Here is a 135328-nt window from a genome sequence, read left to right on the forward strand (position 1 = left end):
ATTTTTTTATTATTAATGGTTAAGTTCAATATATTAGTTTTAAAATTTTTTAATATTTATTCTTTTTAGCCTTTGGTCCCATCAATAAAAATTATCTAACTCCATCCCTGGTAGTAAATATGAAAATCATAAAACATTTGATTTATTGATTAATGAATTATTTTACTTATAAAAATAAGATTCAAAATTTTTTCCTCAATTATAAAAAAATAAAAAAAAACTTTCAACTGGACCATTTAGCACCACCAGTTCCAGGCAGTTTTTAATTTCTTTCTTTCGTGGCTTATGTTACTTGCAAGTTGGCGAATCTACCATCACTAGTTCTTTCCTTAAATGAACAACAGCATGAATCTTATCTCTCAACTCTTTCTCATCTCCCAAGCACTCCAAACCACACAACCCCTGAAACCCACCGAGCAAAAATGATGGACATTTGGTCTTGGATATGTGAGCTTCCTAACTCAGAAGAGTGGGCCGAGTCTGACTCACCATTAATCTTTACTCTCGCGAGTGCTAAAGTACGGAACCAAGGCGATTCGACTCGTTCAATCCAACTCAGAGCTGAGCGTACCTCAGGGTCCAATTTAGAGGTCTTGGTGACCTTCAACATATGCTTCGAAGGTTTTCAAGCTTCCAATGCTCAAAAGCCTCTCTGGGTTTCTGACACGTGCCCTCTATTATCAGAGCAACCGTTCCTCCCTCTAGTACTCCAGCTCCTCCAAGAAATCATCAACCGTTCACCTTCAGTGCCTGACAGCACCTGCCCAAGGTCCCAGCTCCAGAGACTCAAACCCGAACCCATCTCTTGGATCATGGAGTCTCACTCACCCGACTCATTTTCAAGGTTCTTTAACTTGGTCTTTCTCACGCGCTTGTTTTGGTTGTGTGCTTGTGATGCTCCTAGTGAAGTTGGATCCTTCTATTTTCAATCTTTACTAGGTCCAAATATCGAAGCCTTAACGTGTAAAGAAGCGCCCGTGCTGCGGACCTTTCTGGTTTCTGTTGGTGTAGACACCGAGCTATGTTTCATGCGAACCTTGGGGTACATTTTGGCAAAATGGATCATTTTAAGGGAGGTTAGCGTTGGATTACAAACATTAACTCCTTTGCCAAGGCAGCACTTGGGAATTTCGTATGCAACTGAGGCTCATGGCTTTTGGACCTTGAAGGGATATGCGCCTGTTAACGCAATGAAGCTGACGCATTCAAGTAATCAGAAAAGTATATTTCCTGCCATTGGAGCCAAGGAGTCTTTGTTAAGATACGCCCTGGCACACCAGCAGCTTGAGGCAGTCATTCAATTGGAATACTCCGTTGGATTCTATGATGGGTATATTCAGGTAAATGCCTGTGTTGATAACTTACGCTTCCACGTGGCTAAATTAGGATTCCGTAAAAAAGAGGATGACATGGATTATTTTGAGGAAAGACATTTTCCATCGAGGATCCGGGTTTGGGTTGGGCCGGAAGTTGGGTCAACATATGTGTACGGGTTAAGCTTGGGTCGCTCCACAAACAATGGAGAAAGAGAAATAGAAACGCAAAGAATCGTTAAAGGGAGTATCCGAAACCAAAAAAATCCACAGGTTAAAGCCAGATCAAGAGTGTCCTTGAGGAACAAGATGAAGAATTGGAGGTGGGATCAAGACGCTGAAGGGAACGCTGCGGTGTTCGATGCAGTTTTATGTGACAACGTGACAGGTCACGAAATTGCCACATGCAAGTCGTTGAATTATGGTAACGGTGGCAACGGCGACAATAGTTTACAGAATAGGTATTATGGAGTCAATAGGCCATTTACGAAAACTGGTGGGTTGGTTTTTGCTGGGGATGATTATGGAGAGCGAGTAGCGTGGAGATTAAGCAGAGAAATGGAAGGCAGTGTTCTGAAATGGAGAATTGGAGGGGAAGTTTGGTTAAGTTATTGGCCTAATAATGTGGGTACTTCTTATATCGAGACAAGGTGCGTGGAATGGTGTGACGAAGTTGATTTGCCATTGATTACTGCAAAATAGAATGGGAGATTTTCAGCTTGTAGACATATAACCTATTGCGTATAATGTAATAGCACTTATTATAGTAGAAGCTTTCCTAGTCCCAAATTAGCTTCCACAATCGTTCTAGGTCAGTCCTTTCGTAGGAGAAATGTACTGAACAAGAGAAGTAGAAATAAAATTTGGCAGCCCATCAAAAGCTTTTACTGTTCTTCTTCTGTTTTTTTTTTTTTTATAAATTTTTGGGCCATTTTTCTCCCTTTGCTTTCTCATCTATAAATAGTAGTGATTGGTTTTAACGTTTGATAACCATCTTGAAATCAATCAAGAGAATCCCGATGCTTATTCAACAAAAAAAAAAAAGGGATTTAGAAAGCAAAAGAGGAGTTTGAAAAATGTCTTGAATGCTCTGCATTCAACGAACCTTCGTCCTTCCCATGGAATTTGGGTGCCAAGTAATTAGCTAGCTACTATCAATCTGAGGGCCGATGCTATCCATCATAAAGCATTGTTAAGTAAGTCATCACTTTATATAAAAAGTTGCAAAACACAATAAACTTCTAATCCCATAGATTGGGCAAAGGGACAAAAATAGTAAGAGAAAGTTCAAAACCTCCTGAAACCGTTTACCCAAAGTCATCTATAAGATTTATTTTCTAGTTACAGCAACTAAATTTGTGCAACCGAAATTGGTCATTTGAGAAACTATAATTTAATAGAGTGAAACAGTTCTTTTTATTATTAAAAAATTAAAATACAATAAAATTATGATTTTTCATATTAAGTCAAAGATTTTTGATAAAATTACAAGATATTATTTCTTAAGCATTATTATTTTTTGCAAAATGCAACATGTGATTACGACTCAAAGTGAAACAAAAAAATTAAAATTATATAAATATTTAGTGCTGTACACGAAAAAGAATTCGAATCAAATAAAATTTAGAATTAAATCTCGTCGAGTTAAAACTCAACATCGGTGAAAGTAGGAAAATAGTCTAAAGAGTAGATAAAAAGTACAGAAAAATATTGTAATTTATTCAGTTACATTGGCTTGAAGCTTTGGAGGTACGTTCACTGTTTTCTTTTCTTTCTTTTTCTTCCGAGGGACCGTCATCAGGCTTTGAGATTGATCGTCGCAGACTTACAGTCAGTACTTTACTCATTGTATAACTTTGTATTTTCCCAGTTTTGCTCTTATATTCATACTCACTCTCTTTTATTCGGAAGAATATACGATCCTTTCTCTCTTAAAAGAATTAGGATCAGGTCTTCTTTGCTATATTATGATTTTCTTTTCTTTTCCTTTTTTTTTTTTTGTAATTTTACTCTTGAATTATATATATGATTACTGTATCTTCATCTAGTACAATTTTACAGGATTTCTCTCATTTCTTTGAATGGTCTTTTGTTGGCATCTTTGAGAGTGAACCTAGGGTTTACTATTGTTGGGTTTCTCTTTGTTTTTCTGTTGGTGTGGCTTCAATAATTGATCTTTCAGAGACATTAGATGGATGCCAAGTGCTATCATTCTTGATATGTGTTAGTACTATTTTCCATAAGAATGTTTCTTTTGGTTCCGTACATCACCAATGTAATGTTCCATTTGAACAGGACTCACGTTTCAAATGACGAGTATCCTTGAAATTACGGAACCAAAGTGTCTATGCGGACTTCCCGCTAGACTGAGAAAATCTCGAACCTCCCCAGACCTCATTAGGCTGTTCTACGACTGTCCCAGGGATGGTGAATATGTAAGTATTTCTTTGTTTCTTTTTGTACTTTTAGAATTTGCCATTTCCGTGCCTTGAGACAATGGTCGTAATTGTCCGTCCTGGATATTGCTAGCAATGTGCATTCTTCTGTTGGTTTGATGAGCTACTTCCAACAAATGATAGACACGAAGAACTGGAAGAAGAAATAATCAATCTCGAACGGCTACTTGACTTTGAAAGGAGTATCTGGGAGCAAGAAAAATTAGAGTTAACATCCGAATTGTCTATCCTTCAAGCAGAGCTAGACGGTATCAAGGAAAAAATCAAAATAGCAAACGAGTCGGATCTTATGCCTCCTCTCGATAGATTATCCACAGCAGATGAGGCCAATCAGTCAACAATAGATCTGCATATGATACCCCAACAAGAAAGACATGGCGCAGAACCAATTGGTCCCATACCACTCAGTCCTCAATGAGAATTTAACCGACCAAAAGTCTTCAAGCTTTTCAAAATTCCTCAACAGCCAATAGATACAATCAATTAATTTCATCCAAATCTTCAATAACATTACCCCTCAAAGACCTGCAACACCAAAGGCTTTGGTCCAAAATCCGCTCCTCAATCCCACCTAGTAGCACGTGTCTGTGAATGACAGACACCAAAACAAGTCCAAGATCAACTCCCCAAAATCAAACCCTTGAAAGAAAATTGAGGAACCTTCTTCAACGCAAAGGCTCCGTCCAGAGTCCCCTCCAAACCAGAAATTTCAAAGACAATGCAAAGGTACACTCTAGAGTGTAAAAAATCCAAAAACCTTGCTCCTCCTTGGCCTCCTCCAAAGTTGCAGAGTGTTTTCAAGTAAGTAACTTGGGTTTCATCTACTCTCTAATTAAATGCTATGCCACGACTGGTGATGGAGCTACTAGAAAAGGCTAACGCCAAATTATTCACATAATCCTCATTACCCTGCGAATATCATAGACACCTGAGTAGGAGAATGATTTGATTTGTCAGAACAAACTATTCTCCGGAGACTAGCTCAGAAAAGTTCTTAGAACACCTATGTTCTTTGATTTGATTTGTCATGATTTCACGTTCCAGATTTCATGTCCAGTTTACTAAGAACCTTAAGGTTGATGTTCCAATGAGTATAAGTTACCTCGCTCAAGGTGCTTGGTTTTTGCCTTGTAAGGGAAAGCCCCATTTTTCCTTTTGCTTCAAGAAAACAAATATGAATGTTTTGCCTAGCCGCCCACGGCTGCAAGATATGGACTCGAACTTATTATCTAGCCCCAATTTTGACGAGAAACCCATCTGGAGCATTCTTTATTTAATAGAAAGAAATGTTTTTCTTAGATTGCTTAATTAATTGGGCCATGTTGCGATTGGCATATCTTGGAACTGGTGAAGTCCCCAAGTCTCTGGTTGTTCACAAGAATTGTCCTTGTTTTTATAAAATATCATTTACTGGGACAGAAGGGAGAGTGACGTGTGAAGATTCAATATATTAAGCGTTCCAACGTTCCAAAGATGTGGTGAATTTAAAATTGGAAAAAAAAATTGACTAGAAATATGGAACAACTTCAATTAATGCTGGCACTTTGGGCATATAGGCTAAGGAAACGGAGAATCAAAATCCCAGATCCTTTGCCTCCTCTTTTGGAATCATATCCTATGCAAATGTCATTCACCCGGCCCATCATCGACCTTTTCCAGTAAGTGTTTCATTGATTGAGGTGAAGGGTACCCAGCAAAAAGAGAAGACTGTCATTCATTTTAACTTATGGTTATGATGATGTTCTTTGAATTTAAGTACGAAAAATGTAAAAATTTAAGTTTATCTAGATAGCAGAAACTTGTTTTGATGCTCTTGGTAATTTCCTTTTAAGAAAGTTGACTATACAAAGTCTCGGATTAATCAAAAGTTTCTTATTTACTCCAAAATACACTGCTTGTCAATAAGTTGCACTGGTTTCCCGATGATCTGATCAGGAAACTTTCTCACCGCCACCATGGTTGTTCGATGAAAAAAACTTGTCGCAGTAGTAGTAAAAATTGAAAATGAGGCAAATCTTTCTAGTGTTTCTCGTGATAACTGTGTCAGGCTGTCACGTAAACAACATGGCGCCGCGTGCGCCATGCCAATAATCTTTTCTTTTTATTCAAAGGTATGTGTGGGTCCCACGTTTCGGCTGCCGCGTTTATATGCCGTGTATGTAATGTATCACTCAATATCTCAACCCCACACTCCCACCTGCCTCGCTGCTCACTGTTCTTAGTTCTTAAATCCTCAGAGTTCTCACCCTCTTTCTAGCCTTTTTCATCTTCTGTTTCTTTGTCTTTGCTTGGTGAGTTAGTCATAAATTTTTGGTTGGTTTTTTGCTTCTGGGTGGTGTCCGTTGGGGGTGGTGATGGACGATGGGGAGTGGGTTCTGGTGCGGAAACCCGCAGAGAAGGACATTTGGAACCCCACCTCCATGGCCCTTGCCGACACTTCCAAGCCGTTGAAAGTTACGTTCAGTGGACCTGCCAAGCACTGGACTGACGCAATTCCCATCGGAAATGGTCGCCTTGGCGCCATGGTGTGGGGCGGCATTGCATCGGAAACTCTCCAGCTCAATGGTAATTAAATTCCAAAAGCAACCCATTACATAACTTGTTTAGAGAAAAGAGGAAGATTTTCTTCTTCCTTTTTTTCGCATTATACATGTTCTTGTAGCTTTTTATTGTAAATGTAACACTTTTATATTATGAGTAAAAGAAATGATGAAATGGTTTTTGACTTTTTATACCTTTTTATCTTTGTTTTTGTCTACTATAAAGATCAATTGAAGATTTGATATGCAATGATCGGTTGCTATTCTGTAATGTGTATAAAAGCAAACTTTAATTAGGCAATGTTGTTATTGCTTTGTAGAGGACACTTTGTGGACTGGGATTCCAGGGAATTACACGAATCCTGATGCTCCAGCCGCCTTAGCGGAGGTTAGAAAACTTGTTGACAGTGGTGAGTATGCTGAGGCTACAAAAGCAGCGGTCAAGTTGTCAGACCATCCCTCTGATGTACGGTTACTTGTTTTATCTCTAGCATAACTATATTTTTTTTATCGTGTATGCTAGTGTGTTTGCGTTTTTAGATGTTATTTCTCATGTGAAACCATATTGCTAGGCGGCATTGGATGTTTAGTTACTTGGGTAGGTAACAAAAATTTGTTATTTGGACATTTTGTATCTATTATATGACCAGAATATGGGGTTTAAACATAATACTACCTCAATTTTCTGAAGCAGAAGAGACATGTTGGGAGATGGACTACAAAAATACTTTTGCATAATTTATGCATGTGTTAGCTGCCCTTAAATTTTGATGCTTCTGGCTTGAAAAACAGTGAAATAGTGAAGGCTCTCATTTAATTGTGCTGTCTCCTGATTTTTCTTCAGTTTGTCCATGAGGTTCGCCTACTTACTGTATTGTTCTTGTCAATTGCCTCGGAGCTTCTTTTTATAGGAAACTTTTGAGCTTTGACTTCAACTTCAATGAATTCTTACTTCATGTAACACATCAAGTTCTGGTTCGAGCTCTGTTCTAATGATCTTTTTAATGATGAAGGTTTACCAACTTCTGGGTGATATCAAACTAGAGTTTGATGATTCACATATTAAGTATACAGAAGGTACATATCGCAGAGAGCTTGACTTGGAATCTGCAACAGCAGCGGTGAAATATTCTGTTGGTGATGTTGAATTTACTAGGGAACATTTTGTTTCAAATCCTGATCAGGTTATAGTAACAAAGATTTCTGGAAGCAAACCTAAGTCTCTGTCATTTACAGTTTCTCTAGACAGCAAGTTACATCATGATTCTCAAGCAAATGGGAAAAATCAGATTATAATGCAAGGAAGTTGTCCTGGTAAAAGAATCGCACCAAAAGCTAGTGCGAATGAGAATCCGAAGGGAATTCAGTTTGCTGCATGTCTTGAATTACAAATTAGTGAAGGAGGTGTTGTAAGCATTTTAGATGACAAGAAGTTGAAGGTTGAAGATTCAGATTGGGCCGTTCTGCTTCTGGTTGCTTCTTCTTCGTTTGATGGTCCATTCACTATGCCTTCAGAATCTAGGAAAGATCCCACTTCAGAGTCTATCAATGCGTTGAAGTCTATAAAAAACTTGTCATATTCTGATCTTTATGCCCACCACTTGGATGATTATCAGAATCTTTTTCACCGTGTATCTCTGCAGCTTTCAAAAAGTTCAAAGAGCAATTTAAAAGATGGCTCTCTGGCTATGAAGAAGGTTAAATCTTCTACAACTAATTTATATTTCAGTAAAAGTGAAGATGATGCAGTTTCAACTGCAGAGAGGGTGAAATCTTTTCAAACAGATGAAGATCCTTCCTTTGTGGAGCTTTTGTTTCAATATGGTCGGTATTTGCTTATTTCTTCTTCACGGCCAGGAACTCAGGTGTCAAATTTGCAGGGTATTTGGAGCAAGGATATTGAGCCAGCATGGGAGTATGTTTTCAACTCTCTCATACACACCCCTTCTTGGTTCCTTTCCTTATACTTTCATTAAATTTGGTGTTTTCTGCTTGCTGCAATTTCTTCCTACCTGTTGAGACGTCCCAGATCAGTAATTTCTCCATTCCTTGTATATATTTATATATGAATGGAACAAATATGCAGCTATATCTTATACCAATTCAATATCTGAGCAAAAGTTATTACCAACAAATGAAATTTAATTTGTCACTGCTATATCAGGATTTGATGATTTCTCTCTCTCTTCTTTTTAATTCTTCAGTGGCGCTCCTCATCTGAATATTAATCTTCAAATGAACTATTGGCCATCCCTTTCTTGCAACCTGAAAGAGTGCCAGGAACCTTTGTTCGATTATATTTCCAGTCTGTCAATCAATGGGAGTAAAACTGCAAAAGTAAGTTTCTTTTGTTACTTTTCCTCTCCTAAAAATGTATTTAGTCCTCTGGCCAAGTTAAAAAAAAAAAAAATCTATTTAGTTTATCAAATATTTAGTTTCAGGGAAATTTTTTAAATATGAGAGTCTCTTTAATTTGTGTTGGAGGCAACCTCTAAAAAAATTTGTCTTGTTATTTCTTACCCTTAGTTTTACATCAAATTTTCATGTCTGCTTACCTCAGCATCTGAAGAATGGCCTAAAACAATCATAATGACCACCAACCTTGCTGTCTCCATCTGTTTGTTGTCCATGAAGGATTTTTTTTTTTACCTGCAGATGTCTTTCTACATCTTCTAAGTGTAAATTTCTTATTTAGTCAATGAATGTTGCAGGTGAATTATGAAGCAGGTGGTTGGGTTGCACATCAAGTGTCTGACATATGGGCAAAAACATCGCCAGATCGAGGTGAGGCTGTATGGGCTTTATGGCCAATGGGGGGAGCTTGGCTCTGCACCCATCTTTGGGAGCATTTCGCCTATACAATGGATAAAGTAAGATGCCGTAGTTCTAGTCGTCTTGCCTTCTAATTGTTTGTTTTACATTTATTATGAGTTTTTTGTTATCAACTTCACTGCAGATTCTTCTTTAAAGATGTCATATGAGAATGATTCATGTACTTATGCTAATAATACATAGATGCAAATCTTAGAGATTATGTTGCACTAATGATCTGGGGAAGGCTGTATTCAGATAAGCATGAGGCTTCCTTCAGAAAATATTGTTGTTTTTTGTCCTTTTTTCAGTCAGATTAATTGTTTTCTTGCATACTAAACTATAATTTACTGTTGCACTTGAGCATTTGGCTCAATGGTTGGTGCCTATCCCCTGCTCAACGAGCAGAGTTTGAACTTTTAATCCCCCCTTCCCCAAAAAAAAAGAAAACTATAATTTACTGTTTTGTTGTAGAACACAGAATGAGAAAAAACAATGGGAAAGATGAATCCATGCAACAGCTCACCCATCACCATTAATAATTCGTATATCAAGTTGATGAATGTTTTTCAAAACTGGAATTTTTAGTATCTGAAATGTTGTTCATGGAAAGGAGCCAGACCTTTTAAAGCAAAGCCTTTCAGCCCTGCCTCAGCCTTTAGGAAGTGACCATAAATAGTTTATAATTTGGGAAATGGTTGAAGTCGAGGAGATTGGTTGATGAAGTGAGATTTTCACTTTGTATTTGAATCACGAGACATGAAAAGTTGCCATCCATTTTTAGTTATATATTTGGGACTAGTTTTATTTTTTCACATGTCACATATTATATAATTTTTACATTTTTTTTTGAAAGGTATATATAATTTTTACATTATCAAGGGTGGTTGACTCAATATTTTATGATCTGAGTTTATGGTTTGAACAACTATTCATGAAGTTGATTTATAGAAATGTTAATCTAATGGCTTCATATTTTTTTCTGTTCAAAGGATTTCTAATATTTTCTGCATAATTAGGATTTTCTAAAAAATAAGGCATATCCTTTGTTAGAAGGCTGTACTTTCTTTCTGTTGGACTGGTTGATTGAGGGCCCTGGAGTATATCTGGAAACCAATCCATCAACTTCTCCTGAGCATATGTTTGTTGCTCCTAATGGTGAGCAAGCAAGTGTAAGCTACTCATCAACCATGGACATTGCAATCATAAGAGAAGTGTTCTCTGAAATTGTTTCTGCTGCTGAGGTGAAGTTTTTACTTTATGCTAATAAAAACAGGCCAAGTTTTCTATGTAATATTCTTCATTTCTTTAAATGCTAATCAGTTTTCTGAAGACAGATTTTGGGAAGAAAGGATGATGCTCTCATTGGAAAAGTCCGTGAAGCTCAGCCAAAGTTGTTACCCACAAAAATTGCTAGAGATGGTTCCATTATGGAATGGGTGTGTGCACACCTGGATCCCAATCTTTCTTAAAGTTTTTATAATCGTGTTCAACAAGCTAGATGAAAATATTCTCTTGCCTTTTGGAGCAGGCACAAGATTTTCAGGACCCAGATGTGCATCATCGACATCTATCACACCTTTTTGGCCTGTTTCCCGGGCACACAATTACCGTTGAAAAGACTCCAGACCTCTGTAAAGCTGCTGATAATACCCTCTATAAAAGAGGTATGTGTGATACAATGACTTCATGGTGAATATGCATATCATTTCATACAAAGAAAATAAGTAATAGAAATTAGTTAATTAGGCATTTCAGCAGTATGATTATAGAATATTCTAAAATTTTGAAATGCAAAGACATGTAATGCAACACTTGGATTGGTAGGTTCTATATGAAAAAATGTGTGTTGCCAGAAGCTTCCTATGTTACTTTGTTTTTAAGCATGTTGTCTTCAGAACTTCTATAACCATGGCCTTATGGATTCCAGAACTACGGTATATGCAAACTGTTGCATTAGTACTGTTGGAGAAGTTAGAGCCAGTGACCAAATGAAGATTTATATCATTTTGAACTTTACTATTATGATATTGCTTAAGCAGGATGCTTACATTTTTCATAACCTGAAACAGGGGAGGATGGTCCCGGATGGTCAACTACATGGAAAATTGCTTTGTGGGCACGTCTTCACAACAGTGAGCATGCTTATCGCATGGTCAAGCATTTAATTAGTTTGGTGGATCCAACTCATGAAGGTGACTTTGAGGGAGGACTCTACAGTAACTTGTTCACTGCACATCCTCCTTTTCAAATTGATGCCAATTTTGGGTGAGCGGTATTCTTTGTTATATTACTGAGATTTTGTGGCAATTTTCAGTTCAACATGCCAACAATTAGTTCCACTTCCCAACTCAAAATTTGCATTGAATAATCATGTGGCCTCTTGGCAAGTGGTTGCTGAAGTAAAATTAACTGGCACAGGAAGGAATAAGTGAATGAGATTAGATGGAACTTTAGGCTAGGACGCCTGGTATTTGGCTATTTGAAGCTGTTGAGAGTTAATTACAAACTTGGTATACTTTTGCTGAATATAGAATCCTATTGAGTCATAAATTCACTCAAAAGATTAATTAAACTCTATATTACTCTGTCATGGAAATGCCAGTTTTTCAGCAGCAATTGCAGAAATGCTCGTTCAGAGCACCATGAAGGATCTATACTTGCTCCCTGCTCTTCCCCGGGATAAATGGGCAAATGGTTGCGTGAAAGGATTGAAAGCACGCGGTGGGGTGACAGTCAACATTTGCTGGCAAGAAGGAGATCTAGAGGAAGTGGGGCTTTGGTCCAAGGAGCAAAATTCTGTCGAAAGATTACATTATAGAGGAACAATAATAACGGCAGAGATATCAAGTGGGAAAGTTTACACCTTCAATAGACATCTGAAATGCGTGAGGACATACTCTTTGTCGGAAGCGGCTTTTTCTTGAACAGGGTGTCTCCCTGTCGAGCATTTATTTTGTATCTCCTCATAAATTTTGCACAGGAACTTGGATTCCTTGGCTTTCCTGTTTCATTCTTTCTACATTTATTCTTGTGCCTCACTACAGATAGTAATCTTTTCGGGCATGCATTACATTTCTTCTATAGGATTGTTCAGTTATCGGTTATTTGCCGGTCATGTTGTTTATACACATCTATGTATTGATTTAAGCTCACGCTAAAAGTATAAGCACAAAATTTCAGAAAATACGTGCTCCTGAGACAAACCAAAAATGGAAAATTGCTTTGATGAATCGGCAAATTCCAATTAGGTGGATAATAATATCATGGATGATAAGGCATGGTCAATGTGTCATCGACCGCCAACTGTATCAAGCACACAATCTGTACTAACTTCCAACGTCCAAATGTGGCCCATGCAGATGCAGAGTCCTCAAATCACCAGCCCACCAGCAAAAGCCTTTGATTATTAGGTATGTTGTCACTGCTTGTCATGGAACACCCAGTTCCCAGTTTATACTGGTAAAAGACTAAACAACGTCCAACAAAAGCAAAAAGCGAGAGTAGAAAGAAAGCAATCAAGGTTGATTTGATCGTATTCTTACAGTTTGTAGTTCCTAGATTTCCTGCAATGGGAGATGAAGAGTGGGTTCTGGTGCGGCGACCCACTGTGTCGGACCTCTTGAACCCAAGCTTGATGGTCCCTTCCCACTCCCAGAGTTCAACTTCAAGGCCACTTAAAGTCACTTTCAACGAACCCGCCAAGTACTGGACCGACGCCCTGCCCATCGGCAATGGTCGTCTCGGTGCCATGGTTTGGGGTGGCGTCGCTTCTGAACTTCTCCAGCTCAACGGTAAACTAAAAATAAATTTTCCTCTTCCTTTTTGAGAATTTCTATCGAATTCTGTTTAAAAACTTGTTTACCTTCTGCATTTCTTTTACCATCAAGTTTGGTACATTACTTTTTGGGAAGCCATTTCCTCTTCCTAGCACCAACCATAAAAAAGAAGAAGAGAAAAGACCATTAGAAACTTAGAACTTGTATACATACACGTGGATAGAATACTTGTCTGTGTCTACAAATTATGCCTAAAAATTTAGTAGAAAAGAAAATGACCATATTTTATGAATTATTTTGTAGAGGACACCCTTTGGACTGGGGTTCCTGGAACCTATACAAACCCTAATGCTCCAGATGCACTATCAGAGGTTAGAAATCTTGTTGACAGTGGTCAATATGCTAAAGCTACTGCAGCAGCAGCCAAGTTGGTTGGAAATCCTGCAGATGTATGTTGCTCCATATCCGTTAATGCTTTTTAACTTGTGAAAAAACGTATAACTTATAGAATCCTGAACTTTTTCCTATGGTTTAAGTCATGAAATTAGATGCCAGTTTCAGTGATTCTACTGGACTAATTGAAATTATTCTAAGAATCTATCCTGGTGGTTGTCTTTTGATGATGAAGGTTTACCAACTACTTGGTGATATCAAGCTGGAATTTGATGATTCTCATCTTAATTATGCTAAAGAAACTTATCAGAGAGAGCTGGACTTGGATACTGCAACTGCACGAATAAAATATATTGTAGGCGACATAGAATTTTCCAGGGAGCATTTTGCCTCTAATCCCAACCAAGTAATGGTAACAAAGATTTCTGGAAGCAAACCTGGGTCTCTATCTTTTACTGTATCTCTGGACAGTAAGTTAGATCACCATTGTTGGATGAATGACCAAAGTCAGATTATAATGGAAGGACATTGCCCTGAAAAACGAATCCCACCACAAGTGTCTGCAAATGACAATCCAAAGGGTATTCAGTTTTCTGCTGTTCTTGATTTACAGATTAGTGAGGAGAATGGCATGATACATAATCTAAATGACAACAAGTTGAGGGTTGAAGGTTCAGATTGGGCCATTTTGCTTCTTGTGGCATCATCGTCATTTGATGGGCCATTCACTAAGCCTTCAGATTCTAAGAAGGATCCTACTTCAGATTCTCTCAGTGTCTTGAAGTCAATGAGAAATCTGTCATATGCTGCTCTTTACGCTCATCATATAGATGACTATCAGAATCTTTTTCACCGTGTCTCACTGCAGCTTTCAAAAAGCTCTATATGTAATTTATGTTTCAAGGAAAGTCAAGATGATAGAGTTTCAACAGCAGAGAGAATTAAGTCTTTTCAAATGGATGAAGATCCATCTTTAGTGGAGCTTCTGTTCCAGTTTGGTCGATATTTGCTTATTTCTTCTTCACGGCCTGGAACTCAGGTGGCAAACTTGCAAGGAATATGGAACAAAGATCTTGAGCCAAAATGGGAGTATGTCTACATTCTGTTTCTATTTCTTTCTTTTCTCTTTTTTTTTCTCATTTACTCTCTCTATCTCACTCTTTCTCTTCAATTTGAGCACATGCATGTGTGTCATGCGGAATCCTATATCTATTGCTTTTGTTTCTATCAAGGTATCATCTGGACTGTCACTGACTCTGTAATCTCTGTCTCTAGTGCTGCTCCTCATTTGAACATCAATCTTGAAATGAATTACTGGCCTTCTTTGCCTTGCAACCTTAGTGAATGTCAGGAGCCTTTATTTGATTTTCTCAGTTCCCTATCAGTCAATGGACGCAAAACTGCAAAAGTAAGAAGGTTTTCCCTTTACACTAAATCCTGCTAAACTGATTTAGTCTCATATATATAACTTGTTTATATCTGCTAAATTACCTAGACAGATTCAAGGATTGAGATTTTCCTTGTGTTGTTAATTACTTGATGTAATAGGTCTTGCATTAAGCGTTCAAGTTGTATGCTATAAAGAACTAGGATTGTTTTAGATACACACTTATGTATAAATGGAAATAAATAGATATCTTACTTCTTATTAGGGTTTTGCCTAACTGAGCAACTAGAATACAGCCCTTTCTCCTTTTCCCACCAAGGACCCATAGCCTTACAACTGTGGACCTTGGCAATATTATTATCTTATGACTTATATTTTCCTCCTTTCTTCCATCCTGCATTTCTTCATATGGAAATTTCTTTCTAACTCACGTAATCTAACAGGTCAACTACAAAGCAAATGGTTGGGTTGTACATCATAAATCTGACATATGGGCAAAATCATCAGCAGATGCTGGTGATGTTGACTGGGCATTATGGCCCATGGGTGGAGCCTGGCTTTGTGTCCATCTCTGGGAGCACTATGCATATACCATGGACAATGTGAGATCTTGATATTTTTGTAACTTTTTGCCCATTACCTCCTAAAACTTCATAAAAATTAGTTCCTTGTTAGGAATGCCATTTTTTTCTCTTATCTCAGAATGTTCAAGGTGTTGTACATTAAGCACACACTATTAAATGCCTTCATGACCAAGAGTACAACTTTACTCATTTCTTTTATTAACTGAGAAGAATTTACTTATTTAGTTCTTGTGGAATAATAATGCTGATACTGTGATATTCTTATCACAAATTACATTAAAGAAATGAGTATTAATGCTCTTCTATGTGTTTAGGATTTTCTTAAAGACAAGGCATATCCTTTGTTGGAAGGATGTGGGTTATTTCTGTTAGATTGGTTGATTGAAGGACAAGAAGGTTATCTTGAAACTAACCCATCAACCTCTCCTGAACATGACTTTATCGCTCCAGATGGTAACCGTGCTAGTGTGAGCTATTCATCAACCATGGACATGGCAATCATAAAAGAAGTCTTTTATGTGATCCTTTCAGCTGCTGAGGTAAATCCCTTATTCTAAAAGTTAAGAAAGACTCCTATTGTCCATTTCTCTAAATACTTTATATTTAAGAATGGTACAGGTTTTAGATAAAAATGAGGATGATCTAGTAAAAAGAGTGCGTAAGGCTCAATCGAGGCTTTATCCAACCAAAATTGCTAAAGATGGTTGCATTATGGAATGGGTATGTCAGTAGCTTGATTGAAGACCTTCTTTTTGAGTCATAATTCATAAGTTCCTATGTCCACAACATCTGTTGATATTTTTCCTGGTTAAGGATTTTCCTGTTTAACAAACAGGCACAAGATTTTCAGGACCCAGATGTGCATCACCGACATCTTTCACACTTGTTTGGCCTGTTTCCTGGACATACAATAACGATAGAAAGCACACCAGACCTTTGCAAAGCCGCAGAGCATACACTTCATAAGCGAGGTTGGTCTTTGTTTCCTATCTAGGTTGTTTATTGGAGTGTTATCCACACTCTGCAGTTAGTGTCCTGTGCTTTTTTGGTTTCAACTTGTTGGTTTCCTACAGTGATAAAGTTTATACTTGAGAATAATCCTCTAGAGTGAATAAGGGCTTCTTTGACTAAGACAATATGAAATATATAAATAAAAAATCTACATCCATATTAATTGTCAAAATATGAGATTATTATTATTTATTGCATGTCAAAATTATTTATACAATGAGATAAAGGAATTTGTTTATGTTGCCAGAATCAACTGATTGGGTTAAGGCTTAGCTGAGTTTGTTGACGATCAGTCTAAAAACAATTTGTGGATCATACGTACAATAGCACATAGCTCAAGAATTCATTTACTCTAACAACTGTTTCCGTACCCCATTGGATTAAATTATACTCCAGAAGAAAAAATAGACAGTCAAGCTGACTATTACTGAGAGACAAGTAACAGTCAGGTAGTGTTGTCTCTTATAAGTTCATCAATTTACCAGGAGAGGAGGGACCAGGATGGTCAACCACATGGAAAGCTGCTTTGTGGGCACGCCTTCGTAACAGTGAGCATTCTTATCAGATGGTCAAACATTTAATATACTTTGTGGATCCAGAACATGAGAAAGCTTTTGAAGGTGGTCTGTACAGTAATTTGTTTGCAGCACACCCTCCTTTTCAGATTGATGCTAACTTTGGGTAAGCTACGCTGTCTGTTTTTACAAACCTTAGACGTAAAAGAATATTGTTAAGTTGAAAAGTTCCGTGCCTTTCATCTATTTGTTATATCTAGTGATGAACGTCTATGCCATCCTGTGCATTTCCTTGTGTGCATATTTCTTCTTTGAGGCATAGATTCTAGTTCAATTATTCCACTTAAAGAGCATAAATTTTTCTTAATTATTTGACTTTCTGAACCTAGTTGCTTTAGATTAAGCAAGCACTGCCTTCAAGTATTAGAAACACATAAAAATTGACCAAGGTATTATTTCTGCAAATTCTGGTGTCAGTTTTACAGCAGCAGTTGCAGAAATGCTTGTTCAAAGTACCATGGAAGACCTTTACCTGCTTCCTGCTCTTTGCCGGGATAAATGGGCAAATGGATGCGTGAAAGGATTGATGGCACGTGGAGGAGTGACAGTCAACATATGCTGGAAAGAAGGAAATCTTCACGAAGTCGGTCTTTGGTTGAAAAACCAGAATTGTCTGAAAAGATTAAGATTACATTACAGAGAAACTATGGTATCTGTAAATCTATCCTCTGATTTCCTTTACACATACAATGAACAGTTAGAATGTGTGAATACCTACTCCCTCCAATAATAACAAAGATCCGAAATGGATCCTTATGGTGTGTATTCAACTTTGGTCCCTCCTTTCCGCATCATTTGTTGTCCTATATGGATTTGCTTCCTTCATTTTTTGTTCTATCGTTACAGTGGATCATACCGTTCTAATTATTTGTTGGAATAGCAAATGGACAGGCGAGGATTTCTGGGTTTGAACGAGCCCATAAAATTGGTTCCAATCTGGTGCCGTTGTCAGGGCCATATGAGGAGAACAAAGCCCAATTAATGAGAGAAATCTGAAGTATTGAACTGCATAAAACGGTCCAAAGGCCCATAAAGAGTCATCAAATGATTAGCCCACTAGCAAACTGAGAAAGCCCAAACACACCCCTTCACCTTAAACCCTAACCAAAAACCTTACTCATTCGGCTTGCTCTCTCCCTCTCGATCACGATTCACTGGAAAAATGGCTTGGCGCAGTGCAGGATCCCTCTCTCGCTCCGTCATGTCCGCCGCCAGGGCTCCTTTGCTCCGCACCCCTCCGCCGCTGCCCCGCCTCCGTCCCCCGACTTCCTCTGCACCCCGCCTCCAGTCCCGCCGCCCCTCCTTGGCCCCTTCCAGGTCCTTACTCTAAACACCTCTTTTGGCTCCTTATAACATAAAACAGAATAAAAGAAATGGAAAATTGCTAAATTTTCAGGAAACATTGAATTTTATTATTATGAATGTATTAGAAATGACTGTTAGTGGAGATTTATTGGCTGCGAAAATAATTCGAGATCCAAGTCCTGCCGTGTTTTTTTATTAGCATTTTATCATTTCAGTCTTTTTTTTTTTTGCAATTATTGGAAATTATTAATCCTTTATCATCTCGTTTATTGACGGGAAATAGTAAAATAAAATTTGGTCAAAAATTTGAGTCTTATTATTTTCTGTTTATTAGATGCTTCTAGTTTTTTCTGGTTTCAAGTAAGGGAAGGTAATGTTTTTCTTTTCCCAAATTTTCTTAAGATCAAAATGGGTTCTTACAATTTTTAAGGTCATATGGTTCAGTGAGACTCATACTAGAGGACCATTGTTTATGAAACAAATTCTAGTTTAACCACATTTTTCTAGTGACAAAATGATGCTGGCGTGTCTAACATCAATTCGGTGCTCTTTTGCCATTTCAGGAATTTTGGAGAATTGGGATGTGTTCAATCATTCTTGCCTCTGCATAGCATGGTGGCCACAGCCCGTCTTACTTCACACCTAACTGTTAATGTGCGGGCTTGTTGCGAGCTGTCTCATGGTACCGTCCGCCGTACTTGTCAGGATCGCTAGTAGTCTCTTTGTGAGTTTTACTATTTCTAGGATACATGAGAAAAAAAATTTTCAAAACAGAATTTTTTGAATTGTTGTTATTCACATTTTTTGAATAACTTCAAATTCGCAAAGCAGATAATTGGCATTTTATGTTTATCTCATAATTTTTGTATTAAATTTACCTAAAACAGAACATTAATCAAGTGAATTTGTTAGTTCTTTGAAATTTGGTTAATGAGAAGGAATTGGGATTGGGATTGATAGGGAGGAATGGAAAAGATGGGTGATGCACGTGGACTTTCAATCAGCTAAAGGAGAGAGAATGATTCCACATCGTAGGTCTCTTTTTTTTATTGTTATTCTTTACCTTTTATTATGAAAGTATAAGCAAAGGTAATTAGGCAGAACTTTTGTACAGAATAAGTAGATAAACTAAAGCCTTGGAGTATAAGCTCAGACAGGTTAGGTTTAACTGTGTGTGCACTTGACATGCTTTAAACTTTTTGTTTTTTGTCTAAATAAATATTTTCAGCCATCTAGCTCTTTAATATGTTAGTCATTGAGTGTTGCCGCTGCCATAGGCAATTTGACAAAAGAAAGGGTCAAAATCCTTATGTTTCCCTGTTAAATTAGTATAAAATGCTGTTAACTAAATATGATCCCGGCCACATAGGAGCACTGATCTGGATAATTCCTATCCTTGGACACTTGTTCAAAAAGTTGCTATTCTCAGACTCTAATTCCTGTTTTCTTTCTTATCAGTACTATATATTTACTATTGCACCACATTTTTTTTTTATGTTACTATAATAAAGAGAAACAGAATCTAACTCCCTTTACCCACTTAATCTTAGCTGTTCAAATAATTTATCATTTTGTAGAACACTCATGCTGGTGATTTAGTACTAAGGACCCTATTGGAAAGGTTGAAAGGTTCCTCAACTTAATGTCATGTTTATGTTGCATAATGTTACATACAGTCATTGCTATTTTGTACCACTTACCGACTTTGTGGTGAACCATAAATGTTAGATATCCGAAGTGCATTGAAATGCTTATGCCCATTGATTGCACTATGCTTCAAAATAAATTCTTCTCTAGTTAGAACAGTTTTGCTCACAATTTTTGCTTTTTGCTAAGTTGTCACAAATTTTGGGAAGTTTTGTTGTCCCTTTCTACAGTGTATGTTGGCCTCTTGACTTGAATTACTTTGCTTGCTGGTATTTTTCCCCCACTTGGGTTTCTAAGATTTGTGCTTCCTCATTTTTGGTGAAGAATATTGGCATTGACTAGCACGCTTTGCATTTAGGGAACATCAATTTGAATAATGATGAACATTCATCTGACAACCAATAAATTTAGTACGAGTTGAGGTGAACTGTAGTTAATGGCTTATCCACTGTGAATGAGAGCCTTTGGCAGATAACCTTTTGCACTTCTATTGCAGGTACTTGAAAGGGCCATGGATTAGCGCAGCTGAGTGCAACACCCAATTGAGGGAGTCAGAGATTAGTTTTGTCCTGTGGGAGTCAAGAGGTAGGTTTTCTGAGTAGAAAATCCTAATAAAAACATGTCGTCTTTTATGCTGTTGCCAGGAAGAAACCTGTAATTTTCTTATATGGTGACCCTGTAGGCACTTTAATTGCTCATTTTGACCAATTCCTTTGGATTGTGAGTAGTTTTGTGATGAATGGTGTTGATAGCTTTGACATAATTTTATTTGGTAAGTTTATACGGTGACGACTTCACATTTATCATGCACATAACAAATTCACTCTGCTTGCATGAATTAGTGCACATGATATGGAGTGTATTGTGCCTGTTAAGTTTTGAACATGGTCAGCACCAATGAGCCACATATGGTGCCTCTAATGACCACAAGCAGTTCCTGCTGTCAGTCCATATGTAGCATGGCCCACTTGACCGACATGTTTGCGGAGCAATTGAAACTCCAACTCTGAGATTTTGGTGGATTGCCTAAAACAGTTGGTCTTCTAGTGGGAGATGGCCCATGTGCATCCAGAAGACTGCCAGATGTGGTTATATAGTTGTGCGCATGCAAACCCTACAGTAAACTGCATCTCTTGGTTTTGCCTTTTTGCCACAAACTTGAGCTTCCTGTATTACTGATTTGTGTTTTTTTTCTGCCAAGATTTAAGCTTATGAATCCTAGTTTCCTAGATCATCCACATAAGAGTGCTGGTTCGCTTTTATAATCATTCAGGAATAACTCTTTTTCTTTCCCAGAAAAGAAACAGGAACAGTATTTTGATTATTTGAAACTGAAATCGTCCATCAGGATTTCATGGTGGAATGTTACTCGATCAAAAAAGGGTTTTTGAGTTCGTCTGAGTAGAGGAGAAAGTACTTTGCCCCCACATGCAAGTTGTTCGATCTCCACGTTCTGGGGCGACTATTTGTGGAGAACTGATCCTGTGGAAGGGAAGTGAATGTAAGTACTATCCTTTTTCTCAAAAGTGGTTCATCAGGGACTTTTCTCCCGACCCAATAATCAATAGTTGTTAGGGCAAAGCAAAGCAAGACATACTCTTACTTACTGGTAAGTTAAAAGATTACATAGTGGAAAATAAAGCAAAAACCAAATAAAAAGTGAAAATCGTGCTACTGGTACTGACCCATCCTTTTCTTTTCTCTTTCACCACTTGGAATGGAAAAGGGCTGGCTTCAAATTCCCACATCACAATCAGAAAGGCAGCCAGCCAGAAGTTTGGGCGGGCTATGGAGATTCTTAGGTGTAAAACAAAGTGCTTTTAGAAACCAGGTTCATAAAAGCTAAGTGAATTCCCAAAAAGTGATGAACATATCCCGCTTGACCACCTCGGCTTTGATTCATCATCGTTATCGCTCTAATCATCCCTTATCTCTCCCCCGACTCTTTGCCTTTGGCGTCAGCACCCTTGGATCTTATCCCCTTTTTCAGATCTTTCAATTATTTTGGAGAATCCATTAGATATCAATGCATACGTTGACAAAATAACATTGATTCTCCTATCAACAAGTAGTGATGATTTACCTTTGCATATAAAAGCCTTTTCTTATCAATAGAAAGGCATGTCGACAATGATTAAACGATCCCGAGGAGAATTGATAGTAGAAATGGTTCTTTTGCTAAGACAATGACTAGTAACTCCACTTCACATGAAATAATTAATTAATTCTGATGGCCTGGAGGTCAGAGCAACTTCACTGCTTCGAGATTTGTGGTTCTTCCGCAGTTTCTCTGATTAATGCACGAGGTGCAGATGTCCATTTTTCTTCTTTTTTATTAAGTGACTATCAACCAAAACTGGTTCAAGCCATGCTTTTTCCTTTTTATTTTTTATTTTTCAAAACCCATACTCTGGGAAGAACTCGTAAGCAGAACGACTACTGGGAAGTTGAAATCTAGGGTCTTTTGCTAAACGCCAAGGGCAAGTTGCAAAATGAACATGCACCTTTACTTGACTTCTTTGTCTTTGATTATCGTCCCTGAACCCCTAATCAAAGAAGATATTATGTCGAAACTAAAAAGGTGCATGTGTTTCTCTAAAGAAGAGTCGGGATCAGGAAAATCCATTTTGCTACCAAATACAAGCATCAAGTCATTCAATAGGGCAACTAGGTACATATGGTGGAAAGAAAATAGAAGTTTTCTAGTGTTTCCACCACCGCCAAAGGAAGAAAGAAATCTTATTGGGCGAGTAGAAAATATCTCTTGGTAAGTATATGCATGCAGATATATAGAAACGAAAATATATCTGTAGATGGGTGTGAGATCAGGTACGTGTAACAATAACAGAGAAAGGAGTCTATCAAGTTTTTATAACAAGAAAGGACTTGAGTACAAGTGGCTCTCAATGCACTTCTCTTGCTGTTCATATACACTGCCCACTACCTGTTTTAAAGGAAAGCCAGGAAGCCCCAACAAGAAGACACCTCCATAGATATTCTTGTCCAAGAAAAACAACATAATGAAATAGTAAAGATACCATCCTATCTTTAATTCTTGCTTTACCACCATTATTGTCCATTCTCTGGGTCCCCCATTCCTCCCCACAAATACAATAAAACCAAAAGGTGATTAAAATTCATCAAAACAAAAACCTACCATCACTCAATATCTTTCATCCAACATTAAACAAAGCTTATCAATCACTCACTTGTCCAACACAAGAACAGGAACTACATCTTTTCTAGTGGGTGCCATCTTTTTCTCATGTCATACTTGACATGCATGAAAGACATAACACCAATTATAGGAAGCAAAAAGTTATTATTACTTACAATTTTCAATCTGCGGTTTTCTTTCTTTTTTTTTGTACCAAAGATGAAACAATTGATAAATAATTGGCAAGTGAAAATTTGGTAAGTGTATACATGGTTGGTCCTTGGGGACATTGTCTTGCCAGCTCTCATATAACGAAGCAGTAAAATATTGGCTAAACTTAATGACTAAGGAAAAATATTCTGGACTGTCTGCAATAGTAATGGGAACTGCCAGCTTACCTTCGTTTTGTTCTGTACGTTTGTGGTTAAATGCTTTCCTAGTTCATACTCCGGTAATCAGCTTAGGACACAGTCACCAAACCTAGAAGTCATAGGGAAAATTAGTTTGTTTAGTGAGTGATACGACAACAGAAGGCTTGTGGGAAGCAGTGCAAATACTTGATTTGGAAGATCAAGAATTTGACCATGAATGCAACTCTCTTGTTGGTTTGTCAACCCGGAATTTCTTAAATACTCCAAAAGGAATCGTGTAAAGGCGTTCTCATTTGAGGATAGCAAAGGAGCAGAAAGATGAAAGTGGGGAATCCTAAGCTTGATAAGGGCAACAGTAAAGATGACATAAGCATTGTCCCCCTGGAAAGACCCAAAGCATCGCAGGGTGGGGTCAATGACTTGAAATGAGATGAAATAAATAAAAACAAAACAACATCAAGCCTCATACTCTCCATTTATTTCTCTTCTCTAAGGTTGATCTAACTCTTCAAACCATACCATATTTCTTTTAAGCCTTTGCATTCCTTTCAGCTTTCCTTTGACGCCCTACCTAATTGTGAATTACAGATCAGAAATGATTTTCGAAAGAGAAGAAGCGGCTGAAGCTGGAAGTATATCTACAAAACAACAAAGCGAGCTAAGAATTAATGAGGATAGCAATGAAGCAATTGAAGAGGAGAATCCAGGAGACTGGTTGAACCTCAGAGTAGGTGGGAATTCACTATCATCAACAGCTGGAGACTCTGACCCCCAATCAAGACCAGTTTCTGCCAAGGTTTTCTCATGTAACTTTTGCATGAGGAAGTTTTACAGTTCCCAAGCCTTGGGTGGCCACCAGAACGCCCACAAGAGGGAGAGAGGTGCAGCCAGGAGATACCAATCCCAGAGGATGATGTCGATGATGGGTTTGCCAATTAGATCGCTTGGAGTCCGACCCCATTCCCTAGTGCAAAAAACAAGCAGAGATGGAGCTGCAAGTGTAGCAAGATTTAATGATACTTATACAGGTTTTGGAATGGCAGCGATGCACTGTACGGTAGATGATGCAATGGATTTTATGTGGCCAGGAAGCTTCCGCTTGGATTCTCAACTGCCCAAACCACCATCAGACCCAGCCAAGCTCGACTTGAATCTTCGACTCTAATCCATCTACTCTCCTTTGTCTAAGTTTGGAAGTCCGTTTTAGTACTACCTCTTATCTTGGAAACAGTTCCTTGACTTGTTCAGCCATCAGGTACAGATACTAACTCAGTTAGAGAGTCAGAGTGCGGCTCTGCCTAACAACTAGAAGAAACGACAAGGATATCCTTTCACTGTCCATCGGTATTTAGTTAGTAGTATGTTTATTCCTTTTTCTGCTTCCAGCTTCTTCAGAGTCCAAGATCAGCCTAAGAGATTGTGGGTTCTTCTTTTTTTCTCTTGTATCAGTTGCATCTCTTGACAAGAACCATAGAATTAAAATATCCCTTTAATTTCATTTCCTCCTAATTTCTCCATGCCTAAATAAATTCTGATATTTCATACTAACTCACTGAAATATAATCAAGTTTTTTGACGTTGGCTATTTATGAATCCCAGATAATTATATATCACATACGATAAAGCATAGTACTGTTGTTCCACGCATCAAACAAAAAAACTAAGATTATACGCTAAATGAAAGTTATGGTTTGCACACCAGGGCATGCAGGGAGGTCTACACATCTAATTAATTTATCTGCAACAGCATGCAGAGAGAGGGAAACAGTACCAAGAAAGGATAACATAAACCAGTCTCTTCCTATCAAACATACATTTTTCCTTCCTATACTAACCCCATTGGTCAAAATTGTCATTTACCTTGAACAAAAATCTTATCCAGAATCTACAAACCCAAAAACCAAACAAACAACACCAATGAAATTTAACATTGACCCTATTTGATTGCAAGTCAGCAAAAGAAAAAAAAAAAAAAAAGGAGGGGTCAGGACGTGATAAACCTAGTCGGCAGAAGTTAAGCTAAAGAACCCTGTCGTGATCAGCAACTGGTCATTTCACCAATTACTTCTTTGTAGTCGTGACCAGAGTCTTAATGGCCACTTTTTCTTCTTGTTTTGGACGTCTGAGGTGCACTTTGAGATGTTGCCATAATGCCAACTCTTATCTGTTGGGGTCTTCCCAGTTCCCAAGTCTACAGCAAATTGGTAGGTCAAAATTTTAATGAGTTGCGGAAGACTGGTGGTAGCAGAGGCAGTGGCTGATTATCTCAGCGTATAAGCATGGTTTCCGCAATTGCCAATTAGTCTTTTTCAAGTGTCTTCAGCTTGGGTCTAATTAAAGCACTCTAACCCCAGTTCCTCTCAGCAAAATGAATATTGGAAAGAAAAAGGGACTCCAAAGAATAACTCCAATACCAACAAGATGAACATTAATGGTCGTCACTGTCGAATGTGGGCTAGTTTAAATTTACTCCACCCAACTTCTCCTAACCCTTTCTCTAGAATCAGTAATTTTTTCTTTTCTGCTATTGTGCACAAGCCCTGTTACCTATCGGCTGTCTTGTTCACCTTTTTCTGGTTACGACAGATCAAGCCACTAATCCATCAAGTATTAGAAAGTTTTTCAAAGACATTTCCAAGAGCTTTAAGTTCCAACATTGCATGCCGCTCTATGTTTAGCAACACATTGTAATTGCTTTCAGATTTCAACTATCAGCAATGAGCTTCTGCACTAATATTCCAATAAGGTCTCCATTTCCAAAAGCTCCTTTGCTTAATTTGTTTTCCAGTCTTCGCACTTGTTGTGGTTAATGTTGTAAGGGATGAAACTATGGCACCTTAAACCCAGATTAAATGGATAATTCTAACTCTTGTTTACACACAAACTTACATAATAAAATTTGCTTGCTAATGGTACATATGAAATGCATTGAAAAAGACTTTTTCGCTTATGGAATGCACCTGAATGGATCAAAGTTTACCATGACCAGAGCATAAAAATAATTTGAATCTGTTTCACGAAGGTAATTTACAGTCTACAAGTTACCAGGGACTCTAAGCTTTTGGGTTTGATGCATGATGACAGGAAGTCTTTGGCTGATGATGCTCGGATCACTATACGAAGCAGAATCGGTAGGATATCCATTCTGCACCATATTAGAATACGTCAACGTTATAACAGTAAGCAAGAAAAGCAGATTTTGTTCATAAGATATCTAAACAAAGTTCAATGTGCTAATTTTAGCACATTCCTTGATAGATAACATGGCAAACTGACAATCATGTATCTAAGAACTTAACATTGTCATGAGCTCTGGTTATTAGGGCTATATTGCAAAACATTGAAACCGTGAATTCAAACAGTTTCGCCAGGGTTTAAATTTCAACAGAATACCATATTAGTATTATGCAGAGAAACAAAGTTCAACTTGAGTTAAAGCTTCTGGGTATATTTTTCCACCTGCAATCACACCAAAAGGAGAAGGGAAAAATAGCTTCTTGAAATAGTATATTTTTAGAGTTCTCTAAACTCCCATGACATAGAGAAATTTATTAAATATGGCACTGGGGGCACAAATAAATTGACAAATTCTATTTTCCGGAAAGGCCTAACAAAACTCTAATTAGAATACTTAACACACTGAACTAAGATCTTATAGGGAACCCCCTTTGAGAATCTTTGCAATTTTTTTTATACTTGAGAATCTCTACTATTTTCAAAATTAGTCATTTCTGTATACTCTAACAGGTCAATTAGAACCCTTATCTTTTTGGAGAAATGAAGACAAACTATTTAAGTTGCAGCAACCAGGAGTTAAGCTTGTCACTTGAGGAAAGATAACAAGTTTCCCAGGCAACATTCACAAGTACATGTGTATGTAAGAGGTATGCACACATGCAAACAGAGAGAAAGTGAGCAAGTGATCATATACTTACAGCAGATAAAGCTTGAAATGTGCCTTCTCTCCAACATCTTTCTCGAAGAATGACAGGATTTGCACTCTCATCAAAAACACAATGCATACGGGTGTCCCTTAATCTCATTAGCACTCCATCAACCCGAAGCTGTGCAAAAAACTGAGTAAGTGGCTGAACAGGGTAATAAGTTCCAGGAAACAGAAAGTATAGGTGCACCAGCTTATATCTTCTTAAGAGTTTTTCAGGCAACCACATGAACCAAAGCTCAGATTTTCAAAACTTGTTCCAGGATAAAGGGAAATAAAGGTGAAGGGGGCAAAAAAAGAAAAGATAGGTAAAAAAATTGTCAATCGCATAGATTCGCCTAATGACGAGCATTATGGTAGTCTCCCACTTACCCAAAATCGTAAGAGAAGGAACCAAGAACTTGGCATGACTCTCTAGAAAAAGAAAATATATAATTAGTTGTCTTCCATTTAAATCACTGAACAGATTACATCCACTTTAAAACACAACTAGTCAGAGAGATTCAACACTTTACCACTTTCACAGTTAGAAGTGACACTCCATTATCAGCCAATTCATCTTCATACAAAACTACCTGCACAAAAAAAATTAATACTTCTGTAACTGCAAACACAAGAATGTCAAGAAGAGCATATGAAATACAATATGTCTTTTTCATTTGTGGCACCTAGTTATAATTGACGAAGCTCACCTCATCGTAGAATAGAATAGGTTCTTTTAATGCGAGGGCAGCCACATCAAGCTGCTCTTCGCAATCCTCCCAATGGAGGCCTGAACTCCCCCCTGAGATTTCCCCACTTTCACGCTGATTACAATTTATAATACCAACAGAAACAGCATCATCATCATCATCATCATTTATGTTAAAAATCAAATTATCTAACAAAAACAAAATTATGCCTTTGTAAAAATCCCTAATTCTCAATTCTCAAAAAAGAAAATTGTAAATTTTTGCATATTTCCATACAAAAAAGGGGACAAAACCCTAGTTCAAGAATGCTTAAAAGTAAGTGACATTTAAATAAATAAATAAAAGACAGACCTTGTCTGCATCAAGCTCAACCGTTTCACTTCCACAATAAGGAGTTGTAAACGTATAGTCATAGTCCAATATCACCTGCTGGAAGGGTTTACTGCAACATCCAAGCAATCAATTTTGCTTAACTTTTCGATATATTTTAAAAAAATAAAAATAATGAAACATAAACTCGAATGCAAATTACATAAAAAGGTTAAAAGAAGATTGGCATTTTTACCTTCTGAATTTCCATTTAGCAGCAGCGGGAACTTCAACAGGAGGCAAACCTTCCTGTTTCCAACCGGCCAGAGCATCAAATGCATTAAAATGAATTTTGGTGCCGCTGCCTACGTGCTTAAGAACCAAACAACTTTCACCGAAAATCATCTCCGGTAAGTGACAAGTTTGGAGGTTTTGTTCCCATTGTTGGAGAGCCAAGGAAGTGAGAATAGAGCGATTACGAGACTCGATCTCCCAAACGCTGATACGCAATCCGCGCCTTCCATCTGTCAAAAGCTCGGCTCCCGCCGATCTTAGGTCTTTCTCGTCTACTTCCACTTCCATCGTCGCCGATTTCACCAACTTCACGCCTTTTACCCTCTGTAAAACAACAAAGTTCTCTTCTTCGGTTTACTTTCTGCGCAGATATTCTTCCGGGTCGGATCCAATGTGGGCAACATGGCCTAATATAAATTTGAAAAGCCCAACTGCTCCAGATATTTTGAAACCCAAAGCCCAATTGATCCAGGCCTTTGAAGCCCGCTAATTTTTCTTAAAAAACTTTTACTTAAGTTAATTGAGAACAACTTTATTGTTATTCTATGTATCTATTATAAAAAATTTACAACATTACCAGGAACAAAATAATACATTTGATGTTAGAACCTCAGTTTATCAACTTGTTTTTGTTATTTAGCAAGATTTAAATATAAAAATTCCCAATTTTTCTTAAAAAAATGCAAGTAGAGTTTTTAGCAACAAAATGGATATTAAAAACCCAATGCACTAGAAAATTTGATATTTAAGAAAAACCAAAAAAAAAATTTAAGCCCTATCTGCAATTAAAGATTAGATTAAGATCTGCACTTCAAAATTAGAGTAAGCATTTATCTTTTGTAGTCATTGTATTCTTATTTTATTTTAATATCGTATTATAAATACATAAAAAATAACATGAGAGGATGCGATGTGCATTGATTCCTTAAGTTTGTTCTCTTGTACAATTTCTCATAATGGCAATCACTTGAGAAAAATAAAAGTATACCTTGTTTCAGCAGTAAATGATATACAAAATAGTGGGACTTAAACAAGAAACACCAGTCCCAGTGTATGTAGCATTATCATTTAGTATCATCCTAAGGCAATTTCATTAGCATGATTTACAAAATTAATAGAGATCCAGAACTCTCAACTTTGCCTACACAAAGAGTTGTAAGCACTGAGCAAGTAATTGAACCGCCACTCTCAACCAGCAGTTGAAAGACATACCCTCGTCCAAACTGAAGCATAAACTGTTAGATGAAACTTCTCAACAGTACAGTTCAACCTACAAAGTCAACTTCTTTAGAAGGAACTTCCCTATCATCATTCCTCAACAGCCTCAAAATACTGTCCAGGAACTTCCAAAGGCGAAGACAAAGAGGCCACGCACTTAAACTGTTTCAAAGAGGATCAAATTTCTTATCAGATTATATTGCACAAGTAGTGGTGCCATCCCTGTCTTAAACTCTGTTATTCAATGCTCCAAATCCTTGATGTAAAATAAAAAAACCTCTGGCTAGTTAGGAAGCTGAGCTCTACAACTATCTGAAAATACAGCATTAAAGTTAAAGCCAGATGGTCACCTTATGCTGCAAATACTTTTCTGTCACAGCTCTTAAATAACTTCTTGTTCGATTCAGATGTAAGCCATGGATGGCAATAACACATTCCTTCATGTCAGATGGTCTATAACCCGAGTAACATTCCAGTGCGTCGCTCTGCAGATCAGGATAAAAGAATCTCTTAGTGATTATTGTTTCTGCTTTTACAAATGGTCAGTGCAATCTCTACTGAAATTTTGCAATATGCAGCTATTTGCCTACAACCAGTCTGATCAATAAGATGAAAATCTGGGGAAGACATGGACCTCTCCCTCGAAAAGGATCCTTTAGAAACAGAGACTACCATCTCTTTTGTGTCTGGGTCTGGAGAGTGGTATTTTTATTGCCTTCTCCCACAACCATCCAAATTCATTTGTTGCCATTTGTCAGTTACTAGGTGCATGTCAACATTTATGGTAAACATCAACTTCTCCTCCTGCTGAACTTTTAATCTAATTGAAACCATAGTCACTGTAAAATACAATACCACAGGCTTTTTGGCATTTTTTGTGATAACATCTCAGCCGATCAAGTTATTTGCAGCACCAATAAATTGCCAAAAATCTTAAATAAGTCACCAACTCTCATATATGCAATGTGAGGACATTCTAGAATGAAAAATATATAGATTTCTTACCCAAGGATGTGTTTTCGGTTGGATCATGAATCTTGAAAGAAAAATAGCTGATGAGGCTACTAATGATGGTAAGAATCGTACACACCCATAATCCAGCAAACTTAGCTCGGAAAGATAGCAACTCAAAAACTCCAATTGCAAATCTTGACACTAAGGAGCTCACAAATTCAGAAGAATCAGCAAAATCTATTAGTAAGGATAAACTGTAAGCATACTGATACAAAAAGCTATGCTTACTTTGCATTTTTCCTGAGGAGCTCTCATTAAAATTCTGCACGCCCAACAAGAACATACATTAGTCTCACTAATTATCAGTAAGCAATCACATTTGCGGGAGGAAAGAGCATTGTTGATTAAAGGGAAAATACAAAAACCTAAAACATTTGGACAGCATTCTTGCCTGAGAAAATTTCTGATAGTGGGAGTACCAATTTCAAAATTCAACAATTCAAGTACATCTTTCTCCATCTCCACCACCTACAGATTTGGTAAATTTTAAGTCTGAAACACAAGAAGAAAAGCAGAGGAAGGACTAAGAGTAGAGACGGAAGAAATGATGAGATGTATATATACCTCTTCCTTGGTGTAAGAATTGTCTGTTATATAGCAAAAATCGTCAACATGCGGAGGAGTGATCTCTTCATACTTTCTGTGGCATCAATGTATAATCATGTCAATAACAAAATGTAATGAATAAATCAACCCAAGTCAAAAAAGAAAACAAGGAATCAGGGTTAACGTGTTTACGAGGCAATAAGCATGCAAGAAACACCTAGAAGTTGTAGCTTGTTGCTACTGATAGCATGAGAAGAGAGGTATCTGTCAATGTATGACACTGTAAGATAAAGGGTGTCGGAAACGAGTTTGTATTCCTCAGTCACTTCCACCAACCACTCGATCAGAATTTCCCTCATATTCACTGTAACATCGTTCTGAACCTTCTCCATGTAATTGGGCAATGGCCTTCTTTTCTCCTCAATCTGAATCAAAATCATCATTACAAAGACCAGCGATTGATCTTTATTATATTTTGCACCACAGATTTTTATAATCATATTTAAAAAAAAAAAAAAACAAGAAAACCATTTTCGAAATCAAAATTAATAAAATTAGTTAATGTTTACACAACGCATCAAATATTTTCCTTTTGTAACACATTTCTAAAGCGATTGAAAAACAGCATATTAAAATAAAGCAAAGAGAATACTTATAAAAAAAGAATATAGGAAAGCATCAGTATTTGACTTTACCTCCAAAGAGTGGAGATGTTCATATGTAGAAGATGAGAAAGTGCACTTCTTCAAATCTCGAAAGTTCTCATCAAACTCTTCGATAGGTTCTTGCCTTTTTTTCTCTTTCAATTCAGGCATTGGCTTCTTCTCGCTACTCGGGTCTCTCTCACTCTTGGATCTGCATTTTGGGTTCTGAGTCGACCCGAGATCAGTCGAGTTGGTGAGTTCACCAAGAACGACCCGTTTCTTGGTCGAGGAAGGTTGCGGAGGAAAAGAGTGATTCATGGGGGCTCGCTTTTTAGATGAGGAGCACGTTAAAGGCACACGATTCTCTTGATCAACTTCCATTAGGGTGATGATTTGAAGAATTCTTGCAGAACTCTGTAGATTTCTTGCCTCTTTTTCTAGGTGGGTTTTATTTATTTATAAGAAAAGGTGAGGGGTAGAGGGAAATGGTAAGGGTGCCGCCGTTTTCTGTATTTTGAAAATGATTTTTACCGCCTTTTACTGACCGTTTCTTGATCTGATCTGCTACTGCATTTTATGCAGCAACCACAGATACGGCGCCGTTTCACTCTTGCACCTACTTTTTACAGTATAGCACATGGCGGTTAATGATTAAGGAAATTAAATATTCTAATACAAACATTTTTTTAGCTTTTTCAAATCCTACTGGAGAAGGGTGTAATAAAAATAGACCTTATTAGTAAATTACAAAAGTACATCAATAAATGCCTTTCTAATCCTTGGATTACCGTCTCAGCATAAGCTAATAGCTTCATGGCCATGCCAACCTGGTTAATTGCGGAGGATGTCTTCTTCTTTTTTTCTTTTTCTTCTAGCTGTAGGTGCCTGGTTAAAATTTTTTCCTAGGACCATGAAAACAAAAGAAAAAAAAAATTTTGATTTTCTCAAACTAACGAAATTCTTGTCTGGAGCCTGCCTGCCTCCTATTTGCATTAACTAAAAGCTTAGCCGGGAGCTTTTGCTTCTCCTCAATATCTTTTTTTGAATCAAAATCAGTTGCCCGATCCTCCATTTCACCATTATGATTCATCTTTCTAGTTCCCGATCTTTTTCAATTTATTTTTCCACTGTTATCACCGTCCCTCACATTCCCGCTGCCAGTAACCTCTTTGTTTGGAAGAGACGAGGTGATGTCTTTCTCTGAAGCATTGTTGGCTATGGTCTCGTGACTAGATGGTGAATTGTTGAAGCTCCAGCGAGCATTGTCAAACCATTTGCTAACCTGCACAACAAAGGAAGTTGTGTTAAGAAACGAAAACTGAAGGATAAAAGCACTATATTATGTTGATTAAGACGTGCAAGAAAAAAGCGTGGTATTTGAGAAAAGTAACATTTAGTTGCTGCAAGGAGAGAAGCTAAGACCTGCTGGAAAGTCATATCTAGCTCTTTCGCCAAACTCTGTTTAGTGGCTCTGTCAGGATACTGATTTTCCTTGAAAGATTTATACAGTCTCTGTACAGCAAAATACCCACCAAATTAATCTCTACTTTTTCAAAAGAAAATACATTAGTAATCATATTCAACTCTAGTGCTTTCACAAACAAAAGCCTGATTATAGAGAAGTTTTGCTCTTGTTTCCAAGTTGTCAAAGTTGTATAAGACACCATATTTACCTGCTTCACAGCTTCTCCTAGTCTTTTGTATGTTGATGAACCCGCTTTTTTACCACTTGAACCAGATACAGAAGTGTTCCCCTGTATTTCAGCAGGTGACGAATCTGTATCTTTAAACCTTGACATCTGGCGAGTTTTTCTCCTAGGTTTATGCTCAGTCTCTTCTGGATTCTGCTTTAAACCATCAGAAACTGACACAGTCCTGCTTACAGAAACGTTTCCATTTTCTGGTGCTGATGCCACTTCTGCAGTACATTTGTTCCTTTTTCTTGGTGCAGTGATATCACTCCAATCTTCATCATCACTGGAACTAGAAGGAACATTGCCATACGTCTCCTGTATATACCCAAAAGAATGATAAACAAATCACAGAGGAAAGGACCAAAACTTTTTAAATGACTGAACTGCCGAAAGGACACCAAATAGAAAAGCCATTTTGCAGTGACTCCATCATGCAGAAAATGATCTATAATAGCAACATATCTAGGCAAGTTTTCTAAATGAAAGGGGAAAAAAAAAAGGAGAACCGGTATATATAACAGAAGAGAGAACCATCTGTACGATAATATTTTGAAATGACACTCACATCATATAATCTTTTGTAGTCCAACCTTTCGATGCTTCGTTTCTTAGAAATAGCAGAACCATCTTGTTCAGAAGCTGGTTCCATTATTGATAACAGCTCATCATTCATAGACTCCTTTTCACCAAGTTTAGGCTTTCGCCTCTTGGAATCTCTGGGAGCACTGTTAGCCATGGGGCCTTCATCTTTTTGAGATGTAATATCTTCTTCGAGCATAGCATCAAGATCCTCAGAATCAGATGAAAAATCTGAACTTGAACTTTCTGGCTTAACCACTTCGTCATGATTTGGACCATCAGGATCATAATCATCATCCTCCGAATCATCAGATGGAAGCCCCAAGTACTGGTCCACCTTCGCTGGGACTTCCAATTCCTCAGATGTAGAAGTGAACTCAGATTCCTCAGAACTTGATTCATCTCCATGGTCCTTCTCATCAGTTTCTGAACCATCAGGATTATAATCATTATCATCAGAATCATCTGAAGGTAGTCCAAAGTTAGGATCCTGATTTTGTCCAGCTGCAGCTACTGCTGCCTCAGGAAAGACTTTCTGTTCATAGAAAGGACTATGATAAGGAATTAAAAAATCCAAGTACTAACCAAAGAAAAGAAAGAAGATTTGTTATTGACCTCCCAACTATCAGTGATAGAAAAACTTGTTCCTTGAGATTCATTAACCAATTCAATACAATCAACTTTGCAATCACATCCGGGGCATAACCAACCCTCATCATCGGGGGGAACTGTACCAATAGGGGAAGAGATGACCAAAAAGGCATTAATGACAATGAAACAATTCAAAACCCACAATACCAATCAATTACTATCAGGCAGGCAATCAAGATATTACTGTCTTCTTTTAGCAAAGGTGGTTGCAAGCAATATTGATGGAATCCACGGTCACAAGCACCATCACAGAGTATGATATCATTGTTGGCAGACAGGTCCTTGGACCCACATTTTGCACAGAATATCTGCAATTAAAAGATTTCATGTCTAAGCATTTCTAATTCCAAGACACAAATTATCATCATCAATAAGAATAGCAACTACGAATATATGAACATGACTTATAACTATGATTCTCCTACATCCTCACTGTCAATTTGTCCTTCAGAATCAAATAAAGATTCTGGAAGCTTTCCTTCAGCACATAACGAATCGATATGTTGAAATAGATCTCTAATTTTCAATTTGCGTCGAAGAATTTCAGATGTAGCCCGTTGAAGTTCCTTCTCTGGCTTTAACTTTTCTAGGCTGCATGTTAGACAAACAGTCCAAAGCAACATCCAGACGTTAGCTATCCATGGGGAAATGGACAATCAGACTACTCTGGTGACAGATACACAGATGTAAAGGATCAATTCAGTTCCAAAAGGTAACAACTTCGCATTTGATCCAACATTTCAACTTTGTTCTTCTTGAAAGTGTTTCCAAAAAATCTATTCTCTGAGGTTTTACACTGAATTTATCCTTCATTCTCAACAGTCAATGCATAAAGTAAGATTAACATAGTCATAAATCTATAATATGTTATTGTGGGATCAATGTACAAGTGAATTCATTAGAAACACTATGATGGTGGAAACAGTAGATTTTACTATTAAGAATACACTTAATTTTCAAATACTTTCTTCCTATTTGATGAATGCCATCTCCGGGAAATCGCAGAGTGCATAAGGATGTTTGTAAGTCAATATCTATTTAATAAATAATAAAATAGAAAAAACGGTGGAGAAGAATTATATACTGAATCCATGAGACTGATGGTGAAAACAATAAGAGATGAAAATGACAACATGAGGAAGATGCTAGAGAGTAATGATGAAGCTTGCGCAAAACCAAAAAAGTATACAAGCCCAGACCCTTGACACTGATTCTGTTCATGATGAAGAAGATTCAATACTAGGCTTTTATATTCTTGTCATTCCAACAACTTTGGAATTGGTATTAGACATTACATTCTCAAAGCAATACATGTTGATGGTGGTAAGCAAGTAATGGACCATCAGACAGTGAAAAGTACAAGGTATGTTAAGATGATTAAACTCATATTTGCTTTGTCCTCCCTTCAACAATTATATCTAATTGGGAACATATCAGATTTAAGATCAAGACAAACATTTTGTGACAACATCATGACAATTAGATCATAAACAACATCAAGGCAAAGAGATGCAAGATAGAACAGTACAATAAACACACCTTAGTCCCTTCCAGCCTTCTGTAGAATATGCAGCAATCAGGCTCCGCTCATAGTTTATTCGATTCAATAAATACCTAAGATGTGTCCTGATTCTTGAAAATTCATCGGCAACTTCTCTATTTGCCTTCCTCCTCCTCCTCTTCCTCCTTTTTTGCTGCTCACTAGAGCCAACATCAGCCAAATTATTGCTCGACTCAGTAGCTTTAGGTTTCTCTTGCAATTTTGAGCGCAAAACTCTATCACTGCTTCTCAAAGATCTTAGCATATACTTTTTCTTTATTGTTTTTGAAGTTTTTCCATTCCTGCGTCGGCCAGAATTCTCGAGTAAATTCTTAGGCTTTGTCTCATGCTGTTCCACACCAGAATTTTGGGCCATGTCTTCACAAGGGAGCCCTGATTGTTGAGTGCTTGGATTTCCCTGAGCAAATTCTTGAGGCAATCCTAAAGGTTCAACAAGAGGACTTTTACTAGACTGAATAACATTGGTCACACCTTCAGGAGGAGAGTGTAAGTGTCCACCACAATGACTCTTGCCCATATCTTCAGGTTTCAGTTGCAAGGCTTGATTAGAAACATTAGAAGATACTGCAATAATACTTTCTTCTATACCATTAGGTAAACTTTCAGAATCAAGCTGTTGTCGTTGCTCTGGTGATTCACCAAGTTCCTTACATACATTTCCAGAACCAAAGTTAACTGTTGGCTCTGAACTAACTAGTTGAGGACATGAAAGTTTATCAGTCTTGGTGTGTTTGCTTGAATCTTCTGGCAATAGTCCTAAACTTTCAGTAATAGCATTCTCGGACAAACCTTCAGAAAATGTCCGCAAATTTTTAGCAGGAAGGTCACAAACCAAAGAACAGGCTTCTTCAAGTTCATTTTGAACAATTTCAGAACCAGGTTGATGCTTCTCTTCTGATGTTTCAGTGCGCACATATTCACAATCATACTCATGTGTCTTTCCTGATACAGTTTCTTGAGCATAAAAACTTTTATCAGTATGATTATGCCCCATCACACCTTTAGGAAGCAGTCCCGAACGTTCAGGGGAAGAATTCTTAGCCACATACTCAGGAGATCGTTCATGAACGCCAGAGCTAGATACACCAGTGGCATTTTCTGCAGATTCATTTTGTGTTGCTGCATAGCCACATTGATTTTTATTTTCTGAAAGTTCAGTAAGTAAATATTCGCTGCCAAATTCATGGGCCTGCTCTGATGTACTTTCTTCAGGGCAAAAATGGTTTCCTTTTTTACTCTTAGCTTGTGATGGAGAAACGCCCATATGTTCAACCTTGATCATATCAGTTAGAAGGCTAACAATGACACATACCAGCACCCATATTACCACAATAAGTTGGGAATATTCAATTTAACAAATAAACAAATTAATAAGTTTGACAGGACACATGGTAAAATTATTTAGTTGACAGAATCCAAAGATCCAAACATACGATTTAAAACCCAAAGTAATATACATTTCACCTTAAATTGATATCAAAAAGACCAAGTCTTAACAATCACAACAAGTAAGAATCTTTTGCGTTGCATTCCACGCACCAGCAGCAGATGGTCTACAATCTAATTTAGCTAACGAAATGCTGAGAGAGAAAGAAAGAGAGATTACAGGAATCAACAATAATTAACCAACCAAAAAGAGTAAAATATCAATTATGGACAGCTTAATGCTACGGCAGACACAAATCACTCACAAGGAAATGTAAAAAAAGAAATAACAATGAAAATAATAAAAACTCATAAGACATTAAGCTTTATTAGAAACCAAATTATTGCGAGTCTTCTACTTGGTTGGTGATAAGGTATTGATTAAAGTTCATTGGACAGCAACAAAACTTATCTTAAACTAAAGCTGGCATGGGCAGACAATTATTAGTTACATACAACCAAAACCAGTTTAACGTTAAACATTACCCATTATTTCTCCAAGCTAGACCCTAACAAAACGTGCCCAATGCAACTCTGTTTATTTATATCTTTGAACATGGAAAACACACCATAAAAAATAACTGGACTATTCATAAGGGGGGAAAAAAAAAGAAAAACCTACCATGTCTACCAATGTAATCCATAGTAATTATAGTGAGAAACTTCAAGAGATTTTCATTTATTCTCAACAACAATGATAATTCAACTCCCTAATACACCAAATTTGAGCTTGTTTCCTGAGAAAATTATGATTTTTCAAATAACTTTGGGGAAATCAAGGGAGGGGGAAGAGGAGGGGAAGGGAAGGGAAGTAATTTCATTAAATTGCAACTGCAGTACACATCCAACCAATCATGTATCACAAAACTTTTTTTCCTTTTTGAGGAAAAAAAAAAGATGCTTTAAGCATGCTGACCAAAAGCAAAAAGCGCTAATGGACCTCATCAAAGCTCCTTTTATATCAAACTATGATTTTAGTTACATAATTTTAACATAGCTATCAAATATTTTGATTTGTGTAAGATCACCAATGCCGCTAAATGTTCTTACTTCTTAATTAGGTTGATCATAATAAAGGTACAAGAAGCAACCAAAAATAGGAAGCAGAAGTAATGGCACCTCGAAAGTTTACTGGGAAACAATGTAAAGAAATCAACATAATATATACAACACCAGATGTCAAAAAGATAACCCAAGAACAAATTGGTCGGAGCAGACTCCAAAGAAAGTGACATTTAAAAAACCAGTATCTCCTAAATTTGGAGGTGCATCACTATTTTTCAATTGAAAACAGCCAAACACTGAAGTACAATTATTTCCTCAACTACGAGTCATTGCATACCCTGACTTAACTTTCCATTCATTACTCAGCATCATTCATGCAAACGAGAATATTGCATTTTCAAATGTACATCTCTTTAATTCACTATCAAAATCCTATACAAGATATTACTTTAACTAAACAGAAACCAATCTTTCCAACATTTTAAAAAAATCTTCAATATCTAGGTGTCATTTTCTAAATCAAACCCTAGATGGTAACATCATTCAGTTCCATCTAACAAAAATTGCTCATTTCCAGCTTTTAATGGTTAAGCTTACACCGTATCCGAAGCGTAATGAAACTTAATGCAATTAAAACCTAGACTGAGCACTCTAGTAACCTAAGCTAAGATTATTAGCTCCGTAAAGAAAACCTGAGAAATAAAAGATTTGAAAACTTTCGCATCCTTCTATATTTTTAACCTCGGTTTTCTCAGCAACCAAACAAAGATGGACAAAGAGAAGAAAAATAAACGAAGCAAGAAGAAAAGAAAACGAAAAGCTTAACCGAGACGGCATTTTGGATATTTTGTTTAACAAGTGAGAGCAACAGAAGCATTAGATTCGAAATGATTAGCGCTCAAACTTTCTCGGTGATTTTCTTTTCTTTTCTTTTCCTTCAACGAAAAAAAAAAAACAACCAAACAGAAAAAGTTGTTTTTTAAGGAACTGACCTTGAATCTCGTGCGTTTTGCAAATATTCAGAGAGAGAAAGGAGATTCTTGAGCAGCGATGATAGAAGAAGAAGGAACGAAGATGAAAAAAAAAAAAAAAAAGAGAAGAAAAGAAAAAAGCGGTGGGGAGAGAGAGAGTGGAGTGTCTGCGTAATAATAAAAAGGGCCTGTAATTCTGGGCCACCGTCGCCGAACGAGCGAGAGAGAGAGAGAGGGCTTGTTTAGTTTCTTTGCTATTTTGCGCTTGCAGCGTAGAATGTTCTTCTCCACTTTCTATGGGCTGGGCCGCTTCTTTGGCCTTCTTTTTTTTTTTTCGTCAAACTTAACTGTTAATCCTCTAAGCACTAAGCACTCATAATACAATTTATATTTGACCTATTAAGGGGTATAATATTTGTATGTTATCACTTAATTATAAAGCATTATTTTATAAATATATACAAATAAACGTTTAAAATTTATTCAAAATATATATTTAAATTTATGAATATTTACTTTTAAAAATGTTTAATTTTATTTATTATTGAGATAATAACATTTAGTTCATTCATAATGTATAGAAATTATATTTTAATAACATATCAAATATAAATTCATAAAAATAAAATCAATAATTTATAAAAATTAGAAAAAAAAAACTGCCAAAATATTTTTTATTAAAATTTTTATGTCAGAATTTTCATAGTTAAGGTTCAATCTCCAACAAAAACAAAATATTTTGCAACTTCAATCAAGTAACCTTAACATCTACTTACAACACGTCGTTAGGTTGTAGCGATAATATTGCATGGGTTCTCCTTTTGTCTTATTTGGGCCCGGCTATTTTAGTAGCGAACTGAAACTGTGAAAATATGTGTTATGATCAAGATTTATAATTCAAGAAAAATATTTAGCTTATGCGACAAAAAATTAAATTAGCATAATGTCATTTACAATACTTTGAAAAATATTATTTTTTAAAAATGAGTAAATCCGGTAGAAATAAATAATTATTCATGAAATGATATAAACTCTCAAGACAAAAAAGAATGCAGCAAAATAAATAAAATGAAACAAAATAATGTAAATAGCATACTTTTAATCATTTGACTAATGATGGTTGACTAACAATAGAATTAAGAGTAATTACACCCAAAAATATTCAAATTAGTACTAATAGTCATCTATATATATATATATATATATATATATATATATATATGTATATATTAGTTGAGAGCTCATTATGCTACATATATAAATATGTTTATTGGCTGTAATTTTCATTTTTGTATTCAGATTTTTAAAGTGGGATTGCCATTTATTTATTCATTTGGAATAATAATTAAAAATATTTACCAAATTCAAAAACAAAATTAAGATATTCATTTAATAGTCAAATGCAAGCAATCTAATTTGTTTGAACAAAAAAAGGATATATTTAGAATTTCACTTTATAATTTTAATTTTGAAATTTGAATCTTAATTATTTATCTAAGGTATAATGAATTGAATTCAAATTTATTTATATAAGGCAATAAGGATGGATATTTGAAAGTAAAGAAATGTAATTAATTTAGTCAAATATTTATTTTTTGAAAAAATAAAGATGTATTATATCAAATAAAATGTATGAATTAAAAAATAGATGATGTTAAATTAAATTATTCGTATGTCATACAAATTAACCATTCACTTGAAACTATTTCTTTTTTGAAAGAGATTCTGTTTTTATATTGCATGTAATTTGATTTTATACAAGTTTTTTTTTTAAATAAAAAAATTGAATTATATACAAATTATAAATTTCGTCCCTCAAAGTTAAATATACATTTTTATATTTTGTTTTGTTTGGGGTGAAACTAGAAAGAGAGTAAATGAGACTAGAGTAGGATTGCACACTAAATTAAAATTAATATACTTACCAAGTAATATCTAAGCATTTGACTCGCGACAGAAAAACACAAATTAAGTAGAAATTCATCTACCTTCCTCCAATAAAAAAAAACAAAAATTTAGAAGGAAAAAAAAAAGGGGTTTTGCTTTTGCCTTATATTTGTTGGGCTATCTCTATTAAGAGATTATTTATGCAAAAAGGGTTCGTGTTTCGTGATATATCTCTTGGTTCTTGAACCTGAAAGCTGAAGCATATAATAATCAACGTGTAGTATTGATTCAGCCAAAGAAAAGAAACTTGTAGTGTACATAGAGATAAAGCGATGCACCCAAATCCGCCTCTGCTTCTGGTTTTAATGCACAGATTTCTCGCAAATCATGTGATGATTAAACAGTTTGACAGATGGGTTGGGTCGATCAAGGAGAAAGATTTGGCAACTCCAGCGACAATTTTGCATTGACCACTTTTTGCTGCCGTTTGATTAATTACCGAGAAACAATGAATTCGAAAGACTGTTAAAACATTAAGGATAAGGACATCATCATCGTGCTTTTCAGTGTTGGCTTGTGGGCTCCTATGAAACTCAATTCAACGCTATTCACCGATGCCGACTGGCTAGTTTCATGCATCGCACTCAAACCTTGAGGTGGCAACTTTTTACTTTTTCAGCAAACCAAATCAATAAAAGCACCACTTACATTTAGAAAAGTTAATTCGTACTTTAAGTAGTCGTGTTATGTCAATGTATTTGATGAAAATAATGAGTTTACGGAATAAATAGTTTGGTTATTAGAGTAATGCGCAGGATTTGAATATTGGAATCACCCACTTATTTTGACTGACTTTTTCTTTTACACTGGAAAACATTTCCAAACTTTCCACCATTTTCATCCCTTAATTTAACCCAAATCGGTCCACGTGTCCTAATTTAACCCACTTTTCAAGCAAATTTGATCTCAGCAGTCAAAGAACGTGCGAAAGATGGAGTTTCTCGGAAGCAAGTGAAAGCAAAAGTCCAAGTTTGGGTGTTCAGTGGTACATTTACTTTCAGTCAAGTCCCACCAGCTGTTGTCTTTTAACGAAGCCCTGGTAAATCGAGCCAAGGCAAAAACAGCGAACAAACAACAAAGTCACAACTGTAGTCAATAGACCAACATTCAAATACTGACAGTAATGATGGTGCGGGATGGAAAATTCCGTTGAAGACAAGTATGTATCATATAGTTATTTAATTATTAATTTTTATAGTTTTTATGATGTGAAAAATGTAGAAAGAAAAATGCTATGGTCACTAGCACTCGGGGAAAAAACATTTTCATTCTTTTTTTTTATGAAAAAAAGAAGCATATTCATCGTTTGTGAAAAATAAAAATTCTTATCATTTTCATTAAATGAGTGATCAAATTACATTTACACTTACAAGTAATATTTTAATAAATCAACAGTTGATTATAACAAGTTATGTTGTATTCAAGTTGAGAATATATACATATATATTGCTATTTAAAAAAAATAATATATATTTTTAATATGTATTTAATTATATCAAACAAATAATTCATTATTTTTAATAAACTATAAAATTGAAATACCTGATCTAAATGAATAGAATATGAATCCAACAATTTAATTAATCAAATACAAATTGTATGAAAAGATAAATATTTGAATGACTATAATTCAAAACATGCATTATAATCTGTATTGTGAGTTGAATAGTGAAAATTTGGAATAAGAGAAAGGCCATTTCTTTTTTTTTTTTTGTAATTAATTTAAGTGCAATGAATTTTTCATATGTAACAAAAGATTGTGGTGTGAAAGCAATACTAGTATCGTTGTGTTGCTGATCCAGTACTCAAGTAACAATAATGATGCTGTGGAATACTTATAAGAATGCATTACAACCGTTTTGATTGTGACATTATATTTGTAATATTACATAAAATGCAAAAAGAGAAATGGTATGAATATTAGGGAGTATTCATAGGAAGACCTCGATGGTACTCTATAGAGTTTGCACACGACAAGTTTTACTTTGACTTAATGTTATGAGATATAGTTGAAATTTCAAAAGTATTTCGTGTCATTTAATCATTGTTATTATATTAGTAATATACGCTATATGCTGTACTATTTAAAATTAAAAAATGAAATAAACAATTTTAATTAATTAAATTTTACAATAAATATTTAAAAATTACTTTATTTAATTATTTTAGAGAATATTTATTAATAACCCATTTATATAATTGTTGAGACGGGAAATTAAAAAAATGCACCAGGTTATTTAATTTTATTAATTAACAATCATAAAACGATGCATAAGTCGTGTGTCACGTACGATTTATTGAAATCAGATTGACCATGAAGCAATATAATATAAACTGGTGGTGCCAACGCCAAGCAAAGTGCGCAAATTAATATTTGGGTAAACGTCCCTTCTCCCCGCTTTTACACCACGTGAAAACGGGCGAAGAGGAAGCATCCTTCACGCCGGGGTGGCGCTATTGCTCCTTGGAAAAACATTTCCACGTGCGAACTTCTATGCCAAATCATTGGTAATAGACTTTTGACTTGAAAAAACCATGAGGCCACCAATTTGCCGGTTCTCACTTTCCTCTGTTCTTTCTTACTTCCACGTTAACTCCACTCCCCCCCTTGCGCAACATTTTCTTCTTCTTTTTTCTCTTTACGCTACGGAGAATATATAAATGATTTAATTCAAACTCTTCCAAGTAGTTGCCTTTCCTTTCCTTTGAATACGAGGAATCTCATTTGCACTGTTACACGATCTAATTATTAAAACTCATAATGGAAGTAAATATTTGAATTTAGTTAGATTGAACGTGTGAAGTATATATACATTTATTCATCTTCTTTCGAAATTCAAATTTAATATTTTAACGACAAGATTTTAAAATTTAATCATTGAAATATTTCTTTAAAATACAAAAAAAATTAATGAATTAATTAAGTAGGCAGAACTTTGACTGTTTTGTAAATTGCCCATGACGGTTGAGCTTTCAGGATTTTCCGTTTTTCATTATGTGTTTGGTTGTCGGAGGTCCAAGGAAGAAACTAAATAATCTAACATGAGAAAAGATTTGATAAAATCATGTGCATATTTTTTGTATTAGACTTAAAGGTCGGTTGGAATTTTGGTTTGGTGGCTGCGATTATAATGCGGCCCTTTTGACTGGAAATTAAGGCGACCGACTCCCCGGTTGTTTTAACGTGTCCCATAACGCAATCCAACCGCAAAAATTATAGAAAAAGGAAGGACAATTGTGGGAGGTACCTTTTAGTTTAAAACATTCTTCTCCATGTATTTTTGTCCCTTTTGTTAAATCGAAAGAGACAGTCAGTCATTACCTCAGTTGTTCATGAATCAACATATTATAACCAACAAACAACATAATAAGTTTTAGAAGAACACCCTTTTAAAAGCAGTTTGTATTCTACATTAATTTGTACAACAAAAAAAAATCTATATAAGAGTAATTATTCAATAAAATTTAATTAATAAAATATATGATCAAGTAAACTCTGATTTCATGTTAAGACAGATATATTAACTAAATTTTTTAACATAACATATTGCAATGCATTATTATGTAACATATTTAATTGTCAAATTGTTACATATTTATATTCCACCTCCCTGGAATCTAAAATAAATGCGTAGAATTGGGTGGAACACAAACTTGTCCACCATAGGGGATAGCTTGTAGCTTTGTCCACAAGATTTATTGCCGAGACGATGAGGTTCACATGCAAATGCAAGCTTTCGTAGCTAGTCAAGTCAGTGTTGCTCACCTCCGAAGGTGCGTTACTAATTATTGACCAGCACACGGGTGAGTTGTACTTATTGTACGGTCCTTTTTTTTCGCAACTTGTATAGAACAACATTAACTTCTCGTTGGACATAAGCGGCAGAGCTCCCAATTTTCTTTTTTATTCTTTTGTCTCTTCCTTATTGCTTGCTTCGGGAAATGGAAAAATTCATTAGGAATGATTATTTTCGGTTATTAAAAATCAGATATGTTTACCTTAATTTATATATGATAATTGGTAAATTAAATCATTGAAATAATTCTTTTTCTTTTTTACATTTTAATTACTTACACGAATTAAAATTTATAACTTTCGGGTAAAAAAATATTTATAATTTATAATGTTATGCATGTTTTTCACATATTCGAATGATTACTTTAATAATTGAAACATAGCATTGGTTTGATTTATACCAAAATATCTATTGCACTAGTTCACTCTTGATCTACACACAATCAAATTAAGATGTATACTTAACATAACCTGATATGACGAAGATATGTTGGTTAATGGGTGGTCCCGAGCCATAAAAAGTTCAACAAATGAAAGGAAAAAAGCCCTCATACATGTCCCCTTACTCCTTTCTTTTGGACAGCTGCGAACAAGTCATTTTCACCAAAGCTAATTTTTCCATAAAAACCTAACCACGAAAACAAAGCAAAAGACTCCCAATGCTTTGCTATTCTCCCTGCCTAATCAAAAGTCATCTCCATCTCCAACTTGACTGTTGAAGGGTTGAATTTCATTTATAATTAGATTAATTTTTTTTCTTCCCTTTAAAGTGCCCCCAAATTTTGACACACACCAAACAGACTCTTCAAAACCAGCAAGAAAACCCTGGCGTTTGCCATCGGTACACGCTATCACTTTGGTTTTGTGTTGCAGTTATGTGCTACAAAGTCTACAATAATTAGTTATATTTAGGTGACAAAGTTTGAGATTATCTCGGCAACTTTCCATTTTTTCTCTACATATTTTAATAGTATTTGTATACTTATTACGGGACAATGTTCCACAATTTCGTGTCGTCGTGTTATTCGTTGGCTTTTATCAATTCGTCACGAATAAGTCATCCCCATTGAAAACAATTACAACTACAAATTTAAAAAAATAATGCATTGCAAGGGGAAATAAAAAGAAAATTAATCATGTATGGTGACCTTAATACAAGCATCCATTTCTTTAGTTATTTTTCAACAGAAGAATAAGGATAATGTAATGTCGGTTAAGCCATGTTATTATATTTAAGATTCTGACGGTTACGAATAGTCTTCCTGACCAAAAGCAGACGTGCTTACTATTTTTAATAGCCGATACTTCAAATATTTTATGGTGTTTATGACACATTCATAAAAGAACGGAACCTTTCTAGTAGTACCCTTTTGTTATTACAACTTAGTCTTAGTACTTTCATTGAAACTTTCGATGTATTTATTGGAAAAAAAAAATTATACTAATTTCTCATATGCAAGAAAATTGTAATATCAAGACAACATTCCACATCACCTGGATGGTTTGTTTCCGTTTCCATGCAACGTAGAAGCAGGAACTGTCAGGATGTTCCATACAGCGATGTCGGTTTTAGGCTTTTCGCCTATTTCCTGTCCTCTTAAGCTAGAAAATGCTAAAAATTACTTCTAGTATTTTCTTTCACATAATGATGCAATGTCGAAGAATGAAAAGAACTAGTTAAATTTAGGTTAACTGTACCGGAAACGTTTCCAAATGCTACACTTCTTCGTCCTTGCACTACACATTAATGTAACTTTATGAACCGTCTTTAATGCATGTCCCCAACTTTTATACGTATGTTCTTGTACACCTAAGCGAGGAGGAGGAGATGTGGAAGATGAAGAGAATTAAATGAAAAAAAGCTTAGGAAACTATAGAGGAAATGAACCACACGTGATTGCCACTCCATTTGTTTTGGTATGACACGGGAACTTCAAATAAAGTTGTTTCCCTTTTGTCCGCTTTAAGTATATATATATACTATTATTATGTATGGACGTTCAATTAATATAATAATAAGCCCAAATTGCTGCTCGCATTAGTATTTAATGAAAGGCGTCCTTTTCCTTTAAGCAACAGAGACAAAATAATGCACTTTTAAAAAAGGGTAAAAGGAGAGAAATAATAAATTTGAACAAAACAACTTACTCTTATGATTTATTAATGCAGAAGAAAAGGAGAAAGAGAGTGGTGATGTAAGCTTGTCAAAAACCTTTTTGTGCGATAGTCTTTTCAGAAAATAATTTTTGGCCGGTTATTTTTCCAGAACTGAATTTGGCTTTAATGGCAGTGGGCAGTGGGCAGTAGTCATAGACAAAAGGGCTTTTCCAGTATTTGGGCTATCGGCAACAAAAAAAAAAAATGGTGCAATAAGCATAGGCACCTGTCTCACGTGCCGGCAGCCCATCGTTATCAAGGGCCAACAATTTCACTCGAAAGCAGCCGCGTGGTTGTATGACGCGTAGCCTTCATTTTCACCCCTGTGCTCCGCTGACATGGCGGTCACCTAACCCCACATGCCTGCCTCATTTCGTGCCATGTCTACGTGTTGTGGCCCCCACCTTGTCTCCTCCCAGCACTACATTTCAGTAGACAAAGAAATAAAATCTTCCTGGACCTTTTTGCTCTCATTTTTATTCCCCTCCCTAACTCTTTTATTTTTTTTTCTTTTTAATTTTCAATAAAGAAAATGTGTATATACCCTTTTCCTATTGTTTTTATTTTCTCCAATTTCCACAACTTCTCCGTATAAGTCCGTCAGCCTCCTTCCTAGCTCCCGCCCCTTGTAGGTCCCATATTGACATCGCAGTTAACGTGGCACTTCGCTTCCAAGTCCTGGCCTTCCCTATATAAAGCCCCTTCGACCTTCCCAACCTCATCACAGATTCGCAGTTCACAGCCCTTCCTCTCCCTCCCTATAACAGACTCCCTCTTTCACTCTCTTAAATTACTCTTCTTTTTTCTCTCTAAAATCCAACGCTTTAATTTTTTTCCCTCTTAACAAATTTAATAAAATCTCCCTCTTGAAATGGCTGTCGATTCCGCTCTCTCATCTCCACTGGGTCCACCAGCATGCGAGAAAGATGCAAAAGCTTTGCAATTCGTCGAGGAAATGACTAGAAGTGCCGATCCTGTTCAAGAAAGAGTTTTGGCAGAAATCTTAAGCCGAAACTCCCAAACTGAGTACCTCAGAAGGTTCAAGCTCAATGGTGCAACCGACCGAGACACTTTCAAGTCCAAACTTCCAGTGATTACTTACGAGGATCTTCAGCCTGAAATCCAGCGTATTGCTAATGGTGACCGCTCTCCTATTTTATCTGCCCACCCCATCTCAGAATTTCTCACCAGGTTCGTATATATAAACTGCGATCACTTGTAGTCTTTAAAGAAAAAAGAAAAATGGGATATACTAAATAATTTGATGCTGATGTTTGAATTTCCTGGAAAATTGTGCAGCTCCGGAACTTCAGCTGGTGAGAGGAAACTCATGCCAACAATTAAAGAAGAGCTAGATCGCCGTCAGTTGCTCTACAGTTTGCTCATGCCAGTAATGAATCTGTAAGTATTTTAAAAATGATAGGCTATAGACATTAGTAATTAGTTTGTGTTTTCTTTCTTCCTTTTAATTAATGGAACGCGCTTTCTATGTAACAGTTATGTGCCGGGTTTGGACAAAGGCAAGGGACTTTACTTCTTGTTTGTGAAATCAGAAACAAGGACCCCGGGTGGTCTCTTGGCTCGTCCTGTGCTTACCAGCTACTACAAGAGTGAACATTTCAAGACACGACCATATGACCCTTACAACGTTTACACCAGCCCCAACGAAGCCATCCTCTGCGCCGACTCCTTCCAGAGCATGTATACCCAGATGCTCTGCGGGCTCCAGGAACGCCAACAAGTTCTCCGCGTTGGCGCAGTGTTTGCCTCCGGCCTACTCCGCGCAATCAGGTTCCTTCAACTGAATTGGCAACAACTCACCCAGGATATCGAAACAGGTTCCTTGAGTCCAAAAATCACCGACCCTTCACTAAGGGAATGCATGGCTAAGATCCTGAAACCCAACCCTGAGCTTGCTGAGTTTGTTCGCCAAGAATGTTCAAAGGACAGCTGGGAGGGAATCATTACAAGAATTTGGCCCAACACAAAATACCTTGACGTTATAGTAACTGGAGCTATGGCACAGTATATTCCGACCCTGGATTATTACAGCGGTGGAGTACCTTTAGCATGCACCATGTACGCTTCATCCGAATGCTATTTTGGCTTAAACCTTAACCCCATGTGCAAACCATCAGAAGTTTCCTATACCATCATGCCAAACATGGCCTACTTCGAGTTCTTACCCCACGAGCCTAATTCAGCTGGGTTCACTCGTGACTCGCCTCCTAAACTCGTCGACCTTGTTGATGTGGAAGTCGGGAAAGAATACGAGCTTGTAATCACAACCTATGCAGGTTTATGCAGATACCGAGTCGGTGACATTCTCCGAGTTACTGGATTTCACAACTCAGCCCCGCAATTCCATTTCGTAAGGAGGAAGAACGTGTTGCTCAGCATTGACGCGGACAAAACCGACGAGGCTGAGTTACAAAAAGCTGTTGAAAACGCTTCTCAATTGTTGCGTGAGTTCAACACCAGTGTCGTCGAATACACGAGTTATGCAGACACGAAAACGATTCCTGGTCACTACGTGATATACTGGGAGTTGCTAGTGAAAGACTTGGCTAACTCGCCTAGTGATGAGGTCCTGAAACAATGTTGTTTAGCAATGGAGGAGTCGCTCAACTCAGTGTACCGACAAGGCCGAGTTGCGGATAACTCAATAGGCCCACTGGAAATCCGAGTGGTAAAAAGTGGCACATTTGAGGAGTTAATGGATTACGCCATATCAAGAGGGGCTTCCATCAATCAGTATAAGGTTCCAAGGTGTGTTAACTTCACTCCAATCATGGAGTTGCTCGATTCTAGGGTGGTATCGGCGCATTTTAGCCCAGCTTTGCCACATTGGACCCCGGAAAGGAGAAGGTGATTTACTGATATATTTAGGCACCGACCAGATTAAGTCAATGAGAATGGTTTATATTTGTAGATGCTCTTCGTTTTTATTTTTTAATTTACTTGAGGGTTTCCTTTCTTTTTTTTCTTTTCCTTTTCGGAGTAGCTTTTGGTAAAGGGTAAAAGTGTAAGTTGATTAGGATGTTTCAGGGTCGGGTTTTGTATTTTGATTCAAAGGATGTGAGCTGAAGCTGATGTCTGTCCACTGAATTGCATCTTTCATGTAATGGAGCAGATAAGGCTTCCTTTGAAACATGGTGAACTTGCCCTGCTTTAATATCCTTTGTCCTTGTCTTTTGTTTTCAACGTTTGTTTTCTTTGCGAAAGGTACAGGACCATGTTATTAATTAACAAAACTGAGAAGAAGGGGAAACCAAAGTAGTCTAGGCAAGCAAATTGAATGGAGTAAATGAATTTTGTACCCCAAAATGTAGGGAGGAGAAGCTTTTCAGCAGGATAAATAATTAACTAGCAACAGACTTAGATATATGTAGTTTTGGTTGGAATTCAAAAATTTTCCAGACAATTGTTTATCTTCCAAGTACAAAATGATTTCAATGATCACTTAGAGGAGGAAAACGACAGCAGTTTGTCATTTGTTTTCCACAGCAGGAGAGAGAGACAGAGATAAGGAAATGACGTGAACCACGTTAGTCAAATGGGCAAGGGAGAATTTGAGATAAAGAGCATTACAGCATTACCCCTTGTAAGACGGCATTTTGGAAGTCAAGATGAAAAAAGTTTGCGATGTTCATCACTTCCATCTTCTTAAAAAGTTTGGTTTGGGAATGACTGAAAGTGGCTCCAGTAATTACTGATGCAGACACTTCCGACATAAACACTTTTTTGATAATTCACTTTGTATGGCTTTTCCCAGTGAATTATCTGGGTTGTCTCCAACCACCCCCGTTATGGAATGATGTTGATGTAAATTCACTGAATCGGAAAAACAAAGCAAGTAAATTCCAACGGTGGCAAGTAAGAGAAGAAAAACAAATCATTGGAGTTGAATAAATTTCTTTCCGACAAGTAAATTATGCAGTTGCTTCCCAAAAGAAGCAAGTAACTAATGCATATCCATTCGATCAGCTTAAGTTTTTAGGCATTAGAAAACAAAAAAAAAACAATCCTTGGTTCTCAGGTAATCAATCCATTAAGAGTATTGGTCCCCATTAACATGCTTCACCAGTTAAATATCACATCTACAAAGAAAAGATCTTACCCAATTTAAGTAATCGATATGCCTGGCAACAAATTTCAGGGCCTACTGCTCCAAATCTGATTGATAGTTAATGAGATTCAATAACTAGTGGCTGATGACCTGTTTCCCGTGTAAGGGGTTGCTTTAGAGACGCATTAAGTAAGCTTGCCGGGTGTGGCTTCAGGCCAGAGCAGACCAGAAACATAAAGAAAACAGCCCATTGTCTGTCCCAACTCCGAAGTATGCTAACACTGGGGACCAAAGCCTTCCCTTTTGGCAGCCTATCCTGAAAGGATCCAACCAAGGTTGAACAAAACTAGCATTCCTTTTTACTCCGCTTGAAACATCCTTGGTCTATGTAAAAACAGCCTATCCTTAAACTATGCAACCAGTGCAAAATCTTGTTGTAATCGGATTAACAATTTTGCTATTGCAGAGGTCATTCCCAATTCTCTGGTTTTGATTACCTGATCCTTTTAACGCTCTGGAGTGGGATCCATATTGCCAAATACTTTCCTCTTGGTTTATTGCGCAACAGGGGACGCTTGCCATCCAAATGGGGGCACATGTTACACTTCTAGCCACTCATGAGAAATCATTGCAGAAGAAAGTTCAAAGTTCTAAATCCTAGTTAATCACCCTCCGGCTCCACAAGAAAGCTTCAATGGTCATGCAGATACTCACCGAATGGTTTGTTCTAGAAGTGACTGGTTGTTATGGGTAATGGCGGAAGAGCTCAATATAAACGTGTATTTGATGGGGTGGGGCATGCCACTTTCTTAGCTATCATGTCTTTGCTTGAACTTTATGAAGATCAAGTGTAAATGCAATTATGTCTGTCTCTATTCTTTTTTTTTTTTTTGTTAGATTAGAGTAGATGGAAACTAACCTTGAAGATTCCAGTAAAAGGGGACTAGCCCTTAATTTGTGATGGTTGAGTTGCAGAAGTTGGGACTTAATAAGAAAGGGATAAAAAAGAAGAAGGTAAAACTAAATTATATCTATCTAGACAATTTTCTACTATGATTTAATATCATCTATATTGGTGAATATGCATTTAGTGCATGCAGTACATTTGGCAATGCTGGCATGGCTCTTCCTTTAAGAATGATGGAGATAAAGTTTGGCATACGGATATTTGCATGTGAAAAATGTTATACTTGTCTGGCTTATTCTTCATTTCATAGATACAAAGCCTAGAATTCTGCTATAGTGGAAACATGATTCAGCGGAACACTTTTTTCTTGGACAAAAATTACAGCAGAAAGTAAATATATTTGAAACTTTGCTATTGTTAAAAATAATTAAATAATATCTTATCAAATTGTAATTTTATGTCTATACCCTTGACTTTTGGTGAGGAAAAGAATTACATACACTACTACTTTTAATTTGTGTTAAAAAAAAAAGAAAATGGTTTTATTTGTAATAAAAAAAAAAGGAAACGAGAGAAATAAGCCACGCCAGCTGGGTAACGTAACTGACTCCGTTGACGGTTTGACGGTGTTACGTTACCTCTAACGTCCCCGTCCGAAACCCTTCGACTTTTCCTTTTTGTTTCCTTCCACCAAACAATTGTGGCTGCGGTTACTGCTCGAAGGAAACGAAAAACTTAATTGGCGGAGAGAGAAGAGAGGAAGAGGGCCGAGAGTAGTGGTGGCAAAATTTCAGCTATATGGCCACCCCTCTTTCCTCTTTCCTTTCCTCTCATCTCCCTCCTCGTTCCCTCTCTTACCAATCGCATTCAATTTCAAAGCCCTTTCTCTCCTTCCCTGCTCTTCGCTGTCTCCCCTCTTCGAACCCTAGAAAATTCCCCAAAACCCCTCTCCTTGCTTTCTCTTCCGGTAATTTCGATGGCTCTCCTTTCCATGATGCCTTCGGTTCTAATCCTACTCCCTCTAAGGTCAGCTTTGTCCAATCATTTTTAATTTTGGAAAGTTTCTTATCTTTTCAAATTTTCTTTGTTTGCATTCGAAGTAGTGAGAAATTGGCAAATTGCTGAATTTAGTTTGGAATTGCTGATTTTAGTTTAAGTATTTCTTCTTGGCTTAGCTGATAACGCTACGCTGAACTTGTTAGAATAGGAAATTGGGGTTTTGAATTTCATCTCGTGGACGAGAAATTTTTACGTTTAGATTGATTGAATTGTTTTAGGATTATTTAAGATTTATCATTTTATTGGTTTGTTGAGAAAATAGGGGAAATTGTGCAAAATTGTGGTATCGAATTTTTATGTTTTTTTCATATAGGAATGAGGAAAACAGTGTTATCTACAGAACTGAAACTGATGTAATATCACACTTCTGCTGTTTTCATAAATTACTATTATCTAACTTCTGCCTTTTCTTTTCTTTACTCTGTATAGTAGATGCTGAGGTTATGGTTAGCAATGAACTCTATAGTTATAGCTGATGTAACATATGTTTTGCTAATTACATTCTCATTACTCTTGAAAATGTGGTCTGAAATGAATAAAAGTACTATTATGGACTACAGTCTGGAAGGCAATTTCTTTCCTAAAGTCTACAATCATTTTCATGTGTATTGGATTTGGTTCCAATTTTTCTACACATAATGAGATCATCGAACCTGGCTAATGAATACTTTGGGGAACATGTACATCCCTTTAACTTTAACGTATCCACTTAAAATATGTGTGGTGGTTTATCCATGTGAACCACATTTAAGAAAGGGATGGGTTAAGAAGTCAATGGGACTTGGAGGATACGTTGGGATGATGACTCTCTTGTTTTCTTTTCATATGAGAAGGTTCCCGTTTGTTTTCCTTGCCCTTGTGCTTCAGGAAATTTATAAAATTACCAATATATTTCAGCTTTTGTTCATTTGTAATAAGTCCTGATAATTACAAGAATTAACAGGGATAGGCAATGATTCTAGTTTACAAATTAATGCATACATGTACTATTTTCAAAGTGATTTTCTGGTAATGATTTAGAGATTGACTTTTAGTATTTTCTTTCAGAAATCAGTCCTCACCAATCTGATACAGGAGATAGAACCATTCGATGTGAGCCTTATCCAAAAAGATGTCCCTCCCACAACTGTGGATGCCATGAAAAGGACTATTTCAGGCATGTTGGGTTTACTTCCATCTGATAGATTTCAAGTCTTTATCGAGGCATTGTGGGAACCTCTCTCCAAGTTGTTGGTTTCTTCTATGATGACCGGGTATGTTCATATTCTACATGATATGCACCATTGTAATAAATGTTTCTATACTCTGGTTGGTTGCCAAGCAGGTGAAACCTTAGCTAGGGCCAACAAGCATTGAAACTATCACAACAAGCATTAATGCCCCTAGCCTAGGGGCTTTAATGCTGCTTGTGATAGTTTCAATGCTTGTTGGACATATCTTTGCTATTTATCCCTCTTGTTTGAAAAAAGGGTTGATGTCATACTAACATTTGTTGGGGAGAAGAGCCAAATTTTGAACGGATGCTAAAAATAGCTTAATATATGTCTGTTGACGCCACTTGAACTCAAAAGCCAAAGCTAATGGGTTCATATCCTCCATTTATATATTTCACATTTACATCCTATTTCTTTTTTATGTGGGACAATCACTTTCACATGTGAATCCTAACAACATTTGTTTTTAATATTAATGCTAAGATCATAAGTTTAAATGTTTGTTATGCCATGGGACATGCAGGGTAGCATTTACCTCCAATAGATGGAGGTCAGAATATGAGGGGTATTATGAATAATAGTTCTTGTTGAATTGCAGTTATACATTGAGGAATGCTGAATATAGGCTTTGCCTTGAGCGAAACCTTGGTTGTGAAGGAGATTTGGAAAATCAAACTTCAGAAAACTCGACCTTTGATTTACAAGGGATGTTGTTAGACAGTACAAAAATAAATGAATCTTCAGGGAAAAATGATTTGTCATCTGAATTTGAAAAAACCACTGAAGACCAATTCGAAGATATTGAATTTCAAGGCCTGGGTGGAATGTCCCTTGAAACTCAAAAATACATTCTTCATTTGCAGTCTCGTCTAACTTCAATGAAAAAGGTATGTATAGCATTTTGTGGAGCCTTTTCTGGTCCTTCTATTTATTTCTTTGAATCCATAAATTGTTTATTTTGAAACAATGACTGGAGAAAACAGTACCTTTAGGTTTTATGTGTGAGTTTGATAATAATAAACACATTATAGTTTGCATCATGATGAAGCATTCCAAAGATGCTAGAAAGGCCTAAAAGATGCTGTTGTCTCATGCCCAAATGTGGACCTTTCTCTCTCTGTCTCTCTCTCTCTCATCCTTTTTAGTTTTTTTTTTTTGGCTGACTTGATATCCATGTTACAATACATAGGTAACATTCTCCTTTGAAAGCCTATTAAGCCAACTTGCAATGCCATACATTCTGAGTTGTTGATATCAAAAGCATTATGAGAGAATTTAGATACTTTCGAGGCACAGGAACTATCTTGAAATAGTTATAGTTATCTTGTTACACATGCATCTGATCAACTTGAATACATCAATCGATGGAAAACATTTGAGGGAACCGAAAACTAAACTCTTAAGGAAATTAAAAATTTGTCTTTCCTCCAACATCACTATCATAGTTGTATATTTTGAGTGTTAATCTTCATAAAAGAATTGGCCTGCTATGAAAATTTTTGGCTTTGCAAAATCTACTTTCCATGAGAGGAATGTTCCATGGTTGCTAAGGATCATGTATTAAGGGTTGCATCATTCTATATCAAAAGAATGAACCTTCTCAAATTGGTGAACATCTCATTTTCCTTTTTATTTATCTGTACTTGAGGTATATTTTTGCTTTTCAATTTTGGCAATTCCTTATATGCAATTTGGTTAGAGACATGCTCATATTTCCCTTTTTTTCTCTATTGAAGGAACTTCATGAAGTCAAGAGGAAAAATGCTGCTTTGCAGATGCAACAGTTTGTTGGGGAAGAAAAGAATGATTTACTTGACTACTTAAGATCACTTCAACCAGAAAAGGTTTCCCTTGATCTCAAAAATTTTCTAAAGCAAATTGACTATTAATATGCCATTAACACGATGCTATGAATGCAACATCTTCTTATGATCACACAATTTAAGTTCTTTGCTTTTCTCCATTAATTTGAAGGGAAGATTGAAATGATAAAAGAAGATCATTTTTTGCCTTTTCACTTGTTTAGGGATGAGGTACAGCTTTTGGTTTAAAGTAATACCTCTGCTTACTGCAAATTGCTAGCACATAGCAATTTTACTTAAATGGATATTTCTGGGCTTTTCTCGTATAAATACTCTTCCATGGATCATTTATTTTTTTTCTTTAGCAGTGAACTTCAGTCAAATCCTACACTGTCTCATGGCTAATAAAATTGCAACATGAATTTCAGGTAGCTGAGCTTTCTGAACCAACATCCCCTGAATTGAAAGAAACAATCCACTCTGTAGTCCATGGTCTCCTTGCCACCCTTTCTCCAAGGATGCATTCCAAGGTTCCTCCTTTTTCAGAGGACACATCACCTGGAACGGTAAATATTGGGAGTGAAGATTGTGCTGAACTTGTTGAGAATACTTCATTGCAGTTCCAGCCCTTTATTTCATTAACGCGGGACTACCTTGCTCGTCTTCTCTTCTGGTTAGATTAACTCCCCTCTCCCTCTCTCTCATTTATTTCATTAATGCGGGACTACCCAAGAGTTTTGTGTATAATTTTTTTTATGCTTTAATATTTAAAATAAAATCTGGTTTCTGGTGTCCAAGAATCCATTTTTTAACAGGAAATCTGGGTTGTTCTGCGTTTATTGCTCATTATATATAGTTGGATCCTGTTTAAATTTGAATTTAATATTGTATTTGATCTATAGGCTTTGGAAGAATGAAATTGATCACATGTGGATATGGAGATCTGAGAGATGTTCTGCATGTTTTAACTCCGAATAAGCTTTAGTCACTTTCCAAACATACAATGGGATTTACATGTCTGCATCCTATGATATGATTATTTAAATATGGCTAATATAGCAAGTTCTGATATAGTCATTTTTTCCCTGAAGGTGTCTGCTGTTGGGGCATTATCTTAGAGGCCTCGAATATCGGATGGAGCTGATGGAACTTCTATCCTTGACAAGCAGTCCCGGAAATAATGGCTGTGGTGATGAGCAGGTTGTTTAGTGTTGCTCCTTTGCGAGGGCTTCCATCTGTATATAGAAGTGTAAATTGGCAGGCAACTAACTTCGTTTTCAGGAAGAGGCAGGAAGTGAACAAGATTAGGCCCTATACTCTCTTACAGATGGAGAGTTCTTTGATGTATAAAAGGATACTTTGTTTTTGTTCATGTTGAGTGCATTTCGGTGGTGGTGTTATTTTTTTTTTTTTTTTTAAATTCTATCTTGTTCGTGTTATTATGCAAAAGTTCTTGGTATCTCACTTTATCTTGCTGCAAGTAGAGAGATTGCTTGAACCATCTTGAAGGAGATGGCTGCCACTGCCATAGTCTAGGGGTTTAAATATAGTAGTTTAAATCTACAGCTAATGGTGGTATAGAAATAGTTGTAATTTTGTGAAGGAATATAAGGTCAGAAAATGCAGTATTCGCGTCTATCCCGCCATGCGACTCTGGGTAATAGTTTGAAGTACGACTGAACAATATTATGAGTTGAGAATGACTTTCAAACCTGACAACATGTTAGTACTCAGAAGCAGGAAGATTTTCGCGCGCAATCTTGGGCTGCCGACGGTACAATTATCGGCGTACCCTTTGCTCGTCTACCGAATTTTCTCGTATATGAATGTTTTCAAGATGGAATTTCCGTCGTCAATCTCTAGTGTCTTCAGCTATGCTCCGATCATGCCAACAATTTTCGGCCGCCTTCAGATACTTCACTCTTAGCCCTTCATCCATCTTTGCTGTTGAGTTTCTTCATTCGCTGTCTTCCACTTCATCATCCTCTAACTTCCACAATCTATCCCTTTTATTGCAAGGTCGTATTTTACATTCTCATCTCCGCCAAATCCATGCCCGTATCTTTAGGCTCAATGCCCATCAAGACAACCTGGTAGCAACTCGTCTCATTGGACACTACCCATCTTCATTCGCTCTTCGTGTATTTAACCAACTTCACAATCCCAATATCTTCCCTTTCAATGCCATTATCAGAGTCTTAGCTGAAAATGGTCTCTTCTTCCTTGCATGTTCATTCTTCAACAACTTAATACAACGCTCTCTTTCTCCTAATGATCTCACCTTTTCTTTCCTTCTAAAGGCATGTTTTCTATCCAATGATGCCCAATATGTAAATCAAATTCATACCTACATCATAAAACTGGGTTACCTTTGTGATCCTACTGTCTGTAATGGTCTTCTTTCAGTTTATGCCCAAGGGTTTAAAGATGTGGCTTCTGCACACAAGTTGTTTGATGAAATGCCGGAGAAAGGATCAGTTACTCCTTGGACTAACTTAATTGCAGGTTACGCACGATCCGGTCGGAATGAGGAAGTTTTGCGTCTTTTTTGTTCAATGATTGAGAAGAATTTGCGGCCTGAAAATGATACCATGGTTAGTGTTTTATCAGCATGTTCTAGTGCTGAGATCTTTGATATTGAGAAATGGGTAACGATACTCTCAGAAATCATTCACAACTCTGATAATAAAATACCAAATCGTGATTCAGTTAATATAGCTCTCATTTACTTATATGGTAGGTTGGAAAATGTTGAGAAAAGTAGGGAAAGATTTAATGAGATATATGCTATTGGAAAAATGAGTGTTATCCCCTGGAATGCTATGATTGGGGCATATGTTCAAAATGGTTGCCCCATGGAAGCTCTGAGTCTCTTCCATTTAATGATGGAGGATTCTAATTGTAGACCTAACCATGTTACAATGGTTAGCGTGCTTTCAGCTTGTGCTCAAATGGGTGATTTAGATCTTGGAAAGTGGGTTCATCAGTACCTGGAATATAACGGACGCAAAGGGGTTTTAGAAACCAACACATTTCTAGCCACTGCGTTAATAGACATGTATTCTAAATGTGGGGATCTGGAGATGGCAAAACGGGTTTTTGATCAGATGATCTCTAAGGATGTTGTCTCGTTCAATGCCATGATCATGGGTCTTGCAATGAATGGTGAAGGTGAGGAAGCTGTTAGTCTTTTATCCAAAGTGCATGAGCTTGGTTTGCATCCCAATGCTGGAACATTCCTTGGCCTTCTATGTGCATGTAGTCACTGCGGTTTGTCAGAGGAAGGAAGACAAATATTTCTAGAAATGAACTCACGGTTTTCTGTTCATCCTAGATTGGAACATTATGCTTGTTATATCGATATTCTTGCCAGAGTTGGCCTTGTTGAAGCAGCTCTCACGGTTGTTGATTCCATGCCTTATGAGCCTAATAACTTTGTCTGGGGGGCTTTGCTTGGAGGTTGTGTGCTCCACTCTAGAGCAGACTTGGCCCAAAAGGTGTACAAAAAGCTTGTTGAAGTTGACCCTCAGAATTCGGGGGGCTATGTGATGTTGGCAAATACATTAGCAGTTGATCATCGATGGAATGATGTTTCAGTGCTGAGATGGTTAATGAGGGAGAAGGGGGTAAAGAAGCAGCCAGGGCACAGCTGGATCAGCATTGATGGGGTCGTACATGAGTTTCTTGCAGGGTCGCCATCCCATCCCAAAATGGAGAGCATATATCATACGTTAAATGGATTGGTCAATGTAATGAAGGTAACGAGTCCTTAGAAAATACTTTTCGAGAAAATATATATATAAAACGAGTCCTTAGAAAATACATGCAGCAGCCATGAATAGAATTCTTGGCTTCCTTTTTTCAGATGGAGCTCTGATGGCTGTCTTGAGCAGTTCCATCTAAAATGTATATTGCATTCTTGACTTTATTCGAATTAAAATATTTCTTTCTTCCAGCAATCTCACTTTCTACTTTCTTATTGAAGTTGAGATAATCGGTCATCACACCACCGCCGTGAACTTTCATTCCCTTAAGGCTGGCAGGCTACCACTATGTTGTTTTCCAAGCTTACTGCTTGCTTTTTCATTATCATGAAACATCGACACCACCGCTAGCTAGAAATCTTTTTTGTTTAGTCAAAATTTCATTGATGAAATTGCATGTGATACAGCCAGACAATTGGCTACGCTGGCTGATAGTATCTTAATAGTTTGTGTAAACTAATAAAGAAAAGTCTATTGAATCTTAGGATAACCGTTACAATCCTTTTGTACCGAATTTCATATTTCAAAGGGACATAAATTATCATTTATCACGCCTTAAACTAGTTTTTGTTTTCATTTGCTTAATTATTTTGCTAACACTCCCATCTTACTTTTTGTCATTTTTCTTTTATTCTAATCGAAAGTTCCTTCTAAACATATCCAACTTCTTTTACACACTTGTAAGAGCTTTAAAAATGGACATATAATAAGGGAAAAGAAGAAAGTGTAGAGTTTATTAGCGTTACCCTTCTAACAAAAGACAAAAGGTTGCCACTTTGCTAATCTTTCTTTGAACATTTTGGTCACCAGTTTTTATGTGCTGGCTTTTCTCAGACTTGAGCCAAGAATCACTAAAAGGGAGTTTGCCTACTTTGCAATTCAATACTTGGTCTCCATGCTACGTTTTTTCAAAAAGAATAAGTATGTCTTCTCAAAATTTATCTTAAATCCTGATATCATCTCAAATGCTAACAAAATCTTACATGCGCCGTAAAAAAATGATGGTGTTGTCTATAACTTGAAGATGAGATAATGTCTACCCTCTTTGTGCTACCTTAATACTCTAAAATACCCATTTCCTCTCACTAGTAACAAGTGCAACACCTTGCTGATCATAATAAAGAGGAGTAGTGACAACAACGAATCACCTTGCCTCAAACCTCTACTCATAATGATCTCCTCTATTGACTAACACCAAAACATGTGTTGTGGAGATGCATCGATGATATTCATTAACACCGAAACACGTGCCGTCAAGGGCTTTCAATTGTGCCATTGAGGGAAAAAAGTTGAGTCGGACTGCTTGTTGTTCGCACTACATGCCCTTCTAGCCCAAAGTTTTGTCTATAGGCTGCAATGCTAACAAGCCCATCTTCATTTGGGTTCAATGACTTCTCATTAGTGTTGTGGCAACGGCAAGATTTCACAACAGGATATATTGAGTAAAATTTAAAAAGTTTTTTCAAAACATTTCAAAATGACACTTCGATTATTTTTGTTTCAAATGATATTTTTGGTTACTGTTAGTCAACATTAAAAAAATTTATAGTCTCTTAAAAAAAACTGCTCATGTTACTTTTCAAAATTTAATAAAATTCAATATGTGACAAAGAAAAGAAAAAACTTAAAACTTAAGAAAATTCTAAATTATGATTTCTGAATGCAGTAGTTTGTCTCACTTTGATACTTAATAAAATTTAATATTTTGACAAAGATGAAAAAATTTAAAAACTTTTTTTATATAGTAATCAAGTCAAAACCTTTTCATATAACCCTAAACTTGAGTCTCAAGGAACAAATTTTAAGTAAAAATTTTTCAACAAAATTAGTAATAGTGAGTAAGAAATTAATCTTTTAGCCCGACACCATCAAATTTGAAATATCCATCATTAAACAAAAGATTTACTTTTAATATTTTTTTTCAATGAAAAAAAATTCTCAAACTACTAAAGAAATAAAGAGTTTGATGACAATAGACTTTTGTCAAGATAGAAGTTTATGGTTTTTGAGGAAAGTACAACTTCAAATTTCCAGGTCTTCTAATCAATCATAATTTGTTAGTTTTTTTTTATTAAGGTTTTTGAAGGAACAATGAGCAATTTTTTTAAAAAAGCGAATATATTTAAATTAAAAAATTAATATAAATGGTGTTTATGTCTTAAAAAATATTTATATAATACTAGGTCTAATTTTTTTTAACGGTTAACTAAGGGTATTAACAATTTAGAGACCAAAAATATCATTTTAAAACAAAAGCAACCAATATATCTTTAACATCATTTTGAAGTGTTTTAAAGGATTTTTTTTTTTTATTTTACCCAGTATATGTATTAGTCAGTCCCACCGTAGGAATCGGCCTGCGAAATAAATAGATAAATAGATGTATTCTATATATCTTCTACTAACAAGGAAAAAATAGAAAAATAGTAAACTATAATATTTCAAAACATTAATTAATTAATTAATATTGTATAATGTTTTAAAACTGATCCTTACGTTATTCAAAATCCTAGACAGATAATTTATGCCCCATTGCTGGGAATCTTGTTCATCCTTGTGCAACCATATCAAAATTAATTTGCGTCAGTTTTCTCCCTAAAATCTTGCCCACTTAATGAGTTTTAAGCTGTCGATATTTGGTGAAATAATGATTAATTAATCATGAATAGCAAAATTGAAGGATTGAAGGCACGAAATTGTTTGAATATATAGAGTTAATGTAGAAAAGAAAAAATATATATATATTTGAAGTCAAAAGATTAATTAACATTAATTGAGATGTTTCCTTGTTTGATACAAACACTCCTTCTTCTTTCTCTCTATACTCTCTACATAAAAACCCTTTTGTTTCCCAAGCTCCAACCGGTCATACACTTTAAAACCCTACCGGGCGAAACAACTCTCTTCTCTTTTGTGTTTCCTCCGCCATGGAGAGAAGAGACAATGAAGATATTCGCTGGCCGTTCATCGCCGACTCCCCCTTGCAAAACCACCTACTTGTTCCCTCCCAAAACTATCGTTTTCGAATCAATGGCTCCCATGTTCCTTCTAACCCAAATTTTCAAAACCCTGATCTTGTTCAAAACCCTAGCCTTGCACAAAGATATTCCACAACCCAATCCCTTCCACAAGCTTCCGAACGAAGCCATGAATGCGGCCTCGAGAATTCTTTTGGTCGATTGAATCTGAATGTGCCTTGCAATAACCATTCCCAGCTTCATGATGTCAATGTTTATTTATATAAAATGAGGATCGATTCTGCTGTAAGGGGACAAATAGGGATGTTTCATGAGAGGTTTGTTGGCCATTCAAACTCAACGAGTTTGAATGCAGGTCAAGATTTGGTGGGAGGTGGAGCCATCAGTCGATCTGCAACTTTTCCCAGTACTCCTATCGGCAATCATGACTTCAACAACTCACAACGTAGGAGTCAGTCTTTGGATGAATTGGCATCCGCATGTCCACGTAGACTGATCAACAACCCTGATCGTCAATACCGGGGTAACGCATGGGCTCAAAACTCTTCCTCTTTGCTGTCTTCTTCCATGTATAATCATCGTCCAGTTGTTTATCCCCACCAGCGTATGAATTATTCCTCATTGAAGGAATTAAAAGGACGGATTTGTTCGGTGGCCAGAGATCAGCACGGTTGCCGTTTCCTGCAGAAGAAATTTGATCTTCAAATCATAACGAGTGAGGAGATTGAGATGATTTTATTGGAGGTGAAACTTGAGTTGCATGACTTGATGGTTCACCAGTTCGCTAATTACCTGATTCAGAAAGTTTTCGAAGCAGGCACCCAGGAACAAAGGACTGAGCTGCTTCTCGTGTTCGTCAGTAGCGAACAAAGATTCGTGCATGTTTGCACTGATGTGCACGGGTAAGTAAGAATAATATTAGTTTGTCAGTTTTTGATTGTATAGAATTTTTTCCATTTGTTTTTCCTGACTTGTCATTCGAATATTTCAGCACTCGGGTGGTTCAGAAATTCATGGAGCGTGTCTCCACTCCAGAACAAAGATCTATTCTTCTGTCAGTGTTGAAGCCCATTGCTGTCACCTTGACCATCAACCTCCATGGTCATCATATCATTGAACAGTGCTTGAATAAATTCTCAAATGAAGATACAAAGGTAAAATACTACTAAAAATTACCTCATCTTTATATATCCCGGACGTGGTTCTGGTGTGAATATATACATATACTTACTTGTGTGCTTAATTAATTCCATTTACTGATCTTACGTACTGATATATTCCATGTAGGAGGGGCGTCCTAGAACAGTTTATAATATATAGTATCGTATATTTTGAATGCCTTTTGATTTGTTTCAATCATATACAAGAAGGAACTTCGCTATGGCATTGTATAGTATAACTGCTGCTATAATATTAGCTTATCTCTTATTTCCTTCTCATGGGAGAACTTTAAAGGCAGTATCTTATGAGGTTTTACTTCAATGTTAGCAAAGGGGGTGGAGCTTGGAAATATTACTATGTAAATATATTGATGGTGGACATGCAAGAGAGGTATTTATTATCAAAGTGTCTGCAACAAACTGCCCGGCCCTTAGTTTGTATTTATGGTGACAATTGTACGTATTCTCAAGTCAAGAACCATTCCATTGTTATTCTCAAAGTCAACATTTTTGGGGGTAAAAGTTGTTTTTTTGTAGCTTTTACACAATTTAAATGAGTCTGAGCAAAAATTGGTGCATGAGCAACCTGTGTCTTTGCATGACTTTTTATTTAGTATAAAAACAATTAATGAAAGCAAAAGATAAACAGGACATGTATGTCTTAAATCATAATAAGGTTTTCATGGGTACTGTTAAGCGTTAATTAGCTGAAGGATTTTATGCATAGATTTCTGAACAAGCATCTTTCTTTGGCAGCGCCTTGTGTATGAAATTGTAGAACACTGTCTTGACATTGCAACTGACAAAAGTGGCTGTTGTGTATTGCAACAATGCTTGGCACATGCCAAAGCAGAAGCCAGGGAGCGTTTGCTGGCTGAAATTACTGCAAATGCCTTCGTTCTTTCTGAGCATCCTTACGGGTTTGTTTTGCTAAATCTTCTTCTTATTTAAAGTACGCAGCATATGAATAAGAAACGTATTCCTTCTGTCTCGGCTATGAAGTGTAATTAATAAGTCATAATATCAACATTTTGGATGATTTATATAATATATATGGTTAATATCATATCTACTTGTGTATTTTTATTTCATAGCAACAGTAATGAGATTTATATACTAAGTACTATTTATATTTATATTTTCCAGGAACTATGTCGTGCAATATGTACTTGGAATGAAGGTACCCCATGTGACATCAAATCTGATAGAGCAGCTTCGAGGGTGTTATGTTACTCTTTCCATGAATAAGTATGGCAGCAATGTGGTTGAGAAATGTTTGAAAGATGCTGGAGAAGAGCATTCTGCCAGGATTATCACAGAGATTATCCATGATCCAGACTTCTTAAAGGTTCTTCAGGATCCCTTCGGGAACTATGTTGTTCAATCAGCCTTGAATGTTTCTAAGGTCACCTTTTCAATCATCACTTCTTGATTTAATTTTCATATGCATACTTGCACTTAGAGCAATTGAGTTTTGAGAAGACTAAAACTCAAATAATGGGTATATATGTTAATTCTTTTTAATTATTGAGGAGCTCTTTGACCCTTTTTCTTTTGTTAAAAGCAGGGAGATCTCCACAATACTCTTGTTCAATTCATCCAACATCACTATCCCTTTCTCCACAGCCATCTGTTTGGGAAAAAGGTGTTGGCCCGAACCAAAGAGCGGAAGAACCGTGTATAAGTAGCATTGTACGCTGTAAGGATAAGCTAAAGAAACAAGTAAAAACTGCTTCTAGTGTCTCCATCTCGCACTCGGCTGCGTCTTCAGCAGTGGCACCTGGGCTTCTGTCATGACAATGTTGTCACTTGTTAGGATTTCTAGTTTTGGAAACTAATAAAAACCAATTGATACAATTTGTTTTTAGGATGCTTTAGTCGTCGGTCGTTGTTGTCTGCGTACTGTCTGTCGTTTCGGTTTAGGGTGGGTGAGCACCAGGTATACTAGAAACAGGTACTGTATTAATTTCCTATCCAGGCACTGACATTGTTTTATGGTGCTCCCTTAGTTTGTTGCTTGTTATATATTATCTTTTGTCTGTGAATCTATTCCAACGTGCATGATTTTAGTAATCAGATTTTTGTTTCCTGTCCCTCTGTCTATATATTGCTACGGTGAAGCCACCATGGTACCCTTAATAATCAAGATTTTCCTACATTTGGAAAATTATTATATTTTCACAAAGCTGTAATACTGGAATAAAATTTTGGAAAATTAAATTTTAATTCCCCCATTAAGCCAGTCGATTGCTGGATCTTGTTCGAAAAAATTTTGAGCTAAGGACATCATCAGTTCATCACATGAACATGAAGGTTCGTAGAAGCAGAATTACGCAGTACACAATCTATCAATTTTTCATCATTGTCACAATCGCAAGAAAGAGTAGAAACACAAAATGTTTATAGAGAAACCAAAATAACTGTTTTACCAAAAACTTTTACTGCCTAAAGTATTATCCTAATTATGGAGACGAACTTAAGCAAGTGCTTGATGCTTTGATGCCACCATGTTACCACCCAAAGGGATGTTGTGATGTAAACCAAAAACAAAGAAAATATTTCCTTTGTAAAAACATAGATCATAGGACAAAATAACAACAAAACTCCATCAAAAATTTTAATGTAATGTAAAGCAAATGACTGTCATTTGCTTATAGTAGTAGTAGGTGGAATGATAATGAATCCTATTCACTTCCACTGAAACATATATAGAAGCTTACAAATCCTCACACGCTGTTCAATCTGAATCGGATGAGTCTGCATTTGAGCTCTGCCGGACACTCCTCTTGGTCTGTGCACCAGACTTTGATGCATGTATAGATGATTCACCTTCAGAAAAGATGACTTGAGCTTTACCCAACCTCTCCTCCAAATCTTCTGTGGCAAACTCGTCTGTCCCACCAAGCTCATCAAATCCAACCTGAAAAAGATACACACATCAAGACAGAGGGAACTATTACCAACAGAAAAAAAGAAACATAATTCAATTCAAATGTTACGCGTATATACTTTGATGTTCGAAGATAACATTACATACCACATAATCATCCACTTTGGCATTTTTGATAAGGGCAAGTGTAGGAAGAACAACAATCTTCAGCCTCTCGGCCAAGAATGGGCTTTTCTCGGCATGGATTTTTACGAAACGCGTCTCCATATGCTGCTTTGCCAATATACTCAAATGCTTGTCCATCACCTGCAATTGAACTCCAAACATAAGTCGTTTGATTCAAGTTCAAAATACATTTCAAAGTTCAACAGAACCCCAGATTAATCAAAATTGTAACTTTGGCTAATTGCTTTTCGCTTATCGCTTTTCGCTTTTTACCTTTTCTTCTTTGTTTCAACAATTTCAGCTTGTCAAAGTAAATGTATTCTTTAGCACTTTAAGGGCAATAAGGATTTTAAGAATTACAAATTAATTTTTATTCTTGCTTGTTAACTTTTCAGTATTAGAAATTTAAACAAAAGCGAGTACCTTGCAGGGCCAATTCTCGCGATAGAAGTGGCAAACAACGCGCTCACTAGCTTTAACAATTGAAAAGAAGTCCTTTTCAGCGGGAATCTCTGAGTACTCTCCGTGGCCTAGACCGATCCAACGGCTCCGCTTCTCCGCCATCTTCTTCATTTGCTGCAACCTCCGTTCTCTGATGGCGTCCAGATCGTCGCTGTCGAGGCGATCCATCGCCGCGATCTCTTCATCGATCTTTTCCTCGACGGCCTTCGCCACCGTCAGCACCTGCTTCTCCAGGATCTGGACAGGAACAACAAAGCATTGAATTTAGAAGACAAATTAAAGATTCACACGTGCGAAGGCTTAGGGGAATGTGTTGATGTTACCTCTTGAACCTTCGGATTTTCCATTGTTGGATTAAAAGATCTCTTTGTCTCTCCCTCTTCGCTGGAATTTCAAAATCGAAATGAATTTGGAAAGTGGAGAGTAAGTGAGAGACGGGGATAACTTTCCGCTTCGGGGTTCAGAATATACTGCATAAAATGGTGAAAGAGACGACGCCGTTTGTTGAGAAAATTGGGCCAAAGAGAGTAATATATGAGCCTATGGGCCGATTGGTGATTCTGTAAAGAGGTCGTACTTCTATTGGCGGAATGGAATAGTCTTTCAGGGAGATAGAGGATTAGTTAATAACAATGCCTGTTGGTATTGGCTATTTCAAGAGACCATAAATAGAACAAAAATATTAATAGATAAAAATATCTTTTGTTAATTTAAAGAATTACCATATTATATAAAATGCATTTTATTCATCTTTTACAATCTCTTTTTTTCTATCCAACTATCTCTCTCCTTCTCTCATTAAATTAAAATGAATTTGAAATAAAAAGGTTTAAGTTTTAATTAATATTTTAAACTTAAAAATTAAATTAAAATTTTAATTATAAATTTATTTATATTTTGATATTTTAAAAATAAATAACAAAATAATAAAATTAATGTTGTAACTATAAATATTTTAATTTAAAAATTAAAAATTATAATAAATTATATTTTTATTATTTATTACTTATTCTTTAATTATTTTTAAAATTATTCCTACCAACTAAATATTAAAATAGTTCATAATAACAATTGTTGCTTTATTTCATTCTCATAAACTAAACTACATAATACTTATTTTATTTTTATGAAATAAATATTCTATCCTCATTTTATTTTTTCATGTGAATCAAACACACCCTAATAGCATGTTTGGTTGGCCATTCCCCCTTTATTCTCAATGAATTTTGATTCCTTTTTCTTTTCTTTTTTTCAGTGTCAAACCAATGACACTAAATTTTGATTCCTTTGTTTGGTTGAAAAATAGTCCAAGGAATAGCTATTTCATAGGAATGGCTATTTTTCAAAATCCTTCAAAACCAAGGAATAGCTAATACCACCCTCTCCTATGGTATTAGCTATTCCATGGTTGAGGAATAAATTCAAAAATTAATAAAGATAAAAATACCCCCTACAAGTTTAAAAAATTACAACTTCATTTGTGTAAAATATTATTTTTCTCTCTCTCCTCTTTCTCTCACTTGATTCCAACTTTCAATAAAATATTAATATTTTAAAATATTAATATTAAATTATAAATACACATATTAATATTTAAATTATCAATTATTAATAAAATAAATTATAAATTATTCCTATTTAAAAACAAAATAAATTAAAAATAAATAAACATAATATCATTTAAATTAAATAAACAATATTAATAATTAAATCATCAATTATTAATATTTTAAATAAATTACCAATTATTAATATTTAAAAATAAAATAAAAAATTAATCATAATAATATTTAAATTAAATAAAATATTAATATTTAAATTATCTATTATTAATATTTTAAATAAATAATCACTTATTAATTTTCAAAAATAAAATAAAATAAAATAATTGATCATCATAATATTTAAATTAAATAAAATATTAATATTTTAAAATATAAATAATTAAATTATAAATAAATATTAATATTGAAATGATCAATTATTAATATTTTAAATAAATTATCAATTATTAATATTTTTAAAAATAAAATAAAATAAAAATTAATCATAATAATATTTAAATTAAATAAATATTAATATTTAAATTATTAATTATTAATATTTAAATTAAATTTTAGATTATTAATATTTAAAAAATCTAATAAAAATAAAATGTCATATAAATAATAAAAGGTGTTTTTGTCTTTTTATTTTCTATTCTTTTCTTATTTCAAAATTATTGTTACCAACCAAACACTACAATAAGTCATAATAATTATTCTTATCCTATTCCCTTTGTTATACCAAATTAAGTAATAACTATTCTATTTTATTCTCACCTCATTCTATTCTCGCATAATAACTATTCTATTCAATTCCTATCTATTCCGCCAACTAAACGTACTATAAATATCTTAAACTCGATTTCTATTGAGGGAAACCCATCCATGAGTGAGACAGGAAAAGTTTCAACGACTCGGCATGGGGTTCATCAGTCATGTGGCTTCTGTGTTCTCTTATAACTAGAATTTTGGTAAGCTTATCTAATAAAACTCCTCCATTTTGATATTCTAATGAAAGCTAACACCAACAAATAAAGAAGATTGAAGGTTAAGGATGGTAATACCAACATGTTTTAATGTGATGACACCAAAAATTAAGGATTATTCATTCCTTCAATATTGAAGTTTTCTCTTAAAAAAAATGATTACTGAGGTTACAGTAGTTGCAGAACCCAAATGTAACAAAAGTGTTTTTCATATTTTCTTGAAAAGAAAAGTCTTCTCCATGTACATTATGGAAGAAGCTTTACATTTAAGTCCCTTTAACAGTCTAGGTTAATTAAGGGCCCATAGACTTGAATTGAAGCCACTGCTCAATGACCTCTAAGAAGAGCCAACATGGAACCATTGACATTGATTTTGAAAGAAGCAATGGGATTTAATTTCCAACCAACTCAGCTCCAAGCACTTAGTAAGTGTTGTTTCCCTCCTCCATTCACAGATAACTGCATTTCAAGAATGCCTCGGAAGGGAGTTGGCAGGCAAGTTACTCACTTATGAGATTTAGTTTTTTTTTTTAATTGAGAAAAGAGGATTCAAATTTTATTATTTAAATGAAAAATCATATACTAATCAATGAATTAAATACTCATATACGATTAATGAGATTTGATTGATAATGTGTCATTGTCAAAATTAAATGAACATTAGTTGTGGTTGATCGAAAGTATCAACATAAACAATATGATTGTCAAAGTAGATGTTGTTGCCCCAAAGATTTGTGGGTAGAAACGATTGCATATCTCTTCAAGCTCTGATGTTTGATGTCATATTTTCTTTGCCAGGAAGCACAACCGTAACAGGTTCAAACTTCAAAGTATTCCTTCTTATTTCCAAATATCCTAACACATTATTTCCCCATACAATATAAGCTGAATTCTCTCCATATGGTTTCTAAAGCGTCAACGATGAGTCTGAACGTATTGACTCTAAAATATTACCACACCTCGGAAAATGATTGTACCAACCCCCCAATAATGCCATAAGAAAAGCCACTGTGCAAGAGAAATTAATACGACTATGAATAAATAAATGACAAGAAACAAATTCAAGGGGAACAAGAAATATTTTCTTATTATAAGCACATGCATATATGTCTTCCCGTACAAATTACTACTGGAAGTTAACGCATCTCTCTCTCTTTCTCACTCTTTTGCTCTAGCTATGGAGCTCACTTCGGATAATTCAATTACAGATATTGAAGGCCTGTTTGAACTTCAAGGGCACTTTGGCGTGCCCTTCTTGCTCTTCTTGTCCCTGTAGCAAGGGCACTCGTGCTTGTTTCCATAAGTTCCTGAAGGCACGCACTTGCACTGCTCACAGCATAACCCACAGTACTTAATGCACCGATCCCACACCGCTGCCTTCTTGCACCTAGCGTCGCACTTGCCCACGCAAAACGCTGCAACAACAAAATTAACAAAAACATCAGACACATTTCGTACATAGCAAAAAGGTTTAAGCATGCAGAGAAAAACTGGAAAGTGTAAAGTTAGGAGGGAGTAAATTGCTCACGTGACAGAGGCTGAGCCATGGCTGGTTCCAAGAGTGAAGAACTCAGAAGAAGAGAGCAAACCAGCAAAGTTGCAAACAAGAGCTTCATTTTTTATGTTTTCTTAACTTTGAATTTGACTCAGGTTAACTATGTAGAAAAGTAAAGTGATCAGTTTCAGGCGACAGTAGTGAAGTGTAGTGGTGCCTGAGAGTGAGAGCTGAGAGGGTATTTATAGTGAAGAAAAGGCAAGTAGGGCAGTGTAAATTAGTGAGTGAGGTAATAAATAATTTGCAACAGCTGGAAGGTTTTGGCGCATTTTGAAGGGAAAGGCCGGTGAGAGGGGACAGTGAGCAGTGGGTTCAAGCACTTTCCACGCGGTTTCTGCAGCAGCGAAAATGAAAGTTGCTTGGACCCTTTGTCCTTTTGCGCCATCAATCAGAAGGGTCCTGCCTCTGCCATCTCTCTGGTGAACCTCGTTAATGTTAATGTAGTACTACGAACGAATGAATTATGTGATTCCACTGCATTCAAGTCTTTTACCTGTCCACTTCCATCATCTATTCCATTATGTGACAATGTCTGATGTTAGTATGGTTTTTGGGTTTTGTCACGTGAGTTCACTGTCCAACCTTTCAAGACAAAAAGAGAAACCCATTTTCTTCAGCTTTCAAGCCAATGTAGCATCCAGTCTAATAAACTAGTATTTTGTCATGTCCTAAAACAGAAGGGAAATTTATGAAAATACTTTTTCAGTGCGAGTACGACGATGCTGTTCGAGGTGTTCTTTTCCCTTCAAAAACCGTCCCTACTTAGTTGAGAATCTGTTTATGGGTTATACTACTACACACTCTTCCAATTTTTTAAATCCCAAACTCAGAACAACTTTTAAGCGCTGTGATTGAGGAGCAAATGACCGTTGACCTCCATTGAGAGCTACTATTTAAAAACTATAGGAAATATTATAACTTTAGGGTCAAAAATAATCAGAAAGAGTACGACTATGTGATGTGGAAAGTTTCACATGAATAGCTGAACTGCCCAATCCTTGAAAAATATCCCTTGACTGTTCTCTTTCTAATCTAAAGAAGATGTGATGCAAAATTTCAAATCATCGCCTTTCAGCAGCGTATGGCATGTACAAATTTAAATGCTAAGGTTACGTCTGACTCTAAAGCGTGGCAAATTAAACTTTTGTTTACAGAGGAAAATCTCGTCTAACATGCATGATTTATATGTTGAAGAAAAATACATCCATATAACTTTCAAGTAAATGTCATCAGTAATCATTATCTATCATTACTATTAACAGTTTGTAGCTATTTATCCAGCAAAAGATTTTTTTTTTCTTAAAGAAAAAGTAAAAACAGAAAATAAAAAAAAAAAAGATTCAAAAAATCCTAAACTTAAAGCAGCCCAGTACAACAACCGACTAAAATAGGCCACAACCATTACGTTGTCTCAAATGTTTCTGAGTTACTGTTATCACCACAGTAACAGAGAACAGGTTTAGTTCATTTTATATTTCACAATGCTTACATTAAATATTTCAGATAAACTATAGGTGCTAACCTATATAAACTGTGTTTTCTCACCCAATAGAATAACAGCATAACATGATAAGGAAAAGGGAGACAATGCAGCTTTTTGTATGTACATAAATTAACCTCCCATACTATTGGATGGGCAAGAGCTCTGACCAGGGCAAGATTCCTTGCTAAAGTCGGAAGAAGCCAGCAAATTGACCTGGTAATTGTACACCTTGGGGTTTCAGCATCTTTGGAAGATTGAGACACTCAGGAATATAAGGAAAAAAACAAGATGTAAGATATATACCTTGACAATTTCAGACCTCGAGCTTGGTCGTGTATAGGCAGCTAAGATGCTCATGTTGAAAGCCTGGGAACAAGGATAGTTGAAATTAATAGAAGAAAAATAATGATAATAATTGAAGTAGGTTCTACCATGAGTGGAAACGCCAAGTTTGCAGAAGCACCTAAAAAATTCCATTAGAAGATATTACGATAACCACTAAATACAATGGATTTAGTTATCACGGTCAATCAGCTATATATGATTTGATACGAAGGTTCATTAATGTAGGCAATACTGCAGAAAACAGCCTGCTCTTAGCGTGTTCAGTTCTACCCACGTTATAAATGATTTCTGAAAAACATAGGTTCATAAAACAAAGAACACAACAAAAGCAAGGTGAACACATTAAACTGATTTCTTGTTCAGTATATCAGAGGGCATACACCTAGATATGTAACTCATGTTTGACAACCATACGAAACAAACAATGGAACAAGGTCGGCCAATAACAAGTAGCGCCACTATTTGTGAAGGCTCCATTTAACAGAGATCAAAACAAAAAAAAAAAAAAAAACTAAGGGGTAAAAAATTATTCGCAAAAATTTTGAACCTATCAAAACGCTGCTTTGAATAGAGAATTTAAAATCACTAATTTCCCAGGTATGTACCTTTACTTACAAGGGGAAAAAGTATCACCCGAAAAATGTTAAACTCACCCTAAAGGGATCCCCCCTCAGTGATTGCACAAACATTGAACTCCCCGAGGCTTTTCCCTGCATAAAATAAATGCATTAATTTCCTTCTCTTTTTGGCAATATGCAGATGAATAACATTAAATATAATCAAAAAATAGGAGAAGAAATTCAGGAAGGAAAGGATATTGAGGGTTGTTTTATCAGAAGCTAACTGCCAGGTAAGAAATTGGAAAAAGAGAATCCCATTCTCACATTCACTAAGTTTCTTTCCTCTCATATTTCTATATACTTGTTTCGGGGTAATAAATTGTGCTTACAATTCTCTCTCCCTAAACCAAGTTCTTTCTTTAGTTCACAAACCAATTTCTCTCTAAGCAGTGTCTTCTTTTCATGACAACAGTCTGAAAAAATTGTCATAACTGCTTAACCTATTTATTCGTTTCTTGCATTCCTTTCCTCAGCAGTCTTTTCACTTTTTTTTTTTTTTGCAATCTCTCGTTCCATTTTTCATTCCTTGCCTTAATAAAATGATTTACTGGTACAGCTAAATTTTAAAAACCAAACGACCCAAGTTAAAACCTAAAGGTTTTTTTTCCTAAAAGCTATTCTGCTCATTCCAATCATATGCAAATATCCCCACAAACTGAACATGTATCAACATTTAAGCAAGTTGGTTCTATATTTTCAGCAATTTTTTAGTCCTTAACTCCAAACTTTATGAAAAGCACAAAGTACAAATAGCTAAAACCTTGTCACTACCAAATCCTGCATCCCCATGAGAGGGAGACAGTGGAATAGATCCTGTCTTCAATATTCGTCCATGCTAGGCATGTGTGTCCATACTCACTAAATCATTCTATTTTGTAAGTCAGAGCACATCAATGTTGGACATAAAATGTGCAAATTGAAAGACTCATGTACCTCCAAAGAAATATCCCTGAGACGCCTTCCAGTTTGAGCACAGCAAACACGGACAACCTGTTCGTCACAGCTTCCACTTATAATATAGTCCTTACCATTCATGTAGTAGGAACGAGTGTAATTTTGTGAGCTTCCAGTAGAAGGTATCTGAAAATTCAGGTGAAGCCTTCCATCAGCAGCCAGAAGCTGTCTAACCTGTCAATGTCTAAATGTTAAACCGAAGTCCATACCAATATCAACTTTCTTTAAAGATCAACGTAAAAGCTTCAATAACATTACATATATCTGAGGACAAAAAAAAGTGGAGTAAATATTTACAAGTATAAAACTTAATGCAAAATTTAAACAAGAGAAAGAAGAAGCAAGCCAACATGACATGAACAAAAATGCCCAAATGCAATTATAAGAAAAAGCACATTTCAGTTGAGTTTTGCAACTCTTCACCAAAGATTTAAAAAACTGAGAAATACAAGTCTAGCACATTTCAGAAAGTGGCAGCTATAGCTTGAATCCACAATCTTGCACAAGTAACATTCAGAACTGAAATTGAAGATATGAGCAAAAATTGAAAAACCAAACCCTTAATATGAAGAAAATCAGCACTCTATGCACCGAAAACTCTTCCACAAAAGCAGTTAAGTTGTACTAAGAATTTCTAGCTAAATCTATTCTTAACCAAATAGCAGTTTTATATCCAGACCCATCCACTTATTTTTGAGTCCGGATCTTAGGGAACAGATCTACTCATAGGCCCAGTATGAAACTAGATGTCAAAATACATGGAACAATAGTGGCACTAACACTCCAACTCATGCTGTTAATTATAATAAAAATTACCTCATTGTCAACAGCTGAGGCAAGAATATAGTGATCATCTGGAGAGAAGCAGACCATCACATTTCCTTTAGAACTTGAAGCAGTATAGCAAGGCCTTATTGGCTTCTGTCTCAAGTCCCACATTTTAATATCCTGATCAAATGATGACGTAGCGAAAATTGATGGGGAATGGTTTGAAAACTTGACTACATTAATATGTTCTTGGTGCATATCCGTGAACACCTGTAAGCGTCTTCCACTGTTGATATCATACAGAGCAACATTTTTTGAATACCCACTTGCAAGAAAGAGTTCATCCGTAGAGTTAACATGAACAGATGTTAATTGGTCAAACTCATCAAAGGTGACAGAACCAGTGCCACTATGGATGCGCTTGCAAGTTGATGCACAATGCTGGATATCATACAGCTTCAGTGAGCCATTATCTGAACCAGCTATGAGCTGAATAAAAGAGGTAAAAAACCAAATAAAAAACAACCACATTTATTGCCATTATTGAGGGATTGATATTAGGAGAATGGTTGAGTTCTCTAAATGCGGTAAGTGTGAACTTTCTACTGAAACACTAAAAAATTTCAAAAAGGAAAAAGGTAATAGAGTTTAATAGGGAAAGACATTTATTTAGAGAGCACTGCAATTTAACCTCCTTTTAAAGTGCCTCATGAGACTTACTCACCTTAGAAGGATACTTCTTTAGCCAACAGAGCCCCAACACACTATTCATTGCCCCTAGTGAAGGGATGTAACTAACAATTTTCTCATTTTCATGGTTGACAACAACTACTTCACCATCTAAAGTTCCAAAGACCATCAGGCTGGAATTAGATGGATGATACTCAAACTGCCTTGGACGAAAGCTCCTTCTTTCATCTCCCAAATCATTGCCTGAGATAGAAAGTGAATGCAGAAATGGCCAAGGTGAAGATCCCATTTTGGCAGCACAAAGAGATCTGGTATAAAAATACTGTGACTTCCCAGCAAGATCCAACGGCCTTTGCTTCGGTGTCCGCAAGCTAGTGTGGCGTTCTCTTATTTCACGCTTCTGCAAGATACTAACAACACTTTCTTTACGATACCTTCTATAAGGTAGGTACTCAAAATGTTTTAAAAAAGTCACATTAGCCATTTCCCTGTCAATATTTCTGATAGGTAAATTATCCAAAACTCTCAACTGGGGTATTGATGCTATCATGTATTCCCTATAATGTTTCTCAAAGCATATTGGAGAAGCATGTTGGGAAATGTACTTGAATGAACCATCTGCAACATGCCTTGTGAAGGCACCTTCACAAGACTCATCTCCATTTTGATTTGGCAATGTAGCGGAGGAAACCTGTCAAATAAATTACAACAACAAATAAGGACTATTAAAACCAAGGCCCAGAAGGTGTTAGACAAGATAAGGAGAACATATTAATCCAAGTTCAAAGAACTTTCATAGTCAATTGATTCAGTTAGGAATTCAGATTGAAAACCACAACTATATCCAAACATGGCATCCTCACCCATTTCTCAGTCTACAGAATTAGATTGAACACCACAAATAAATCCTAACATGTTATCCTCCTCCATTTCCCAATCCACCTAATATTACAACAAGACAATGAGAAATGAAAAGGAAATGCTAATAACAATCATTAATAACTTAACAATAACTTCAATTTAAAGAATTTAACTGGCATATCAGAAATATACTTGCTGTGAAACAAAATTACTTTTCCTTGATACCATCATTATATTATAAAATAAACCAATGATAACTTCATTTTTAGCCCCTAATACCCATAATATGCTATTTACTGAAACAGCTCAAGACACTAGTGATAAAAGGCCATAGATTCACCTCACTCAGAAGATTGATCTCTCTGCTCCATCCAGGAGGTGCATTTGATGATGAGTCCATGTAACTATCCTCTAGGTGAATAGAAAAATCTACTTCACTATCATCCGATGACTCCTCATTTGAGCTTTGAAAATTATGATTCATACTGAATGCTTCTGGAAGAAAAGTTCTCGTTGCCTGTTGAGTGATGGAGTTAAGTTCTATAAGTAAGCCAACATTAACGGATGATGTTACAGGGTAAGATGCACTTCTTGGTTGACTGGGTCCAGTTTGGTCATCTCCACTGGATGATCCAGAAGATCCAACATCATTGCAGCATAACCAATTTTGAAACCTAAGTTCAACCAAAGAACGGAGTCTGGAAAGTGCTGCAATTGTAGTCCATAAGTTGGCAATTCTGGTCTCACACATCGAGAGACACATTAGATTGGGCATGCAAGAAAAACAATCCTCCCGGAAACTAGTGAGTGTAGTGCTATAGTCAAGGTTAAGGGTGTGCAACCACATGAATTCCCCCACCAAGTTGAGCTTCCGGAAATGTGAAGACCTCAAATTCAGAACTTGGCATTGTAGACCTCCTTGAGAAAGATCCCTGATTGTACAACTCAAATTAGTTTAAAAATCAAAGACACATTTAACCATTTATTAACTTCACAAATTTTTCTGGTAAAAACAAAGCAGCTACCTTAACATGCATTATCTAGAAAGCACAAAGCACAGGATGCAGTAATTACAAAAGTGTACAAGATAACTTATGGAATGAGAACTTAAGCAATAGAGAGAGAAGAATCCGAATTCCGCGTAACATTCAGGCATCTCCGGATTGTACAACAACATACACTCATTCAGGCTTCAGTTATAATTGAAATACTGCCCAAATAAAAGTTAGCAGATCCTAAAATGTGAATCTTTGGAAGTATCTCCGGATTGTACAACAGCATACACTTACTCAGGCTTCAGTTATAATAGAAACACTGCCAAACTAAAAGTTAGCAGATCTTAAAATGCGAATGTTTGAATTACTTCCAGTCCCTCTCATTTGCTCAAGCTAACAGAGAAGAAATCATTAATGAGACCGTTAAGCATCCAACCTAAAATCAATTGGCCATAGGTGGTGAGAGCCAAGCCAAAAAAGAGCCACAGCAAACTCTAAACTTAACCGATGTGGGATAATAACACTTGACAGGGACAAATCAAACTAAAAGCTCCAGCTGGTAGAGATGGTGGAATTCTTGATACATCATCTACCAGAGGCTAACAGAAGCAATCTGTGCAATCAACCGTTTGCAAAAGGAAAACAGCTAGTAAAAAAGAGAAACCAAGAAAGAACAGTAAGTTTGCCTGTAACTTTGATAAGAACAGTGATATGAGCTTTTATGCATCTACAACTTGCATTTATTTCATAATCAAAGGCCTCACAATTAGATGATTCATATCTTTCAAACATGCATTGGAACCATTTAATGTAGTCATTTAGGATTTGTTCATGAAAAGAAATATTACGCCTAAAGGAATAAATCGTTGCCAGTGATTTTTTTTTTTTTAGGGAAGGGGGATTCTAACCCATACTCTTTAAGCAAAGAGATCATACATTAATCAATGAGCCCAATGCTAGTGATGTTAGCACCTAAAGAAATCATTCAAGTACCAGCACAGCTATAATCTTATTCACATTGAGATCGTATAGCAAATTTGCAAATGAATCAGCACTTAAAAGGTAAAAAAAGGAGAAGGATAAAGAGAAAAAGAAGAAAAAAAAGAACCAAATCTTTTCTAAAGCCAAATTCACAAAAATGATATCCCCGTCTAAGCCAATCCAGATATAACTAAATGACAACCAATATCCATTTTTAGCTAAATGACAACTATATGGTTCAAATCTAGAGGGCATTTTAACTTCTTGACAACATTGACTTCTTTTTACAAAGATCTGTACATGCTTCTTCCAAAAGCATTTGTAATATAACAGTGGGATCAAGTACTCCAATGATGAAATAAGTTTATGTTATAGTAGATACAAAATAAACTAGGACATTATAATCATTAAAATTTTTTAATCCAAGTATGTTAATAATATTTACTCAATCTTACTCTTAACTAGCATTAAAAGTTGTAGGTTTTTGAAAAACCAAATCATCTTAAATCCTTTTATTATTCTTTTCAAGTCATGTTGATTATTTCATTGTTATCTCCCCAGGCAACTATAGAATTCAATGTATATTTACTACTATATTGAGAAAGAATAATGTAATTATCAATCTCCTTGCCCCCGCTAGACAGTTGTTATTTAGACAAATGTCAAATGATTATATCACCTTCAGAATATTTAATAAGCAATATATAAAGGAATTAAGTTAAGTTATTAGAACTCACAGAATAAATTCAAAATGAGAATAATACCCTCATCTTATTTATCTATTGTCACCCTCTTACACATCGAAACACATCATACGTCTGATGTCAGCATATTCTTTTCAAACAAAAACATGATAGTATTGAAGTATTTAAAAATAAAATAAGAGGTGAATACCAAAAATAATAAATTTCCAAATATTCTACTGCCACATCAACTTAAAAACTAAACTTAAATTGCCATCATAGCACCTGATTACCTCTATTTACACCTAAAAGATTATCAAATCTTATGTTATGGAGGAAGGAGCAAGGAAAAATGAAGTTTAATCAGCAATGTCAATCATTAGATATTTGGGTTACCAAATCACATCACACGTATAAGGAAAAGCCCTTTTTTTTTACGTTTCTATGCTTCTCTTTTCTACAGTGTGGCTTGTTTAGATTTTGTGTTTGAGTTGATGACAAGCAATACTGATACAAGTAAGTCATCCTAAAATCTGTCTTGAACTCTGTCTTGTGCATCTGTAGGAGAATATTTCTTGGTTGTAGCTTGGTCTCTTCTGTTCTCTTTCAAGTTTCAACGCACTTAAAGTTTAGGTTCAGTTGAGTTTGTTCACAACACCAAACCACCCTTCACACCCCCTCCCCTTCAAAAACAAAAACAAAAACAAAAAAACAAAGAGCATAATGGTGATTTTTGTGTGATTATGATTAAGAGCTTACCGGTCATTGATTGTCAACCCTAAAAATAATGTGAACTCATGGAGGTGGCTACAATTAACATTTTTGAAGAAAACAAGTAATGGAGAAATCATAAGCTACCATATGGGTAGATTATTCTACACAAGTAATGACAAGAAGGGAAAGGCTGCTTAACATGCCACACTAAAAAACATTGAATCAGAGCATAATTGGCTAATTGCACTCTTTACTTCTTCTTTTTTTTTTTTTTCAAAATAGGCAATTCCCTGTTGAGATCCTAAAAGTATAAACTTACCTCCTGAAAGGTGCAAAAATTCACTGCATGAAACACCACATAACTCATAAATTATTAAAATTAGTTAGAAATTGTTCATGTTAAGCCAGAAAAGTTATCTTTTCTTCACTCCCATGTATCCAATTGCTTAAAGTTTCTCCAACCAAAATTTTACAACTTCACCATTCTAACATCCCTAAAAAAGTGGTAATAAAGTTATAAATTCATATATGTTTAAACAAGTACGGAATCAGATATTTTACTCAAAGACAATAGTGTGTAATAAACACTGTTATATACCGCAAGAAGTCCTTCCCAAATGAAAAATCCTGGAGATCAACTACTCGAAGTTTTTGACCAATAGATCGCATAAGTAACAAAGCATATTCTCCAGTCAATGCACAAGATGATTCATTAAGCACATCAACTGCTTCAATCTCAGATTCACTGATTTTCATAGACACTTCAAGAAGTGAATGAAAATCAATATCCTTCACATTGTCCAATAAAATCTCCAGGATACATACCTCATGACAGGATTTTTTAAACTCAGCCTGAATAGTTGAAAAACAAAAAAAGGTGATTATCAGATGTAAAAAAAGTATAAACAGCCACCAAAAACAAAGAAACATGATGTTGCTGCATAGAGCATCCAAGAAGGAGAGAAAAAATTAAGGTAAATATTTAACATATTTAACTACAGAAGTAGATTCTCTTTGCCACATTGACAAGAGGAAGAACAGTCTTTTGAGCCAAAATTTTGGATGTGATATTAGGTTGAAAACCATCAAACTAAAATTTATATAATGCATTGCCATCCGTTACCATCAAGACTAGGGCAGTAGTGCGCAAGGGTGCCTACAACTCTACCACCATAACACATACACCTAGAGCTAACCAGACAACAATTAGGAATAGGTTATTTATATCACATTCTTTGATTATTAACAAAATACCAGGATGTAAATACTATGTCAGTTCAAGTTCAAGGGAGCTTTTGATCTTTGACATATTAATATATTGTAAGATTTGAGAATTATTGAAATTTCCCTTGGTTTTGAGTGTGTTCTTCAAAGTCTTTGCATTTCTAGAGTATTTTGTACTCATCCAACATCACTAAGTGTGCTATGTGGTAGTTAACCAATTTCTTTTTCCCTAGATAAAAAAAGTCACAAAACCAGCTAAATAAACTCTTTTCCCCTTCACCAAGTCCTCCACCATAAGGATGCACCTTGAACCATCATTCCATTCATTAGATGTCTTAAGCATAAATTATGTGCCTTTGCCTTTCAAGGGACAATTAGATGCACTGGTACAGCCCAACACTTTGCAACAAAGCTTAACCCCAATCTTCAACTCTTAGAGCATCTCAAGCATACTATATCTAACAGTAGAAATGATCCCTTCCTTACTACAACCTGAAATAGGTCCAAGAAAAGAGCTCAAAGATATTACACGTGACGTCGAACATTTTCCTCACTGCTCAAAGCAGGAAAACTGAAGTGCCACTCTCGAAAGATAAAGAAGCTCCAAAGATACTCTCTAAGTCTCAAAATCAACATTAAAATCAGAATGCATTGATAGCATGATTATAGGATCAGAAAAATAACGAGCCTGGCAAGCCAATTTGGGGCCCCTAGGCTAATGATCAGAAGGTCCAATTGGTGTTTCTAAATTCTCAACATTAAGTCCATTCTAAAGCAATGAGAATCATAAAAATGCACTCATCTTCATACAATAGCGACATTAAAATTTAAGAAAAGCAACTACATCCATGCACAGTTCCTGATTGAATAATCAATTGCATAATCATTCATCGGTACAAACCTTAAAGAGAGCAGATAAAAATCCAGAGCTTGGTGCGACACCATGCTTCCTGCATGACTCAATGTACCTAAAACCAAATTCATCGATATAAAAATTAGAAAAACAAAAACTATTCTGTATCGTTGTAACATTGGAAAAAATAGTTTAGATTAAATTTCAAAAAAGAAAAGAAAATAAAGAAAACGCAACAGCGATATTCATAAATAAACAAACAACTTCAAAATCAAAGAAGCTATCCGATAACAACGGTTGTCGATTAATAATTTATCATTTCTAGCAATAAATTTTAGGTTTTTATAGAAGAATTCAAATTCTAACCAAAGAAACAATCAGCAACTGAGCCGATAAAGAGTAATCTTTCGAATAAAGGAATAGAACAAAGTTTGCATTGAAAGGGCGAAAAAGAAGAACAAGAGACTTACATTGATCCTAAGGCTGGAATTTTGATGGCCATAGCGATCCAGCTCTGCGAGATTTCGAAAGAAAGGTAAGAAATTGTGAGAAAAACAGCAGCTTTTTTCTTGAAAATACCTGTTGAATTGGATTTTGCTGTTTTACATTAGATAAGTTGGGAAGGTAGTGTGTAGGAGGAGTTGGGCGGAGAAGGACAGATTAATGCAGAAATGGCAAATGTTTTAGTTTACTACTATTAAACGCACAACTGGGCCCCACTTTCAGCTTTTCAGATGACGCTGCGTGAGTCATTTTCCTTTTTTTAAATATTTTTTTTTTAGTTTTAAGAGGTTAAAATACATAAAATAAAATATTTGATTTTGATGTATTTATATTAAAATTTCAAAAATTTTAAAATATAAAAAAGAACAAATATGAAAAATAAATTTATAATATAAAAGAGTCTTAAATGGTTATGAATTGGACAAAGCTAATTCAATGGATGGTTAAACTCAATATAAATGGTAGTGCTCAAATATAACCAGGTTTAATGGCCACCTCCAGGTGGTATTATTAGAGATGAAAATGGTTATTGGCTCATTGTGTTTACATATAAAATAAGAATTTCTTTTTCACTAGCAACAAAATTGTGGGCTCTATACCATGGAGTAGAATTATGTTGAAACAGAGGTTATAGACAGGTTTTAATAAAAATTGACTCTCTAATGGTGATTTAGAAAATTTCAAAAGATATCTCAAATTTAAATTCTTACACTAATACACTGCAAAGGGTCAAAGACTTATAGAGAGAAACTAAAATTATTTTATGACTCGCATATATTGTAAAGTAAATCAATATGCAGATTAGATAGTAACGCATTATGATAATTTATCATTGAGCTTATGTGTATTTGATAGCCCTCCACCTAGCATTAATATTCTTTTATTTGGAAATATGTTTGGTATTGTTTGGTCAAGGATGATATAATTGTTTGAAGTTATTTATATTTTTTTTTACAAAAAAAATTAATTTCACTTTGAGATATTAAAAAGTGAAAAAAATGAAGGAAAACAATAATAAAATAATTATTTTATATTTCTCTTTTTATTCGACTTTGGTAATTAGATTTTTTTGTTTTTTACGTTTTTATTAGTTACATTGTAATTTCAAAGTTAAAAATTCAAGCATTATATTTGCTTCTTTTTTTCATGGATCAAACATGGTAGCCTTGCTATAGAAGACAACAAAATCACGAAATTAACCAACCTACCATTTTTATATTTTGTACACCAAACCTTCCATATATACTTGTACTGTGGTATGTAAATATGGTAAACTCTTTCCTTTTGTCTGTTCATAACTATTATGAAAACACCTACCAAATCTTGCATTCTGCTAATTAAATCCATTGAATTAATAATTTTATTATTTTTGTTTACAATTAAAAGAAGACTCTTAAAAATGTAAAGTCAATTTTAAAAGGTTTTACATTTTTTTAGTGAATGTACAAGTGTATAAGATAATAATACCCAATGATGTATTCTTTTGTTTTTTTAATAAAACAGTGATGTGAAGCTTTAGAACGATAAGAATATTTGGTAAGTAAATATAAAAAGCTTAAATTTGTCGAAGTTATCTGGTTGTTGGGTAGGAATAGCTGTGGTAGCTGACTGTTCCATGGTTCCCTCTGGCACCACATCGGTGAATTCAGGAATTGGAATTTTTATTTGTTATTGCCATCATTTTGAATTCTAACTTGGAAGTTGGAAGCAATTCATAAAATTTTGGTATAAAGTTTGAACCAAGTGGACAGTGCTCAAATGTGGAAAATAAAACAAGGTTAAGTAAAAGAATTCAGACACTTGAACGTTTGCTTTATTTTTTTCCTCCACTTTTATTTAATCATTGGGATTATGTGCTGTTGACTAAGAAGATTAGGAATTTGTATGCTTTGTTGGATGTTTGTCTCAATCTTTAAGTAGTTATTTATGTTTCTGGAATATCTTTATCAGCATTAGGTATAAAAATAAATAAATTAATTAATTAATTAATGAAACATAATGTAGCGAAGAAGACACTGTAAATATATATAGTTGCTAGTTGGTAACACGTATTTTATAGTTATGATTTTGGGGATTCTTTTATTATGGATTCGGTGTGCTGCCAAACCCCAAAATGAACATTTTTATAGTAGGTGTGAACTTTGAAGTTTTGCACATCCTACTGATGACCCCTTGGAAGTTTCCCTGCCGGGGTGGGGTTGGGTTGGGTCAAGGACTCAAGGTAGACTTTCATGGTTTTATAGCCGACAACGTTTGATCGACATAAATGTGCCGCAAAGTAATGGGGTAAAAAGCACTACCCTGGGGCATGCAGCTTATCGATGACTGTACAAAATATAGTAAGATTTACTTACGCTTTGTTCCAGGATGGGGTACAAGTGAGGACTCGCTTATCCTTGTCCAATTCCGAACGTTGGATTTATGAAGAAGCTGTTTCAGTTTATGCTATTATTAGATGGACTTCAAAGTTCAAACATCGCAAACAAGTCAGGGCCTGTGGAATCGAACTGTCGAAACCTAGCCGTGGGGTATCAGGCCTAAAGTGCAAATAAAAACCCAAATGGGTCTCGGTTCATTGATTTTTTTGTTTTCGCCCCCCCGAAAGAACATTTTTTCCGACATACGGTAAATGAACCAGCTCGTATAAGGTGCAAAGAGACTTGACCAGTCTAAATTTCACAAAACGAACATCAGATCAAGATAAGTAGCCCAATTTAAATTTTAATCATCTAATGTTTAATGACAGGAAGAATAACAACTTTAAGTTTGCTGCCATCGGTATGCATATTTCGGCCTGTGGACTTTAGCATGGTTATAAATCTAGGTTGGGCTTGGCCCCGAGGTATGGGTCTGTAGGGCTTTGTTATTGATGGACGAATCAAAAAGAGATAATTGGGAAATTCGAATTTTATTTTTTAAATAAGAAAATTATATATTAATTAATAAATTAAATGTTTGCATGCGACTGTATAATAATTATTTAATTTTTGAAATTTAAGAATTTATCCTCTCAAGAAGATCATAATAATTGAGATAATAATTACTCAGGATGAGTGCTTTTTGGAAACTACTTATTAATTTTTAATTGTAATCTTAAAAGTTCATTTTTTTCAAATAATATTATTAGGATAATTATATAAAGTTGGTGATACAGTTATAATACAATATTATTCGTTAATTAGCTAGTTTGATTACAATTGTTAACTAGTTAATTAGATAAGTTACAAAACTAGTTAGAGTTAGATTATGAGTAAAATTAAATTTGTATATACATATCTCATTTGTTTTTATGATAAATATAATTTTATTATAACAAATATAATGATAAAATGATAGGAAAATATTTTTCCACGGACTATTAACTAGTTAAGATAATTGTAGAAACTCAATGATAGGATTATAATATAATACCATTAGCTAGTTAGTTAGTTAAATACCATTATTGGTTAATTAATTAGTTAAATTATAACACTGTTAATTAATTAAAGTTTAATTATAAATATAATTAATTATATAAATTTCATTCATTCTTATAATAAAATATTATTTTTGATATAATTTCAAAAATACTATATTTCTTTTATTATAACAAATATAATAATAAAATAATATGAAATTATTTTATCAATGACCAGGCTATTTTTGTTTTTTTTTTTTTGGCAGTGCCTGAATCAGGCATGAAGATTGACAGATTGTCATTCAGCAATAAATAAGTAGTTAAAAGCATGATATTGATATATGGGGTACATCAAGGACTCTCTTGAAAGGAAATCACTCTTTGAATCAATGCTTATTAACTAAGGAATATACTCTAGTAAAAGAGCTGAATCAAGATCAACGAAATAAAATGGGTACCGTCCGTCGCGAAAGGTGCACCGTTATTGTACGACATGTTACAGGATGGTCCTCCCTCTTTTGTTGAAGGAACACTTGCTTATGTGAAAAGAATCATCAAACTACCACTTTCAAACCCTTTTTTTTTTTTGTTTTTTGTTCACAAATAACAAAAAGTAATATATTAATCTTATACTTTCAATTGCTATGTATCCCTCCTTTACAACTTTGGATATTTTCCACTCTTTTTTAACTGCAGCATCACCCCCTATTTATTAATTGTAATGATTTAATAATAGCAATAGTTTTGATTGTTTGTAAATGCGCGTTGAAAATAGTCACGAAAGTGAACTTCATTAGTCAACAAAAGAGTAGGGAACATTAACTCGAGCTTAAAAAACTTGGATGGAGCCGGTCTAAATAATCCTAAGCTGACCCCATTCAAAACAATGAATCCTTTGTGAACTCTCTTCAATGTAAAAGCCTACTTAGCAACTTGAATGACATAAGCAAATCGGAATAAATGTCAAAGAAAGCTGCCTATATATATTTATATAGGTCTGGGACACAAAGAATCTAAAATAAAGAGAAAAACAAAAGAAAAGGCAGTGTTTTTTTTTTTTTTTCCAATCCAATGTTGCATGACTCTGAAACCTCATTATAATGGAGAAGTTCCTTTAGTCTTTTGTCACCTTAGATTTGACAGCCTCAACTTGTTAAAGATGGAATTCGCCTCCCACTCTTTCATTTCGAGTAGGCTCTTCTTCTTTAAAAAAGAAAAAGAAAAAGGTCGTGAAAGAAAGCTCTGTCAAAGATTATGACACCATCTTTTTCTCCACGAAGCTTAGCTGCGCTGCCCATCCCTCTCTATCAAATGCAGTGGAATTTTTTTTTTTTTAGCTCAAAAACAGTATTAAGTAGTGCACGTGCTCTGGCGCGTAAAGAAGAAGGCTGTTGGGGGGAGTCAAAGGAGTTATCATGGCAGAGGGACCCAGCAGACGAGAAGACCATGCTTTTTATGCTCTCTGATTCGTGAATTATTGTGTTAGACGAATAAGAAGCACATTATAACATAGACATGTTTCTTATTAGGTAGGAAAACAAATAATAAGGCATAGTGGCAACCAAATTGGGAAATACTTTTTTTTTTTCTATTTGGGTGGCAAAAAATAAAAAGGAAAATTAGTTTCTACTAATTGCCAGAGCAAGGCCAAGTAAAAAATATACAATATAATATTTCCAGGGCTGAGGGAGAATTTTCCATTTCCCCACTCTTTTTGGACCTTTTTCTGACGCAGGAGCACTTCATTTAACATGTATTGGCCAAGTTGGAAATAATTAAATAAGATGATAAAATAGAATAATTATTTTATTTATCTTTTCAGTATCACATGTAATAAAGTTGCCTAACGAGTTCATTTTCTGACTGATAAGCCAATTACAATTGGCGGTGCAGGGTCATATCTACTTGACTATCCATAATTAAAAAAATATATAGAGTATATAAGCTTTTAGGAACGGGAACTGATGTATCAAAAAAGAAAGACTAAGATCTTAAATAAAGATCAATGAGAATGCCTTTGTCTATAAGGAACAACGATTTTGTCCACTGCCTCTGAGGCCTTTTCATTAAATAGTGAACATGGCCCACTAGTTCAATTATGTGCTTCACTGGTAAATCTAGCTAAATACCCTACTTCTTTAATACGTTAATTAATTATCACCCCATATAAAAACAATTTTAGCAAGATTAATTAAATGGCTGTTTAATTTGAATGTGTACTAATTTTTTAATATATATAAAATGATAAATAATTTTTTGTTATTTTTAATTTGTTTCATCTAAAACTGACAATAACTAGAATATATATATATATATATATATATATATATATATTTATTTATTTTACAAATGGATCTCAACCTTTTCATTTCATCAAGTTACCCTTTTCAATGGCAAAATGGAAATATGAAAAGAATGTGTTAGGCATGTTTTGAAGTGGTTGTATTTGAATTAGAATCTAATTATAAAATTTAACACCCATACTCTATCTATTCAAATTCAATTAACAATGTCTTATAAATTTTCAATTAAAATCCGAACATGTTTATGTAGTTAAAAATGATATGGGCAGCTGTTAAAAACTTAACCCAATCTGATTTCAATAATAAAAAATAAACTTTTATAATTTTATTAGTTAAAATTAAATTAGTAAATTCAAATTAAATTTTATATTTTAAAAAATTATGGAATTATAAGTAACACATGCATTAAAAATAATATAAATATTTAAAAATTTATTATTTATAATCAAATTTGAATAATGAATATTTCAAAATTACTACTAGTATTTTTTATCTTAATATTTTTTATAGAATACTTTAATCCTACTTAAATGAGCTGATATTATTGAATATTCCTTTACCTACTGTTCTTTTCATTAAAAATTAGAATATAAAAATTTAATGTTTGTATCCTACGGTAGAAATTAAACAATTGACATATCGAGAACTGCTTATGAAAGTTTTGAATGATATGATGGCAACATTGAAAACGGAGGGTGGTTAGGAGGTTGATAGCACGGGGATGGGGGACTAAGATATTTTTGCATGGATGATGGGACTCATGAAGACAATAATGGAGGAACGCAAACATTAATACTTTGAGAGCAATTAGTAACCAAAAATATATAATCTTTGGGGTCACACGTGATCAAGCCAACATGTATATAAAACACAATCTCATCATGGAGATACTAAGATGTGGGATGTAACAATGTGTGTTTGACAAAACAACATACGGGGACAAGCCGTTTGTTTGTCTTTATTCTTTAATTCTATTGCAAAAAGAAAAAGAAAAGACGTTCCATTACACTAATTCTTCAAGTGCATTATTTGCATTTAGGACTGTGAAGATCTGTCTGCCATTTAGAGACTAAATTCTGGGTTAATTAACAAAATAATCTACATATACACAATGGGATTGGTCAGAACCCCAATTAACAAAAGTACATAAAACCCCAATATGACCTTAAAAAACATAATAAGACATGTTAATGAAAATATAGAGATTAAATTCATTAGGAGAAGCACGGGAAAAGGTTAGACTATTTGGATATAAATAGAATAATTTAGAATCTGTCCCCTAATGCAAATAAGAGAAATAGTTTATGAAATAAAAGTTCATATCCAAGCCATTTTTGGGTGTCGTCTACTCTGTCTCATCCCCACGTCCCCATCTTGACTACGGCCGAAGGTTTTATCTTTCATTGACCACTTTGGCATCATTTTGGACCGATAGTAGTGAATTAAAGCATCTAGCCTTAAGTTGAGGGTACAACTCCTAAGATGTTCTCCATATGAGTGTGTTTTCATTATAATCTTTCTCTTATACCCAATTCTATTATTTCCATGGTTTCTTATGCTTTGGCAAGCTTGGCCAATAAGGTGTCTAAATCAAAGCATAAATAAGATGCATCCCCATTCTTGCACTTTGGCCAGTAATAAATCAATCCTATAGTTAAAAACAAGCTTGGGTTCACAGTGAGGAATGAATCAAAGGGGATGCTTGTTTGAAAAATTAAATTAATTAAAAAAATATTTTTTTTTGTCAATACCATAGAATAAAAATCAGATAAGGTTTTAGAGAAATGGACAAACATAAAAGATGTACTGTGTTTAAACGACCAAGCACACCACGCAACCACAATAACGGCAAAAGGATAGTGTTGTATAGGCTTGAGGAGAGTATGGTGGCAGTATCTGCACCCACCTGACCATAGACGTTTTATTGGGCATTTGCATGTTACTTCTTTCTTGTTGTCCCTTTTCAGCTTTCCCCCCTCGCATTGCCCATTTTAATGTTTTTTATTTTGGGGCACAAAATCTTTTTTATTTATTTATTTTCCATATGAACATTTGTCTCAATATGCTTAATATTTTTTATTTCAAACAATTGGGTTTAAATCTTTTTTTTAGCAAATGCTATGAGAAAATTATAATTACCAATATTTTTATTTAATTTTAATGGAATTGGTATAAAACGTGAGTTTTGAATAATAATTTAGTTTATATGATAGAGAATTTAATTTGCAGATATCTTTTTATGTATGTTTTTGTTTGATTGATTGAGAAATGATGATATATGGAGATGCGAAGACTGACTTTCCACGAGAGGGAAGAAAAAAAAACTGAAAGGAAATTATGGTTTTGTTTTTGATTCTTCTAAGTGGTGGGAGGATCTGTTAGCTGTACGCACTAAAAATGAAAATATAAAGTTAAAAAACGCGTCCCCCAAGGGCCCTCAACTTTTTAGCCTTTCACATGGTTCATTATCCCCTTCCATTGACAAATCACAGGTACAAAAAATTCTCTTATTCAACATCCATATCAACGACACAATAAATATTGAAAAAAAAAAAGGAAGCATTAACATGTATATTTGGCAATAGTATTTTTATCTATGGTAGTAGAATTGATGGTCGAATGTTTCCTAAATTGATGAATTCTTGCTTGGATATAAATATAGGGAGTAATAAAAAAAAAACAGGGAAAGTTTTAATTTAGATAGGTTGGAATAAATAGCACATATGCCCGGCTCTTGATGAGTGCACTAAAGATGGAATATTGATGTACCTTTTTTTTTTCTTTTCGCCTTTATAAGGAAGTAATTGGGACTTGGAAAATATGGTTTTTTGTTGTTATTTTTCATTATTTGAATCATAAAAATAGTATAAGATATATCATAAGCAGTATACAAAAAATGATAATTGCAAGTACCAAAAAAAAGACGAGATAATAGATCATAGTAAAAATAAAATCATATTTATTTAATTTAAAATATAATATTAATTTAAATATATCATATTTTAATTAAGGATAATTATTTTTTTATTAGATTCAAAAAATGGATTATAAATTAATTATCAATATATTAATTTTAATAATATGTCGATAAATATTAAAATATAATGTGGTTAAAATGTATTAGTGGACCTTGTATTTCTCGATGTTCGGTCGAGGATAGAAACGACTCATTCTTGTTGGTAGATGGGCTGTAACTAAAACCGATTAACACGAGAGTAAAACATAATACACATGGAATATCCTATTATCACAATCTCCTCGAGTCTCTCTTCATATACTCTCTATCTTATTACGCCACGTGGTCACCATGCGTTTTCTCCATTGGCTCCCACGTTTAGATTTGTGCATCCTGGAATTACGGGAACACCCTCACGTGACTAAGCAGCCACTAGTTGAGCGATTACGTTAGATGATGTACTCCACTCGATTCCGTTTCCTTTTCTGCTGAATATATGCTGCTGCGAGTGCCATGCCAAAGTTTTCGATTCCCCCCTTGACGTGGCGCGGTGAAAAACATATCATTTTAATAAAAAATAGTTAGATAGTACTTAAATTTATGATATCTCAAAAGGTGGGATGTTAATTATCAGGTGTCGTCAGTTTTGAGAGGGGCGGACGGAAGGTTACGCTAGATCTAGTCATCCGGACATTTCAAAAGTTTAAATAATACAGTCAAAAATTGAATGGGAAAAATAAATAACAAGAAATGTGTGTTTGACTAAAGCAACATGTATACTTTAAATTCGCAAAAGTCTAGTTTAATTCCCATGTCCCTTGTGTTTAGCCAACCATTTTTCTTGCTTGGGGTTTGGTAGATAATCAACCGTCGTGACAAGACCATTTTTGTTAGACAGAAAATCTCAAACGTAGAGTAACAATTTGAAATCCAAGAGGGTGAATGACATGACATTACTTGATCTCTAAGAGAAATTCCAAAAAAATACATTTGGTATATAGTCCGTATGCCATGTAAGGAGTGAGGACCAAGTAATTAACAAGTTATACAATAAGGTTAAAATAGCAGTACTTTTCTTTTATATTGATATATATTATTATTATTATTATTATTATTATAAGAATTAAAAGAGTATCTGAAATGGCAATTTTTCTCCAATGTAAATACTTAATAGTACTAACATTCTTTGACAAGCATAAAGGGTAGGTGAAAACTCTCGCTCTCACAGCGAAGTCACATTCTTTCTCAGTTTCTTTATTCATTTAATTGGCCTTTTTAGGCACTCCTTGCTTTTCTCTCTCTAAAATCATAGGATTATAAAAATAGGAGAGCAAAGAGAGTGTATTTTGCTCTCTGAAAAGTAAAGCTCTCCCCTTGCAAGGTTTGCTCTGTTCTCTGTCTCTAAAAAAAGAAAAACAAAAACGAAACGCCAGTTTCTCACTGCTGCTCTGCTCTCCAGTTCCCACTCTCTCCATGAAGGGACTTCACCGTTCTCTTTATCCTCTTTAAAACTTCCCCTTAATCCCACCCTTATCTCCTCTGTTTCTTTCTTCATCGCCATATCAAGGAAGGAAACCTTTTTTCTTTTTTAAAGAAGAGGAAAGACCCCGAATAGAAATGGAGAAAAAGCAAAGTTTCTTCTCAGCTCTCAAAGAAGAAGTAGTTCGTGGGCTTTCCCCTTCCCGCTCTCGGCCCAACAGCCCTGCAAGAGCACGTTCACCCATGGCTAGTCTGTTACGCAGAAAGAAGAGCAACCACAACAACTACGGAGGCGCTTACGTGGCGCAACCGGAGCCATTGATCGTGAGATCCGGGAGTCTGAGGCCAGTCGGAGAGGCGTTAGCGCCACTCATGGAAGGTCCCGATCCGGACGGGGGAGAAGTTGGGGATTCAAAACGGGTCGGGTCGGGGCTGGGACAATGGGTTAAAGGACAGTTATCGAGGACTCCATCCGTGGCTTCGATGAGTTACAAAAGGTCTGATCTAAGGCTCTTGCTTGGGGTCATGGGTGCGCCTCTGGCTCCAGTTCATGTTAGCTCTAATGACCCTTTGCCTCACTTGAGTATCAAAGACACTCCGATTGTTAGTACTCTCTCTCTCTCTCTCTCTTCTTTTAACTTCTTTTTATTCTTTAACTTATTCTACTTCCTTTCCTTCGAAAAAGAAAAAAAAATTAACTTCTTGAATTTTTTTTTGGTGGTGGTTGTTTGATTAGTTAGCAACAAAGTGGGAGTTTGGTTGGATATTGATTTACCAATAATACTATATTCTATGTATTTTTCTAGTATTATTTGAGTGTGGAAAAAGGAGGTTTTTTTGAGTGTTTCTTACGAGTTTTGTTGGTTTAGATTTTGGATTACATTCTATGTTTAGCGTAGATTCAATGACACTAATGGATATAGTATTTTATTTGTGTTTATTAAGGATTAATCATGTTTTTAATATTTGCTTGCTTTAAGCTTCTTCTATGGGTGATAGATCCCTGCAAAGAAGTCACGGTTTTGATTCCAACTGTTTGGTTTGCAAGAAACTGGAGGGAAAATCCTTGTAGGGTTGTATACTTTTCTTGGATTCCAAATAATTATATTACTTGTTGGAAATAAAAAGCTGTGGTTTCCCTTCAAAAAACAAAAAAAAGAACTGCACATTGGAAACAGTGTGTTTGTGGCTGTAGGGTTTTTGAGAGTGTCTTGTATGTTCAAATACTGACACAAAACTACTTGTGGGTGAAGTTTCTCATTTGATCCTTATTAGGCTTTATTCCTTGCTGTGTTCTTGTGCTAAAATGCCATGACTCAAGCATTGATTACTGTTAAAATTTTTACTTGTATTGTGGTTTGGTGCAGGAAACTTCCTCTGCTCAGTACATATTGCAGCAGTATACAGCTGCTTCTGGTGGGCAGAAGCTTCAAAACTCCATTCGGAATGCGTATGCAATGGGAAAGCTCAAAATGGTAGCTTCAGAATATGAAACTGCCACAAGGACTGTTAAGAACCGTAATGGCTCTAGAGGTGCAGAGTCTGGTGGGTTTGTACTCTGGCAAATGAATCCGGACATGTGGTATGTTGAACTTGCAGTTGGGGGCAGCAAGGTTCATGCTGGCTGTAATGGGAAGCTTGTCTGGAGGCACACACCTTGGCTTGGTGCGCATACTGCAAAGGGGCCTGTTAGACCCTTGCGTCGTGCACTTCAGGTGTGGTTTCATCTGCTTATTCAATTGTTCAGTCATACTTTTAGCATTTTCAGTTTTTTGATATTCTCTTTGGGGTTTATAATCCCTGCTTCAGGGTCTTGATCCAAGAACTACAGCTAGTATGTTTGCTGATGCAAGATGCATAGGAGAGAAAAAGATTAATGGTGAGGATTGCTTCATCCTCAAGCTTTGTACTGATCCTCAGACACTGAAGGCAAGGAGTGAAGGCCCTGCAGAGATCATTAGGCATGTTCTATTCGGCTACTTTAGTCAGAAGACTGGACTTCTTGTTCACATGGAAGATTCACATCTGACTCGCATCCAATCTAATGGTGGTGATGCCGTTTATTGGGAAACCACAATCAATTCATATCTTGATGATTACCGGCCTGTTGAAGGCATCATGATAGCACATTCGGGGCGTTCTATTGTGACTCTTTTCAGGTTTGGGGAAGTTGCAATGAGCCATACAAAAACAAAGATGGAAGAGGCTTGGACGATTGAAGAGGTTGCATTTAACATACCAGGCCTTTCTGTTGATTGTTTTATCCCTCCAGGTGATTTGAGATCTGGATCCATCAGTGAAACCTGTGAACTTCCTCAGGATGAAAGGGAGAAGGGAGCAATTGCTTTAGCAGCACATCGTGCCAAAGTCGCAGCCCTAGAAAAAGCACAGGATGGCGGTGCTGACAGCATGGTTTGGAGGATGCAAGTCTGATGAAGTGGAGAATCACATCTTGGCAATTGTTCATATTGGTAGCTAGTGCAGTGGACTAACCCATTAGAAGTTACAAGGTAGAAGTCATTTTTTGGACTTTGGTTTATGCCTCTATTAATCTGTACATAGAGCATAATCATTCAAAGGTTCCAACAGACCTGTATGAATTTTTATACTCTCAATGCAGAATCCAACTATGGAGTTGGAGCTCAGTTTTCCAGTTAGGGATTAGAGCTAATGGAGGTTAATTTTAGGTTACCTTCCTTGCTTGAGGGTAGGTGGTAAAGGCGTAAAGCTGTCCCATTAACCTTTTTATAGTTTTACTAACTCTAGTGGTTAATGAAATATAATGTCGCAGTATGAAGGATACTGCTGCTGATCAGCATGAGTTTGACAGTAATGTCTAGTTTCTAATGTTACTGTTTCTGGATTTGTGATTCCTTGTGTGATTGTTTAACTTTAAAACTTGTTTTTGGGTTTGGGAAGGAAAAGAGATTTTGCTGGATAGATGGTGATTAAAAGGCATGGTAAATGAGATGGAACTAACTATTTTCCTTACCTGCTGTAACAAAATTGTGTTAATGACCTGAGTTCTGGTTGGGTGTATGTTTGCATTTGTCCAGTGCTGCTTAAAGCAAATGTAATCAGAAAATATCATGTTCATCATTTATTTAATGCTCATAACGAGTATCGAGATCCGTGTGTTTCCTTCTTTTCACTTCTGAATTGTGTTTATCATCTTGGAATTAAGTGTTGAAACTTCACTTGTCAATTGTGAGTGGCCAAGATATATGCCTAAATAATCTTCTGTTAATGTTTCTCTTTATGAATATTTAAAGTTTTAAACCTTGACACGAGCATCTAAGTCTGCAATTTTCATAACGTTGGTGGGGTCTCTAGCAATTGTCTTAGCTTTCTAAATTCCGCGATGGCCAGCTCTGATGCGCCAATCTCCATGTGTGTGAACGTCCTTTATGTGGTGCATGACAGGCGGCATCTAGGGTTGTCTTTGAAAGTTCAGTACCATTGTCATTGTATGCCTCACTGCCTTGCCTTTGGAACTTTTTTCCTTGACCGTGTCTCCTGGTAGTTGGTTCCACAGGCTTCCTGGTGGGGCCCTCCTCTACTTTTATAAATTATTCATTCCAATTCATACAAGTGAAAAAGCTTTTTAAGGTTAAAAAGCCCCTTCTTTGACCATTGGACTCGAAGTCGTCAGTACAGGTTAATGTGGGGTTAGGTTGGAAGTGCAGTTTGCATCGTTCAAAGCAGAGCTTGTGTGTGAAAATATCATTACAACTGGGCACGAGGTGAAAGTTGCACCCAACCCCATGTGATTTCCTTCCTCATCCTTTCTTTTCTTTTCTTTTCATTTGCTCTACTGTGTTAACAAGCATTTTATTTCCTGCTTTCGCAGACAATGTCGTTCAGTCTTCCGCATCTTTTACATCCAATTTAGGTGCTGTTTATCTCATTTTACTGTTTTCGGTTTCTCTCTTGGGAGGGAAGGTTCCTCCTCATGATGATGTTTCTGAAAGGTCAAATACTCTCATTGATGAGTGCTTTTTGCATTATTTAACTCCGTTTGTCTGTTCCGGAAGAGAGATGACAATAAATACATCCTATCCCAACAATACCTTTACCAATATTTAATGAGGCTCCTTCCTTCATCAGGATGACGTGCAATCCACAGTGTTTAGAACTAATAAGTGCATAAATGAAGAAACAAACCCAAAGCCATCAAAACCGTGTGAGAGATTTTCATCAAATTCACCTCCAATTCGCAAAGATTGAGGATTCAGCAATTAAATGCATGTCAAAGTCATGTGATATTGCAATCCCAACAACCGTAACGCATTCTTTTTGACTGCAATACTCATAATTCCTGGCTAATTAGCCTCAATAAAAAACACTTTGATCTGTCAGTCACCCTCGAAAAATCATTTGATTGATCCCACCTTTGTAAAGATACTATGGTCCCAAAGCCTAAATGTGAATACTCATGGGTATTTTGCCTTTGCAAAAAAAAAAAAAAGTTTGTTGGTGTCCAATCTACCCTCGTCAGAGCAATGAACAACTATCCCAAAGATGGCCGCTGCACCAAACTTGCCGTCCTCTTAATTGCATATATTCCTAAGGTACAATCAGCCCGTTATTAAGATGATAACATAATTTAACTCATTGATGTAGACCATTCAACGAGTTTGTTGCAACAGCCAGTAAGTAAAACCATCGCTCATTGGCTTGGAGCGTATCTTAAGATTAATTGGCCTAACTGCATTCTTCCTGGAAAGGAAAATTTTGTTTGGTGGCATGAAATGTTAGAACAAGCATTACTGTACAATGATCAAAAGCGTTACAAATATTGGCAAATGACAATTAAAAAAACAAGTTTGGATTATATACCATTCAGATTCTCAAATGACAGGATCGAATAATATCTACCCTGCAGATTTTTTTTCTTTTGAATAGCATCTACCCTACAGATTTTGTTATGGGAAATGCAATTATTTTAAAAAATGGCTTAGTTAAGCCCATCTTCCTACTCATTTCCTAGGATGACCGGATGAGTTTGTTCAGATTCCAAGTTGACTTGGGGCTTGATTTCAGAAATTTTCTATGTCCAATCCCTAGCTATACTTGTTAACAAACACATTCATTGAGATCTGAAGTAGGGGAATTTTTTTTACACCGGGGGTGGGCATAAGCATTTAGTAGGGATACTACTCAAAGAATAAAAAAAAGGACATGGGAAAGACGAAAGCCTTCAACATTTCTAGGGCATTTCCTTTTGACTTTTGATCCCCGCATTTGTCTGTCTTACAGTTTTGCTCATAATAATCCTTGAGAAGAAGCAGCAGCAGGATCTTAGGGAGTGTTGTTAAATTGCTTGACATGTTGAGCACTTCAAAAATGCATGTGGGATATCGTATGCAACAAAGTTTGCAGTGTCTCTAATTTATAACTTTGATGGGAAAAAAAATGAAAAAAAAAAATTATGCAGAAAATCAAAGTGTCGGCAAAGGAAGTTTCCACCTCTTTGTAAGCAGTGCAAAGTATCGATGTATAGTTATGACTGTGAATAACCCTCATTAATGGCAGTGGTGGAACAATGGAGCAGTACCCCAGAAAAATAGTTTTCACATTTATGTTTCCATAGTCTGCAAGGCTCCGAACTAGTACCCAATACGAATATCCCACTCTAAAATATATAATCCTGGTCTCGTCGTGGGCGTTTGTGTATGTGCCTGTGTGCATGTTTAGTATCTGCACCGTACGTGCGTTTAATAAACTTTTTTTTTTTCTCTAGATACAAGTGATTGCAAATCTCTGATTCCCTCAATCTACATTCATTGCTTCAATGGGAATGGGGTCCTTAATTTTCTGCTACTGATTTATTGGAGAAAAGGATTAATAAGGACAACACGAGGGGCTTTTGGGCCAGAAGCCGATCTAGTTGCTGGCAGATTCATAATTTTTGGGGGGGACAACATGATTGACTGAAATTAATGTTTTTTTTTCTTTTTGTTTTTGCTCCAAAATTGTTGAATGCGACCCCTTTTGCCATTCTAAAAATCTTGTTGTTTTGCAATTCCAGTGGTTCTAGAATTTTTTAACTTATTAACAATTAAAAGTTTTGTGTCAGAGGCTTTAAAGTTTCAGAATGGATGAAGTTCAATTTAAGGAAATAACTTGAATTTTCTAGAGATATATGCTTAATCCTATGGGTAAACAGTTAATGAAAACAATAAAAGGGAAGAAGAGGCTTGGTTTGTTTAGTTTTGCAAAATATTTATAGCATTCATAAAAGGAAAATAGAATTACCAATGGGCTAAGAAGAGGCCCAAAATCTCAAGATCTCCATCGGCTTTTAGCCTTACAAAGTTCTCAATTTCTTGTTTGGGTCAGTAAATAAGACAGAAAAGCCCAAATCAAAACATCCTCCCCTTCATGACAACATAACAAATGGCTCAAGTCCAGCATTGCCAGCCGAAGAGTACTATGGGCTCGATTATTTTAATCTAGAATATGGACACAGTTCAATTCCTCATTGGCTGGTTGGACCTAAGCCTATGGTTCAAGGGTACGGGCTGGGCTCTTTAGTTGTACTTCTTCTTTCTTTGCCAAATCAAATCAGCGATTACTATATTCATTTCCTGATAATTGTAACGAAAAAGAATATTTCTTTCCTTATAAGTTAAATAGCAAATATATGGATAAGAAATTTGGGCTTGTACCCTTAGCTAACAAAGCATGATGGGTGTCAGGGTGTGGTAGTAGCCGTATTGCGTAATGCTATCATAACATTTGTTGGAACAGATATGTCACCACTAACTCCGAACTTCATATTCATTCCTTCGCTCACATTCCTCTGTCATCACAGGAATCCAACCATAGTTTCCCAAAGGTTATGTATACATTTACCTACATCAGCCTATCACCTTAAATTAGATCATTATATGCCCAAAATTTCGAATGCCAACGAGCCACATCCATCCCCACCGCCACAGCTTCAAGATCCACCATGTGATGGCCAACACCACCAAAGATAGCGGCCATGGTCTCTTCTCCTTTGTCCCCAATGCCCGCCCATCCTCTCATGTTAGCTTGTCATGGGGAAGACTCACCACTCTATCTTTCAGTAGGAAGAAAGTAACCACCTCACTCGACTTTCCCAGGATGAACCAAATACTGTCCCTCCCTCCCATAAATCTCAAGCCTATAGCATGATGATTCGTAAAGAAATTAAGAATAACTTTGAGGACACACCAAAGGCAAAACTACTCGAGATCTCACTCGGAAAAAGGGAACCCATTAATGACGGAGCTAGTACCAACTCCACTCTTGCTAAATTCATGATGTGTCTCCATAATTTCTTTCCACATGCTCCCCACTCTAACTTCGGAAGCTTTTCATAGCTAAAGTAAAAAAGAAAGGTTGAATTTTAGCTGCTTAGGAAACCAGTTTTATCCTTTGCATGAGTAGAAAGGCAGACATACTTGTTTGTTTTTCCACTTTGTATCAAATCATCTAATCGATATGGTGCTAAGTCTATGCTAAATTGACGATCCAACAAATAAAATGGTTGTAGTAATAAATGAAATGTGAGGCTATTAAAAAAAACAAATCAATCATGAGAGAAGGAGGCAGCCACCAACAAATCCCATACAAAATAAACAACTCCCCTCCAATACAAAAAGCTCCCCTCAAAAATCTCCCAAAGAATACAACCGAATGATATATATAGCTGAAATACGCATGGTAAGAAGTCCCATCAGGGACTGCATCCAATAATACTATATGGAAGGGCCAAAAGTAAATAAACACTGGAATGAAACATAGCTAGACACGAACAGATCTTGTCTAAAGCATCAAGCTGAGGAGAGCCCATCCAGACACCAAGCTCCCTACCATCCTGTGTACGGACCACATTTTCTCCACTCCACTCTGCAATCACCATCAAGGTTGAAGCAAACCAGACTTAGTGAAATATTATAGTAATTGAGTCATGCACATGATACTTATAAAATAAGCTCAAAACGAATTGGATCATCGTTCACGGTTGAGATAACCCAAGATGACTAAAAGCATGGTTAGTACTGGGACAAGCTCAGGTTAGACAAGGTCAGACCACGGAGATAAACTGAAAAGGCTAGGTGCAGCTATGGCCCTACGGGGGGACTTAGACTAAACAAGCTCTTTGGGATTCTGAGCCTCATGCTCCCCCACAAAACCATAGGCAAAAGTTTGTTCACTTTTTTGCAGTCGTTTTGCTACCTGTCACGACGCCAATGGGTACCTTCTGCCTTGTTCAACACTGCTGGTTTCTGAGGCACGGATTTCAACTGGCAGGCACCTGATCTGTCTCACATTGATGCTTCAACCAAAACTTACCTGCACCCTTTCCACATGCTTTGTAAGCAGTGATCACTATAACTAGGCACGTGTTTTGGTCAGAGGTCAGAGCTTAGACTTCCTTATTTTACCACCAATCAGAGCTTTATCCGTCTTTTTACTGCCATGAGCTTGATCTCACCAGATCTTGCTCCGTACATGCAAAGTTAAAGTACACTCGACTACACTAGCGACGATGAGACACGAAAACGAGAAAAACTGTCCCCACGCCCTAGTTTAAGTTAGAACTTAGAGCAACCCCGTAACTTTTTTGCTACATTATGCAATCGTCATTATTAAATTTAAACCCCCTTAAAATACTACAACTCACAAAAAATAGTAACCTCAGAAAGCTTCAAGTGCATAAAAAAAAAGGTTATAAGTAGAAAAACAAAGAGAAGATCAAGAGAAAGTATACCACATCGGTTCCAGCTGGGCCTGGTGAAGAGGCCCCGAGGCTAGGTGCAGGGGCCTCAGTTGGTGGAGCCGGTGGGCTCGAGAGCGGTGATGGCGCTGGAGACTTAGCTTTCTTCTTGCTAGGTGCGGGAGCTGGAACTGCGGCTGGAGGAGAAGCCAAGGGAGCTGGTGGTGAGGTTGCTGGAGGAGGAGTTGCCGGTGGGGGAGTAGCAGGAGGAGGAGAAGCAGGTGGTGGAGAAGCCGGTGGAGGAGTGGCGGGAGGGGGAGAAGCCGGTGGTGGAGAGCTAACGGGTGGGGGAGTTGCTGGAGGAGGAGAGCTAGGTGGAGGAGTTGAAACTGGTGGTGGAGAAGCCGTCACTGGAGGTGGTGATGAAGTAGGGGGAGGAGAAGAAGCCGGTGGCGGAGTGCTGGTTGGTGTAGGCGGTGGTTGAGTAGTCGGCGGAGGAGTAGAGGCTGGTGGCGTTGGAGGCGCCGGCGTGGATGTAGGAGGATTACTAGGAGCTTGGCCTAAAACCCCAGCAACGGCAATGCAAAGCAAAGCTGATAGAAATAAAATTTTATTATTAAGCATCATCTTGAAATGATGGCAAACTTGATCCTGCGCACCCTCTCTGCTTAAACTACGCACACCCCTGTAAGAAATTTACAGAGAGGGAGAGAGGACTGAAGAAGAGTGAGTGTGACAGAGAGAATAGCAGGTGGTATTTATATAGATCTTGATCATTGTCCAACTTAAAACCAAAATAAATAAATAATGAGGGCCGGCTTCGGCCTTAGACGGGCGGTTCGGGCGGTTTTGCAAGGAGCCCAACGTGGGGGGCCCATGGGTCTCTATACCGAACTCATCTGTTGGTGTCGTGGCATCTGATTATTAGTGTGTTGGGTGGGGTCCACTGTTGCATGTGATGTTCATTTTCTGCTTTGATCTTAGGATCGAGTTGCCATCGTGGCTACCAGCAGGGTCCAAGCGTTGCCACGTGGTGCACCTTGACTATTCCCTTTTTGAAGCAAGATTGCCGTTGGCGTTTGATATACATACATACATGCTGTCTGGGTGGAAAATGGTTTACAAGTTTACATTTGTCGCTTAAACACATTTTCATTAAAAAAAAATTCCTTTTTCTTTAACTTTTACTTGTACTAGTTAGAAATTTCCCCGTTTGGTAAGGTAAAAAGTGCATAGCACACACAGGTGGCGATGTGGGGCTTTGGTTATTATGTCTTTTTGATGATTATAAATGATTCGTTAGTTACTCCGACCTTTATTAAAAAACAAGTGGGTTTTCTGTAGATGAACATTTTGTCAAAGCTTTGTCCATCAAATTGTAATGTTATCGTTTTAATTTGGTAGTTCCATAGTTCCATCGTTATCAACTTCCAATGATGCAATAATTTTCAGTTTGAATTTTTTTTATATTAATTTAAACATTGTGTCTCCTTATATAAACTTTTTTTGAGGAAGATGTGTTTATTAAAATTAAGGTCATTATCAATAAAAAAATTTACTGCTGTAAACAATTGGTTGGATGGAAAGACTGTGCCGTATTGGGTAGGCTACAAATTTTCACAAAAGCATGTGGGGGATTATTTGGATGAATTAAGAAAGGAGCATGATAGTTTTGATCGCTATGTGCAGCACAATAATGATTAGTTGGGGGGGCCACCATCTATCTGAGCTGGATCTTTTTATGACGAACTGGCAAATGTAATTTGTACGCTAAGTTAAACATAAGTTAAGTTATGGGGGGGAAATCATCCAGATTTGGTTGGTATGTTGGAGCACCTGCACCGCCTCTATTCGTAGGACCTGCTGCGCTGTCACGCCATGATATGTGCTTTTGGACCAAGATGTTCTTTGCTGTTTCAACATGATTATTACTACAATATATATATATATATATATATATATATATATATATATATTCTTTTTTTGCTAATATATTTTCATGCCGAAATCAAAACCAGCAGCAAGATAATGTAAAGGAAATTACTCAAAGTTTTAATACACTAGTGATTTAAGTAAGTACTTACCTTCATTATTTTGCTTCCCTACTGATTTAAGTAAGTACTTCATTTCATTATATGCTTCCTACTGATTATTTCCTTTCAACTAAAACACTTAAATGATGAAATGTCAAATTTTCATTTATAGAACTGATATCAAAAAGGAAATCCCATGTCAAATAAACCAATGGACGTGTTGATAATGAAATTGAAACTACGCGAATGCAAGCTACATCTCTATCTTGAGTTCCAACTTTATGATTGTCGTGAGAAAAAAGCCTTAATTTTGGGAGGGTCCTTGTCTCTAACCGAGATGATTAACTGGTTTTCACGTGTCCCTTTGGAATTGGTGGCCATTGCACATAAAGTTTGTACGTTTTAAGAGAAGAAACGTTGCTTATAGATCAATCCAGCTTTAGCGTGTCTCCTAACTCCCGTTTTAACTTTTCCGCTTCTGCAATTCTGGCCACTGCATTGCATGATCATCAGTGCGGACTTTCATCGTAGTTCTTAATTTTTATGGTCCCATTTGGTTTAGACCCTTCTCTCTCTCTCCCTCCCTCATGCTTGCATTAACATGGGCCCTTCCTTCTCACTTTGGATACTCTAGCTCTGCTTAGCTCCATTCATTTACTAGACGATTAACAACACTGAAAGTTTGAATTAGATTTCCTCATCTCTGTTCCTAACTCTGGTTGGTTCTTACGTCTTCAATTCATCACCTAACACTTTCAACAAGATTTGTGCACGTCGTACAATTCACTAACACAACTCTTTTAAAGTTTCATGTGATACTATTTAAGCGTTAAGTGGGTTGCATGCCATTTCCAATCTTCCATTTACACGTATCATTGAAACAGTGAATGGGGTACCATATATTACAAAATCCATTACAACTAGCTAATTATTTGAATCCGAACGTGGTCTAAAGTTTTTTCAATGTTTATTATATGTAACTCAATATACATGTCAGAGGGTTCAAGGGAAGGCAGTAGTGCTTTCTTGGTTTCTGACATTGAATCTATCTGATGCACCTAAAAAAGCAGATTTATTTCAGAAATGGAACAGAGGAAGAAAACGAGTAAAAAGGTTTTGCTGCATTATGAAATATTTGAAGAAGCTGAGCATGAGAAGTGGCGAAGTAAAAGTGGTCCATAAGCAGCTTAGAGTACAAGGGATTGAGAGGGGAGGGGGGAGGAAGGGTCCCGTCGGTTTAACGATCGTTATCTCCGAATATGAAATGATGTTAACTCGTTAGCCTCCTCCTGTTGGCCCATACATTTCTTTCCAGATATTAAAAGGATATAAATTGACCTCCTTCTTCTCCTCATGAATTGAAGCCGACTTTCTATGAGCTTTTTTTTTTTTTCTTAATTTCATCTGCAATATCATGTGGCTTAATCAAAACTACTGACGTCAAGTTAAATGTCACACCCCCAACTCGGATCTTCCCCCTACGTCTCAATTAAGGTCATAGTGACTTTCAAAAGAAAGAAAAAGAAAAAGAAAATCGCCATGAACAGGGCTTGAGACTGAGATTTGCGCTTGTAATATTTCATCTCTTCGCAAGTTGGGGTGGAAAAAGGGCTTGGGCCTTCGAGTTCGAGATTGTGTTTTTAAGAGTAAAATTTCACTTCAATTGAACTCTTTTGGGTAGGATATATCATTCCCTAGTATTCTCCAACTCAAAACCTTTTTCATCATTAGGAAAAAAAGGGTTGCCCTTTTTGAGCTTTCCAATTTTACCACTTAAAAAGAAAAAGCTCTAAACTCTTGGAATCTGTTTAGTCATAATTTTTTTCAGTTTATTAATCTTTTAAAAGTAAAAATTAAACTAAATATAATTTTTGCCTTAAAGTTTGAAATGTCATTAGATTTCCCATGAGATTAATTTTTGCAAGTCTTAGAAAAATAGAAATGTGAGTTTTCTGGTTGCAGGAAAAATGTTCACTATCTGGCAAAATAAAGAGAGTTGCTTTACAATAATTGGAAAATCGTTTCCCCACCCCTTCAAAGGAACGAAAACAAAGAGAAGGGGTCTCTTATTTGCTTAGTTTATTACAGTATATAAAATCAGCAATGAGTTTGGTATTCACCTAATAATCGGTAAAAACTTCAGACTCATTATTATATGAATTAGGAACAAAAAAGCATATTATTGTCTCCACATCTTATTTTTATTAGTATTTTTTTTACCGACCAGTATTTTACCCTAATTAATCACAATTTGAATTTTCAAAAAATTTTATTCATTTTTTAAGTTTTATTTGTAGGTGTGTGGGTTTTCATCACCCTTCCACGCGGGATTACTGGCAAAACTGTAGATTAAAAAATATTTTGACTATAAAAAATGAGTAAAATAAAAAAAAATTCATAGAATAGGAGATCCATAATACAAAAGAAATTCTAGTTAGAACGAAATTAGTTTAATAGAAGGGTATTTGGGTCGTAGACGTAAACCTTTTTCTGCCTTGGGTTCTCGGCCCAGTCGGATCATAGGTGGATGGAGAGGAAAGGGCCCTGGGCTAGGGTTCCAAGGTTAATTTCGTAACTTCCCTCTCGAAATTCACGTGTCTGATGATTTAAGGCGGGCTCCAAAAACATTCCCTCTCACAATTCACGCTAAAACAAGGAAATTGAAAGGAAAATAAAAATAACAAAAAACCCCATATATATCTCATCTCAGTCTCAAAAACAAACCCAAAATCCAGAAAGCCAGAGGATAACACAAAACCCTTCTTCTTCCAAAGCAAACAAACAAAAACGGAAAAATGGCAGCCTCTTCGGCCATTTTCTCCACTTTCATCTCGTCCCAAACGGGGTCGTTCTCGGCCAAATCCTCTTCTTCCTCTCTCCGTCTCCCTCTTCCCACTAACGTGCGCATGGGGCGAGTCGTGACTCAAGCTATGGCTTCAAAGCCCGCCACCGGTACCCGACAGCCACGTGGTATCATGAAGCCGCAACGCGTGTCGGCTGAGATGCAAGCTGTGGTTGGAGACCCCGAAATTCCCCGCACTCAAGCTCTTAAGCGGATTTGGGCTTACATTAAAGAGCACAATCTTCAGGTCCATTATCCTTTTTCTCTTTCCCTCTTGTTTTGCTCTTTAAAATAGTATATATTTTTTAATAAAATGTGTTTCTGTGTACGGATAAGGTTGTGTTTGGTTGGTGGGAATGGGGAAGGGTTTTGGTTTTGGATGGATTTTATCTCTATTTCTTCATTTCTTGTTACTGTGAATGTATAATTTGGTTTTCTTGGTAAATAGTACATAGTGATATGGTGTTCACATTTGAGGGGTTTTCAGTTTTGTGTTTTGGATAAACTTTTGCTGTTTATATGCTGGAACTGGGGTTATGTAGGTAAGTTTCTCTATTTGAAGTTGCTGAACATAACTATGTGCAATTTCATTGATTACACTGCACTGTGGGCTTCATTGTTATGAGTTATCTGTAATATCAAAGTTGGTTTCTCTGTGAAGAGTGTATTATTATTAGTTGGCTAAGGACTTACAGATAGTCCTCTTGGATAAAAGAGAAGCTTTGAATGCTAGAAAACCAATACCTTGACAAGAGTTAATGCTGTTGCCTGACTTTGGGGCATTCATCATAATGACTCTGATGTTATTATGCTGGAGACCTATTAAAGTTAGGCGACATTTTCTATGTGGTTCTGACTTCTGATTACTACCAAGAAGCCTTCGGGGGAATCTGATGGCTCAAGTATCTATTTCTGCTTGAGATATGTTCTGTACACGTATGCTTTGAGAGACATTTGAATTTGTAATTAAGCTGATTCTACTAGATAACTTTCCAAGTGATGTATATAACTTTGGTTGTGAATGAAAGGTATCATGAACTTTAGCTACCAGGGTTGTGATTTCATTTTTATTTGTCCTTTGTTAATGGATGTAGAAATTTCTGTGTACTGAAGCTCTGAATTTTTTTATTTAATTACAAACCTAGTAGCCTTTAACTGACTTGGTTCTTTTCTGGCCATTTCTTTAGGACCCTGAGAACAAGAGGGTTATAATTTGTGATGAGAAGCTGAAGAAGATATTTGGAGGAAAAGATCGGGTTGGATTTCTTGAAGTAGCTGGGTTGATTAGTCCTCACTTTCTTTGATGGATCCCAGAGAGAGGCAGTTTGGAAAAATAGAAAACAACCTCTGTTTATGGGGCCTATCTCCTTGTTGAGGATACTGGAGAAAACCATGCTTTCTGGCTTCTTCAATTACTGATGTTTTTAGCATTAGTACTTGCGTACAGAAGTACTCTTTTAAGAGTTGTTTCTGAATTCCCTAGTATGTGGACTGTTATGCAATATTAATAGTGCCTTCTAAGTTTATGCGTGTTATTCAACATCTGAAGATCTTGGAATTTTGCAGTAGCGGTTAACAAATGGCTTCTATTACAAATCAGTACTAAGTTGGTTATCACTTGATTGATCTGGTTTCAAAATAGCTTTAACAATCTTTGGCACTGAGGGAGGAGGGGATATTGTTCATGAACAATGGTAATCAGCAAGGACTAACGAGACTGGTTACCCTTTTTGTATAAGCATTTTGAAAACTCGCTATCATTGCCTATTATAAGAGATTTGGTTATAGTATTTGCCAACACAAGGATGATCCATTGCAACCAAAAAGAACTACAGTAAACTAGCTGGGAGCTTGGAGCACAATCAACTTCCATTGACAACAAAATAAAAAATTTACCAAGGTTAAAGGCGGACAGCACCAATTTTTGACTAGATTCACAGCTGACATGGCACGCTTTTATTGGTCATAGAATCTAGTCCGTTCTTAACCACAGGGGAATCGAATCTCCCTCCTCCCAAAATATCCTCTTCTCATATCTTTGTCCCCAGCCTTCTAAACTTAAACAGAGAGAGTGTGGACTGTTTAATTATCTTGTTACAATGATAACGAAGAGGACACCAGCTGTTTGCAAAAAATCAACTCCTCTTCTCTCTCCCTCTCTCTTTCTCTCTATCTGCTCGACTTGCTGAACCATAGAAACGCTTCAACCTTCTCATAATCTGTCTAAATGGCAGAGAGACTAGCTCTACCTCTACTCCTTCCAAATCCTCCACCTTCAAAACCCCCATTTTTAAACCAAACCCACAACCAACGACAAAATCCAACTTTACTACCCAATTCACCACCTCCCTCAACTCCAATCCTTCAAGACCTCCTCCTCCGCCATAGCGTCAAGCCCCAACAACCCATCGACCCACAAGCCCGAACCCGGACCCGGACCCGTATCGGCCGCTCACGTGACCTCAACCGTGGGAAGCCCTGGACTCATAACCGTCTGTCTCCTCAGGGTCAGCAGGTTCTCAATTCCTTAATTGACTCTTCTTTTGATTCCAATCAACTTGACAGTGTTTTGGCTAAGTTATTTGAGCAATACCAAGAAAACCCAGATGCAAAAACAGATTTTTTGACTGCTGAAGTGCTGGGAATTGTTAAAGGTTTAGGTTTTTACAAGAAACATGACTTGGCTTTGGGTGTTTTCAATTGGGTTAAGGGTAGAAAAGACTGTGACTTGGTTTTGAATAATTCTGTTGTTGCTGTTATTGTTAGTATGTTAGGAAAAGCAGGGAGGGTATCTGTTGCTGCCAACTTGTTAAATAGCTTGCATAAAGAAGGGTTTAATCTTAATGTTTATGCTTATACTTCTTTGATAACTGCATATGCCAGTAGTGGGAGGTATAGGGAAGCCATGATGGTTTTTAAGAAAATAGAGGAAGAGGGTTGCAAACCTACTTTGATAACTTATAACGTAATTTTGAATGTGTATGGTAAAATGGGTATGCCTTGGAGTAAAATCATGGCTCTTGTTGATGGGATGAAGAGCGATGGAGTTGGCCTGGATGCTTATACTTATAATACGCTTATAAGTTGTTGCCGTAGAGGGTCTTTGCATGAGGAAGCGGCTTTGGTTTTTGATGAAATGAAATTGGCTGGTTTTAGTCCGGATAATGTCACTTATAATGCGTTGTTGGATGTGTACGGGAAGTCTCGGCGACCTGAGGAAGCCGTGGAGGTTTTAAAAGATATGGAACTTAATGGTTTTACACCTAGCACTGTGACTTATAATTCGTTGATTTCTGCTTATGCTAGGGATGGTCTACTGGAGGAGGCAATGGACTTGAAAAGACAGATGGAGGGAAAAGGGATTAAGCCTGATGTTTTTACCTATACCACTCTTTTGTCAGGATTTGAGAAGGCCGGGAAAGATGAGTTGGCGATGGGGGTTTTCGAGGAGATGAGAAGTGCAGGTTGCAGGCCAAATATTTGTACTTTCAATGCTCTAATTAAGATGCACGGTAACCGAGGAAAGTTTACTGAGATGATGAACGTTTTTGATGAGATCAAGGCTTGCAATGGTGCACCAGATATTGTTACTTGGAATACACTATTGGCAGTGTTTGGGCAAAATGGGATAGATTTAGAAGTGTCAGGAGTATTCAAGGAGATGAAAAGAGCGGGTTTTGTACCTGAAAGGGACACTTTCAACACCCTAATTAGTGCATACAGTCGCTGTGGTTCTTTTGATCAAGCCATGTCTGTTTATAAGAGAATGCTGGAAGCTGGAGTTACCCCAGACCTTTCTACTTATAATGCTGTTTTGGCAGCATTGGCACGGGGAGGGCTCTGGAAACAGTCTGAGAAAATACTTGCTGAAATGAAAGATGGTCGGTGTAAACCCAATGAGCTAACCTACTGTTCTTTGCTTCATGTTTATGCCAATGGGAAGCAGGTAGATCGGATGCATGCCCTTGCAGAAGAGATATATTCTGGTATCATTGAACCTCATGCTGTGCTCTTAAAGACACTTGTTTTGGTTAATAGTAAATGTGACCTTCTTGTGGAAACAGAGCGTGCTTTCTCAGAATTGAGGAAGAAAGGATTTTCACCTGACATAACTACTCTAAATGCCATGGTCTCAATATATGGAAGGAGGCAGATGGTTTCCAAGACAAATGAGATCTTGACCTTCATGAATGAGAGTGGCTTTACTCCTAGCTTGACAACTTACAATAGTTTGATGTATATGTATAGCCGCTCTGAAAATTTTGAGGAATCAGAAAAAGTTCTAAGGGAAGTTTTGGCAAAAGGTATAAAACCTGATATAATTTCATATAACACTGTTATTTATGCCTATTGTAGAAATGGTCGAATGAAAGAGGCTTCCCGGATCTTCTCAGAAATGGGCAATTCCGGCCTTATGCCTGATGTTATCACTTACAATACCTTTGTTGCAAGTTATGCAGCTGATACCATGTTTGAGGAGGCTATTGATGTGGTTAGATACATGATTAAGCATGGGTGTAAACCAAACCAGAATACATACAACTCCATAATAGATGGATATTGTAAACTCAATCACCAGGATGAGGCAAGTACATTTGTTAACAACCTTCAGAAGCTAGATCCGCATATTTCCAAGGAGGAGGAAATTAGACTATCAGAGCGTATTGTGGAAAAATGGTCATAGAAGATGGTCTTCCATAAAAAAAGAATCTATCTGGACTGTGTTATTACTGTTTGAGCACAGAGAGAGAAAGCAGAAATGGTCATGTTGTACACGATTCTGTGTTTTTCCTTGGGGTTAATATGCAACTCTTAGCTTTTAGAAGGCTTAGAGTGTATTTAGCTAGTCTTGTGGGGAGAACACTGTACAGCTGATGAGTGATGAGACAAGAAACAGGAATGACGAAAGGGGGGAATTGAAAAACTCCCAAGGTATGTGCAATCAGTTTTGTACCAATCAAATAGAAATCATTGTGCAGTTAACATAGTTTGTCTGTAAAATTGTTATCTAAAGAAATATATAATAGGTTTCATTTGTGCAATAAATATCCCTTTCGATGTAATTTACCGTTACATGAGTACCATATCTCTGCAAGTTGGATTTTCTGTTTCAATGTTTTCTCAAACTTAGTATGATATTAAAACTTTTAGATGTTAATTATATATTATCAGGTATGCCGGTGATTGTAAGTTTGTTTATTCACAATGTAATTGAAGAAGCTTCGTGTTGTCAGTGAGAGTTGATTCAAGCCATCATTAACCTAGCCCTTTGTCATCTTTTAGATTGGTTCAACTTTGTGAATGAAATGGCATCAGGATATATTCCAACCCAGGGAAGAAACGACAGATACAGGAATGGGGCAATTTACAACAGCGATTGGAATTCTATTCAAGTGGTTAGTTTACGGGCGTCTTTACTGTTGTTTCTCATGGTCATTGTTTTCATAAGTGACGGCTGAACCTTCTTTCCTCCTTTCCTTTTCCTAAGTGTTAAGTGAAGTTTCTTTTTAATTCTCATTAGATCCTATCTGTAAATACATCTTTCATTCTTAATATAAATCAATCCTACTTTCCCAATGAAAATTCAAATTCTATTACTTGTAGCAATGATTAATAATATTATGTTAGAAGATAAGGGTGTTTTCTGGACGCTGGGACTTCCACGCGAGAATGATTTGTACGCTGAGGTGTTAACAAGCTGGGCAGAGTAAGCCAAAATTAGACCAATTCTGAGTCTGAAATTCCATAACGGCGGCAATGATTCATTAACAACCCGTATACCTCCTTTTTGCCTTTTATTTTTTAATTTTTATTTTATACGAAAACTATAGTCTGTCTACGGGTGCCATATCCGTCTGCGCCAATTACGTGCCGATTTATTTCCAGGAGAAAGGGTAGTTCCATAATTCGAACTTCCAAGTCCATAGTATTTATAATTTTTATATGCCCTTTAATATCTGTTTAATAAACAAATTAGAGTCTTCGAAATCTGAGTGGATGTGGTGCTTTAATTTATTATATATTCATTTCCCATTATCAACAGCAATGTACCTCGTAGTTAGCCAGAGATATCCACGAAACCAGAATTGACTCAACTTGGCTAATGCCTAGCTAATAAGTGGATAAGGCTGGATGATTTGTACAGCGCATCAATTTTACATATAAAACACACACGTCACTTTGCGAAGAGGATGAGTATAAAATTAGGAACGGAACGAAAAGGAATTTGGAACACAATTTGTGAGAGCAGATTGAGCATTCTTTCATATCAGCAATCAGAAGAAATGAGCTGGTGGTGGGCAGGGGCCATAGGAGCTGCAAGGGTAAGCAAAGCCGATACGTTTTTATGTGATCAATTTGTTTATTTTCTCTCTTTAGTTGTCTCTATGTCTCAATAAACTAAGTTTTTCATTTGGTCAAATTCTACAGAAAAAATTGGAAGAGCACGATGAACCATCCAAGTACAAGAGCGTTGCCCTCGTCATTGGCATCACTGGCATCGTCGGCAGCAGCCTCGCCGAGATCCTTCCCTTCTCCGATATTCCAGGAGGACCTTGGAAGGTCTATGGCGTAGCTCGTCGCCCCCGCCCTGCCTGGACTAACGCCCTACCTATTGATTACATACAATGTAACATCTCAAATGAAGAAGAAACGCAAGAAAAACTATCAAAACTCAAGGATGTCACTCACATATTTTATGTTGCATGGGCTAAGAAATCAAGTGAAGCTGAAAATTGCATGGTCAATGGTACTATGCTACGCAACGTGTTGAAAGCTGTAATCCCGAATGCACCGAAGTTGAAACATGTATGCTTGCAAACTGGGCGTAGACATTACACCGGTCCTTTCGATTCGGTTGGCAAGGTTCAGCCCCATGATCCTCCATTTCGTGAGGATCTTCCAAGGCTTCCAGTTTTGAATTTTTGCTATACACTAGAGGATGTTTTGTTTGAAGAGGTAAAGAAAAAGGATGGATTGACATGGTCAGTTCATAGGCCTGGAGTGATTTTTGGATTCTCTCCATGTAGTTTGATGAATATAGTTGGCAGTCTATGCGTTTATGCAGCGATTTGTAAGCATGAGGGCAAGCCATTAAGGTTTCCAGGGAGTCGTCAAGCTTGGGATGGGTATTGGGATGCATCAGATGCAGATTTGATTGCAGAGCATCAGATATGGGCAGCACTGAATCGGCATGCGAAAAATGAAGCCTTCAATTGCAGCAATGGAGATGTGTTCAAGTGGAAGGATTTATGGAAGGTGTTAGCTAAGCAGTTTGGGATTGAAGATTACGGATTTCATGAAAGCGATGAGAGGCACAGCTTGGTTGAAATGATGAAGGACAAGGGCCCATTGTGGGATGAGATCGTCAGAGAGAAGGGTCTTGTGCCTACAAAACTGAATGAGGTAGGGGCATGGCGGTTTGCTGATGCAGTGCTTTCTGGAAAGTCGTTGTTGGATAGCATGAACAAGAGCAAAGAGCATGGATTCGTTGGGTTCAGGAACTCGAAAACGTCCTTCAATTCTTGGATTGATAAGATGAAAACTCACAAGATTGTACCTTGATTTGAGATTTCACTAAATGTTGTATTACAGAGGATTGCATTTGTTCTTTTTTTTTTTTCACCACCTGTTAATTACAGTGGAAAACATACAAAGTAGATTCTGATTTTCTCGAACAGGACTTGATTGTTGTTTTGTTCATTATTGTGACAATTGTTAATATTGTGGAACTGTAATCTTAAAAAGCCATTAAGAAAAGTCTGGCCACATAATAGGAAGGGATTAGCAGTTAGAAAGTCGCAACCAGGAATGCTGAGCAATGCCTGTTCAGAACCAATACATAAGCAAGAAGAGAATAAAGCAAAATATTAACAGCCAAGAACTTGAGAATGATGTTGTTCAATAGACAAAACAAGTAGTGTGCTGGATGAATTTTCTAGATGCTTTACCTGGCTATTCCTTTGATTATAAAACAAAAATCCCATACATGCTAACTTCTCAAGCATTACCTCTTTATCTAAAAAATAAAGAGTTAATTCATTACAAAGATCTAGAGTTCTGAAAGCAATAATGCTAGCTGTTCATCAGACACTTTAACTTCAACACAAGCTCCCAATGATCCAGCAAGTCTTGCAGCTAATTGATGCTTACACTAGACCCCAAAAAAAACAAAAAAACCTTTTAAAAGCAGTAAAAAGAAGAAAAATGAGAAGGTGTGGAGAGAAAGAAGGAATAACACAATCTTACACAAAGTTGTTCTCCTCTGTTAGCTATATCATAAAAGAATGAATAACAAGCACAATAGTGTTCAGGAAAACAGAAATACTCCTCCTTCCTCCTAGATTCTCCCACAACCTAAATTAACACAATAACAAGAAAGAAACCCAATTTCAGACAAATTTTTGGGACAATGGTTACAATGGCATTTGCCTAAATTACCCAAATTTCACAGCAAGGCAGTCACTGACAAATTTTCAAACTTTTCGGATTATATTTGCCAAAACTCTAATATATATATACATACAGTTCAGGATATTATATTAAGGTTGTGCAAAATGAGATTGATATGGAGAGAAGCGAATGAACCTGAAAGATAGAACGACCGCTGGGCTCACCAGAGATCTTCTTGACGCCCCTTTGGTCCACTATCCTAGTTGCTCTCTCAAAGTTTTTACCAAACAAGAAATGCAAGCTGCAATTCAAGATAAAAAAAATAGAAAAAAAAAAGAGTAATAGTTTAAAGAACTAATCAGTACCCATTTCTAATCCTATCTAATTTCTTAAGTCCAAGTAGTAAAGATTAAAGAAGATAGGCATTTGCTTACATTGATAGCTGCTCCTCACTCACTGGCCAATTTGACACAGCATGTACATAAGATCACCAAATAGAAATTAAAAAGGAAAAATGATAGTATTAGAAAGAAAGAAGAGATAGAGGGGAAAACGGAAGGACCTGAATGAGTTGACTCAATAGTTTTCCACACTGATTCAGCGACCAAATGGCTTGCAGTCATCCTCTTCTTTGGCTTGCAAAAAAGCGCAGATTTTGAAAAGGTATATTGCGATCCTCCAGCCAAATTAGTAGTTTGGAAGTTTCTTACTGCTTCCATGACGAAAATCTGAACAAATTGCTGCTTCCAGAGCAGCAGAAGTCGAGCAGTGCCATCTTCCAATGCAAGTGAAACTGCCAAAGGGCTGGTTTCGATTACTGTCCGAGCGAGACACACCGAAACAGATTTCTTTATTTCTTCTTTTTTCCTCACATAAATGTAAAATTTGTGAATCTCTCACTCAATTTGTTCTCTCCGTTTGTTTCACGTTCTTATACCAGTGATGGTCAATGGTCAAATTCTTGGACTTTAATAATAAAAAAATATAATATATTTTTTAAATTCTTAAATTATCTCAAAAAAATTTAAAGTAAATATTTATATTCAAATATTTATACTTTTGTTTTATTTTGAATCAAATAAATTTTTATAATTAAAAATTAATTAATTATTATTAATTAAAATAATATTCACATTTTATGACATATGATATATTTATTTGCCATATTGTGTGGGATAATGACACGATTACATGTATTTTTAGCTTTTCAATTTAGTGTTATAAAAATGATAAGTGAATTTTGATTAATGATCATTGATTAATTTTTAATTTTAAGAATTTATTTAATTTAAAATAAAAATATAAAATTTAATTTAACATAATAAAAAAATAATGATTTATTTAAAATTTTTAAAATAATTTAAAATTTTTTTAAATATTATGTAAAAGAAAAAATTCAAGATTTTAACTCAAATGGCAGATATTTCTTTGCTGTATTTATTTTGGTTGAAGTCACGTATTTGAGTTTGACCATTGTTTTGGCCACTTTCTTTTGACAAGGGAATCTTAACCAACTCGCGTAAAAGCGAATATCACAACATAATGACGTTATTACTAGTATAATGTAATTCCTTCATTGCCTAACATCTTACGACACCGACGATTTCTCTTTGACTTGGTATAATCAATTAAAACAAAATAGTATAGTCTTAACTCATTATCTGACTAATTAACCGTTATAATCTTTAAATAAACATAAAATTCATACTTGGACTTCTATTTATACATTGGAAAACATATTGACAAAGTTCAAAACAAAAAAAAAAAAAAACCGTCTTCTCCTTTTGCATATCAATGGACAAGTTAAAGTAACCAAACATCTTAGTTTGGGCGCAACTGGTTGTCGCTTTATCTTTTTGGTCTGTTCGTTGCACCTAACGCATAGGTTGCTAGTTGCCGTTCAATCGAAGGAAGCTGTCTTACAATATTGGTATTAAACATCATTCTGTTTTATTTTAGACATCCAAATTACAAGGCAATCTTGTTGTGTTGGTGCTCTCCACTTCTAAAAGAAAAGAAGAAGTACAGCACAGTTTCCAATATTCTCAACCATGATGTCTTAATTTAACTTGCTTCCCATCTGCAGATATGGTGGATTTTAGGAAGAATGAATGAGTTGGAGAAACTGGGGGTAATGAAGCAACAGATTATCATGTTGACTATGAACATCAAATAAAACAATACAAAAATGATGCCTTCATTTTTCTGGGATGCATTGATATCAACTTCAAAAAAGGTAAAGGCCAAGAATCTGACAGATGACTGAATGCGGTAGAACTTCACTTGGAAAAGCCACACCAGCCTGCTTCCTTCACTTGGAAAATGAAAATCTCTACCAGCCTGCTTCCATCAGCATCCACCTTATATCCTTCAGTGACTTCATTACCTTCCAAACTCTATATTCTCTCCAATCAACACTCCTACGTCCAGAACTGATCCCAGCTATCATTGTGTTTCTTTACATAAATAAACTTACATGAAACGTCAGTGTGCTACTCTATAACTCAATTCTGCTGTATTCAGGATATTGTTTGAAGCAGATCCTCATCTGCTTCATCTGCATTGAAGGAATAGATGTCCACAGGTGCTGTTGTGCACCTCATGGCATTTTGTTTAACTCTGTTATTGGAAGAGCCTTGGGGTTGATCAAGATAAATTACAATCACAGTGATGTCATCATGAAAATGGCGCCTTATTCCCTTTTCGATTTTCTTAATATCATCATATCTCATCTCTCTTTTCTTTGCAACTTCTTGAAGTGCAGCTCTTACCAATCTCTTAGCAATACCCTGCAAATATTCAGCAATTTGAAAATGAATATCAAAATGCTATGGAGAAGTTTATAGTTTGTTTCAAAGATAAAAGTGAGAATTCATTTCCACTAATTTAACTGACAAGACAAACATGAATACTCACAGCTCTGGGGTTTTTGAAAACAATGTCTACAGCAACTTCATCACTCAACTGCTCCCATAAGCCATCGGATGCAAAGATCAGAAAAAGGTCCTGTGGCTTAAGCTTCCTAATAAGGATAGAAGGTTCTGCTGTAATTGCAGCTCTTTTAAGGGGAACAGGATTTCCAAATTGCTGAAAGATTGGATCTCTATAAAAGTCAGGTTTCTTCAGGTAAACATCACCAATAGATCTCGACACCTGAATTAAGAAAAACAAATGCTTAGACCAGCACAATCCATCACATGATCTAAAATCATTAATTAATCAACTATCCGGAGTATTACAATCTGGGGTAAGATTAAAAGCTAATGAATCTTATTCCCTCAACTCATGTAAGGATTGAAGAATAAAGCTCCAGTAGCCTGCTAAAGTTAAGGGAAAGAAATCACCAAAAGAGAAAAAATAAGCAAACAAAAAAAAAAAAAGAACAGAGAAAAGACTCTCTGTAGTTACATGAGCTTAGCATATGCTTCAGGGGTCATTTACCCATCTCATGCATAGAAGGCAATACTATTTGACACACAGCTGATGAGACAGTACCAGAAGTTGGATGAAAATATTCCCGGAAAAGTTGAAACTACAACCCTTTTTTAGAATAGCTTTCATTCCAACGCATAACATATGTGTGTGTAAATATACCTCTCCACCAAGCAAAAGGAAACTGATAAAAGACACCAATGTGCGTAAATATGAAAAAGATTTTACCAATAATCATACCTGGGACAAAAAAAGGATGGCAATAATCAACTCAGCTCAAAATTTGAGTCTGCTTTGGGGCAGATACAAAGCTGATTAATTGTCAAGCACCAAAAAGGTAAAAAGGCATACTGATTTCATTGACTATTCCTAGAACCAATACATTTCCTATTCCTCAAACTGACAGATTTACACCTAAACTCTAATACATCGACTTGCCAACAGAACTGTACCTGGATTATGCCCTTAATCCTCCAAACTCCACGGGTGTACACCACTATATGAGAATCATCTGGGTGAAGTGCCTCAACCTCCTTTCTGACATCCTCATCTCCAACGTTATGATCTGTTGACAGTCTCTCCGCCACAACCATATTTTTCTTATCCGCTGAAACTCTCCGGCCAAGAACTGCCCTTGAATCACCAAGGTTTGCCACATATAACTCATCATTTGAAATAGCACCAACTAGACAGCATGATCCAACTGAAGCAATTTGAGGCCTCAGCGGCAATGATTGCTTCACCAAATGCAAAAACTCCTCTTCAGTTGCATTGAATGCCTTCTTTATAACATCTGCAGATAATCCCCCTTGTTCCGTAGCAAATTCTACAAATAAAAATAGAAAAACTAAAGGTCAAAGGGAGTGACAAGAATCCATTATGCCTTCCATCACTCTTTTTAGATTTCACATGCAAAATTATCAATGACGTAGGCCAAAAGCCAAAAAAAAGAGAGGTGAAAGGTGCCAAAAACTTGAATTATACTTGTTATTGATTGTTGAATCTTGTAGTTCAAAGTCCACTATCCAACACATATAGATACAAATTCAGACTATGTTCTTATTCATTTTATACACAGGTGTACTTATTGAAAACATCCAAATAAAACATGCATGATAAACACTAGTAAGTTGTTCCCAGATATCCATATACTGACGAACACATCCTGAAATAATGGTTAAAAAAAAAAAAAAGAGATTTACAACAAAATCTTCTTTGCCCGTTAAAACAAAAAAGAGAAAGAACATAATAACAATTGTGTATAACTAACGGATAAATATTTGATGCTTTATGATGATTCCCTTGAGGGCTTAAGGTTTGCCTGCCATGCCCATACACAAGACTATATGTTCAGTCTATGCACATGTAATAGCAAATCAAAAAGACGCAAAAATTTTACATGCAAAGGCAGGGCCACATGCATAGCAGCATAGATGCAAAAACACCCCCATATCCAATAATATAAAAAGGCAACAAGTACCATAAAAATTTTATTCTCCTAGAAAAGCAAAATAAAGAACATATTCTATATCCAAAACCCAAGAGAAAAGAATGAGAAATTGCTGTAAGAGATGAGAATAATAATTACTGTGGAGAAAAGGGAAGAGATGTTTGTTGACAAATCTTGAAGCTTCAGGACCACCGTGTCCGTCATAGACACCAACGTAGGTAGCAAAAGGAGATGTAAAGACTTGGCTTTGATCTTCAAGGTTGTTGTTCGCTTGGACCACAGCGATGGAGTAATCACCGGAAGCGTGAGGTTTGAGGTCAGCGTGCCACATCAGACCATCCCCACCAGCCCTCAACCCAAGGCAACGTTCAAGCGGCCTGGAAAGCGACCGCAACATCATCATTCTTTCGAAAGATCCTCTGCTATGGAATAACCTTCCGCCGCCTCTTCTCTTCTTTTTATTTGTTCGACGTTTGGTTTTTTTGGTGTCAATAGAGAGAGAGAGAGAGAGAGAGTTTTAATGGGATTTTTTCTGTTGTTGTTGTTGCTGTGGTTTTTGGTTAGGTAATGGAACATTTAAGAGAGAAAAATAAAGAGAGAGAGAGGGGGAAGTGGGGTAAAGGGAAAGGGGAGATGCCGCGTGAAGAGGAAGATGACCAAGACCCGATACTTGCTGTATTACTATGTACTCAGCGCGTTAACAAAAGGCCTAATTTGTTTAGTTTTCCTTTCCCCTCTCCTTTTTCTTTCTTCTCCTGTTTGACTTTTTTTTTTTTTGTTTTTGCTTTTTAAGTTCGCCCTTTAAACTTCTTGGCAAGAGAGTATTTTAATATTTCAATGTTCCAGATAAAACTAGGTTTAATATTTTCCCTTATTCCATTTGGGTTAAATGAGGGGTTCATGCATAAGTTATCAAATGATTTTACGTATATACTTTATACTTTTTTATAGATGTTATGTTTGGGGGGGTATTAAAAGATTATTAATTGTGTGAAATGTGTGAACCTGACAGAAAGATACAATTACCAACCTCTGTCCGCACATGGTATTTTGTTTTTGCCAACCTGCTCAACTGAAATGACATGAAAAAATCTAAGAGCAGTAGTAGCATTTTCTCTCTCTCTCTTTTTCTTTTTGGTTATTTTTCCTTCTCAATTTTCGGATGAAAATGGGGGAATTTCGAGGAACAAGATTTTCGGACAAAGATTGAGACTTGTTTATGGTGATAGCAATTAAAGTTTTGTTTACAATTAGTTTGTGAATTTTGGTCAGGCAACCTTAATATAAGGCATAGATGCTTTATATTTTTAAATTCTGCTGTTATCAAAATTAAGGAATATCTTTCCCCTTCTTTATAACAAAAAGAAGTCACAAATATTAAATATACAGTACCACATATACGAAGGAGTTCAAATTACAAAGTGCTTCTGCTATTGGGTCAACTGTCAAAATTTTCCACCAGAGCACAAGAAACACAGGGAAAAGGACAAAAAAAAAAAAAAAAAAAAACCCCTTACGTTCTATTCACGAGTCCTGACTACTTTTTAAGTATACTTCTTCTACAGTAAGGGCAATCCCCACAAGTTCTAACCCACGGATCTAAGCAGGCTAAGTGAAACCGGTGCCCACAAGGCAGCCGTGTAAGTACATCGTCGTCCCCAAAGCTCTCCAGACATATACTGCAATCCCTTGAGTCCCTTGACAACTTTTTATCGACATCCACCTCCCCGCTGCTAAAAACTTCCAGCGGCAAACCGTCCAGGGCCTCCTGAGTAAGACCAGGAGGCTTCTTGTTAGTTTCTTCCAACAATTGAAACCTTTCTGTTTGAGAGGTCAGGTCAGTAAAAGGGGAACTCCCAGAGGACAACCCTGTAGAAATTTCACTTCCCCAGTCCCCTGCATCAACGAGCCTGAAATCATCACCCAATAAATACTCCCTGCGGTAAGCATTGGGTGGAGCTCTGCTGCTTCGCCTAAACAAAGCCCATGAATAACAAAGGGAAGAAACCAAAAAATGAAATAAAAAAAAAAGCAACAAAAAAAAAACCATGGCGAACAAATGTTTAAACAGTCACTTGGACTCTGAAGTCCACTACTGAATGCAAAACACGACATATATATGTCCATTACTGAATGCCAGACACAACATTAATGAATACAGGTGCAATAGGTCCACATTTGCTTCTCCCAAGCAGTCAATGGTAAGTTAGGAAAAGGTGATACTAATTTGCTATAGATAGGAAGTGGCAGCAGACGTAGGCTGATAGGCATAGTGGTTAGTGATGTTAGTACCACTAACATTACTCAAGCATAAGAAGCACCAGTGGGACTGGAAATTACTGGTAGTTAGTGATGCAAAGTACAACCACCACTACTAGGTAGAAAGCACCAACAGCAGCAGTGGGCCTGGATATTATGGTAGTACTGATGGCTGGGGAGTAACAAAAGCAGTATCAGTTTTAATGTATTAGCGGAAGTGGGACTTCAAAGTGATGACAGGTTTTTCAAGGAAAAAGAAATCTGTGAAAAATATGATGTTCCATGAAAGCATCCAGGGTAAGAAAGAAAAACAACTACTGAAAGTTGAATTCACTGACAACCCACCCAACTGACCGAAATGCTGCATCATAGTGCATAGTGAGTTAAAAAAAGGTATGGAACAGGGGCAAAACCAGGAATTTTGCTTTTTTTGGGGGGCGGGGGGTAAATTTTTTTTAGGAAAAAATAGTATATATTTTATTATCACAAAAATATTAGTAAAAAAATTGTGAAGTTAACCTCATTAACAACAAGCAATAAGCATACTAGGTACAGATGAATAAAAATGTGATTGAATATAAACATTACATAAATTTCTTTCATACAGAAAATATATATACTTTCCCTCTTATCATCATATGGCATATATAAGGGATTGAATAAAAATTTATGTGTAACTAATAATAGAAGATAAGTTGGAAAACATTATAAGTATGTCACATTAAGGGAAATGGCAAATAAATGAAGAGGAAAAAAAAAGTATGTCACATGTAAAATTGATTTTAGATATATGCAAAATACAAATTAGTTGACACAAGCTAACACATTAGCAAAAAACTTCCCAAGCCAAGGGGAGGCCAGGGTCCCTGCCAGCCCAACCAGGCTTCACCCCTGGATGGAGTGAGTGAAACTAATCTCTTCATTGAAGTGCTATACGGCCCAGGCCATCTTCCTAACAGATCTATCATATGATATAGTACATCTATTCTTATTGCTAAATCAAGTCAAACTCCTAGTACCCCAATAATGAATCACAATTGACTATATCACACTTAATCTTCCTACTAATTATGATATAAATTGCTAGCATATCCACAAAACCAGAGTACAAAAGCAAAATCATTATTTGGATTGAGGTAAACTTTTACAAATTTTCATATGATTCGTCTATACTATCTGAAAACTTCACAAAAAAGTTACGGATGCAATGTGCTGTCCTTCAAAAGTTGGCACCCATTTAAAAAATTGGAGTCAGACCAAGAATGGCAGGTACAGATTTGGTCCAATTAGAGTAGCAAACAAAAATAAGTGCCATAGGTAGGTTCACCATCATTGATTTACAGTGGCTTCTAGTTGATGTCAAAGCTCAGGCAGAATTATAATATTCAAGATAAATATGACCATGACTCCAGTAGCTATAATGTCCCTTTTCTTTCATTTTGACAAGTAACATAATAAGGTAACTGTGACAAACCAATGCACCAACTGTAAGTTTCAAACTTGCAGAGAGCTCTAAGCACCAACCTGTTTGTAGAAACAGACACACCTCTCAATCTCTCAAGAAGCCTCGCTCTTGCAAGCAGCACAGCTCCAGGAAGCCTCTCATTTGATGTCAAACTTGGCCTACTTGAACTGCTTACGGCATCTGCATTTAAAGCATTGCTTAATACAAACGGGCTGGTACCTTGATCAAATCGCATAGATGAACGCTCCTGCCGAAGCCAAATTCAATATAGAATTACTCAAAAGACATTCAAAATATTCAACACCGATAAAAGAAGGTAATGATACAAGCTCAATGCCCTGAAAATAAATCAATCCGGAGAGTACAATTATAAGTTGGAAAAGGAGATAATATCAAACTACTCTATCTTTTTCTGGATAGGTTAGTGGAGAATTTTATTGCAAGTTACCTTAGGGCTCAGACAAGTTATCAAGAAAAATTTACACTATATAACTATTTTTCAGTAATTCCCCTAATAAATTTACACTATAAAATTAATTTTCAAAGCAAATTTCAATATTGAAGCAGAAAACAGACAATGAAGCACAACAAATTAATAAAATCCAATTTTTACTTAAATTAAAAATGCAGTTTATTCTTAATTCCAGAAACATATTACTCCGTATTTAACCTTTCATTTCTCTTTATTCAGCAACCAAATAAAAATAAACAACAAACAAGGAATAACAAAAAGGTAGTTGACGGAAAAATTGAGCGTACAGATTGAGAGGAAGCACGTGAGCTGAATTGGCGCACATGGGGGGACCGACGGAGATGATCACAGCCGTCCACATCATGCCTGTGATTGTGGTGACCGAGATGATGGCGGCGATTGTAATTCCGATCAATTGAGGACCCAATCAACGGATCTGAATCGGGTCGGCCCACTCTCGACCTTCGGGTATAGAATAACTCGGAAGCGCTCGTCATTCACCAAAAGCTCCAAATGTTTTTTGATCTAATTTACCTATTAAGTTTCCTCTTTAGAAAAATAATTAGAAATGTTTTCCAATTATATTCAGAATTAAGAAAAAGAAAAAGATGCGAAGCCGCTGCAAACCTTCGAAGAAACGCGAGAGAAAATGCGTGCGAAGAAGATCCGATAAGGTTAGCTTCAAAGAAAAGAAGCGCAAGGTCAAATGAAATGTTCAATTTTATCTCCAAATTAGGCTTTATTATCTCTTTCATCAGTGATTTCTGGACAAGTACACGACCCCTTTTTTTTTTTTTCATTTTTCTAAGAAAGGAATTTTTTTTGTGTTGGTTGGAGAATTCGCTTTTAGATGTAGCCACGTGTTGAATGAAAAAGGAAGAGTTTGCATTAACCGTTGGATCACAATATCGAGATTAAATTTATAATTATACAACCTTAACGTTTCCCGTGACCAACGGATATAACGCCTTTTGACGGTTTTGCTTAATGAAACAGAGAATCGCCGCCGCCGGTATTTTCACGACAGATTTCTTTTTAATATCTTCACGAAAGTTTAGCTGTTGACTGTTGACTGCGTTAGAAGATATTTTATTGTCGTAGGCTTTTTAACGTGGACTGTTGGCTTGAGTCAAAAGTAAACTCATGCCAACTCAATTGAGCCGAAATTAAGTATATATCTTGTAAGTTGGTAGGCTCATTTGCATCTCTAAGCAAATGTTCACAGAATTTAACACTTAAAATTTATACCATAGAGCTGATATTTGTATCTTTTTCATGCATGCATTACCTTTCCGTGTCACTCTTATTATTAGAGCTGAGCTTACTAATCGGAAGAGAAATTTATCCATGGCCTAATTTCGATCTTTGAAAGTGAAATTGGGAACGTTATTGAGTTACAATTTGGGATATCCTTTGCAACTAGGAAATATTAATAGCATTTAAAGTTAAATTTACTTTCACTTTTAAGTTGTTTCTTGCTGTCGATGCCTATAGCAGCACGCAACTGAAGATTTCAGCTAAGGCCACAATATTTATTCACAAACCTTCCCTACTATAGTAGGTCGTTCATTAAGCTAACGGTACTTTGGTCTCAGCTTTATATTATGCGGCTCACATATTTGCATGGAAATACTGATGATGACTTGAAACTTCGTCAGGGTCTGGTTTTTCAACACCATCAACGTTCCTGAGCCAAAAAGTCGAACCCAAAGAAGCGGCGTCGTCTGGAACATCGTTCATCACCCATTCATGGCCTTTCGGAAAGTATATCCCACTCTTTGGATGTGGAACCCAGGACGGCGAATCTTTGATTTCCTTATTCTTTGTTCTCCTGCCCTCGGTAATCTCCTTATCTGCGCCCGCGATGTTGCTTGAAGAACGCACGGCTACCTTAGCTCCCCTGCATGAATTCGCCATCAAATTAGTCAATATCAGAACACTTATTCTCAATTGCAGTAATGTTTGGAGTTCATCTTCTCAAAACATAAACAAAAAAAGGGCAAAATCTACAGTAAGAAAGCGTAGAATAACGTTACCTAAGCATTAAAATCTTAGTTTTGGCTATAGCAGCTCTTCCCATAAAACCAGAGCTAAAAGTTTAAAGCCCAAAAGACTAAACGCGAGGTCTTGAGTATCTTGAACGAAAATGATTGTAATTAAGGCACAGTAGGACTTTGTTCGCTTTATATAATGCTTTGAAAGTGCAGTCCTGTACTTCTGTATACGAAATTTGAAGAATAAATTCTCATAAGGTACATATGGTGAAGGTTGATGGAAAAAGAAAAAGCAGGAGATTGAACGATTTGTGGCCAAAAAACCATATGCTTATATTATTGCAGATAATATACCATCTCCATATCTATGTCCTATAAAATTAATAGGAACACTGTAGTAAAGAGAGAACGCGTTAGATAATTTTGATGCTTTGTCTTCTTGCTTAGCTCGTTTGAGGACTTTGGAATATTGGGCATTTTCTATGAATAGTGGCAAACTGATGTGACAGGTTACTCGTCGGCCCTCATCTGCTGTACGTGGCGAATTGTTTGAGCACGAATTCCTTTGTTTTCGGCCAACCCTGTACGTTTTTGGTTGCTCGAAGGTTGAAAGACAGAAATCTGAGAAAGTAGAATGACCTCTTTAATTCTCATTTCATTTTTCCAATCAACCAAGGAGCTCTAATTAGAAACAATTGGCAGGTTTTAGATGGTGCTGGCTTGTTTTCTCTAAATTCAGAGAGAAGTATTTTAACCTTTCGGAATCCTGACAAATCAATCAATTACTTCTCGAAAGCAATAACGGGTGGTGATGATAGGGAGGAGGTTTCTTTGAAATTGAAAGTACCCTTTCATCTTTGCTAATATATCTATTTTTAATTCTGATAAGAATATTGAAATATATATAATTAAATAATTATATACAGAGTACAATATTTCATGTGCATGTTCCTATTTAACTTGATTTCTCCAAACTCGAGCGACCACCATGCACAACGAAAAGACTTTTCAATGATATTGCTTTGGCTTCAAAGATTCGACTTTAAAATCAATACAAAAACGGTCACAACGGTAAAGTTCTAAAGTAAATTTTAAAAATTTTCAATTCAAAGGTCTTCACCTTCAAAAACTGGAAAAGGAATATGAACCTTAAAAATGACACTTGTAGTTTTTTTTTTTTTTTTTGAAAATCAAGAGAGAACTTCCATTAATCAATGAGGAATTAAAGGATTCCTCAAGCAAGAACAAAAGCAACGTCCAGAAGGCTGAAAAAAGATGATATGCCATTAAACAAAAACCAGCATATCTTCCACTAACACCATGAAGGTATCAAAAAAAGACCCATCAAAACATCAAAGCAAAAAAGAATTGGGATTGCACATTTACAATCAACACACAATATGATCCCAGTAAGTGTCTATGGGGTTTTTGTGATAAGAAAAGAAAACGTTGTAAACATGTAAGGGATGTATCGAAGGTGACAGAGAGGAAGATTGGAGCAGTTTTTGAAGTACTCAATGTCATGGCAAGAAGAAGAGAATAAGGGTTCTGAGTTAGAATAGGCTAGAGATAGAAGCTTTGAGTGAGAGTCTGGTCGTTTTGAAAAGTCCTCATTTTTTCAATTGTGAAGGCTTTATACATAGTGTTAAAAGTAATGGTTATAAGAAAAGGTTTTAATACACATAATAAATGATATTATTAAGGAGAGTTTTAATATTAGGTAATCATTACTGAGAGTTAATGTTGAGTAACGGTTAAAAACTTATTATGTGACCATTGAAGTAATTATATTTAATAATATTTGTTCTCAAGTAAGAGCTAATAAAGAAGAGTTGTACATGAGCACAAGAGAGGAAACTGTATGTGAATAGGTACAAGAAAAGAAGCTGTACATGAATAGGTACAAAAAAAGAAACTGTACGTGAATAGGTACAAGAGAACAAAGTAAAAGCAAGAAACACTTGTATTTCAGAAAAAAAGTTAAGAGAGAGACCTCTTAACTACCTTCATATCTGAGCCATCAAGTTAAACTCTGAGGAACATCCCAATATAAAAGTAACTCATGAACTTTGTCACATATTTTGGATTACTTTCATTGTTATCTATGTGAAATTGTTATTTTGTGCGAAGTAGTTATTTTACTTGTACTGATTGTTTTCATTATTCTCGATATAATGTTACGCGATAAAATAATTCTTTAAAGAATAAGTATTAACCAAAATCAACTATCTACATTTTACCCCCTACATAAGAATTAATTGTTAAAAAATAATTCTTATGTATTAATTTAGAATGTAAAAGTTTTGTTTTGTATTATAACGTATTGTACTGTATCACTTTGAGTAGTAACGCCTTAAATAGTAACATCCTAGCCAGTGATGCTTTAGGTAGTAACATGTTACTGTCTTGTGTAAGGTGTAATGCCAATACTTTTTATCATATTTGATTGATTTTGCAATGATTTTTTCCATATAAAGTACGATTTTCAAGATACAAATCGTAAAAGGAAAGTTAATCTTTTTCAAAAAAAACCTTGATTTTATGTGGTCTATAAATATCAAGTTACTATGAACAATTTTCTTCATTCAGATTCAAAGCAAAACAAAATTCAGAATAAGGTTTATTCTTTTGCAAATCTTTTTGAGCAAGTAAGTTCTTTTTTTTTTTTTAAATAGAATTTCTTGTTTGATTTTTTTTACTTGTATTTTTCTTTTTTTTTCAAAAAAATTTGAATTCTCTTGCTTGTTGCTGCCTGCATGAAATTTTTTTTAATTGAAATATGAAGAAAAAAATTTCATACATGAGATGATGCTTCTTTTTTTTATGTGTGTTCAAACAAATAAATAAATTATTTGATTTTAAAATAAAATCACAAAGCAAGAATATTTGTGTTCAAAAAAAAAAAAAAAAACTAACTTGATAAGCACAAGCGAAACAAAAAAATCTTGCTTGATACAGGAATTTGTTTCAACCTTTTTATTACCCATAAATTACAGTTTATGGTAAAGCCTGAAAGCAAAGTGCCAACAATTGAGATTTTTATTTATTTGTATATTTAATTGATTCTTTATCTTGAAGTTTGTTTTAATGTTTCTGTTTGTTCTTAAAACTCACGACCTGGAGTCACCAGCTTTTGTTTTAAATTTTTTTTTATTATTTTATTTTGATGTGTAGCCTTGGAAAAGCGAAACATTAGAATAACAGAAGTAAATAAAGGCTGAAGTAAAAGAAGCAAATAAAGGTTGATTAACTTGTCTATTTTTTTTCTCTGACTTGTTGGCAGCAAAGCTGCAAGTTGCAGTTTTTTTGTTTTTTTTGCTTGTATAAAGAAAATGGCTTTTTACTTTGGAGCTCATAAAGGCTGAAGAAAAAGTAACAAATAAAGCTTGACAAACTTGTCAAATTTTTTTTCTTTGATTTGTTGGCAGCAAAAGCTGTAAGTTGCATTTTTTTTATTTTATATAAAGAAAAGGGCTTTTTACTTTGGAGCCGCAAGCTCTTTTAATTAGAGCTTGCGGTACATGTCATGAGCTCTTTTAATTTAATTAATAATAATTTTTTTAGTTGACTTTTTTTATTTTATTATTTTTTAAAAAATTTATTCATTTGTTATTAGTATTTTTATTATTTATATTAATAATAAAATTTATAATGTTGATAATTTTTTTTGTTTTGTAAGTGTTTTTTTCTTTTATTATTATTATTTTTTAACAAGTACATAAATAATAAAAATTATTGTGTATGTATACTTATCTCTTTTTCCATGATCATGTTTATAGGTTTTTTTTTTCCATCTTCCCTTATGCTTAGGACGCATTTCCCTTTGAAGATCCATTATGGTGAGCTTGAAAAGGCTGTAACAAGGAAAAAAACCACTATACATAAAAGGAAGAATAATGATTCCGAATTTGTTGCTCTCAAGAAAATTAGAGTAGAAAATAGTGGTGAAGTTCCTCTTGTCCTTGAAAATTGAGAAGATAAAATTATTAGAGAATGAGGAGAAGATCATTTTTGGGAAGAAGCTTGTGCCAAACAGGTTGACGAACATCCCTCTGAACTTGTTGGATATGATTGGAATCGTTTATGCTTGAAGCACCTCCTCATAAAAGAAGTGGTATTCCAGGATTTATTCTGAAGTTCAGGTTTGAACGTGGTGAGTTTTTCATTTCTGTTACTAAGTTAGGCTTTAATTCTTAATTTATTCATAGTTGGGATAAATGGGTAAATAAGGTGTTGAAGAATCCTACTTATGTTAAACTTCTCTTTTCTGCTAGGATACTTGATGCTATACATGTCACTTCCAAGCTCCATATTCGTAGAGAAAAAAAGATGGATGTATGGCATGCTATTCTTGTAAGGTGAAGCACTTTTTCTCATACTATGATTATAGCATGGGGGGAATTAACCTTCACTCTAGAAGATGTATGTGTTCTCTTAGAATTTTCTTGTATAGGAAAGCATGATTTTTACTCTATTAAGCTTTTTGAAGAAGAGGTATGTATTCAAGACTTTTTCTTTGATCTACTTAAGAGTTTGAGTAAAACTTCGAAGGTTGCACGATTCTCCAATTGGATAGCGATTTTTTATAAAAAGTTCAATGCTAAGGGAATTGAAATTGGTTCTCTTGAGTACCCAAACCATAAGCATGAGATAATAGCTTTAATAATTTTTTGGTTAGCACGACACATACTCCTAGGGTGTCTAGATGATGATATCTCTTTAGCAGTTGTTTTTTTAGCAATAAAAATTGTTAGGAGAATACGTTTTCCTCTTGCTCCACTATATTTAGGATCTCTATATAAGAGATTAGACTTGTACCAACACAAAACTGTTGAGTCAGCTGGGTGTTACAAAGTTTTGACTTATGTGGATGCTTTCTTCATTCAGATGTGCTTATGGGAAAGGTTTGGTATTTGTGCTCCCATGCTTAATGCATATCCTTTTGCATCTTTTTCTGTTAACAACCCTTTATCCCGAGACAACTATAGAGCTTGGGCATGGCATGATTGACTATCAAGGGGTAATGTTCTTGAAGTGATGGATGTTACAAAAGAATTCTATCCTAGACCTTATGTGCAACCTATAAATGGATTTGGTGATCTTGCAATTTATTATGACCTTTATCCTCTACAGTCTGGAAGAATGAGCTCACGAGGTATTAACTTTTGTATATGGGTTCATAGTTTCCAACTTCCTTCTATGATTAAGAGTTCTAGTTCTGGTGGAGATAGAGACTTTCGTTCTGTCAAAGTGTATTCTCCTTATAGAGTGGCACACATTTTGGAATTGACCAATTAGCTCCACCTGACTCTTCTTCGTCTATCAACTTTTCTTCTTGTGTTTCTTCGTTTCTCACGATAGGACTTCTACTCTGTTCAGATAAACTTAAGAGTTGTATTATCCCAGCTTTTGATAAAGTTGGTATCCATACTTTTGGATGGTTTGCTTATTGGAGAGAGTGTCTTGGAGAATAAAGATATTTTACTGTGCCATTAACTAATCCCACAGCTCATCTCTACACTCCTCATGTAAGTAACAATGATGTATTCTTGTGATTGATTCCTCTTAAAAAAAAGAAATGTATAATTGAATAAGAAGATACTTGACCTCATGCTCTTACTCTTCAAACAAAAGATAAACACACCTATCGAAAAGTAAGTTTATCTTTTTTTGTTCTATATTTTTTTATTTCCTCATTTTGTTTTTTTTCTATATATTTTATTTTCTCATTTTGTTTGTTTTCTTTTTTAGGGAGAATCAACTACAAGAGTAGAACTTAATTTAGTTGAAAAGAAAGAAACTTCTGAAGTAGAGATTGAGAAGGAATCATGTGACTATGAACGTAGTGATGAATCTGATGATGAATTAGTTGATGTTGATAAAGCTGAAGTTGAGGGTGAACCAGCCCCTTTTGATGATTTCATTGATTTGGATATTCTATTTACAAATCATGTTCAGAGCTCCACTATGAACCAGGTATAAACATATCACTAATTGATTTTGTTCCATTCTTTTATTTTTTTTTGAAATTAAGATTGTTCTTACTCCTTACGCTATTCGAGATGAGGTTGTTCCTAACACTAAGGCTATTCCTACTGTTGAAGTTGTTCCTGAGGCTACTCCTAATGTTAAGGTTATTAATGATGTTGGAATTGATACTGATGATGCTAGAGTTACTCCAATTAATCCTCGTGCTTCTTCTTCCACAGTGCTAGAACACAGAGATGCTAGTGGTGCTTCTAGCACTCAAGTAACACATACTAAACAAAATGGTAAGAAAGTTGACTTCCATGGTTTTCAAGTTTCATTAGAGTATGTGGAATACTTGAAGTATGTTTTTAATATAGAAGGACGCCAAATATAAGCGATGAAGCTTACGGCCAATAACATAATATCATTATAGCCAAATTATGAGCGATAAAACTAGCTGTTGAAACATTAATGAAAAATTATGGTCAAAGATTGAGCAATATAGCTTGCGACCAATAATATAATATAATTGCAACCAAGATATAAGCAATGAAGCTAGCGGCTAAAGTATAAAGAGTAAAACACAACCAATATAAAAGTGGTGAAGCTATGGCTGGAATGCTTTTCATTATGAAAAAGTAAATCATGTATTTTGCATACAACAAAGAGTGGTGTTAGAATCTCATACATGATACTTCTTTATATATTAAAAATTGATTGGAGTAGTGATGGCGTTGTTTTTTGGATTTATCAATTTGTAATATCCACTCTCATTCACCTCATGAACAACATATGGTCCTTCCCATTTTGTGATGAATTTAGAAGTTGGTGTTTTTCTTCTAATATGCTCACCTACGTGTAGTACTAGATCACCCTCTTCAAAATTCCTTCTCTTCACTAGCTTGTCATAAGCTTTACTCAACCTCCTTTGATAGATTGATAAATTCTTCTTTGCTCGATCTTTTTTTTCCTTTAACGCTTCTAATTCTAACAATAGTAAATTATCATTATCAAGTTCAACGTCTAAGGTTAATCTTGCAAACAGAACTAGAATTTTCACAAGTAGTACTGTCTCTATTCCATACACTAATGAAAAAGGAGTTGCCTTCGTAGGTTTATGCTTGGAAGTCCTATATGCCCATAATGTTACTGGAAGTGCATCATGCCACATCTTTGGTTCTTCATGCACCATTCTACTAAGCACTTTAAGTAAAGTCTTGTTAGTAGCTTCAGCTTGACCATTTCTTTTCGAGTAGTAAGGAGTAGACTTTACATGATCCACATCGTAAAGGGCACGTAATTCCTTTACACTGGCATTAATGAATGGAGTACCATTATCTGAAAGAATACGTCTAAGTATGCCGAACCTATAAATGATGTTTTCTTTGATGAAATTTGCCACAGCCGAACTAGTTGCTTTCTTCAAAGAAATAGCTTCCACCAATTTATTGAAGCATTCTGTTGTTGCTAATATCCAAGTATATCCTTTAGAAGGAGGATTGATAGGTCCAACCAAATCAAATGTCCAAGTATAGAATGGCCATGGAGTAATGACGCTATGCAATTGTACAGCCGAAGCATGTATAATATTTCCATAAATTTGACACGGATAACACTTCCTTGCATAATTCACTACATCTGCTTCCATTGTAGGCTAATAATACCCAAGATTCAAAAGCTTTTGATAAAGCTTCCTGCCACCTTCATGTTTTTTGCTACTACCTGCATGTGCTTCTTTTAACAATGGATTGACAGTAGCTAGGGAAACACACTTCAATGGTGCTCCTACAAATGAGAGTCTGAACAAGTCATTTCCTTTGAGAAATAAACGTTGAGCTCTTCTCTTGAGTTGTCTTGCATCTTAAAAGTTAGTTAGTAATATTCCATTTTGGAGAAAATCAATATAAGGCCTACGCCAATCACCAACACTTCCCACAAAATTGCACTCTTGTATATTTGGTGGTTCGAAACATCTAGTGTAAGCCTTTGGACATAGATGGCCAAAAATGTCATACTTTTTGGAGTAAGCGATGTAAAGGTGGTCCTTCCTTCCCATACCATTGTTCATGGGCTATTCTCAATCTTTCTTTTGCCTCTTCCTCAAAAACATATCTTGCTAGAACTCCATTACTTCCTTTGTGGTAAAGTGTACCATGAATCAAAATGTAGTGCTTCAAACACATAATAG

General features: G+C 35.9%; 24 protein-coding genes across 39 annotated transcripts; 13 read left to right on the top strand and 11 right to left on the bottom strand.

The window, feature by feature from the left end:
• Nucleotides 1–341: 341 nt before the first annotated feature.
• LOC18608029 (uncharacterized) lies at nt 342–2205 on the top strand. Its single transcript, XM_018114524.2, has one exon. The coding sequence runs from the start codon at nt 423–425 to the stop codon at nt 2013–2015; it is 1593 nt and encodes a 530-aa protein (XP_017970013.1). The 5' UTR covers nt 342–422; the 3' UTR covers nt 2016–2205.
• Nucleotides 2206–5936: 3731 nt separating this feature from the next.
• Nucleotides 5937–12307, top strand: LOC18608031 (alpha-L-fucosidase 2-like). The gene is made up of 10 exons (XM_007042499.3): nt 5937–6334; nt 6630–6775; nt 7323–8224; nt 8514–8646; nt 9021–9179; nt 10140–10364; nt 10458–10559; nt 10652–10787; nt 11193–11388; nt 11726–12307. Exons 1-10 carry the CDS (start codon nt 6124–6126, stop codon nt 12045–12047), a joined length of 2532 nt encoding a protein of 843 aa, XP_007042561.2. The 5' UTR covers nt 5937–6123; the 3' UTR covers nt 12048–12307.
• An 81-nt stretch (nt 12308–12388) lies between these two features.
• On the top strand, nt 12389–17619 carry LOC18608032 (alpha-L-fucosidase 2-like). 6 transcript variants are annotated; one of them, XM_018115297.2, is made up of 11 exons: nt 12389–12533; nt 12682–12914; nt 13203–13348; nt 13528–14381; nt 14568–14700; nt 15123–15281; nt 15578–15802; nt 15882–15983; nt 16099–16234; nt 16760–16955; nt 17267–17619. In XM_018115297.2, the coding sequence occupies exons 2-11, from the start codon at nt 12692–12694 to the stop codon at nt 17577–17579; spliced, it is 2487 nt and encodes an 828-aa protein (XP_017970786.1). In that variant the 5' UTR covers nt 12389–12533; nt 12682–12691; the 3' UTR covers nt 17580–17619. The 6 variants fall into 6 exon arrangements, with proteins under 6 accessions (XP_017970786.1, XP_017970787.1, XP_088659759.1 ...); XM_018115298.2 differs by having other exon boundaries at nt 12433–12914; nt 16114–16234; XM_088803633.1 differs by lacking the exon at nt 16760–16955 and having other exon boundaries at nt 12433–12914.
• A 348-nt stretch (nt 17620–17967) lies between these two features.
• On the top strand, nt 17968–20584 carry LOC18608033 (protein NONRESPONDING TO OXYLIPINS 2, mitochondrial-like). 6 transcript variants are annotated; one of them, XR_016024639.1, is made up of 4 exons: nt 17968–18166; nt 18718–18878; nt 19115–19189; nt 20298–20584. XR_016024639.1 is itself a non-coding variant. In XM_018115304.2 (4 exons), exons 1-3 carry the CDS (start codon nt 18012–18014, stop codon nt 19135–19137), a joined length of 297 nt encoding a protein of 98 aa, XP_017970793.1. In that variant the 5' UTR covers nt 17968–18011; the 3' UTR covers nt 19138–19185; nt 20298–20584. The 6 variants fall into 6 exon arrangements, 3 of the variants coding, with proteins under 3 accessions (XP_017970793.1, XP_017970792.1, XP_017970794.1); XR_001926620.2 differs by having other exon boundaries at nt 19115–19185; XR_001926621.2 differs by having other exon boundaries at nt 18718–18836.
• A 2990-nt stretch (nt 20585–23574) lies between these two features.
• On the top strand, nt 23575–24827 carry LOC18608035 (zinc finger protein 4-like). The gene has a single exon (XM_018115301.2). It carries the CDS (start codon nt 23925–23927, stop codon nt 24492–24494), a length of 570 nt encoding a protein of 189 aa, XP_017970790.1. The 5' UTR covers nt 23575–23924; the 3' UTR covers nt 24495–24827.
• A 1332-nt stretch (nt 24828–26159) lies between these two features.
• Nucleotides 26160–28939, bottom strand: LOC18608036 (TIP41-like family protein). 2 transcript variants are annotated; one of them, XM_007042504.3, is made up of 7 exons: nt 28530–28939; nt 28316–28406; nt 27965–28078; nt 27788–27847; nt 27645–27686; nt 27265–27393; nt 26160–26474 (listed from the first exon to the last, which is right to left on the bottom strand). In XM_007042504.3, the coding sequence occupies exons 1-7, from the start codon at nt 28853–28855 to the stop codon at nt 26364–26366; spliced, it is 873 nt and encodes a 290-aa protein (XP_007042566.1). In that variant the 5' UTR covers nt 28856–28939; the 3' UTR covers nt 26160–26363. The 2 variants fall into 2 exon arrangements, with proteins under 2 accessions (XP_007042566.1, XP_088659761.1); XM_088803635.1 differs by lacking the exon at nt 26160–26474 and adding an exon at nt 26538–26788.
• Nucleotides 28940–29441: 502 nt separating this feature from the next.
• On the bottom strand, nt 29442–32406 carry LOC18608037 (putative cyclin-A3-1). Its single transcript, XM_007042505.3, has 8 exons — nt 32041–32406; nt 31538–31770; nt 31364–31439; nt 31191–31267; nt 31028–31061; nt 30791–30940; nt 30136–30270; nt 29442–29947 (listed from the first exon to the last, which is right to left on the bottom strand). The coding sequence occupies exons 1-8, from the start codon at nt 32368–32370 to the stop codon at nt 29876–29878; spliced, it is 1107 nt and encodes a 368-aa protein (XP_007042567.2). The 5' UTR covers nt 32371–32406; the 3' UTR covers nt 29442–29875.
• A 301-nt stretch (nt 32407–32707) lies between these two features.
• HAT3.1 (Homeodomain-like protein with RING/FYVE/PHD-type zinc finger domain-containing protein) lies at nt 32708–40046 on the bottom strand. Of its 2 annotated transcripts, XM_018115956.2 has the most exons (10): nt 39897–40046; nt 37939–38054; nt 36453–37769; nt 35339–35504; nt 35098–35221; nt 34878–34990; nt 34249–34797; nt 33663–33998; nt 33412–33501; nt 32708–33271 (listed from the first exon to the last, which is right to left on the bottom strand). In XM_018115956.2, exons 3-10 carry the CDS (start codon nt 37754–37756, stop codon nt 33101–33103), a joined length of 2853 nt encoding a protein of 950 aa, XP_017971445.1. In that variant the 5' UTR covers nt 37757–37769; nt 37939–38054; nt 39897–40046; the 3' UTR covers nt 32708–33100. The 2 variants fall into 2 exon arrangements, with proteins under 2 accessions (XP_017971445.1, XP_017971446.1); XM_018115957.2 differs by lacking the exon at nt 37939–38054 and having other exon boundaries at nt 39897–40035.
• Nucleotides 40047–48512: 8466 nt separating this feature from the next.
• On the top strand, nt 48513–50926 carry GH3.1 (Auxin-responsive GH3 family protein). Its single transcript, XM_007042508.3, has 3 exons — nt 48513–48966; nt 49075–49176; nt 49273–50926. The coding sequence occupies exons 1-3, from the start codon at nt 48647–48649 to the stop codon at nt 50645–50647; spliced, it is 1797 nt and encodes a 598-aa protein (XP_007042570.2). The 5' UTR covers nt 48513–48646; the 3' UTR covers nt 50648–50926.
• A 2514-nt stretch (nt 50927–53440) lies between these two features.
• LOC18608040 (MAR-binding filament-like protein) lies at nt 53441–58290 on the top strand. Its single transcript, XM_007042509.3, has 6 exons — nt 53441–53777; nt 54858–55063; nt 55623–55911; nt 56761–56868; nt 57255–57499; nt 57918–58290. The coding sequence occupies exons 1-6, from the start codon at nt 53550–53552 to the stop codon at nt 58033–58035; spliced, it is 1194 nt and encodes a 397-aa protein (XP_007042571.2). The 5' UTR covers nt 53441–53549; the 3' UTR covers nt 58036–58290.
• Nucleotides 58291–58443: 153 nt separating this feature from the next.
• On the top strand, nt 58444–60785 carry LOC18608041 (putative pentatricopeptide repeat-containing protein At3g08820). Its single transcript, XM_007042511.3, has one exon. The coding sequence runs from the start codon at nt 58653–58655 to the stop codon at nt 60597–60599; it is 1947 nt and encodes a 648-aa protein (XP_007042573.2). The 5' UTR covers nt 58444–58652; the 3' UTR covers nt 60600–60785.
• Nucleotides 60786–63517: 2732 nt separating this feature from the next.
• On the top strand, nt 63518–66160 carry LOC18608042 (pumilio homolog 12-like). Its single transcript, XM_018114853.1, has 4 exons — nt 63518–64470; nt 64560–64722; nt 65485–65648; nt 65875–66160. Exons 1-4 carry the CDS (start codon nt 63518–63520, stop codon nt 66158–66160), a joined length of 1566 nt encoding a protein of 521 aa, XP_017970342.1.
• Nucleotides 66161–67264: 1104 nt separating this feature from the next.
• On the bottom strand, nt 67265–68721 carry LOC18608043 (thioredoxin domain-containing protein 9 homolog). Its single transcript, XM_007042513.3, has 4 exons — nt 68569–68721; nt 68207–68482; nt 67766–67924; nt 67265–67648 (listed from the first exon to the last, which is right to left on the bottom strand). The coding sequence occupies exons 1-4, from the start codon at nt 68590–68592 to the stop codon at nt 67466–67468; spliced, it is 642 nt and encodes a 213-aa protein (XP_007042575.2). The 5' UTR covers nt 68593–68721; the 3' UTR covers nt 67265–67465.
• A 3114-nt stretch (nt 68722–71835) lies between these two features.
• LOC18608044 (peamaclein) lies at nt 71836–72504 on the bottom strand. Its single transcript, XM_007042514.3, has 2 exons — nt 72304–72504; nt 71836–72190 (listed from the first exon to the last, which is right to left on the bottom strand). Exons 1-2 carry the CDS (start codon nt 72389–72391, stop codon nt 72006–72008), a joined length of 273 nt encoding a protein of 90 aa, XP_007042576.1. The 5' UTR covers nt 72392–72504; the 3' UTR covers nt 71836–72005.
• A 1037-nt stretch (nt 72505–73541) lies between these two features.
• LOC18608045 (transducin family protein / WD-40 repeat family protein) lies at nt 73542–84156 on the bottom strand. Its single transcript, XM_007042515.3, has 10 exons — nt 83972–84156; nt 83550–83616; nt 82023–82276; nt 78392–78983; nt 77225–77881; nt 76549–76989; nt 75712–75906; nt 74812–74868; nt 74117–74179; nt 73542–74026 (listed from the first exon to the last, which is right to left on the bottom strand). Exons 1-10 carry the CDS (start codon nt 84001–84003, stop codon nt 73943–73945), a joined length of 2442 nt encoding a protein of 813 aa, XP_007042577.2. The 5' UTR covers nt 84004–84156; the 3' UTR covers nt 73542–73942.
• Nucleotides 84157–93968: 9812 nt separating this feature from the next.
• On the top strand, nt 93969–97257 carry LOC18608046 (glutamyl-tRNA (Gln) amidotransferase subunit A (DUF620)). The gene is made up of 3 exons (XM_007042516.3): nt 93969–94743; nt 95508–95855; nt 95950–97257. The coding sequence occupies exons 1-3, from the start codon at nt 94279–94281 to the stop codon at nt 96571–96573; spliced, it is 1437 nt and encodes a 478-aa protein (XP_007042578.1). The 5' UTR covers nt 93969–94278; the 3' UTR covers nt 96574–97257.
• Nucleotides 97258–101679: 4422 nt separating this feature from the next.
• On the bottom strand, nt 101680–103580 carry AGP9 (arabinogalactan protein 9). The gene is made up of 2 exons (XM_018116493.2): nt 102887–103580; nt 101680–102021 (listed from the first exon to the last, which is right to left on the bottom strand). The coding sequence occupies exons 1-2, from the start codon at nt 103457–103459 to the stop codon at nt 101938–101940; spliced, it is 657 nt and encodes a 218-aa protein (XP_017971982.1). The 5' UTR covers nt 103460–103580; the 3' UTR covers nt 101680–101937.
• A 3927-nt stretch (nt 103581–107507) lies between these two features.
• On the top strand, nt 107508–109249 carry LOC18608049 (uncharacterized). The gene is made up of 2 exons (XM_007042519.3): nt 107508–107954; nt 108895–109249. The coding sequence occupies exons 1-2, from the start codon at nt 107661–107663 to the stop codon at nt 109009–109011; spliced, it is 411 nt and encodes a 136-aa protein (XP_007042581.2). The 5' UTR covers nt 107508–107660; the 3' UTR covers nt 109012–109249.
• Nucleotides 109250–109756: 507 nt separating this feature from the next.
• On the top strand, nt 109757–113290 carry LOC18608050 (Pentatricopeptide repeat (PPR) superfamily protein). 2 transcript variants are annotated; one of them, XM_007042523.3, is made up of 2 exons: nt 109757–112639; nt 112991–113290. In XM_007042523.3, the coding sequence occupies exon 1, from the start codon at nt 109935–109937 to the stop codon at nt 112389–112391; it is 2457 nt and encodes an 818-aa protein (XP_007042585.2). In that variant the 5' UTR covers nt 109757–109934; the 3' UTR covers nt 112392–112639; nt 112991–113290. The 2 variants fall into 2 exon arrangements, with proteins under 2 accessions (XP_007042585.2, XP_007042583.2); XM_007042521.3 differs by lacking the exon at nt 112991–113290 and adding an exon at nt 112880–112940.
• Nucleotides 113291–113872: 582 nt separating this feature from the next.
• On the top strand, nt 113873–115385 carry LOC18608051 ((S)-8-oxocitronellyl enol synthase CYC2-like). The gene is made up of 2 exons (XM_007042525.3): nt 113873–114030; nt 114137–115385. The coding sequence occupies exons 1-2, from the start codon at nt 113899–113901 to the stop codon at nt 115268–115270; spliced, it is 1266 nt and encodes a 421-aa protein (XP_007042587.2). The 5' UTR covers nt 113873–113898; the 3' UTR covers nt 115271–115385.
• SSN2 (zinc finger SWIM domain protein) lies at nt 115310–117012 on the bottom strand. Its single transcript, XM_007042526.3, has 5 exons — nt 116661–117012; nt 116533–116554; nt 116294–116399; nt 115955–116062; nt 115310–115859 (listed from the first exon to the last, which is right to left on the bottom strand). The coding sequence occupies exons 1-5, from the start codon at nt 116815–116817 to the stop codon at nt 115758–115760; spliced, it is 495 nt and encodes a 164-aa protein (XP_007042588.1). The 5' UTR covers nt 116818–117012; the 3' UTR covers nt 115310–115757.
• A 1212-nt stretch (nt 117013–118224) lies between these two features.
• On the bottom strand, nt 118225–121644 carry LOC18608053 (Protein phosphatase 2C family protein). The gene is made up of 4 exons (XM_007042528.3): nt 121119–121644; nt 119983–120356; nt 119015–119251; nt 118225–118887 (listed from the first exon to the last, which is right to left on the bottom strand). The coding sequence occupies exons 1-4, from the start codon at nt 121381–121383 to the stop codon at nt 118618–118620; spliced, it is 1146 nt and encodes a 381-aa protein (XP_007042590.1). The 5' UTR covers nt 121384–121644; the 3' UTR covers nt 118225–118617.
• Nucleotides 121645–122300: 656 nt separating this feature from the next.
• LOC18608054 (RING/U-box superfamily protein) lies at nt 122301–125961 on the bottom strand. Of its 3 annotated transcripts, none has more exons than XM_088804009.1 (4): nt 125804–125961; nt 125464–125701; nt 124764–124951; nt 122301–122890 (listed from the first exon to the last, which is right to left on the bottom strand). In XM_088804009.1, exons 2-4 carry the CDS (start codon nt 125671–125673, stop codon nt 122518–122520), a joined length of 771 nt encoding a protein of 256 aa, XP_088660135.1. In that variant the 5' UTR covers nt 125674–125701; nt 125804–125961; the 3' UTR covers nt 122301–122517. The 3 variants fall into 3 exon arrangements, with proteins under 3 accessions (XP_088660135.1, XP_007042591.2, XP_017971924.1); XM_007042529.3 differs by having other exon boundaries at nt 122301–122953; XM_018116435.2 differs by having other exon boundaries at nt 122301–122953; nt 125464–125710; nt 125804–125950.
• Nucleotides 125962–126516: 555 nt separating this feature from the next.
• On the bottom strand, nt 126517–127397 carry LOC18608055 (glutamate racemase). The gene is made up of 2 exons (XM_007042533.3): nt 127213–127397; nt 126517–127076 (listed from the first exon to the last, which is right to left on the bottom strand). Exons 1-2 carry the CDS (start codon nt 127254–127256, stop codon nt 126788–126790), a joined length of 333 nt encoding a protein of 110 aa, XP_007042595.2. The 5' UTR covers nt 127257–127397; the 3' UTR covers nt 126517–126787.
• Between the last annotated feature and the right edge of the window lie 7931 nt (nt 127398–135328).

The sequence above is a fragment of the Theobroma cacao genome, chromosome 2 (assembly GCF_053813885.1).
Source record: "Theobroma cacao isolate CCN51 chromosome 2, ASM5381388v1, whole genome shotgun sequence".
NCBI classification, from domain to species: Eukaryota; Viridiplantae; Streptophyta; class Magnoliopsida; order Malvales; family Malvaceae; genus Theobroma; species Theobroma cacao.

Excerpts from the sequence above, each read along its gene's own strand:
- LOC18608029 (XM_018114524.2), top strand. The coding sequence starts at position 423 with ATGATGGACATTTGGTCTTGGATATGTGAGCTTCCTAACTCAGAAGAG.
- LOC18608031 (XM_007042499.3), top strand. The coding sequence starts at position 6,124 with ATGGACGATGGGGAGTGGGTTCTGGTGCGGAAACCCGCAGAGAAGGAC. Across the intron at positions 6,776-7,322 it reads TGTCAGACCATCCCTCTGAT|GTTTACCAACTTCTGGGTGA; the intron begins GTACGGTTACTT and ends TTAATGATGAAG. Across the intron at positions 10,560-10,651 it reads ATGGTTCCATTATGGAATGG|GCACAAGATTTTCAGGACCC; the intron begins GTGTGTGCACAC and ends CTTTTGGAGCAG.
- LOC18608032 (XM_018115297.2), top strand. The coding sequence starts at position 12,692 with ATGGGAGATGAAGAGTGGGTTCTGGTGCGGCGACCCACTGTGTCGGAC. Across the intron at positions 13,349-13,527 it reads TGGTTGGAAATCCTGCAGAT|GTTTACCAACTACTTGGTGA; the intron begins GTATGTTGCTCC and ends TTGATGATGAAG. Across the intron at positions 15,282-15,577 it reads ATGCATATACCATGGACAAT|GATTTTCTTAAAGACAAGGC; the intron begins GTGAGATCTTGA and ends CTATGTGTTTAG.
- LOC18608033 (XM_018115303.2), top strand. The coding sequence starts at position 18,012 with ATGGCTTGGCGCAGTGCAGGATCCCTCTCTCGCTCCGTCATGTCCGCC. Across the intron at positions 18,167-18,717 it reads CCCTCCTTGGCCCCTTCCAG|GAATTTTGGAGAATTGGGAT; the intron begins GTCCTTACTCTA and ends TTGCCATTTCAG.
- LOC18608035 (XM_018115301.2), top strand. The coding sequence starts at position 23,925 with ATGATTTTCGAAAGAGAAGAAGCGGCTGAAGCTGGAAGTATATCTACA.
- LOC18608036 (XM_007042504.3), bottom strand. The coding sequence starts at position 28,855 with ATGGAAGTGGAAGTAGACGAGAAAGACCTAAGATCGGCGGGAGCCGAG. Across the intron at positions 27,848-27,964 it reads CTATTCTATTCTACGATGAG|GTAGTTTTGTATGAAGATGA; the intron begins GTGAGCTTCGTC and ends TTTTTTGTGCAG. Across the intron at positions 27,394-27,644 it reads TCCTTCTCTTACGATTTTGG|CTTCGGGTTGATGGAGTGCT; the intron begins GTAAGTGGGAGA and ends TTTTTTGCACAG.
- LOC18608037 (XM_007042505.3), bottom strand. The coding sequence starts at position 32,370 with ATGGAAGTTGATCAAGAGAATCGTGTGCCTTTAACGTGCTCCTCATCT. Across the intron at positions 31,062-31,190 it reads ACTATCAGAAATTTTCTCAG|AATTTTAATGAGAGCTCCTC; the intron begins GCAAGAATGCTG and ends TTGGGCGTGCAG. Across the intron at positions 30,271-30,790 it reads AACCGAAAACACATCCTTGG|AGCGACGCACTGGAATGTTA; the intron begins GTAAGAAATCTA and ends CCTGATCTGCAG.
- HAT3.1 (XM_018115956.2), bottom strand. The coding sequence starts at position 37,756 with ATGATCAAGGTTGAACATATGGGCGTTTCTCCATCACAAGCTAAGAGT. Across the intron at positions 33,999-34,248 it reads ACTACAAAAGATTATATGAT|GAGACGTATGGCAATGTTCC; the intron begins GTGAGTGTCATT and ends GGGTATATACAG. Across the intron at positions 33,502-33,662 it reads TAGGAGAAGCTGTGAAGCAG|AGACTGTATAAATCTTTCAA; the intron begins GTAAATATGGTG and ends TTTGCTGTACAG.
- GH3.1 (XM_007042508.3), top strand. The coding sequence starts at position 48,647 with ATGGCTGTCGATTCCGCTCTCTCATCTCCACTGGGTCCACCAGCATGC. Across the intron at positions 48,967-49,074 it reads ATCTCAGAATTTCTCACCAG|CTCCGGAACTTCAGCTGGTG; the intron begins GTTCGTATATAT and ends AAAATTGTGCAG. Across the intron at positions 49,177-49,272 it reads CTCATGCCAGTAATGAATCT|TTATGTGCCGGGTTTGGACA; the intron begins GTAAGTATTTTA and ends TCTATGTAACAG.
- LOC18608040 (XM_007042509.3), top strand. The coding sequence starts at position 53,550 with ATGGCCACCCCTCTTTCCTCTTTCCTTTCCTCTCATCTCCCTCCTCGT. Across the intron at positions 55,064-55,622 it reads GTTTCTTCTATGATGACCGG|TTATACATTGAGGAATGCTG; the intron begins GTATGTTCATAT and ends GTTGAATTGCAG. Across the intron at positions 55,912-56,760 it reads GTCTAACTTCAATGAAAAAG|GAACTTCATGAAGTCAAGAG; the intron begins GTATGTATAGCA and ends TCTCTATTGAAG.
- LOC18608041 (XM_007042511.3), top strand. The coding sequence starts at position 58,653 with ATGTTTTCAAGATGGAATTTCCGTCGTCAATCTCTAGTGTCTTCAGCT.
- LOC18608042 (XM_018114853.1), top strand. The coding sequence starts at position 63,518 with ATGGAGAGAAGAGACAATGAAGATATTCGCTGGCCGTTCATCGCCGAC. Across the intron at positions 64,723-65,484 it reads TCTCAAATGAAGATACAAAG|CGCCTTGTGTATGAAATTGT; the intron begins GTAAAATACTAC and ends TTTCTTTGGCAG. Across the intron at positions 65,649-65,874 it reads CTTTCTGAGCATCCTTACGG|GAACTATGTCGTGCAATATG; the intron begins GTTTGTTTTGCT and ends TATATTTTCCAG.
- LOC18608043 (XM_007042513.3), bottom strand. The coding sequence starts at position 68,592 with ATGGAAAATCCGAAGGTTCAAGAG. Across the intron at positions 67,925-68,206 it reads GCGAGAATTGGCCCTGCAAG|GTGATGGACAAGCATTTGAG; the intron begins GTACTCGCTTTT and ends GTTCAATTGCAG. Across the intron at positions 67,649-67,765 it reads CCAAAGTGGATGATTATGTG|GTTGGATTTGATGAGCTTGG; the intron begins GTATGTAATGTT and ends TATCTTTTTCAG.
- LOC18608044 (XM_007042514.3), bottom strand. The coding sequence starts at position 72,391 with ATGAAGCTCTTGTTTGCAACTTTGCTGGTTTGCTCTCTTCTTCTGAGT. Across the intron at positions 72,191-72,303 it reads CATGGCTCAGCCTCTGTCAC|CGTTTTGCGTGGGCAAGTGC; the intron begins GTGAGCAATTTA and ends TTGTTGTTGCAG.
- LOC18608045 (XM_007042515.3), bottom strand. The coding sequence starts at position 84,003 with ATGGCCATCAAAATTCCAGCCTTAGGATCAAT. Across the intron at positions 77,882-78,391 it reads AGATCAATCTTCTGAGTGAG|GTTTCCTCCGCTACATTGCC; the intron begins GTGAATCTATGG and ends TTTATTTGACAG. Across the intron at positions 74,027-74,116 it reads CGAGGTCTGAAATTGTCAAG|GTCAATTTGCTGGCTTCTTC; the intron begins GTATATATCTTA and ends TACAATTACCAG.
- LOC18608046 (XM_007042516.3), top strand. The coding sequence starts at position 94,279 with ATGGAGAAAAAGCAAAGTTTCTTCTCAGCTCTCAAAGAAGAAGTAGTT. Across the intron at positions 94,744-95,507 it reads GTATCAAAGACACTCCGATT|GAAACTTCCTCTGCTCAGTA; the intron begins GTTAGTACTCTC and ends GGTTTGGTGCAG. Across the intron at positions 95,856-95,949 it reads CCTTGCGTCGTGCACTTCAG|GGTCTTGATCCAAGAACTAC; the intron begins GTGTGGTTTCAT and ends TCCCTGCTTCAG.
- AGP9 (XM_018116493.2), bottom strand. The coding sequence starts at position 103,459 with ATGATGCTTAATAATAAAATTTTATTTCTATCAGCTTTGCTTTGCATT. Across the intron at positions 102,022-102,886 it reads GCCCAGCTGGAACCGATGTG|AGTGGAGTGGAGAAAATGTG; the intron begins GTATACTTTCTC and ends TGGTGATTGCAG.
- LOC18608049 (XM_007042519.3), top strand. The coding sequence starts at position 107,661 with ATGGCAGCCTCTTCGGCCATTTTCTCCACTTTCATCTCGTCCCAAACG. Across the intron at positions 107,955-108,894 it reads TTAAAGAGCACAATCTTCAG|GACCCTGAGAACAAGAGGGT; the intron begins GTCCATTATCCT and ends CCATTTCTTTAG.
- LOC18608050 (XM_007042523.3), top strand. The coding sequence starts at position 109,935 with ATGGCAGAGAGACTAGCTCTACCTCTACTCCTTCCAAATCCTCCACCT.
- LOC18608051 (XM_007042525.3), top strand. The coding sequence starts at position 113,899 with ATGAGTATAAAATTAGGAACGGAACGAAAAGGAATTTGGAACACAATT. Across the intron at positions 114,031-114,136 it reads GGGCCATAGGAGCTGCAAGG|AAAAAATTGGAAGAGCACGA; the intron begins GTAAGCAAAGCC and ends CAAATTCTACAG.
- SSN2 (XM_007042526.3), bottom strand. The coding sequence starts at position 116,817 with ATGGAAGCAGTAAGAAACTTCCAAACTACTAATTTGGCTGGAGGATCG. Across the intron at positions 116,555-116,660 it reads TATTGAGTCAACTCATTCAG|TGAGTGAGGAGCAGCTATCA; the intron begins GTCCTTCCGTTT and ends CAAATTGGCCAG. Across the intron at positions 115,860-115,954 it reads ACAGAGGAGAACAACTTTGT|TGTAAGCATCAATTAGCTGC; the intron begins GTAAGATTGTGT and ends TTTGGGGTCTAG.
- LOC18608053 (XM_007042528.3), bottom strand. The coding sequence starts at position 121,383 with ATGATGATGTTGCGGTCGCTTTCCAGGCCGCTTGAACGTTGCCTTGGG. Across the intron at positions 120,357-121,118 it reads TCTCTTCCCTTTTCTCCACA|AATTTGCTACGGAACAAGGG; the intron begins GTAATTATTATT and ends TTTTATTTGTAG. Across the intron at positions 119,252-119,982 it reads GGATTAAGGGCATAATCCAG|GTGTCGAGATCTATTGGTGA; the intron begins GTACAGTTCTGT and ends TTCTTAATTCAG.
- LOC18608054 (XM_007042529.3), bottom strand. The coding sequence starts at position 125,673 with ATGACGAGCGCTTCCGAGTTATTCTATACCCGAAGGTCGAGAGTGGGC. Across the intron at positions 124,952-125,463 it reads CACGTGCTTCCTCTCAATCT|GAGCGTTCATCTATGCGATT; the intron begins GTACGCTCAATT and ends TGGCTTCGGCAG. Across the intron at positions 122,954-124,763 it reads GTGTCTGTTTCTACAAACAG|GCGAAGCAGCAGAGCTCCAC; the intron begins GTTGGTGCTTAG and ends GGCTTTGTTTAG.
- LOC18608055 (XM_007042533.3), bottom strand. The coding sequence starts at position 127,256 with ATGGGAAGAGCTGCTATAGCCAAAACTAAGATTTTAATGCTTAG. Across the intron at positions 127,077-127,212 it reads ACTAAGATTTTAATGCTTAG|GGGAGCTAAGGTAGCCGTGC; the intron begins GTAACGTTATTC and ends GAATTCATGCAG.